This window comes from Thamnophis sirtalis, unplaced genomic scaffold (genome assembly GCF_051295495.1).
Source record: "Thamnophis sirtalis isolate CommonGarterSnake01/CBP01778 unplaced genomic scaffold, rThaSir2_p1.2 scaffold_8, whole genome shotgun sequence".
NCBI classification, from domain to species: Eukaryota; Metazoa; Chordata; class Lepidosauria; order Squamata; family Natricidae; genus Thamnophis; species Thamnophis sirtalis.
The window spans coordinates 18,828,402-18,951,261 of NW_028261388.1; the positions used below are offsets into that span (position 1 = coordinate 18,828,402).

Genomic DNA, 122,860 nt, shown 5'->3' on the forward strand with positions numbered 1-122,860 from the left:
GCCAACACTCAGGCGGACTGGCTGAGCAGAGCGACTGTGGATCAGGGGGAGTGGCAGCTCCACCCCATTCTCTTCCAGGAGCTCTCTCGCCGCTTCGGCCTGCCGAGGTGGATCTGTTCGCTCACCCGCACAACGCACAACTTCCCCGGTTTTACTCCCGATACCAGACTCCGGGGGCGGAGGGAGTAGACGCTCTACGCAGCCGTTGGCCGGCCGGCCTTCTCTATGCCTTTCCTCCTCTCCCGATCCTTCCGTCGGTCATTCAGAAGATCTTGACAGAACAGGCGGAAGTGCTGCTGGTCGCCCCAATGTGGCCCAGACGTCCCTGGTACGCAGACCTCGTCCATCTGTCCGTTTCGCGTCCTTGGAGGATCCCGGACGACAAGATTCAGCTCCACCAAGGGGCTCTCCGGCACCCGGGCCCTCAGCTGTTGCAGTTAGCCGTGTGGCACGTGAGCGGGAGATGCTAGCGGCCCTCCACTATTCGGACGAAGTCATTTCTACAATTCAAGCGGCCCGTCGCCCGTCGACTACCCGTATTTACGAGGCTACCTGGCAGGCCTTCTGCCGCTGGTGCCGACGCACCGGGGTCGATCCCATCAAAGCCTCGGTGCCCCAGGTTCTGGATTTCTTGCAGTCCGGCCTCAACAAGGGGTTGGCACCAAACACGCTTCGCCGTCAGGTCACAGCCTTGTCGACGGTGGTCGGGGGTGGCCAAGGCCGCTCCTTATCCCAGCACTCGCGAGTTCGAACCTTCCTTAAGGGTGCTTCCAACTTACGACCGCCGACGGTACATCGTTATCCCACGTGGGATTTGACCTTGGTTCTCAGGGCCCTTACAGCTGCCCCCTTTGAGCCTCTACATTCCATCAGCCTCCGCTTGCTGACACTCAAGACGGCCTTCCTGGTGGCCATAACATCGGCCAGGAGGGTGTCGGAGCTAGCAGCCCTTTCGGTTCGTGCGGATCTTTGCATCTTCCACCCGAACAAGGTAGTGCTTCGTTTGGATCCGACCTTTCTTCCAAAGATAAACTCGTTGTTTCACAGAACTCAAGAACTTGTCCTGCCGGACTTTTGTCCTCACCCGTCTCATCCGCGGGAGCGTCAGTGGCACCATCTGGATGTTCGCAGGGCTCTTCGTCGCTATGTGAAGCGCATGGCGTCGTTCCGAAGATCGGAGGCCCTGTTCGTCTCCTTCCAGCCATCTTCAATGGGACAGAAGGTGTCCTCCCACACCATCGGCCGATGGTTGAAAGCTTGCATTGCGTTGGCGTATGACTCCCACTCCAGACCGGTTCCAAGGCGAATCACTCCTCATTCCACCAGGAGTGCGGCCACCACAGCGGCCTGGGCGACGCAAGCGTCTGTAGAAGAGATTTGCAGGGCGGCCACTTGGGCATCCCCCTCGCCTTTTATTCGCCACTACAAGATTGATGCCTTCGCCTCGGCCGAGGCGTCCTTTGGGCGGAGAGTGTTGCAAAGGGTCCTTCCGTCTGCGGAGGAGCCTGACCAGCCTAGCTCCCGCCCTGGGAGTTCATTGCTTTGATATATCCCATGATTGGATTCCCGGAGCAGCACACAGGAGAATGACCGTTGTCTTACCTGAACGGTCCTTCTATGGGTGCTGCGAAGGGAATCCAAACCCGCCCGCAGCTTCGGCTGGTCAGGGCTCCGTTTTGATGTGACTCTCTGACTTGTTACTGACTGGACTTGACTCTGTAGTGCCGGATGACTTGCGGCTTGTTTGAGGATTGACATAATGATCCTTCGGTGGACTTCGTAAAAGAACTGGAGAGGAAACGGAAGTCCAGTCAGAGGAGGCGTAACTTTGATATTTGCATACTCAGTCTCAAGGCTAGAAGGCTAAGTTAACCCATGATTGGATTCCCTTCGCAGCACCCATAGAAGGACCGTTCAGGTAAGACAACGGTCATTTGCCTTTAAATTGGTATGTGGTGAATTCATATTCATATTGTAGCTGACAGGGTGGGAAAGCTAATATTTCAGTAGAGACAGCCTTGAATGCTCAAAATTTCCTGCTACTGATTTTTTGCTCAAATACAGGTAAGGAGCGCGGGTGGGCGAGCAGGTGGACCCTCCGGAGCACCATACCGGAACGGTACCTGGTGCTCCCAGGAGGAACCGGTACACCCATACCGAGGCATATCGGTCGTATCCCAGCACTGGTAGCTAGGTAGCAGATAGATAGACAGACAGAAAGACATTTTTATGCAGAGCAATATCTTTATAACTTTCATGGTTGTGTGGGGAATTGTCTCAATTGTAAGGCAAACACAAACATGCAGAATACATAAATTCATACATATGTACAAAACAGTACATTTTCTGAGAATCCATAGGAATTTTATGCTACAGAAGGTTGCCTAGTCAGGATATGATCAAGAAATAAACTCAGGCTAGAACAAGACTTTTTACCACACAGTAGTCCATAAGTTTTTATATGCACTCTATCTACTTCTAATGTCAATCAGTGCCTCCTTTAAACTCAATCCCTTTCCTCTCTGAATGAGAAAAAGTTCATTTACTTTGGGAGCCCCTTACCTTTTAACTAACATTCCAACTACAGTATAATTGCTTTGGTAATAGCTAAACACAGAAACACATGGTCGTTCAGGTTGTTTAATAGATTGATGCCAAACTTCAGCAGGGACCTTCTTCTGTTATCACTACCCGTGTTGTTTCCATATCTTTGCTCACTTATATGTAATACCTTAAGTTCATCAGAATTAAAAAAAAATGATTAAAAATAAATCTTGGAGAATTAATTGTGTGTATTACAACAGACGTGTCATTTATCACAAAATAGGAAACTAAATAACTTTAATTTCAAATTTCTTTACATTCATTACATTTTATGTTAATATGTTACGGAACATTAACTTGACAAATGCATAGATTCCAACTTTTTATACCGGGTTTCTATTTGATTATTGATACTGTTGTGACTGATGAATGTTCAGTTGTCAGATATATTATTATTTTTCTTCTGCACCTATTAAAGTGAGTTGATAATAAGCATCTCTTTTAGTCTACATTATGTGAGATTGCATTATTTCTTCGATTTTCTTTGGTATCAATTCAGAAACGTTATAGTGTTGTTGATTAAACTGGAAAGCTAAAAAAAAACATACAAATGAATATACAATAAAACCAACTGTTTCATAAAAACACAAATATATTTTTAAACCATTTACAATGGAAAACTGAATTCAAGGTATTTATCCATAGATAATATTGTACAATAGCATCACAAAGTGTAACTCCCCTGCATTCCTAGAAGTTATACCCAATTCAAATTTACTGAATTTAGATTTATTCTTAAATTATACAGTAATGTTGTATAGGCATAATATTATTTTAAGGAGTTTATTTTCTACAATAACAGGCAAAATTTGCATCTGCAATGTTATATATTTATCCTCTTTCAAATTGTATTCTATGTCTATTTTTAGGGATGAGGTTTGAGATCACGAGCACTCATTTGAATTTCTGGAGAAAAGATGGCATAATAGACAAATAGTAATTATATATATATATATATATATATATATATATATATATATATATATATATATATATATATATATATATATATATATATATATATATATATATATATATATATATATATATATATATATATATAAATAATCTTCAACAGGTCATATACTCTTGGAAATCTTAATTCTTACCAAATTGATTTCAGATATTTGATTGCACCTAGAGCCATGATGGCAAATCTATGGCACCATGCCACAGGTGGTATGTGTAGCCTTCTCTGTTGGCACGCGAGCCATTGCCCCAGCTCAGCTCCATAGTGCATGCATGCACACCTCTTGCCAGCCAGCTGATTTTGGGGTCTCTGCTGTGCATGTGTGGGGTGCATGTGGGAGACACATGTGTATGTGCAAGGGGGATCACAAATGCATGTGCAGGGGTGGGGGGAGGCATACCCCTTACCCCGTTTTTAGTCCCTGGAGCCCAAAATAGGCTGTGGGGAGTGCAGCGACCCCGTGCCCCATTTTTGGTCCCAGGAAGCTGCAGGGAGGCCTTCTAGATCCAAAATGGGGCATGGGGTGTGTGTGTCACACATGCATGTTGGGAGAGCGCAAGGGGATCACATGTCCATGCATAGGGGTGGCGGGGCACATGGCGGGGTGGTGTGCGTGCATTGTATTATGGGTGTGGCCATTTGCACACATTCAGCATGCAATGTTAAAAAGGTTAGCCATCACTGGCTTAGAGACTTGCTTCTCTAGAAATAATGAAAGCTAAGATTTCAATGTTAGTATCATTTTTCTGCATTTATAAAATCCACATATATTTTAGACCCTCTTAAAGGAATATGTTAGAAATGTTCCCATAGCAAATCCCACAGAAGAAATTATAACTAAGATCGAAATCGTCTATTGTATGATCAGCATGGCTACCAACCCAATTCCAGTTCATATTTGTTTTAATCTACTTTTTCAGAATACGAATTAATTCTGGCATAATTTTTGTTTAATTAATTGAATTCATTAAAATTTTAATTAATCAACCAAAGATTTGCCTCCATAACCTTATACACCTTATTCTACAGAGAGGTATCACCAGCTGCTCTGCCATCATCATGGGTCAGTCTCATGTGCTGCAGGAGTCTTTAATTACCCATGTAGTTTACGATCGAATACTTTATCTAGATTAAAATTACATAAAGAATGAACAGCAAAAGTTTTACCGTGAAAACCTTCTGAAGACTTGCTTGTTCCAACTTCTTTCCATAGTTTAACATATCTAGGTAAACAATAAGCAGTGAATAAAATGGAGCAGTAATAACTTGCAATCCATACTTTAGAGCAGGGGTATAAAATTTGCAGCCCGTGGGCAGGATGCATCATGCACTGGCCGTGCCCACCCCCGTTTTAGTGAAGGGGGGAACAGTTGCGATATGGCACGAATATGCGAATTTAACAGCCCTGCTTTAGAGAAGCCACAGAGTTCGACTCCTTATCAGCCAAGCCAGGGTGAAAAGTGTGTGTGTGTGTGTGTGTGTGTATATATATGTGTGTGTGTGTGTGTGTGTGTGTTTTATTTGTGCTGATAAACAAAGGCAACAGTAAAAATATTGGGTTTCTGTCATGATGGACCCTTGTGACGAGCCGATTGACAGAGAATGGAAGCAGTTAGCTTCCTCCCATAATTGGGGCATACCAGGGGTTGTGACTTTATATATATATATATATATATATATATATATATATATATATATGTATATGTATATGTATATGTATATGTATATGTATATGTATATGTATATGTATATGTATATGTATATGTATATGTATATATGTTTATATGTTTATATGTTTATATGTTATATATATATATATATATATATATATATATATATATATATATATATATATATATATATATATATATATATATATATATATATATAAACACACACACACACACTTAAACACTTAAATCTCCCAACTCTCAGAAGTTAGTGTTACACTAAAAATTGCAGTAAGAATTAAAAATATCCAAATTGCAAAAACAAAACAAAGGTGAAACAATAAGAGTAACAAAAGGTGTGCAAGAGGTGTTACAGAAAAGCTTTTATTAAATAATGTCCTATATTACTGCTTCTCTCTCTCTTTCCCTCTCCTATATATTTTGTGATTTGATTGGTACCTATGCATCAGGGGTGGGTTTCAACCGGTTCGCGGCGGTCCCCGCGATCCAGTTGGTCGCCGAACCCGGAAGTAAGTAACTTCCGGGAACGGCGAAGGGCCCCCCCCGCGCCCGCTCCTTACCCAGTTTTGCCGAATTCTGCGCTTCCACGCATGCACAGGACGCATACAGCACCTGCGCGATCCTCCAGGAGCAGCTGGAGCATCGCACAGACACTAGTACGCATGCGCGGGGACACCGCCGGCCTCGTTCCAACCGAACCGGTTGGAACGGGGCGAGAAACCCACCCCTGCTATGCATGAAAGAAAGACTAAATGATTAACTTATTAATATAAATTGATAGTAGAACTCAAAAGCTAAAAATGGATAATTTTAAAACAACAAGATTTAGAAAAGTAATGAAATATGAACTTTAAAACCATTACTCGTCATAATTCAATGCATTTGTCCACTTTAACATCTCATCTACTTCCCATTCCATCACTTGATCTATTCCTTCCTTCTCCATGGACTCGATTAACCCTTCTGTTGCTCTCTGAATTAAAGCAATTGCCTCAGGTTTCTCTGTTTTAACTTGCAGATTTTCTCCAAAGTACCTAAAAAATAGAAATAAGCATTTTCATTCTTAATAGTTACAGCATTTTCATTGAGTATTATTATAATTAAATTTATTTGCCACCTGCCTCTTAGTTTGAGGCAACTATATGTCTTTCTCTTCCCTTTCAAGGTAAGCAATGTTATTCAAAGGGCAGACAAGGAGGAAGGAACAAAAATTAATAGTATTAGTTTGATAGATGAATAGAAGTTAAAAGAGCTGGTTTGGTCTACAGAGCCAGTGATTAAGGCACTGGGTTGGAAAACAGGACGCCATGAGTTCAAGACTTCCCTTAGCCATGAAAGGCAGCAGTGTGACTTTGGGCCATTTACACTGTCTCCGCCCAATTTACCTCAGGGTTGTTGTAGGGAAAATAACAGGAACAAAGTGACAAAGTTAACGGCTTTGAGTTATTTTCAAAAACAATAAGGGCAAGAAATAAGCAAATAAATAAATAAAAATAGGAAATTAAAAGCCTGAGGTAAAAAAGGGAAATGCAACTAAGTCTAGTTTACATCAAAACAATCATACTTCCCCAAAGATTTCTGTTCCTGCAAACTATCCTTCGTTGTTCAACATCCATATACAACTTCACTGCCTTTTAAGTCTCGCCTCCTTATTTGGAAGGAATTTGATAAACTCTATCCAACGGTGACCTTGTCTTCCGCTGCTTATTTGCTCTTCCTTTACATGTTTCATTTCATAATTTGAACCTCATCTTTTTCATATTAGTCATTCATTTTTATATTCAATCGACATTTAGTCTATACCCATTCATCCTTGATCTAGCCAACATTCACTTCCATCTGCCCAAAGGGACACATTTTCACTTTTTTCAAAAATTCTGTTTCCTTGAAACAAATTGGGCTACCCAATTCTTTTCTATTGCCATTAACATTCCCTGAAATTTCTACACTTTCTCCTCTGTAGTAATCTTTTGCCATTTATGGATAATTTTAATCCATTTTTGCCTTAAAGGACAAATCTCTTGAGTACAGTAAACTTCAAATCCATATTTACTACATTATACAACCCAACATTTGTCGCGAATCACTTGGGTATTAGCCAACAATACAGCTTCGTCTGCCTAGAAAAATACACATTTCCAAATGAAACATCTCTAACATCATCTCAAGCAGTGCAGAGACATAAAATAACCAAGGGGACATTACATATTACCTTACTCCTTATTCAATATTAAAACTATTTCCTAATCTTCCTGTTTATTCTCACATGTGCTTTCCTTCCCTCATATATTGTTCTTACTGCATTTGATAGTAATTTTTAAATCCCCATTTGTGCGAAACAAGGATAGTCATGTTTTATTTAACACATCAAAAATCCAACAAATTTATCACATTCATATTGTTTTCAAAAATTTACCAAAGAGCAAAACACTCTTCTGTACTTCCCCTGCTCAACATAAAACTTCCCATATTTTGCCCATTGTTATTCTTCACATTCTTTTGATCAAAATTCTTCCAAATACCTTCCCTGACATAATAAACTAATCCGCTTTGAATTTTTGTATTAATTCTGGTGCTTTCCTTTGTAGAGGGAACAATAACCCTTTTACAGTGACCAGGCACAGGGGCAGTCTACACACTTCACAAATTGCACAACCATTCGGTAAGAAAATCAAATCTACATTTAACACTTCTTTTGCTACGCATAAACTTGGCAACTTGAAGCATGGCTGGGTATGTGTGTAATTCTGGAAATTGATCTCCACCCATCATAAAGTTGCCAAGTAATGTCAATTGGAAGACAGCAAGAAATCACAAGTAGCAGTAAGACGAGATCCTCACTTAATGACTTAAGGTCCTTGCTAAATGATGGTAACCTGAACTACCGAACTGGCAGCACTAAGTGGCACAAACACAAGGTTTTTCTATTTATGACAGTGTTGCTTAACAACAAAATTTTCAGTACCAGTTACCATTGTTAAGCTAACCTATAAAGGTAGTCCTTGACTTATAACCATAATCAAGACCAGAATGTCTATTGTTAAGCAAGGTGATTGTTAAGTAAATGGCACACAATTCACAATCTTTTTCCCATTGTTAGGTGAATCACTTGCAGTTGTTAAGTTAATAATATGGTTGTTAAGTGATTCTGCTTGACATTCACTTTGCTTGTCAGAAGCTGTTTGGGAAAGTCGCAAATGGCGATCCCATGACCCCCTAGGACATTGCAATTTGGACACTGCAGCCATCATAAATACATAGCGTAAAGGTAAAGGTACCCCTTGCACATATGTGCTAGTTGTTCCCAACTCTAGGGGGCGGTTTCAAAGCTGAAGAACAAGCGCTATACAAAGACCTCTCCATAGTCATGTGGCCGGCATGACTAAATGCCAAAGGCGCACGGAACGCTGTTTCCTTCCCACTAAAGGTGATTTCTATTTTTCTACTTGCATTTTTACATGCTTTCAAACTGCTAGGTTGGCAGAAGCTGGGGCAAGTAACGGGAGCTGTTACATGACACTAGGGATTTGAACCGCCAAACTGCTGACCTTTCTGATCAACAAGCTCAGCGCCTTAGCCACTGAGCCACCGCGTCCCTCCATAAATACATACAAATCAGCATATCCCCAAATTTTGACATCTGTGGGGTGCTGTGAGAATTGCAGGTGCAAATACAAGTTGTAAGTCACTTTTTCCAGGGTTATTGTAACTTTGAACCATCGCTAAACAACAAAGTTGAACACTACCTGTACAATGTATTCAGATGGCAATATAGTTTTAATTTCTTTGAAACCATGTTAGTAATAAAACATGCAAGTAGTTTTCCAACACATGACTAATCAGCCTTGAAGAGTTTAGTCTTTGCAAATTGATTAATGTTTTGATACATACTTGTTAGCAATTAATTCATTTATACAATACAATACCTACACAGTACAATGCAAGGGGAAAAGTGAAGGACACATGTAGCATTTAAACTCTACATCAGGGCTGTCAAATTCAAGACCTGGGGGCCAGATCCAGCCCATGGGTGCTTACATCTGGCTCACGGGGCTACCCTGGAAACAGCGACGGACCAGTCCGTGGTGCCTCTGCCAGTGAAAACGGAGCTCGGGAGGGCTGTGTGCAGCTCTCCTGAGCTCTGTTTTCGCTGGCAGAGGGTTGCAGGAGGCGGTCGCAACTGAAAATGGAGCTCGCAAGTGCCGTAGGCAGCACTCCCAAGCTCCGTTTTCACTGGCAGAGCGCTTGGGTCTTCACAGGCACCCCCAGCACGAGTGACATTGAGCTGGCCACACCCACCCTGCCCCCCCAAAGTCAAACACAACCCTTAACGCGGCCCTCAATGAAATCAACTTACAACAACACTATGATATATTCTGAGACTCATTCAATTAAAAAAATGATTATGAAAAAACTCAGCATAATAAATTATCAGGACTGATTTCTTGACAAGAAATTCAAATGGTTGCCTAGGGAAGCACAAGTTTTAAGAACAACTACTGCACAAAGCACACTGTGACAGATGGATGACAACTTTCTCTGCCATTAAAAAAGCCCGTGGCATGTTCCAGTAAATGCATCCATTCCTATGTAATGGAACAAAAACTCATTCTCTGGTTTCTGCTCTACCAAAATTTATTGACTGATTCTGATTCTGTACCAGATCTTGGCAGAAACCATGTGTTCATTGTTCACTGTGAGAATCACTATTTGTCTTGTACATTCTCTGTGTGCGCCTATATAAATTAAACCGAAACCTGTGATCTTCAGGTGATACCGAACTTCATAATTCCCGAGAATTGGAGCTGCAACCGAAAAAATACTATCTCAAAAGCCACAGAGTTTTGATGCCACCTGGCCTCTCATCTCTTAGAACCTTGTTCACCTGTTGTGTTAAAGAACTGGTGCTCTAAGTTAGAAATACCCACAGCTGCTCACAAAATAACACACTTGGAAATAGGTAATGACCACCCAAACTGTTTATTTGTGTATTAGAATTAATTTAGCCAGTTGACTGACAAACAAGGAATTCCCCCCCCCCCCAAAAAAAAGCACTGGAGGGCACTGTTGTATAAGAAGCGATCCTCTTACGAAAAACCATGCCAAGGGGGAAGGCAGTCTTCCAATGCTGATTTAAATCTGCACTGTTTTATTGTTCTGTTTAAACATAAATAAACAAACACCCGGAGAACCACTATATTTGACTACTATGCTCTTTCCCATTTTTTTTTATTTAAAAAAATTAAAACTCATTTAAAGTTTAAAGTTTAATAACATTTATATGCCGCCCAATCCCGTAGGACTCCGGGCGGCTTACAATACAGAAATAAAATCAAAAAATAAAATACAGGGGGGAAAAAAAGACAGATTTAAAAAACAACACACCATACACTCCGTTCTAAATGGGGCTGGACCGTATTTTAGGGTCAACAGCCCCAGGCCTACTGGTACAGCCAGGTTTTAGTGGCTTTCCGGAAGGCCGAGAGAGTGGGAAGGGTCCGGATCTCTGCAGGTAGATCGTTCCACAGGGTCGGAGCAGCTACAGAGAAAGCCCTCCCCCGAGTAGATATCAACCGGCATTGCCCGGTCGACGGTAACCGAAGGAGGCCCAGCCTGTGAGATCTTATGGGTCGTTGGGAGGTATGTGGCAGGAGGCGGTCCCGTAGATTTTAACTTACAGCTTTTTAAGTTATCTCAGAACATACTGTATATGGTCTAGTTAGTTATTGTGGCAATGCAGTAGTTTAAATATTTTACACATCCTCCGATGTATTAGGGCTACAGGTAATCCTCAATTTACCAACACAATCGGGACTGAAACCTTGGTTGAGGAACAAAATAGGTCATTAAACAAGAGGCCCACGTGACTGCGTCACTCAATGACTGCAATCCCAGCATTGCCGGTTGTGGTCTTTAAGTGATCTCCTGGGTTGTTAAATGGAGCAAAATAATTGCCTGCTGAATTCAACTCCCATGGGAAGAAACTATTACAGTGAGTTGCAGGAATGGAGCTCGGATCTTCAGGATCGAAACTCTGTTTCTGCACCCCGCCAAAGAAATTAGGCTCCCCTTAGTGTGCAGAAACGAACTGCTCTAGTGGCAGGGGTGGGTTCCGGCTGCTGGTACTGCCGGTTCGCTCAGGGATGTGCTGCACGCGCATGCATGCGCAGTACTAAAAAATGCTTGTGCGTATGCGCAGAAGCAAAAACAAGATGTTAGAGCTTATGGCGCCGCCAAGAAAACCAGTTCAGGAGTGTGGCAGGCCGAGTTACTACCTACTCAGCCAAACTGGTCTGAACCAGTAGGAATCCACCTCTGTCTAGCGGGCTGTAGAAACAGAGCTAGCATCTTCAGGATTGGAGCTCCTTTTCTCCACCCCACCAAAGGAGTTCAACTCCCCTTGGTAGACAGCTACTACAACCAGCTCCCAGAGGCAAGACAGAGTTCTCTCAGCAGGCAGCAGCAACTTGTAACCTTCCCTGTTGGCTTCCCCAATGACTTTCTGGGGAAGCCAGCTGAGAAGATTGCGAAGGGTCATCACGGGGCGCCTGGCAACCAGTCATAAATGTGAACAGTTTGCCAAGCACCCAGAATGTAACCCAACACTTGGAAGTCTTTAAGATGTTGGATAGCCATTTGTCTAAAACGGTATAGGGTTTCCTGCCTAGGCAGGGGGTTGGACTAGAAGACCTCCAAGGTCCCTTCCAACTCTGCTATTGTATTGTATAACCATGGAAATTGGGGGGGAGCAGCCTAATGCTTTACAATGGCTTTATGGGAGTACAATACCTCTTTTGGAGGCTATTGTAACTCCGAACAGTCATTAAATGACCAGTCATAAGTTGAGGACTACCCATATAACTTTTACTAGTTTGACTGAGTTTGAATCAGTGATGGCTTTAGCCTATCTTAAGTGGAGGAAGGTTAACTTAGAGGGAGGCCTTAGTTCTGTCGCCCTATCTTGCATATCATAGTCTTTTTGAACTTCTGCAAAAACCTGATGGATTTCCATGAGGGTAATGGGGGGTGGGGAGTTCATTCAATGTCAATATTTTGTTACTAGAGCTTTACCTTTTGATCAGAGATTGCAGATTTTTTTTTGAGCTAACCAGGTTCTCTGGCCTGAAAAGTTTTACACTCCCCAATCTAGATGAATGCAGTCAATAGAATTGGCAAAAACGGTTAACTGATGATTTATGGCAAGCTATTTCCAGCTGATGAATAGCTCTAGTTTAATAATGATGGATTACCATTATATTAGCATAATATGGCTGAATGAATGAATGATAATTAAAAACCACTAAGCTGATAAAATGAAAATTGACCACTCTTGTGTTCAGAATGTCAAGTTGGTGTAACTCACATTTTTTTCAGCCACGCAATTTTTCTTTCCTTTCTTTTTTTTACCATGTTCCGTTTCCTCTGCTGAGGAGAATGGTGGAATTCCTGTATTTTGGTATTGTCTTTCGTTGTTAAAGGATCCACACCCTTCCAATACTGAAATATATTGTTGAAAACCATTTCACATTTATTAGAATATCACTTGTCAAGGCGAAATACCTTTAAGACAACTGCTGTTCTGCCTCAGTTCCCCTCTCTCTACCAATATGCTCCAGGTTTTTAAGGGCCCAACTTGTTGATGCTTCCAGAGACAGAGACAATCTGGAGCATGGCAATGGCTGTGTGTTGTGGCCCACCAGCAGCCAGCAGATCTGGCACCAGATTCGGACAATGAGGAGGTTGGGGAGGAACATGGGCCAGTCCTGGAGTCTGAGGAAGGCTCTGATGAGGGCTCTGCATCGAAGGCAGAGATGGGCCAGGGGCGTCTGACAGTTATCAGCTGCCTTCAGAATCAGACATCAGTGAGGCAGACGAACAGCTGGAGCTTGATCCCAGTGTGTGCATGCGCATAGCTGCCAGGACAAGGGAACAGCTAAGAAACAAGGATTGACTCAGGAGTAAAACCACAGGTAGATGGTGAATGGCCCCTCCCATAGGGAATAAAGAAGAGCAAAAGGGGAGGGGAGTTTCCAGGAGACAATTAGTTCAATTCATTAGGGTCAAGATCTGTTCCTGACTTCTTGCCAAGTATTGTCTGCTACAGAGTGGCGTTTGGAAGATATCAGCCTGGCAGCTCTCCAAGCCTGATAAAGGTCTGTAGTTGTGAAAGACTGTTGGCCGGGACTTTGCTGGAGAGGAATTCACTTTAAACTAAATAAAAGGGGTTTAATCGGGATGAGGAGTTGGCTTTGTGCTTTGAGAAGCCACAGAACACTATGTTTGAATAGTCTGCTATGTTAAAAAGGCAGGTTGCTAAATTGGTATTGATATTTCCCCCTTCCAATTCTAAATTGTGCCTCTTATTAGGTTGGCAACTCTTAACACTGCTGTGAGTCAGTTGGTTGAAATGGGCATTACACAAGTAAAATGAAGTATGTTAAAGGTAAAAGTATCCCGTTTCCAGGTGCGCCAGATTCTAGGGCAGTGGTTCTCAACCTGTGGGTCGCGACCCCTTTGGGGGTCAAACAACCCTTTCACAGGGATCGCCTAAGACCATCCACCTCCACTGTCGCTCATGCTCAGGAGCGCGTCCTGAAGCGGCAGGTGCATGAAGAGCGCCGGGTGGCGAATCAGCCTCCTCCCAGCTCCGGGCACAACCCAGACTCTGCCCTGCCTGGTCTCCACGCCAGGGAAAGGCCGAGGCGCTGAAGGGGGAGAGAGACGGCTTCTTCTGGGTGGCGGATGAGCCTCGGCTCCGACGGACTTCCAAAGCGAGCGCGGTCGGCGGTGCCATTTCAGCCTAGCCGCCTGCACAGGGCTCGAAGGTGCCCAGAGAGCAGGAGACCGGCAGGGCAGTCGAGCCACCCGCTTCAGCCAGCGGGATGGGCTCTTGCCCAGGCAGGCGCATGCCAGGATTCAAGCTGCCTTGGGCCTGGATGCTGCCTTTGCCGCCCCCGCCGCCGGTCCTGTCCTGCGGGCTAAACTGAGCTCGGGAAGGGCTGGCAAGAGAGGCCGGAGGGGAGGACAAGCACCACCCACCCATTCCTTCCGTCCCAAGGAATTCCACTTGGGATGGAAGAACAGTTTGATGTAGCTTAAGCCTCCATTTAAAATCCCATTTAAAGGGCAACTTCTTAATCTGTGTTAGAAAGAAAGAAAGAAAGAAAGAAAGAAAGAAAGAAAGAAAGAAAGAAAGAAAGAAAGAAAGAAAGAAAGAAAGAAGAAAGAAAGAAGAAGAAAAGTGAGGGGGAATGAAAGAAAGAAAGAAAGAAAGAAAGAAAGAAAGAAAGAAAGAAAGAAAGAAAGAAAGAAAGAAAGAAAGAAGAAAAGGGACGGGGGAATGGAAAGAAAGAAAGAAAAAGAAAATGGAAGGGAGAATGGAAAAAAAGTAAGAAAGAAGAAAAGGGAAGGAGGAATGAAAAGAAAGAAAGAAGAAAAGGGAGGGAGGAGTGGAAAGAAAGAAAGAAGAAAAGGGAGGGAGGAATGGAAAGAAAGAAGAAAAGGGAGGGGAAAATGAAAAGACAGATAGAAAAAAGGGGAGGGAGAAATTGAAAGAAAGAAAGAAAGAGAAAGAAAGAAAGAAAGAAAGAAAGAAAGAAAGAAAGAAAGAAAGAAAGAAAGAAAGAAACGAACGAACTGGGTGGGTGGATGGGGGGAACAGAATGTAAAAAAAGTAAAATTAACCAAGTGAAACTCATGTAAACCATGAACTGCTGCTAGTGGCAGGCAGTGAGGTCGTTTTATCCTGGAAAATCCCAGCCTGGCTGATCTTCTCCCAAACCAAGATTGGCAGATTAATCACTACATCCTGCATACCAGATATTTACATTACGATTCATAACAGTAGCAAAATTACAGTTATGAAGGAGCAACGAAAATAATTTTATGGTTAACTGTATTAAAGGGTTCGCGGCATTGGGAAGGTTGAGAACCACTGCTCTAGGGGGTGGTGCTCATTTCTGTTTCTTAGCCAGGGGAGCCAGTGTTGTCCGAAGACATTTCCATGGTCATGTGGACAGCCTGACTAGATGCCAAGGTGCACAGAACACAGTTATTTTCCCACTGAAGTGGTACTTATTTATCTACTTGCATTGGTACACTTTTGAACTGGAAAAGTGCTGGAGCTGGAGCGAGGAACAGGAGCTCACCCCATTCCAAGGTCTCAAACCCCGGCTGTCAGCATTCCAGCTGACAAGCTCAGTGTCTTTAACGGCTGAGCCATTTATAATAAGGTTTAACCAGATGTTGTGGTTGATTGGAATTTGTTGGTTGGGATTTTTAGAAATTTTGACAAAATTTGCCTGTAAACTAAAATCCCCTTTTGGGATTCAGCTACCCTATGGAGATGTATTTTATTTAACTTTTTAACTTAACTGAAGAGGGGGGGGGAGGCAATGATAGCTAATTATATTTCCTTTCAGAAACACCTGAAGCAAAATTGTAGGAAGTAACAAGAACTTTTCTGTTTCGGATCAGGGTTCTCTGATATAAAACTTCTAAAAATACCCCTACATTCTGAGTTGACAGCATAATGCAGCCTTTTTGGTACAAGTAGTGCTCAATGTGCAACTACAACTGAGCCCAAAATTTCCATTGCTAAGTGAGTTTTGCCCCATTTTTTGACCTTTCTTGTCAAAGTTGTTAAGTGAATCACTGCAGCTGTCAAGTTAATAACATGGTTGTTAAGTGAATCTGGCTTTCCCGTTGAGCTTGCTCATCAGAAGGTCGCAAAAGGTAAATCATGTGACCCTGGGACACTGCAAACCATCATAAACACATGCCAGTTGCCAAGCATCTGAATTTTGATCATGTGGCCATGGGGATGCTGCAGCAATTGTGTGAAAAATAATCCTAACTTACTTTTTTCAGTGACTTTGTAACTTCTAACAGTAACTCAAGGACTACCTGTAATGCTGTATAAACTAAAGGTAAATGTTCCCCTTGAACATATGTGCTAGTTGTTCCCGACTCTAGGGTTGGTGCTCATCTTCGTTTCAAAGCCAGCGCTGCCCGAAGACATTGTGGTCTTTGTGGTCATGTAGCCAGCATCACTAAACACTGAAGACGCACGGAAAGCTGTTACCTTCCCAACAAAGGTGGTCCCTATTTTTCTACTTGCATTTTTATGTGCTTTCAAACTGCTAGGTTGGCAGAAGCTGGGACAAATAACGGGAGCTCACTCCATTACGCAGCGCTAGGGATTAGAACCACCGAACTGCCAACCTGTCTGATTGACAAACTCAGCCACCGCGTCCCTCAATGCTGTATACTTAGTAAGATTAACCTTTATTCTGTATACTTAGTAAGATTAACCTGTATTCTGTTAGTAAGATTAACCTAGCAATAGGTTGATTTGTAAATTAAAATCAAACTCAGCTTTTAAAATAAAATGCCTATAACCTATAACCTTTCAGAAGACATGTAAGGAAAAAAGAGTTGAGGCAAAACATTACAAGAAGGCAGAAACGGGGGAGGAAAGGAATAGATAGGAGGGATTGAGATGCAATTGGTTGAATTAGGCCAAACAATTTCTACAGCGTCTGAAGTAGAACTGGAGGAGAGATTGATGGAATAGCTGAAAGGGAAGATAAATTTCCTGATCTCAGAGCCGTATCACAGATAGTCTCCCCTTTGTGAATTGTTGGGTAGTTGGTGATCTGTAATACAAAGTGGACGTGGTGGCTCTGTTTCTCTGAAAGGTATAGGTTATAGGCATTTTATTTTAAAGGATTTGATTTATTACACCTTCGACTCGTGGTGAATCCTAGCGCTGGTAATGGAGTGAGCTCCCATTACTTGTCCCAGCTTCTGCCAACCTAGCAGTTGAAAGCACATAAAAAGTGCAAGTAGAAAAATAGGGACCACCTTTGTGGAAGGTAACAGCTTTCCCTTTAGTATCGGCCATATGACCACAGAGACTTCTTCAGACAGTGCTGGCTTTTCAGCTTTGAAACGGAAATGAGTGCTGGCCCCTAGAGTTGGGAATGACTAGCACGCATGTGCGAGGGGAACCTTTAGCTTTAATACAAAGTAGAGCAGAGGTGGGAAATCCTCTCTACTTCAAAAATTCTCTCAACCCCCATAACCCTGGAAACCTGGAAACCTTCCACAAAAATGGAGAAAATACATAATAGAAATAAACACCAACTCCGTGAAGTATTCTTTGAAGAGACTGGAAGGCAGCCCGACATCATTTTGCACAGTTTTTCTGTGCTTTTAACACTAAGAAACACAGCCACCACAACTCTTTGAAATGTGTCAAGTGGAAGGAAGTCATCCATCACAACCTATGCAAACAATCTTTTTGGGGAGGGCAATCATAGAGGAACCAAGTGAGAAATTAAAATATTTATTGTCTTACTCTAATGGAAAGAAGTCTCCATCCATTATTCTCGATGCGTTTATACCAATCACTAGTACTTTCATTGACGCTCCCTTTCTCCAACTTCCTTAGATTTGGTTTGGTTGCAATCTTCGCGTAGTCTTTGGGACTATTTGCGCACAAATCCACAATAGGTCTATGAGTAAATATTTTATAATATATGCTGGGAGGAAACTTGTCCTGCAAGGAAATGTCCAGTTTGAAAAATGGTAAAGGGAAAACAGGATGAGGCCGCTACAATTTGTTTTTACAGATCCTTAGGGATATTACCTATAATAGACCTGTAAATGTCTATTTATTAACAAGGGATAAAGTTCTGGCATAAATTTCCAAGAACTCACAGTACGTATTTTAAAGTATGAAAAAACATGTTCTTTGTAAATTTGCATGTTATGTATTATATTAAAGTGCATACTTGCACATGTGCACAAAGACATACATACATACAGATATAAACACACATATTTTTACACTTGTTTTAATTATTATTACAATATAATTATTAAATGTAAACTTACCCCACCTAATCTGAATTTAATATGAACTCCTGCTGCAGCATCTAAAAATTCTGCCTGTAATCAAATAAGATTTTACATGCAATAGCATGCAAACATTTTTTTTAAAGTTAACAAGCTTCATTACTCTATATATCAAAACCAGTGATAGAATATTGCAGCTTTATAAAACAAAATCTTTTTTATTGGAAATAAAGAATAAAACAATTGACTTTAAAACCTCATTTTTAATAGGAAAGATGATCTTGCTTTATTTTACCTAATTCCTGAAAACTAGGTTTAATTTTTGAGAGAGTCATTTTCATTTGCCGTTCTATATTTATTCTGAATCAATATTTGCAAGCACAGAGAATCCCGATTTGGCTGTTGGCTATTGTGGGCACAACGAAAGAGAGTTCTGTCAGCAACTCAGCTGTGAGTACAACTAAGCAGGTTTCCACATGGAAAGCCAGAACACTACCAGAACATTCTTTAGGAAAGAACAACTACAGGCTCTTTATAACCTGTGGATTTCAACTCCCAGCGTTGCTAAGCTAACTGGCTCAGGAATTCTGGGAATTGAATCCTAGGGGTCATAAAGGGCCCATAGCAGGGAGGTGGGTTGCTCCCGGTTTGGCCCAGATGTGGGAGGCTCTGCCTACCTGTCCGGACACTTCTGCGCATGCGCAGAAGCTTCAAAGTCATGCGCAAGCACATGTATGAGCGAACTGATAGTAAAAAAAATGGAAACCCACCACTGGGCCATAGTTACCCATCCTTTCTTTAGGGTCCCCTTTCCACTTTCTTTTGACAAGGTAGAAGAGAAATCTGACAGTAAATCAGCTTTATGTAGGTAAGCAGAATGATCTATCAGCAGATCAAAGCAAGCCAAGTCCATTGTGCTTTTCCGTGCAAAACTGGAGAATTGTCTGAGTTCACCCCAGTCTTTGCATGGCAAGCCCAATATCCATTTGCCCAGGCTGAGATGAAGTGAGTGTTGGCAGTGATTCTGCTTTGCATAGGCAAATCTGAGACCTCCTGCCACAAAATGGTAGTCAGCAGTAAATAGAGAAAAAAGAGGGTTTAGCACATACCCTGTTTCCTTGAAAATAAGACCACCCCAGAAAATAAGCCCAATGGGCTTTTGAGCACATGCGCTAAAATAAGACCTCCCCCCAAAATAAGCCCTCCCTGGTAATATTGCAACACATGAGGTGACCACGCTTACCGACTCCTGCATCTCAAAAATAATAAGACCTTCCCGAAAATAAAGCCAAGTACTTATTTCAGAAGTCAAAAGAATATAAGATCCTGTCTTATTTTCAGGGAAACACAGTAGATATGTAGCTTTTAAATCATACTGTTCGACAACATTTTGGTGTGAATAGAGAAGATGGGAGAAGGCCGACTCCGCTGGTATGGACATGTCCAAAGAGCAGCACCTTCACCATGGTCAAGATTGCCTACTAAATAGAAGTCAATGGCTGGCAACCTCACAGGTGTCCAAAACAGAGAAGGCAAGACACCAACAAGAAAGATATGCAAGCCACAGGCCTGCACCCTGGAGACACAGCTTACCATGCAAAGTGGCACTCAATGATCTAAAAAGTGGACCCTCAACCTGCAGGAATACACTAGGAAGAAGAAGAAGGAGAAGATACCGTATTTTTTGGAGTATAAGACGCACCTTTTCCCCACCCCCTTCACCAAAGTGGCTGTGCATAGCTTTTAGGAGGCTTTCAGAGAGCTCCTGGGGGCTGGGGAGGGCAGACATTTTGCCCCCCAGGCCTCCAGGAGCACTCTATAAGCATCCTAAAGCTATCCATGCCCTCTTTTTTTGACAAAAAATGAGTCCGTTTTTGTGAAAAACAGGCCATTTTTTGCTCGTTTTTGCCCCCCTCCCAGGAGCACTCTACAAGCCTCCTAAAGGCTATTCATGCCCTTTTTTTGAAAAGAAAAAAAACGGGCCCATTTTCACGAAAAACGGGCCATTTTTGGGAGGCTTGCAGAGTGCAAAAACTTTTTTTAAAATTTGCCTCTTCAAAACCTTGGTGTGTCTTATACTCCGGTGCGTCTTATACTCTGAAAAATACGGTATGTAGCTTTTTAAATATTAACCACAAACTTTGATTATACCACGTTAAGCCACATTAAGAGGCACACTGCTGTTAATGTTAGACACGTTATGGAGCAGCATTACCTTGGATCAATTATAAAAGCATAAATGCTCAATGCTTTCCACTTCATTTTAGTTTAGCCCTTACCTCTCTAGGCTCAATGTACTTCATAAGTTGGGAAGGCTCCCCATATTGCTTAAAGCCTATAAGCTCTTTATAATATTCAAATACACCCATATCCTGGAGGGAATAGATAAATGCAGTCTAATTATAAATACAAATATTACATTTGCCGACACTTTGCGCACATCAACATTTCACCCAGCCTTCCTCTGACACAATTATTAATTCATATTGTTCTGATTGTATCTTATGGTGTCCACGGAAGTGGTGAGATTTATTTGCTTGTTTGCTTGCTTATTACATTTCTATATCTGCTCATCACAACCAGTGACTCTGGCCAGCTTATACTTGTAAAACTTTAAAAACAATTCAGACAATTAAAAATAATATTATTTAATGTTTAAATAATTCTATTTAAAATAATAGAAACATTCAGAAATAAAAGTAAACAGCAGCCAAGGTAATTAGCCAATTAACAATGCAGCCACAAATGGGGCCCTTAACATATTCAGGACCCAAGGCTCAGGTACATAGGCCAAGTTTTAAAGCCTTACAAAAGGATAGCAGGGTTGGGGCCATTCTAATTTCCAAGGGGGGAATATTCCCCAGAGCAGGGGTTATTGTGGAAAAAGACCATCTTCTAGTGCCCCCCCACCCTCAGACATTCTCTGGCTGATGGGATCTGTAGCATGCCCAATCTGCTAGACGGAATTATTGTGTTTCCCCGAAAATAACACAGGGTCTTATTTTCTTTTGACCCCAAAAATATGGTCTTGGCCTTATTATCGTGTGTGTGTGTGTGTGTGTGTGTGTGTGCGCGCTTATTGTTTTGGGGTTGCTGGGTGGCTGCTCTCTTGCAAGCGGGCTCCTGAAGAGCTTGGCACGGGGACGGATGGACACAGGCACAGCTTCAGGGGAGAATGGCTGCGTTGCGCTCTTGCAGCAGCGCCACACAGCAGCCATGAGGTTGCCAGGCGACTGTTTGTGAGCATGGTCACCTCATGGCTGCTGTGTTGCGCTGCTGCGACCATGCTCACGAGCAGTCACCTGGCAACCCCCCTCTCCAGCCGGGCAGAGTGCCACTCACTCACCTAGCGATATCCTGAAGGTGTGAAGCCGCATGAGTGGCTGCACCCCCCCCAGCTCCTGCAGCTTGGCACCTTCGGGATACCGCTAGGTTGGTGAGTGGCGCTCTGACTAGCTGGATGGGTGGATTCTTCAAGGTGCTTATTTTCAGGGGAGGGCTTATATTTTTGCCCACCCCAAAAATCTGGCATGGCCTTATTTTCAGGACATGTCATATTTTCGGGGAAACACAATAGATGGGTAGAGACTGTTGGAAAAAGGCAATCCCTCAGTTAACCCTTCATGTGTTCAAAAAGAAGCTCAAGTATTAAACAGGAGATTGATATCAAGACTTTAGATATGGTCTCCAACCTTTTTCAGTTCCGCGGACCGGCAGCAGAGGGAGTGGTTTCACATGTGCAACCTAATCCCACGCCATGCACAAATTGAGTTTCACGTGCTCGCTTGCCCCTTGGGTGACCAGGTTCTGAACGGGCTGCGAAGCCGGGGTTGGGAACCCCTGTCATAAATGACCCCTTCTGGCTATAATTCAACTCATCCTAGCTCCACATTCTCCAGATTAAATAGTGCTCTTTTTAATTTTTTTAAAATTCACTGTTGGATGCCATATTAGGAAAAAGTGCAAACAGTTGCCATAGCTTGATTAATGATGATTTATTGAATAAACCATAATTGGCTGGCTTCACATATATTCTTAAACCATCAACCACAGCTTACATACCAAAACTGCGCAGTTCACATATCATGGTCAGCAAAGAACTACAACTCACTTCATTGTTGATTATGATGTGTGAATCCCTGGAGCGATGGGAAGGATAGAGATTTTTTATAGATATAAGGTGCCCCCATCTTCTGCAGCTTCAAGTCTTCAGCCACAAAAGGGAACAAGTGTGTAGATGCAATATGACATCTTGTCCCTTAAGAATGCAACAATCGTGGGACCCACAATTTCCAATCCATCCAAAACATGTAGATGTTTACATAAATACACTTGAAAAAGCATATTACTCAAAAAGTGTATTACTCTAGAACAGGGGTATCGGATTCAAGGCCCAGGGGCCGGATCCAGCCCGGGGAGTGGTGGTGTACTTAGATCTGGCCCATGGGGCCATCCTGGAAACAGCGAAAGATGGCCCATGGTGTTTCTGCCAGCGAAAACGGGTTCCCAAGCTCTATTTTTGGCTGCTATGGCCTTCTATAATCCTCTGCCAGTGAAAATGGAGTTCGGGAGAGCTCAGCATATTGGCAGAGTGCTCAGGCCACCACAGGCACCCCCACATGAGTGATGTTGAGCTGGCTATGCCCACCCCGGCCATACCCACCCCGGCTCCCCGAGGTCAAACACAACCCTGATGCGGCCCTCAATAAAATCAAGTTTGATACCTCTGCTCTAGAATGAGGGATGACAGTGTGTTTGAAGTATTGTCAACTTACCAGCCATTTTTTCCAAGTTTTTTGAATTATAAATGCTGCTTTATTCCTATTATCTTCTTTCTTATCATCGAGTAATTCTATCAGATTCTTTGGATTTATAATACGTTTTCCAGGCGTTCTTAAAACAAAATTTCCATGATACCATTTATGCTATATTATGAAATAATTATTTACATAATAATATTGGATTATTTTCTTATTTTAAAATTCCCCTTTCCAACGTTACATAGCCATGAAGAAGACTTTCAATATTATATAATTTATATAAAAGTCCAAATGACTTTTAAAAATGCAAATATAAATAGACCAAAACCAAATCTGGATAAATGATGATAAAATCACAACCAGCAGCTTCAGCATCAATCTTCAGTATTGAGGACACTGAATACAGGTCTAAGGAGACAACTTGAAGTTTTACACCAAACACTAAGCACTACCAATCAGGTGACCATGCAGGAAGTAGGACCTGTATACATAGCAATAGCACTTAGACTTATATACTGCTTTACAGCCCTCTCTAAGCGGTTTACAGAGTCAGCACATTGCCCCCAATAATTTGGGTCCTCATTTTACCCATCATGGAAGGATGGAAGGCTGAGTCACCCTTGAGCCTGGTGAGATTTGAACTGCCAAATTGCAGGCAGCCAACAGTCAGCAGAAGTAGCCTGCAGTCCTGCACTCTAACCACTGCACCACTGCAGCTCATAAAACCTAAAGGACTCCTAGAAGAGAAGAGTTGAGACTCACCCCTTTTCAACTTACTGTCCTAAACCTCCTCAGCCACTAGAGCAGTGCTTCTCAACCTCAGCAATTTTAAGATGCCTGGAACTTCAACTCCCAGGATTCTCCATGCTTGCTGGTGAAGGTCTCATCTATCGTAAAATAGCTGAGGTTGAGAAACCTAGAGAAAGCTTTGCGTTTGGCAACTTGGAGTCTATGTCTGAAAGTGAGATCTCTTTATTTTGCAGCCTTCTGGGTGTTCAGTAACTGCAACTGGTGAAAACGGTATAATTTCCCATGACACTGAAGCAGGAAAAGTGCAAAGATTATAGTTTTAAAATAGCCCCATTACAATTAACAAGAAAGAAAACTTCCCTTAATCCACACACTGTTGGCTTTATTCACTGGTGTCAAATGACGCCAGCAATGTAAACAGTGCATCCCTCAAAATTATACCATGCATTTCTCCATAGTAAACATCAAATGATTGCCCACCCTGCTAAAAGATGTAAATACATACTCCTGCTATGGGATAATTACAGTCTTACCCATATTTTTTCTTGGAATCGTCCTGCATTGTACTACTATGTTGGGCTCTGGGGAAAAAAATTAAAACCGTGGATTACTATGCAATTCATGACTTAGGGGAAAAAATTGCTGATAATTTCCATGGTTTAATATTTTATAGCATGAAGGGGGATAAAGTTGCTTTTATTGCTGAATAGCACTCATTTAAGTATATGAACATTGCGGATCATTAGCATATCTAAAAGGAATAAAAAGGAAAAAAATAAAAGGATACATAATAAAAATTCTTTAATATTTGTAGCTCAGAGTTGAACAGAGGTCCTTGATGCTCTCTGAATTTGATTGTTTTCCTTCAGGCGTTTCATTACCAAACTAGGTAACATCATCAGTGCTCTACTGAAATATCTACAAAAAAAAAGCAGCAAGTTCAGATAGCACCAAGGATTCAGCAAACTGTTTAGCCTGTGGCAGTATTTATTAAAGTGTGGTCCTTCCTATGAGAGGTACCTCAAAAATAATAAGACCTCCCTGAAAATAAGGCCAAGTGCTTATTTCGGGGGTCAAAAGAAAATAAGACCCTGTCTTGTTTTGGGGGAAACACGGTAGTCTCACAGAGGCCTGTGAAATCAAAATTATTTGCCAGTCTATGTTGAAAAAAATGCATTAAAACAATTGTGAGATGTGGTAGCAGCAGCAAATGCATCAAATTAATTTTTAATACAATAAATATCAATAAATATAACCCATACAAGCAAAAGCTCTTTGAGGTTTCTCCATAACTTTTTAAAATGAGAAGGGTATCCCTAGAGGGAAAAGAGATTAAGAAACTTGATCTGTAGGTTGCTTGTAGTTACTAACCAGAGGTGGGTTACAAATCCTGGCGGTAGCAGTTTGCTTGTGCTTGCGCGCATGCTCGCACATGACACTTCTGTGCATGTGCAGAAGTTTCTGCACATGCGCAGAAGCGTCCGGATGGGTGGGCGGAGCCTCCTGCCACTGCCACTACTGGTTTGCCCAATCCAGACCAAACCAGGAGTAACCTACTCTGTTACTAACAGATTTCAACAATTGGACTATAAAAGTTCTTTTTATCACATTTTTATAGTCTGTAGATCTTATTTTGAAATGACATTGGCAATAAATTGGTACTTAACCAATACCTTGTTTTTTGTGCTTTGCTTTATTGAGCTTTTAAAAAGATTACAACTTGTGAAGGCTCAGATAATGATTTTTAGCAATAAGTATTCAGACTTTAGAACTTTCTAGGAATAAAGTATTTTTAAATCGAGGTACGCATATTGGGGGGGGGGGTTAGACCTAATTCTATTGTACATTTAAGATAATTCAGTATAGTGTAAATGTAACTTTTATGTGCTCAGGAAACCAAAACATTCATGTGATTTGCTTTATTGTGATATCTGCTTTATTGCGGTAGTCTGGACCCAGACACGCAATATCTCCCAGGTGTGCTATGGTTTAAGAAGTGTGTGTGTAGTAATCCAGAGACAAATAAAAATTTTCAGAGCATATTAGATGGAATGGAAGCCCATCCAGATGGAAGTGTTTAATCATTTAAAAGACAATGTAGAAAGATAAAATTGAGTCCTAGACATATCTAGATTAGATTATTTTTGGAATCAACAAGTGTACACTGTCTTTGAAGATGGTTTTCAACCTTCCATTGGTTAGAATCAATTACATGCATACATTAATTCCTTTGTTATTAAGTCATTGCTACGGTATTAAGTACTACCTACCTTGGTGCCAACCTCAACTCAAAATTATTCAAGGCCCAGAATAAGCCGCTAAATCTGCTGTTTTCCACAGGAATCTGGATGCAGATTAATTTCAGAACTTCCAGTATTACATTTTATCAGAGTACGGTTTCTTTTCTGAAAACCAGAAATCTAATAGTTTCTAATCTAATATTCCAATTGGATCTTCTTGGTTGCTGGCGCCATCCTGAAACACTGAGAGGTCTGTTTCATCTTTAGTGTCATGGAGTTGCATAATGCACACCAGGAAAACAAACAAAGCCACGCACCAAATTTGAAAGCTATTGTGAGTTTGGCAGGAGAGTTGATGGACATTTTAACCCAGGGTTTCCCAAACTTGGCAACGTCTAAGATGCGTGGACTTCAACTCCCAGAATCCCCCAACGCAGCATGGCTGGTCGAGGAATTCTGGAAGTTGAAGTCCACTTGAAGTACAGAAATACTGTTTTAAACCTCCCTGGATGCAACCCTGTTCCCCCTCGGCCGTCCCGCTCCCTGCTTCCGATCCCAAAGCCTGCCTGATTAAGGTGGAACCGGGCCGGATCCCAGCGTTACCCTTCGATCTCCGGCAAGGCGACTTCGGCCAGTCGTTGGAGGCGCTTCGGTTGCCACAGCAGCCGCCTGGCGGCGAGACGCAGACGGCCGGCCGGGGAACGCGGCTGGCCTCGGAGACCGACGCTGCAAAGTGTCGAGCGTCTCTTTTTGCGCGGGTTTTGTCTCCATTCTGCGCAATTTTGTCTCCAGCTGCCAATACAATGCCCTCCGCCCTGCAGGAGCCCCCTCTGTTTTGGCTATTTTGTATTCCTCCTGCAAAAACAGCTCATCAGCTACTTGCTCTCGGTGGAAAGGGGAATAGAATAGAAATGATAGAAAATTAGAATAGAATATATTTTATTATCGCTTTAAATGTACAAGAACAGGACAGGAACAACAAGAACAGAACATAAAGGATAGGATAGGATAGGATGGATATTATTATCACTTTAAATGTACAAGAATAGAACAGACAGGAACAACAAGAACAAGAACAGAATATAAAGGATAGGATAGGATAGATTTTATTATCACTTTAAATGTGCAAGAACAGAACAGACAGGAACAAAACAGACAGGAACAACAAGAACAGAATATAAAGGATAGGATAGGATAGATTTTATTATCACTTTAAATGTACAAGAACAGAACAGACAGGAACAAAACACAGGAAGAAGAAGAACAATATAAAGGATAGGATAGGATAGATTTTATTATCATTTTAAATGTACAAGAACAGAACTGACAGGAAGAACAAGAACAATATAAAGGATAGGATAGGATAGGATAGGATAGGATAGGATAGGATAGGATAGGATAGGATAGAATTCTTTATTGGCCAAGATTGATTGGACATACAAGGAATTTGTCTCCCTATAAGATCCCATTGTACATAAAAGATATGTGATAAATCATGATCATATTCACCATAAATATGTTCATCATGAATCATAAGATACAACACTTAGTGATAGTCATAGGATACTATTTATTTTTCTTATCAGCAGTTTTTGCTGTCTTCCTATAACCCTGTGCCTACAGTAGATCCCAAATGGAAGGGATCCAGATAATCCGTTTCCTCTGGAACCCTCTGATACTGCAGTCTAACCACCTTTTTTTCCAATCACCTTGCCTCAAAAAGTATTAATAAGTGAATAATTTTAATAAAGGTGATTTTTTTTTTCTGGCATGGATTTGCGTTTGTGTACATTCCTGCAAACATCGGTCGTGAATAGATAGAGTACCCACACCTGCATTCTGAAAATAGGATGCCTAGCTAAAGACTACATGGAAAGCTAACTAGCAAGAGTTATTGTGACAATAATTGTGGCAAATGACAGCCTTTAAAAACTCCCTGTATCTCAACATAGTCTTGATAGGACCAGGGATAAATCAAGAAAAGAGAAGAGGGCAATTTGTTATTTATTGCTATAAAGATCTAAATATTTGGGACAGTTTTAATGTGAAAACTATTGCAATAATACTGTTAATTAAAAAGTGAAGTTTCAAAAATTACACATAATACAGCTACTTAAAATATATCTGAAAGTGTTACTTTCCTTAATACTGGACTGATGTCTATTCTGAAGCTCCAGTAGCAAATAGCAATACCACTTAGACTTATATACCGCTTCACAGTGCTTTACATCCCTCTTGAAGCGGTTTACAGATTCAGCATATTGCTCCCAACAATTTGGATCCTCATTTTGCCCATCTCGGAAGAATGGAAGGCTGAGTCAACTGTGAGGCTGGTAAGATTTGAACTGCCAAATTGCAGGCAGCCGCAGCCAATAGAAATAGTCTGCAGTACTGCACTCTAACCACTGCGCCACCAGTACTAGCCTATTGGTTAATACAATTGGCTCATGGAGACTCGTGCTGTTTTCATTACTGAAAGGAAAGGACAGGTAATCCTAGACCAACGACCGTAATGGTGCCTGCCCATCATGATTGTTATTCACGCCGATTGTAAAGCATGTGACTGCCCCAATTTTAAAACCCCTTTTGAGGCAGTCATTAAGTGAGCACTGCAATTGCCGCGGTTGTTAAATGAATGCCAAACGGAGGTTTCATTATGGGCCCAGTTTTGCCAAAACCTTGAAGGAAACCATTGTAAAACGTGGTGGTGTGACCATGGGGCACTGCAAATGGCAACAAATGCAACCCAGTTGCTGAGTTCCTGAAGGGCAGGTGATATGACCATGTGTTGGGGGGGGGGGTGACTGTTGGAACCTCAGATCTGAACCCACCCCAAATCTGGTAAGTCGATCAGAATTTAGAACAGTGATGACTGGTTCCACCACAAATGCGCGCACAACAAAAGCGTGCCTGACTAAACCGCGGTGTCTAAAGTGCGGTGACAAAACCGCGTGACGAATGAGCGACTAATTAGCCCTAAAGCGCGCCGACAAAAGCGCGCCGACAGAAGCGCGCTGTAACGTAACCCTAAACCTAACCCTAAACCTAACCCTAAACCTAACCCTAAACCTAACCCTAAACCTAACCCTAAACCTAACTGTAAATCTTACCTTAAATGAAATCGCGCTTCTGTCGGCGCGCTGTTGTCGGCGCGCTGTTGTCGGCGCGCTGTTGTTGGCGCGCTGTTGTCGGCGCGCTTTTGAAATCGCGATTTTAGCGCCGCGGTGTTGTCGGCACGCTTATGACGTTCGCACTTTTGACGGGTCATGGTGATGACTAACCTTTTTTGGCTCAGGTGCCGAAAGCATGCACGTGTGTGCAACAGCGTGCGTGCCCACACTCATAATTCAATTCCCCCCTCCGTGGCCCACTGCGCATGTGCACACGACCCCCACCCCATTTTGGGCCTAGCAGGCCTCACTGAAGCCTCCGGAGGCCTGAAATGGCCCTTAGGCAGGCCTGGTAGGCTCGTTTTTCGCCCTCCCCAGGCTTCGGAGGCTTTCCTGAAGCCAGGGGAGGGCAAAAACGGTCTCCCCCAGCCCCCCAGAGGTCCTCTAGAAGCCGGCAATGGCCCATTTCTGAACTTCCATTAGGTCCAGTAGGCCCAGTTTTCACCCTCCCCAGGCTTCGGAGGCTTTCCTGAAGCCTGAGAAGGGCAGAAATGGCCTCCCCTGGCCCCCAAAAGGCTCTCCAAAAGCCGGAAATGGCCCATTTACAAACTTCCAGTAGGAACGGTAGGAGGCTTTCCTGAAGCCTGGGGAGGGTGAAAATGGCCTCCCCCAGCTCTTTGGAGGCCCTTCGAAGGCCGAAAATCAGCTGGCCAGTTCCCGTGCCCTCAGAGCCGGCTCCATGTGCCACCTGTGGCATGCGTGCCATAGGTTCGCCATCCCAGATTTAGAACAGCCACAAGTTGAACAGGCAACTTGTAAGTTGTAAGTCAAGGATTACCTGGATGTAACGTGATTCAGAATAATTATAATTTTAGTGGAGAAGATTTTGACTTGCTTTCTCTCACCAAATTAATGAACGAGACCTGCAGCCAAATAATGCTCATGTAGTCTAGCAAAGAGGCCTTTAACCTTGCAAGGTTTAATGTAATTAGGTCGGGCTGTATTGTCAGTGGGGCTCATCAAAATATTTACTACTTGAATAGTCTTGGCAACTTTAAAAGGACACGCCCCCTGATTTCATTATGAGAGTTACGCTGTCAAATGTTTGACACATTTAAGTGAAACCTGTTATTCTTTTAGTAGGCCACTTTGTTTTTTTTAAAGAGTTATTAATTTAAACAATGACCAAGAGGCAGAATCGAATCAATGCTATCTGGATCAATGATCCATATTCTTAGCAAACAGGAACTTCTTTTATTTGAGATAAGCAATCACTGAGCACCGTCTGTACTATTAAAAAGTATGGATAAGTCACATTGTACTTACCTATCCGGAAAATAAGCTCAAATGAGCTCACACAAGTTACTCTTAACGAAATCAGTACCGAGTTACAGTCTTACAGATTTCCCCCGTGTTTATTTCCTGTGCACATGGCAAAACAATGTACCACAAAGCTTTTCTCATAAATCAGAAGTTGCTTTTTAGTTTCAACCAGATTACATCTCGCTAAATCCTTTTTGATGGTAGGAAATTATCTGGCTCCTTTGAACCGACATGTGGTTGCTCACTTCCATTACCAAGCTTCAAGGGTTGGTAGATTCATGCAAGCTTTCATTTCCTGTTAATGGGAAAGAGGTCTAGTCACCCAGCAACATCAAAAGACGTTTCTCTCCAGTGCAGAGTGACCTAATTTATGGAGCCTGTTGGGCAACTTTTGGGTAGGTGTGCATTTGGAAATCAAGATGCAACTTGCATACATAACACTGAGACCCACGGACAGATACACTAAGTCAGGAAGCTGTGATTTCACCTGCCTCCCAAGCTATTTGTAGAGAATGCAACTTTTCATTTGCACAGCCTGCCAAACATGCTAATCAGGCTTTTCCAGGGAGCTGCAGCCATAGTTTACGGGGAAGGTAGCAGAATAGGCAAGATTAATTCGGATTTGAAATTCAGAGAGGAGATAGGTATTCTCTCCATCTATTTCTCATTGGGAGTTTTTGCGTTTGTGTGTGTGTTGTTCTGACTGAGGCTTCCCAAGAGCATGAAACAAAGTCCTTGTCCCGGCAAAAACCCCTTTTAATAATTTATAGTGAATTTTGTTCATTCACAGCCGGCAAAGTCTTTCAAAGAAGGATTTATGGTCACAGACCTTATCTGGCTTGAAGAGCTGACAGGCGATATCTGCAAAACTTGGCAAGGAGTCTCAGAGAGCCACTAACCCATTAAGCGAACTAACGGTGTCCTGCAAACTCCATCCCCTTTCGTTCCTCTTTTATTTCCTCTGGGAGGGTCCATTCATCGTCTGGCTTTACTCTCAAGTCGACCCCTGCTCTGTAGTTGTTCTGTTTGTCTGTCAACTCTGTGCATGCGCACATGGGAACAGGGTCCAGCTGTTCATCTGCCTCACTGATGTCTGACTCTGAAGGCAGTTAATAGCTGGCATATGAGTTTGGCCCCCTCTCTGCCTCCGACACAGAGCCCTCATCAGAGCCTTCCCCAGACTACAGGACTGGCCCATGTTCCTCCCCAACCGCCTCACTGTCCGAATCTGCTGCCAGCTCTGCTGGCTGCTGGTGGGCCACAACATGTGTGTGCACATGCGCCATCAAGTTAGTCTTGACTCCTGGTGACTATATGGAGAAAGCCATACAGCTGCCACTGCCTTCCTCCTATAGCCAAATCCAAATCACCCTATGTACCAGTGTTTTTCAACCTTGGCAACTTGTAGATGTGTGGACTTCAACTCCTACAATTCCCCAGCCAGCCACAGGAGATTCCAGGAGTTGAAGTCCATACATATTCAAGCGTCCAAGGTTGAGAAACAGGGTTGAACCCTACAGTCTCTTTATTTTTATTCTCGTGCCTTTAAAAATAACTTCTATATTTATCTCCCTATCTATATTAAGAGCTAAAATCCTTCCAGCTTCGAACTAAGACTTTAAACAGCAGCTAAGAGCTCTACAGAGTCCTTATAGTTATGTAGAGCTTTTAGAATAAGTTCTTAACCTGGAAAGTTGCCTTTAACTCACTTTGAAGTGCCAGCCTACTTAACAACAAGTCCTTCACAAAAACAGTAGCCTTGACATAGACAGCTATGTAAAGTCAAGCCAAGACTTTTGTTTTAAACAAATGGTATAAAAAGGAGCCACTCCCATTTATACTTCCTTTAACATTACAGACTACAGATTAACAGAATGGAAGAGATCTTGTAGGTCATCTAGTCCAACCCCACAACCCCCACACCAAGCAGGAGACCCCACACCATTTCTGACAGATGGCAGTCCAGTCTCTTCTTGAAAACCTCTACTGATGAAACTCCCACAACATCTGAATGCAAGGTTGATTGTTCTCACTGTCAGAAAATGTCTCCTTATTTCTAGGTTGAATCTCTCCTTGAAATACGGAGAAATTTTCTGAGAGTGAGAATTTTATAAGGCATTTGGGAAAGCTATGTTTTCTCAGTTAACCCTTTCAGCAAGATCAACTTCCGGGCCTTGGTTTTCAGGCATTACAATTCCCATTGTCTCCTACTTGTGATGAGCAGGGCTGATGGGAACTGAGTGTAATCCAACATCTGAGGACTCAAAGTTTGGAATTACTAATTTAAATCAGCAGTTCCCAACCTTTTGGCGTCCATAGACAGGTAATGGCGGTGGGAAAAGGGAGGGGATGGTTTTATGCGTGCAACCTAATTCTGCGCAGATGCAAATAAAGTTTCACCTGCTCAGCCACCGTTTGCGCTGCCTGGTTCCTAACAGGCCACGGATCGGTGGACCGGGTGTTGGGAACCCTTGATTTAAATCATAAGATTGGTCTACCTTAGACAGTTCTGGCAAGGATTGCAACATGGTCTACCTTGGACACTTGTAATATGACTTCCATCTCCAAGTTAGCATAAATACGCACATTGTTGAGGACAATAGTGGGATTCCAAATCTTTTCCTACCAGTTCAATGAGGGCATGCTTTGCGCGCATGCGCAGCACTCAAAGACCATCCTTGGTATCAGCGCTGGTGAACTGAGCTGTGTTTTAGCTCAGATGAGGCGTGGCAATCTACTCTGCTACGTGAATCAGCTGAGCTAAAAATCAAGGGAATATAGGCCAGGGAACGGTGGGGGCAGGAGGGTGGGGCCAACCAGAAGTGATATTTGCCGGTTCTCTGAACTACTCAAAATTTCTGTTATTGGTTCACCCGAACCGGTCCGAACTGGCTGAAGACCACCTCTGGTTGAGGAGATATAATTTCACCCTATAGGCAGTCCTTGTTTAGCAATCACAATTGGCAACTGGCAACTCGGTTGTTAAGTGAAGCACATTAAATTGCATCAAACTGCACGTAACATTGTTTTGTAAATATTTATCTATGCTAGATTTTACAGCTTTAAATGTCATTAAAAATCTTGCATCACTGTTGCATCACACGCTTTGGCACCACTTACTTAAATTTCTTCCCTAGAAGGCGTTTTCCTGTGGCAATTGCAGTGCTATCATCAAGCTGAGGTACAAATTCTGGTATTTCAGGTTTTCTGGCTTAGTGTTGAGCATATTTCTGAAATAAGTAAATCTGGCTTGAAAGGAACTGAACAGCATGTTATTAAAACAGAGTTTTCTCCCCTTTTCTATCTGAATCTTCTCTTTAACCATTATCCTTTACACTTCTTCACTTCCTCATTTTTTATTTTATTTATATATACAATATATACATACACACATACATACATACACAATATTACAACATCTATATATTGTAAACCAGTGATATAACAAATACAGATCTTATGAGACCAAACATCATTAAAGGACTTCCTTCTGATTAAATTAGAATTGTCATGCTGTGGGATTAAAAATATGTTAGAAATTCATGCTCAAATGCTTAGGCATTTTCATTATTTGTAACTCAACAGAATGTGGGAAGGAAAATACATAAAAGGACTATGCCTCTGTAGCTGCCCGTCAACACAAGGTGAAACAAATGTTGAATAAAATAATTCCAAGAATCAAGTGACATGTTACATTTGAATAAATAGCTTAACGGAATAACAGAGTTGGAAGGGAAGTTGTAGGTGGCCTAGTCCAAATCCCTGAACAAGCAGGGGATCCTAGACCATTTCAGATAAATGACTGCGCAGTGTCTTATTAAATGTCTCCAGTGTTGTAGCACCCACAACTTCTGAAGGCAAACAGTTCCACAGGTTAATTGTTCTCACTGTTAGGAAATTTCTCCTTAGTTCTAGATTGCTTCTCTCCTTGATTAGTTTCCATCTATTAGTTTCCATCCATTAGGTTCCATCCATTTGGTAAACCAAGCTTAACGTAAGCTACAAAGCTTAGCTTAGTTCACTGAAGTAATCCATGTTTTGTGGTACCCACTGAATTTTTCTCATGCGGCTGTGATGGTCATTAGTTCAAGGGCTGGTTGTTAATCCACTTTTCAGCACTGTTTTAACTTTAAATGGTCAGTGAACGAAAGCAGGTGAGCCACCGTGCTCCATCCTGTAAGATAAAAATGTTTAATGTTTACAGGTAGTCCTCAACTTATGACTACAATTGGGATCAGAAATTCCATTACTAAGCAAGGGGATTAGTGAACCACACCCAATTTTATGACCTTTTCGCCACAGTTATTAAGTGAATCATCCCAGTTGTTCAGTGAATCATACAGTTGTTAAGTGAATCCATTGTCTTGCTTGTCGGAAACCACTTGCAAGGTCACAAATGAAAATGACCCCAAAATGTCAGAAATACATGCTGGTTGCCAAGCCCCTGAATTTTGATCATGTGACCATGGGAATATTGCAACCGTTGTAAATGGGAGGATTGGTCATAAGATGCTTTTTTCAGTGCCATTGTAACTTGGAAGAGTTGCCAAATGAATGGGCGAAGAAGGGGTGGGATTCTACCGGTTCGGACTGGTTCGGGGAAACAGGTAGCTCCGACAATCAGTTGGGAGCGAACCAGTTCACTCTGACCATCAGGTGCGCCCGCCTGCCCGCCTCTGAGCTTTACTGACCTATATCTTCTCAGCTGTTTTGCACGGATTGCCGCGCCTCAGCTGTGTTACTCCGCAGCAGTAACGCAGAAGGTAAGTTTTCTTAAAACTCTGCATGCAAAGCACGCACTCACCAAACTGGTTGTTAAACTGGCAGGATTCCACCCCTGACCGAAGGGTGTCTTTCCAAAAGGCAACTGGACTTCCTTGGTTCTTTTGTTTGAAAAAGGAGCTTCTTCAGTTTTCTTTTTGGATGGAGAAGTAAAATGTTTTCAGAGGGGAAAAAAAAACCCAAAGTGCTTTGCTTTTTGGAAAAGCACCTTTGGGACAACCGTGACTGGATGATTGAGAATTGATTTGTTAAATGAATAGTTGTTTACCTGTAGAAATGACTTGGAATGCACTTGATGTGCCAGAACATACCAGGTGTGTAGAGACAATTGGAGATCTTCAGGTCCTATGCCATGTTGCAATGTTAGTTCCAGTTTTTTCATATTTATTTGTGCAACCATCTCTTCAATATGACTTGCTCCCGAGCAATAGTCAGTTGCACTTTAAAACAATTAAGGAAAGGAATTTCATAATTTGGGAAGCTAGCATGGAAACAGGTCCAACTTCTCTGACATAATTTTGGTCACTTAGAATATGGCTTGTAATGGTCTTTTCGTAGACATAACTATTGGCATGCAACGCAGTTTATGAACAGTTTAGCCCTGAAAAAAAGAAAGAGGTTTTAGAAGATAGAAAACAGCAGCATTAGAAATCTCTTTTGTCTTCCGTGATTCCAGTGCTGTCTTTCAAAAGTCACGATGTCTTTTATCTGCATCAGGGTTTATTCAACTGCAGTATTTAGAAATAAGTGTAGATAAATATCTCTTAGCAGATTAATGTTACTAAGTTGAATACTACCTGTTTTGATATATTGCAGTTGTGATCTGCTCAGTTGATATTTCATCTTCCAATTCCTTTTTCCCACAGGAAAGATGAGAGAAGATATTTATACTCCTTCAACATTGTTTATAGCTAGACAATGTTATTTCATTCTTCTTTTCTTGCAAAGATCATTACTTTGGCTCATCTTAATTTATTTTAAATGGTATATAATAGCTCCATAATGCCAGATCCCTATAGATTTGGATCTTGACCTGTTTCCATGCTCATAATATTGAGAATCCTCCTTAAATATAGGCTGTTATCTAATAACAGGTAAGGGAACCAACAGGCTGCAACTGTTCCATCTAAACTCAAATGGTATTTATTCCGTGGAAGAAGAAAGGAGAAAGGGGTCAACACATTAGCAAAATGTATTTTGACTCTGAACTATATTGTGACCATACTGTGATCAAACTCCACTCCACCCAGCAACTGGGCAGAGAAATTTTTGAAGCCCATCCCTGGTTAGATGTGTATAGCCTTATGTGAAGCAGGAATTATTCTTCTCTGGAAAACACTCCCTCTGTTTTATTATCATATAATAAAACAGAAGATTAACTGAACTTGGGAACAAGTTTTCCCAGTCTAAACTGGAAGAGCTTGTGCTGATCAGGTGTGAATCTGCAGCAGAACCAAGCCTGATCTTTTTCAGCTGAAAAATAATCTGGACTGTTGAAGAGGCTGGGAAGAAAACCATCAGATTGGCTTTGGAATAATTCAATGCCTCTTGAAATAGACACGGCAAAAAGTTGAAAGGGCATAAGACGAAATTGAGAAAAAATATATGGTTCATGTGGGAAGTGATAATAAACAACTCATGAAGAGTAAAGACCCAGGAGAAGATAGCTTTGATATACAGCAGCAAAACAAAAATGTGTTCCTGTTCAAAGAGTACATGCAAATATGAGAAAAAATGGACTCAATTTAAAAATCCATTTTTTCACAATTATGTCAAATCCTTGGTTCCCAACTGAATCAAAATCATCTCTTCCTTTCACCTCTCCCTTGAAGTTCTCGGATGAAAGGTAGAATACATATGTCAGCCGTATTGTTATCTTGAATAAACCAAAATAAACCCCGATTTAGGCTACAAAAAGACTCAATGTCTTTTCTTTTTATAGCAATAGCAGTAGACTTATATACCGCTTCATAGGCCTTTCAGGCCTCTCTAAGCGGTTTACAGAGAGTCAGCATATTGCCCCCAACAATCTGGGTCCTCATTTTACCCACCTCGGAAGGATGGAAGGCTGAGTCAACCCTGAGCCGGTGAGATTTGAACCGCTGACCTGCTGATCTAGCAGTAGCCTGCAGTGCTGCATTTTAACCACTGCGCCACCTTGGCTCTTTTTAGGTACTCGATTCTCTTCCAATTGTGCTGCAAATGTTTATTTATTTTTACTTAATTAGGAACCTACATGGCTATCTATCTTACACAAGATAACACTAAGCAGTTGCCATAGTATTAAATAAATAAATAAAAATCAATCCCACGACAGCACCACATATCCCAAACACTGTATTGCAACATACCCGTGGCTGCTTCATGCTCTTATATTTTGCTAGGCTTGTGCCTATCCTAGCCCAGATCCATCAGCTCTTCTCAGCCTACCAAAAGGCTAAGCATTTGTAATACACAAATCATTTCCTACTACTTGAAAAGGCAACACATAAAGCTGAAATAAGAGCCTCAAGATCGCCAAATCAGTTTTTTTTTAAACCCATTAAAAAATAATCCAATTCCTTCCCCAAACTAGGAAACAAATGGAAAATTCAAGTTGCACATGCTTGAATGATGTCTCTGTCTCCTATAGCAACTCATCCAATTCTAAGTCTAGCCCTTGAAATATTTCTAATATTTCTTCCTTGGATATTTAAATTTTGTAACCAGTTATCTTTCTTGTAAATTTGTTAAAGATAAACTCCTGCTAACTAAAGCGTACTATTTGCTCTTCCAAAAATACTCTTTCCTTTTTACCTCTGTTCTTCTGCACAGATAAATAGTTTGTGACACCACGCCAAGTTCCAAGGCTTGAATGGGTGACAAGCATCTGTATCTGCTCTGTTTGTGGAGATAGGTAGAGGACCGGGTGTGTCATTCATCTTCCAATCTTCAGCAGGCCAACCCACAACCCTAAGATAGAATTTTACATCATGGAGATGAACATAAAAATCGACTAGTGAATCATTGATCGGATATGCTATTATCCATGGTCTGACTTCAGCTTTCATGTATTGTGCTTGTAGTCACTGACGTTCAAGATATTCGTTCAAGGAGAAGGAGAGCCAGTGTGATATCGTGGTTAAGGTTTTGGGTGAGAATTGGGGTTCAAACTCCTTTTTAGATGTGGAAGCTTCCATGGAAAACTTTGGGCCATTCTTTCCTGGCACACCGTTCCTCACATGGTTCTTGTTGTGGAGATAAAATGAAGAGAGATCTTCTTGACTCCAGCATTTGGAAGGAAAGTGCAATATAGGCAATATATAAGTAAAGGTAAAGGTTCCATTGCACATGCGTGCTAGTTGTTTCTGGCTCTAGGAGGCAGTGCTTATCTCCATTTCAAAGCCGAAGAGCTGTCCAAAGACAACTCCGTGGTCATGTGGCTGGCATGACTAAATGCTGAAAGCTCATGGAATGCTGTTACCTTCCCACCAAAGGTGGTTCCTATTTTTCTACTTGCATTTTTTACGTGCTTTCGAACTGCTAGGTTGGCAGAAGCTGGGACAAGTAATGGGAGCCCACTTAGTTACATGGCGCTGGGGATTCAAACCATTGAACTGCTGACCTTTCTGAGGTGGCGCAGTGGTTAAATGCAGCACTGCAGGCTACTGCTAGATCAGCAGGTCAGCGGTTCAAATCTCACCGGCTCAGGGTTGACTCAGCCTTCCATCCTTCCGAGGTGGGTAAAATGAGGAGCCAGATTGTTGGGGGCAATATGCTGACTCTCTGTAAACCGCTTAGAGAGGCCTGAATGGCCTATGAAGCGGTATATAAGTCTACTGCTATTGCTATTGCTATCGACAAGCTCAGCATCTTAGTCACTGAGCCAACGCATCCCTGTAAGCAATATATACAAGCAATAAAGTGAATAAATGGAAGCATAAAGTACCTGCATATGCAGGTACTGCATATAGAATGCCAACTGCATGTTTTTCTGTCACACATGTCCTTGGGGTATTTAATCTGAAGTGCTGTATATAACCAAAAAAGTTCTCTCTCCGTCCGTCCGTCCTTCCTTCCTTCCCTTCCCTTTCCTTTCCTTTCCTTTCCTTTCTTTTCCTTTCCTTCCAAATCCCACTCCAAAGAATGTTTCTGCTTTTTAAAAACATGTTTAATTTTGATAACACATTTACAAAAAAGAAAAATAAGAAAAACATTGCAAAATTAAAAAGATTTAATGTTATATATAATGTCTTGAAAGTACCCATGTATCAGTGGTGGGATTCAGCCAGTTCGCCCCTATTCGGGAGAACCAGTTGGTAACTTTCTAAGTAGTTCAGAGAACGGTTGTTGGAAGAAATCTCCTTTTGGTTTTTCCCACTTTACAGGACTAATCCTGTAAGGAAGGCAGGAAGGAAACATTCTGGTGTTGCTTCTAGCCTAATCTTTATTGCCCTGCTTACAGAAACTGCCTCTCTGGTTAACCCTTATTACATTGGAACAGCTAAGGCGAAGCGCCCATCGACCTGAATGACCTTGGGTTGGCCATGCCCACCCAGTCACATGACCACCGAGCCTCACCTACCCAGATGGTCATTAGGGCAGAGAACTGGTTGTTAAATTATTTGAATCCCACCACTGCCATGTATCTTATTTTTCCCATACCATAAAAAGGCATGCCAACCCAATTGCAAGTCACGTCCCTCCAATGTCAATAATCTTGTATTTCTCAATGCAATCCATTCTTTCATGCACATTAACACCGCTGCCTGGTAATACAGTTCCTAATTTGGTATCCAAAGCCTCCTCTCATTCTTGCATCCTGTAACAGTTTTTACTTAATTCTTGCTTTTTTTGATGTTGAGTAATCTTTAGTTTCTTCTATATTTTCAGGACGCAATTCAGCTAAAGAAGACTCCTTTGTATAATCTGTACATTCCTCTTGCATTACTCACTGTCTTAAGAATCAGAATTTAAATTGGATGGAAATCCAAGAATGGAAAGCATATGCAGTTATATGCATATCGCGGTGAAAATGAGTATGTAGATTTTAATGCCATTTCATTTTCATCCTGTGTCTGGTGGTGCAAATATTTGGAATACAAAAATATGGGAACAGTCTGGAGGCAATCAAATTCAACAGGATATTGAAGAAGGTAATATTTCTTGCAAATGAGCTAGACAGCGCAATAACAATTGAATTTTTCAACCAACCTAACACCAACCTTGCAATTGAAGTGAATACATTTCAGCCAGCTTATACTATGGTCTAAAACCATAGTATTTGCAGACTGTACTAATATAAAAGTTTCCCAATATAAAATTTCCCATTTCAAAGTTAGAATCCTGTCTCTGAAGGAGGAAAGGTGACCAAGCCTAGGGTTCCTGGGATGCTGACCAAAAATATTTTTATGACGTAACTTGAAAAAAGTTGTTGTGCCATATAGAAATATCCAATGGGTTGAAATATGATTACATTCCTATACATGCCTGTTATATTAGACATTAATAAGTGAGTACCAGTAGGAAATACCTTCCTTGGCAGTGGGGAAAAATACCCATTAATCTGAAAATATTTTGAAGTCTATGTACTTCCCCAAGGATCAATTGATAGATGTGATTATTATGGCTAGCGATGATTATGGAGGGTCTTTTTAACATTTATGTTTTATTGGGTTCTACTAATCTGGGAGCGGTATGCTCAACAAGCTTGTTGATCAGAAAGGTCGAATCCCTAGCGTCATGTAACAGAGTGAGCTCCTGTTACTTGTCCCAGTTTCCACCAATCTAGCAGTTCGAAAGCATGTAAAAATGCAAGTAGAAAAATGGGAATCACCTTTGGTGGGAAGGTAACAGCATTCTGTGCTCCTTCAGCGCTTAGTCATGCTGGCCACATGACCACTGAGACGTCTTCAGACAGTGATGGTTCTTCGACTTTGAAACGGAGATGAGCACTGCTCCCTAGAGTTAGGAACAATTAGCACATATGTGTGAAGGAAACCTTTACCTTTACCTTACTAATGTGGATGAAATATCAATATATATATTGCTAGTCCATGTATGATATGCCATATGCTAAACAAACAAACAAATTGTAATGAACCACATGGTCGAGGGTTTATGAAGAGTTGGACATGACTTAATAGCAATAGCAATAGCAGTAGACTTATATACCGCTTCATAGGCCTTTGAGGCCTCTCTAAGCGGTTTACAGAGAGTCAGCATATTGCCCCCAACAATCTGGCTCCTCATTTTACCCACCTCGGAAGGATGGAAGGCTGAGTCAACCCTGAGCCGGTGAGATTTGAACTGCTGACCTGCTGATCTAGCAGTAGCCTGCAGTGCTGCATTTAACCACTGCGCCACCTTGGCTCTTAATGACTGAACACAACAATAATAAACCATGGCTTGGGTATTTTGGCCAATTTTTTGTGGGACTTGTTGCATATCAAATCTCTGCTGAAGACCAATACTAGGAAATGTAGCAACATTCCTAGTAATATAGTTTTCTAATGGAGTTGATAAAATATTTCCTCAAATCTGAGATCTTTTAGAACAAGGGTGTCAAACTCATGGCTGGTGGGCCGGATACGTCATGCGCTGGCCACGTCCACCCCGCATTTTAGCGAAGGGCGGGGGAAGTTGCAATACATCACATGATTTAGCAGAATTGGGACCCCAGCCAATTAACTGGCGATTCCTTGAAGGTAATTATTATAAAATACTCTACAAAGCAACCATATGCTTGTGTGTCAAATGTACCCACTATTACAACATTTAACAATTACACTTCATGTTGCACAAATCTAACTTCTGCTGTTCTAAGCAGTTCCAAACAGGATAGAATAAAATACAATTCTATTCACACCCGTGTTGAGTACTCTGGCAGGATTTTCTTCATTCGGCAATTAACCAGGTGCTTACCCTTCAAAATGTAAGAAGACTGAGCTATATATACGTACATTGCAATAAAGCATTTTCATGTTTAACACTATCTCAGCCCTTCCATACAGCTGATATTGTGTTAGAAAACATCCATTCATTCCTATCTAGAAGTTGTGGGACATGAATCTGGATTATTTATGTTTGAGAGATTGGTTTGTCATTTAAAATGATGCACTTCTGAAAGGGAAAAGAGGACAGAAATAACTTTAGACAGGAACACTCTTTGATCTAATCAACATTCAACGATATATTGCTTCTGAAAATGAGGCATTGGAGGGGCTGATAATATAAATGTGCAGAAAAACAAAGGGTGCACCCAAAACTTCATGCAGAAATTGATGGAATCTGGTGAGTCATAACCAGAGGTGGGATTCAAAAATTTTTACTATCGGTTTTGTGGGCATGCCTTGGTGGGCATGGCAGGGAAAGGATACTGTAAAATCTCCATTCCCTCCCGATGAGCTGAGACTCGGGAGTTAGAGAATGGATGGGGGCGGGACCAGTCAGAGGTGGCATTTACCGGTTCTCCGAACTACTCAAAATGTCTGCTACTGGTTCTCCAGAACTTGTCAGAACCTCCTGAATATCACCTCATAACTCTTCATGAATTCTCTGAAATCATGTGATTCCTTGTGAAAACTGCCACAAATTCATGACAGCATTCAAGGCGATTTCCTGAATTGTTTTAAACTGACTTAATTCCATGTGATCCCGTGAAGGATTTCTCCTGACCTCTGAAATACTAGATTTCCCTCAAGTCTGATAATTATGGTCAGAGATAATTCCCATTTGAAGCCAGTTAAGCCAATAACCATCACATCTTGGAACCCAAAAAACCCCATAGATTAATTTCATATCCTTTTTCAGTTTGGTCTGACTCTACTGTCAATTAAATATACTCAAAGTTCTCAAGCTCTAGGATAATAGGAGAAAAAAAAGCCACTTAAAAACATATGAAATACAAGTCGTGAGCCATGGTATTCAGGTAATAGAATATTCTGGAACTCTGTTGGATAATTCACAGTGTACAAGATTTAGAAAAAAGCAAAGCCTTCTTCACCTAGATTAACTTCTTTCTAAAATAATATTTTTTTTTATAATTAACACCTTTTATAGACATGCTGTAAAAATCATTAAACAAGAAAATAGCTTTCCACATGGAGCTACATATCCTCCCACGCATTCAAAATTAGCATTTGTCCCTTCATTAATGTATAAAATATGGTCTTTCTTGTTTAAGTGTCTTCACAAAAGGTCTAATTATGTATAAACCATTAATAAGTGGGTGTACCACAGCTGCGTCACCTTTAACTGTTGGATGACACGCTAGGGATTGCATGCAAAAACATGGGCAGATCCAAAACCAAGAAGTTTGGTATAATTTTAACTTACAATTACAAACATACAATTAAAAGAATTTTTCCTCTTAAATTTAACCATTTTCTTCTTACCCACACATTTACAATGTAATGGCAACTTCTGGAGTAACAGGAGACAGACAGAAGGTAATGGAACAAGAGAAGGAGGAGAACCTTCTTGTTTTATATATAACTGGCAGAGCTATGAGCTGCTTCATTCTGTGCCAGTCTCTTGCTGTTATGGGAATTGCATAACCAAATCAGAATAGATCAGGGGTGAAAAACTCATGGCCCACGAGCCGCGTCAGGCCCATGGAGTGCTTAAATCTGGCCCATGGGGCCAGCCTGGAAATATCAAAGGACCAGCCGTGTTGCCTCTGCCAGCCAAAATGGGCCTTTCAGGGCCTCCGTGCAGCCTGTTTTTGGCTGGCAGGGTGCTGCTGGCGGCCGGGGAGGACAAAAACGGGTCACGGGAAGGCCTCATGGGCCCTCCATGTGGCCTGTTTTTGGCCAGCAGGGTGCTGCAGTAGCTGTCCGTCCTGGTCTCCCCCCCCCTTCCCACGGAGAACTACAATACTGATCTGGTCCTTGAAGAAATCCAGTTTGATACCCTTGGAATAGATCAATAGAACTGATAAATAAATAAGCAGAATTTCTTGAATTATGAAACCCTTCATATGGTTGCTCTTATTCTAATCACCTCCCAGATCAATTATTGCAATGTGCTATACACGGGGCTTTTCCTTAAAAATCGCTTGGAAACCGTAGCTGGTCTAGAATGTGATGGCACGGGCAGTAAATGACATGTCACAGTATGGGCATGTGACATCACTACTCCATGGACTGCACTGGTGGCCATCTGGCTTCCGGATACAATTCAGGGGCCTCGTTCTTTGTTATAAGGTATATGGGGTGGAATGCAGTGGCTCAGTGTGTAAGACACTGAGCTTGTTGATCAGAAAGGTCAGCAGTTCAGTGGTTCGAATCCCTAGCGCCACATAATGGAGTGAGCTCCCATTACTTGTCCCAGCTTCTGCCAATCCAGCAGTTCGAAAGCACGTAAAAAATGCAAGTAGAAAAATAGGAACCACCTTTGGTGGGAAGGTAACAGTGTTCCGTGCGGCTTTAGTGTTTAGACATGCCGCCACATGACCACAGAAATGTCTTCAGACAGCGCTGGCTCTTCAGCTTTGAAACAGAGATGAGCACTGCCCTCTAGAGTCGGGAATGACTAGCACATATGTGCAAGGGGAACCTTTACCTTATGGTACAAGGTATGATTATTTGAGAAACCCTTTACTTGCCCTTTATGATCCAGGAGAGAGGTTGCCCTTTTAAGTCACCTTACTGGGGCCTCAGAGGTGTGCTTTCTCTGTGGCAGTGCCTGCCCTGTCAGATATTATCACCCCACAAAGCTAGATATGGTTGTCACCCTGATGATCTTCTGAAAGGCAATGAAAAACCTGGTTATTCTTCCTTGGGCAGGTACGTGACCCTTTGTACAGTTTTTATCATCGATTTATTTTACTGCTCTGACTTCTTATTGGGATGTTCAAGTTCTGAATTTGCTTATTCTTACTTTTCCAACTGAATTTTAAGTTGGATTCCACACAAGAGAAGAAATAACAGCTGATATATTGCCTTTGAAATATAGTACAGATAGCTTTCAATTGATGAGCACTATTGATTGATTAGAGGGACGTGGTGGCTCAGCGGATAAGACACTGAGCTTGTCAATCAGAAAGGTCGACAGTTCAATGATTCGAATCTCTAGCGCCTCGTAACGGAGTGAGCTCCCGTTACTTTTCCCAGCTTCTGCAAACCTAGCAGTTCGAAAGCATGTAAAAATGCAAGTGGAAAAATGGGAACCACCTTTGGGAAGGTAACAGTGTTCTGTGCGCATTTAGTCATGCCGGCCACATGAACATGAAGACATCTTCAGTCATCACTGGCTCTTCGGCTTTGAAAAGGAGATGAGCACCGCCCTCTAGAGTCAGGAACGACTAGCACATATGTGTGAAGGGAACCTTTACCTTGATTAATTAATTAAATGTATTGGCCGCCCATCTTACTATAGAGTAACTCTGGTTGGCTTACCATCATAAAAAGGTAGCTATGTATATAAAAATATAAATAAGATAAAATCAAACATTAAAATCTAAGGACACATGGGGAGGGTGAAGACCGAGTGCAGGTAGGTGCAATCTGTTGCTACTTGATCAACCACCTCCACAATTGAGCACAAAATTTCTGTTGTTAAGCAAGACACCTGTTAATTGAATTTGGCCCTTTCATGCCACAGTTGTTAAGTGAATTACTGCAGTTGTCCAGTTAGTAACAAGGTTGTTAAGTGAATCTGGCTTTCCCAATGACTTTGCTTCTCAAAAAGTTGCGAACAGAAAGTTGTCTGTATTGAGTACTTTACACTTTACACTTTACACTTGCTACAAGTTATATTTTGCATTGCCAATACAGAAAAACAGCAGTAATGTATCTAGAATGAATGAGCAGATCTTATGGGCTGCAGTAGGAGAAATGGGACCTAACAGCATAGATCTGCTGTTGAATTATTCTCAATATTTTTTGCTATGGAGGAGATATTTGAATGCTGTTCTTGACATATGAGCCCAATTGGGACTAGAATTTTGATTGTAAGTAGTTCCATTTACTTCCCTCCCCCCACCCTCCCCTCCAAACCCCCACCACCCTTCCCCCCCTGACTTCCCAGAACCAATACAAGGTATAAATCTTTAACAAAAAAATTCTAAAATAAGCTTAAAAAGAAAAAAAATTAATAACATCTTTCACTTGAGCTTTAACTCCTCCTTGCTAGGCTAGCTCTAAACAATTTATATCATTCCTGGATTCTTTAGTCATAAGCTATCTGAAATTTCTTAGTCCCGTATTTATTTTCAGTATAATCAATCCATCTTTTCCATTCCAGTTTATCTCTCGTTTGAATGGTCCTTAAGATATGCGGATATTTTAGCCATCTCAGCTAGGTTTGTTACTTTCAATGTCCATTCTTGAATAGTAGGCAAATCTTCCTTCTTCCAGTATTGCACCGATTGTAAGTAGTTTCAGTCGTAAGTCGAGCCACCCATGTGCCTGAACCTCAATTTAAAAAAATTGTTTTTACAGTAATGAAGCGATTCACCACACAGTTGTAAGTTTGAATTATGCAGTTCTTAAGCAAATCCCTTTTCCAATATGAGCATTCCTTTGCCAGATGTTGGCAAAACAGTCACACCTCATGGTTGACTGCAGGGTGCTGCAAATAATCGCAAATGCCAGCCAGTTGCCAAGGGCCCCAAAGTGGTCATATTTTACAGATGGCTGGAAGTGCATTACACATACATTTCCAAGGCAATGTAACTTTGAATTATCCTTAACCAACTGATCGTAAGCCAAGGGCTAACTTTATAAGTTGTGTTTTGCAATGGATACTGCAGTTCCATAGCTACTGTTTATTATGTTACTGGAACTTGTAAATAGGCTGGAGGAGTGTTTGCACTCATGTGCTGTCTTTGAGCATAACCTCTGGGCACAACTGTGTAAATTGAGCCAGAATGAGGTCTAGCTCCTATGGAAAGGATGAAAAGGAACACTTCCATTGGGATGATATTCCATCCAATTGGGTGAAGGATTGAGCACGCAGTTTCATTCTTTGAAAGAATGGCTAAATTGTGGGAGCATATTTAATGCCCAGAATATTTGTCTATGTGGGATCCTTTGGTGCTCTCTGAACCTGGTTGTTTTCTTGCAGATGTTTCATTACCCATGCTAGGTAATATCATCAGTGCTCTGCAAGAAAACAACTAAACTCAGAAAGTACCAAGGACCCTTCATTTCAACCTTGAGTTACAAATATTCTCCTTTATCGAATTACATCTTAATTTGGTTTATAACTTTCGGTATTGATCCAATACATTGTTTACTGCTTAGAGTTTGTTAGAGATTTGAACTATGTTATCCAAGTATATTCCATTGAAAGTTCTATAGGGATAATTATCTGCACCTCCTTTTTTTTTACATGTACTATATTTATCTTTCTTAAAGCCAGAGGTGGTATTCAGCCAGTTCTGACTGGTTCTGGAGAACCAGTAGCAAACATTTTGAGTTGTTCAGCGAACCGGAAAATAGGCTGGCCCCGCCCCCACTGTCTCCCAGCTGATCTTCTTTTGTTGCCCTGAACAAGAGAACGGAGCTGGAAAGCAGGTTACTGGGGTGGGGAGGGAATGGGGATTTTGCAATATCCTTCCCCTGCCATGCCCACAAAGCCACGCCCACAGAACCGGTAGTAAAAAAAATTGAATCCCACCATTGTATAAAGCCAAGAGAAAAATAACATCTTGTAACAACGAAATAATTAACCCTAAACACTTGAATCCATGTTTGATGTCACAATTATAAACAGGTCATTCAGGCATGTCTGCCCTGAAAATTAAGCATTTATTAAGCATTCAGAATGAAAGCAGAACACAAACAAGAAAACCACTCTGTGAGTCAAGTCATAAATATAGTCCATTTATTTAAAAAACATTGGTACTCAATATTAATAGCTTATTTCAAATGGAAAAAGAAAGGAGTTTCCCTTATTTATATCTAAATGTGCTTGCACTGCAATATTCCGGGAGTTGTAGTCCCAACACATTTGAAGATACAAGGACTGGGGAAGGCTTGCATAAAACACAGGTGGTCAACATAAGACAGAAAAACACCAAATTTCTTGGGACAAACTGCTAAACTATAACTAAACGCCTAGTGTTAGTATAGTGCTAATATAAGACTGCTGTCTGTTGCCTGGTTATTTACAAACAAATTCTATGAAATTGTAGAAGGGACCTCAAATAGTGCTCATAATAGCGTGGCACTTTTTCATACTTTGGATTTACCTACTTACTAGAAAGTCTTTCTAGTAAACAATGGAGAGATGGTTTGGAAAATGCCACCAACCAAATCAGTCTTAGAGTCCAAAATTGTTTTTAAAACCCCATGAAATTCATATATTTTTGAAGGCAAACCAGAAGGTTTGGAATTATCTGCATTCCTATTCTCCAAACAAGGGAGAAAATACACCAGTCGTGGAGTTAATATATTTCTGTTCCCATCTGCCCTTCAGTTTCAGCCCTGTAACATTGTTCTAGCTAGCTGGACTTTGGAATGAGTGGTTCAGTTGCCACAGATTGACTTTCCCCATCTGTAACAGGGGTTGTACCTGCCCATGCAAGCAAACACCAAATGGTTGTTTGCATTAACGAGATCAGGTTGCATTGAAGGATTTTTGCTCGTCAGTGGAATTACAGTTTTGTTTGTACAGGTAGCGTACTGTAAAAACGCCTGGATACCTAGAACAGAAACTCACCAGAAGAAAATATGGCCTGAAAATTGATCTCAAAACAAACAACATATTTATAATGTACAAGAGAACAAAAGTCATAATGGCAAAGCACAGAAAGAAAATACTAAAGAACAGTTTTGTATGCATGTAAACATATGCCCTAGCATGACTTTTTGACTGCTCTCTGAGCTTGTCACATAGAAATATTTTCAGTTTTAAAAAAAAAAGCTTCTCTAAACATTTACAAAGACCAACGTTTTTTTTCCAATACAAAAAGGTATACAGTTTAATTAGGCCATATGCACAATTAAGGCACAGGTTTCCCCCCCCCCCCAAATAATTCACATTTAAGGAACATATTTTTGCCTGAACAGACCATTAATTAGAATCTTACTAGAATGGTTTCATTTACATGAACTAAAATATAAATATATACTTTAGAAGTACTTTCAAGTATAACTGCCATACTAAACAAATATTTAAAAGCATACTGTACATACATACTTCTTTAACAATATTAAGCATTTCAGAATATCCTATTTTGTACATAGACTGATTTAAAAAAACAAAACAAAACCAAAGTAGAAATCAGTGAACATGTAGCATTTTAAAATTTCACTGTTTTGAATGAGTCTCTTGCAATAGCTTTAGCATGACTTGAAACTACCTCATTGAAGTAGTTCCTTTCACTTTAATGGGGTTTCTAATAGAACACACATTTTCCAATTAAAGGAATATATTCTCATATAGGATATTAATATACACATATTCTGAATCTTCCCCTTTCTCCCTAAATATACACATATTCTGAATCTTTCCTCCCCCCCCCAAAAAAAACCTTGAGACGTTTTAAATTTGTTGAAACACAGAAAGGCCACGAATGGGTTGAACGCAAACATTCAATTGCTGATGAATGCAGCCATGTTATGATTATGTACCAAAATTGACTGGTACAAGAGACCCTGCTCTGAAAAAAACAGGCATGCCCATTTGAGAACCAGTAGGACAATTCCTTTATTCTTTCCACTGCCATTGGAGATTCAAATGGGCAATTTTTTACCATTTAAAACTAATTTATAGATCACTATAATAGCTAGGTTCACATAACTCTTAACTTATGGCTTGGTTTATTGAATAAACCACAGTTGGTTGAATTTAAACAACACACACAAAAAAAGCACACCACAGTTTATAAGCCACCGTGACTTGAGTTCATACAGCACCTTACCCAAATATAAATAAACCAAATATATTACATCTCTGCAGAGTTTCTATAACCTGAGCATTCCCCAGATATGTGGACCTTAATTCCAAGAATATTTCTTAGAATTCCAGAAGTCCATGTATTTAAGGCAAGGCAGAATTGTAGAAGACGAGATCAGTGCAATATGTCCATTTAGTATCTGAATTCAAATTAGCGCATTTACAGAAAGCTAGTCAGGTTTCCAGTCCCTACTCAACCAACAAATCAGCTAGTAGTAGGCAGTTGCTTTCTACCTCTGTTGAGTCCCTCATAGTTCTGATTCTTTCTCATACTCATGCAGATAATACTCATCATCTGTGGTGGTGTCGGTGTCAGAGTCAGAATCTGAATCTGAATCTGAAGAATACGCAGAGGCTTCCTTGTGGAAATCAAAAGGTTCATTTGGGAACTGTTCCTCTGTAGCACTCGATTTCAACAGCTCCAACCCACACAAGGAGTACCCACCACCTTCCCTTTTAATAGACCCGGAGTTCTTTAAAAGACACGGATTCCACAACCGTCCTTCCGTGAGTGACTTCTTTATGTTATCTAAGAAAGTCTGTTGTTGTTCTTTCCCAAAAATACCAAATTCAATTGAGGGGTACATGATACGTCGCGAGCCAAAGGTCCTATTATTCTCGTTGTAGGTGTCCCAGTTTTCGTTTTCATCACAGGACAACAGTTCAGAGTAGGACTTAAACTTCCGATTATATCCGGGCTGTGTCAGGTTGTTTCTGGGGGGCAAATAATCATGGAGGTTTGGGGTATAGGAACTTTCAGAAAAATGTCGTTCACGCTGCATTTTGTCGAGATTTAGAACTGGTTTGGCACAGGATTGATTTACATTTTTATAGATGTCTGACTGCTCATTATCTTGATAATCATCACATTCTGCATGAGAAGTTAATTTTTGCAGTGGAGAAACGTTTGCCTTTGAATTATTTTTAATGTATGCATGTTTATTAGATAAAAGTGGAAAAGATGAAAGCTCACCAACTTTACAATGACCTCTTTTAGGGGGGTAAGCATCCATTCCTGAGAAAATGGGATGGTTGTTATTTTCTAAAACTTTGCTACCTGTCTGTAAATTGTTGTTTAGCACAGGCATAATTGATTTTGAAAATACGATGCTAGAATTTTGGATGGTCTTTGTATTTTTATTGCTTGGCCCAGAATGTTCTCTTTTCTGGTTGCACAAGTTTGTCAAAGGCCTCCTATCTTCGTTAGCTTGCAATTTCTTAGCTTCCACTTTACTCAGCCTTGGAATATCAAATTCATCGGGTAGAGAAACCTGATTTTGATTCTCATTCTCTGTTTGCTGAGAGTCATCGGGCGAAATCAACAGGGGATGGTGGCTGCTCTTCTCTAAAGGAAGTGCGTCGTTTTGTGGAAATATGCAACTTACGTGTGGCTTGGGACTTGAGTTTTTCTTATTAGAAAACTTCCGACTTGTTCTGCACATGGCTGCCAGTTTGTTTTTAACTGAAGACCTATTTTTCCTTTTTTCTAGGTCATTAACTTTATTTTTAAGGCCATCCAGGGCAGGCTTACTTTCAGGTAGTAGATGCTCAGGCATTTGGGTAGGACCTGAAGGCTGATCTTTAGAGCTAAGGATCTCATTGTCGACCCAGACTCTTTCAGACCTCTGAAAATTTGTGCCAACTTTGTGGAGGACGGGATTTGGGGGCATCTCCTGCTGTTGGGGCTTTGAACATTCTACCGCATTCCCTTTGGGGTGAATAACTGAATTAGCTGAAAAAGCAGCATCCCCTGGCACTGTTAAATTCTGGGAATCTGAATGCATCTTGGTTGTTGAAATGGACATTTTTTCATTTCGGACATCTTCATTTCTTGGTGGAAACCGATGTCCCCTTTCGGAAATAATGCGACATATATAACGAGCCCTTTCTTTGATCTCTGCAGCATTTCTCATTTTTTCTTTCGTGACATTTACTTGGGGGTCAACTTCTGGATACGCAGTAGGCTTTCCATCCTGGATAACGCCAATTAAATTGGAAGGAGGAACACTTGTTAGTGCTCCAGCAGATGGCTGACTGCAGCCAGGACTCCCTTTCTGACCATTTACTGCAGAAGAAACTGCAGAAATATTCCCCAAAGAGATACTTTTGGAATTTAATGAGTTAAGATGTAAGCTTTTATTAAGTTTTGGTGTCTCTGTCCATGGAGAAGAGTGCCTGCCAAGGTGCAGGTTGGACAAAATATTGGTGTTAAGTGTTCCAGTCTCTTTTCTGTTGGGTTTGGGGCCATCCACAGGTAGCCTATTGGAAATTGCAAGTCCCAGCTCTTCGGTTCCTGATACAGCTATTTCTTTTTTATTATTCATTGAACAATGTGCTTGAGAAATATCTGCTGTTCCCACAATGGGATTTGAAACTTGGGGATCTTTAACAGGGTTGACTGTGTTTTTGGAATCCTGCTGTATATCAGGAGCAGGCATTTTGTTAGGGGAAATAACTTTCTCTCCTTTTTCCAAGCTGGATGGAAAAGCTACTGTTGTCATACCGACACGAACTTCATACCGTTTTTGAGGGGTCTCGGATTTTTCAGGGGGCGAGGATGAATCTGCCTTTTTGGCATCTCCTAGGAAGACGTCGCACAAAGCTTTGGAATGTTTCTGTGGTAAAGTATAATAAACCGAAATCAGTTCTTGGTATTTTACATTATCTTCATCTATGCTTACGGTCAATGTGCTGGTGGTTTTATATTGCTTCAAAGGGTTTTCTGCTTCATCCTTTTCAGGAGAAAGAAAAATTGCTTTCTCTAGACCAAGCATCTCATCTCTTTTTTTCCTCTTGCTGCCAATTATAGCAGTACTCCCTGATGGGCAGTTAGGAGCTTGAATTAAATGCATGTGGTACTTTTTAATTTGTTTATTTTTTTCTTCAGCCATTTCTTTGGACGATAGGTTTAAGGAGGAGCAGGAGGAGCTGAACAAAGACCTCTTATCTCCCTTACTTAAATTAATATTCCCAAGCCTGTTGGGTACATGGGCTTCTATGTTATCATCCCCCAGGCTCTTATTTCTGAAAGGAATTTTCCTCGTAGGGGGAGAAATGCGTTCCTTAGAGAGATCACTGCCATCAATACTAGCTGATTTTTTATATAACGTCTTAGGCGTTTTAGGAGATTTGAGAGGGCTGCTGCTGGGTGAGCCGCAAATACTATTACTAGTCGGATATCCAACAAATCTATTCGGTTTGTGGAGTGTTTCAGCATAAGAAAGTGGGAAATCATTGTTTGGAAGTACTTTGGGATCTTCGGTGAAAATTGGGTTTAACATCCTGTCAGGGTTAAATGCTTTCAAAGTTGACAACTGGGGTTCCTCTTGAGGTTTACTTCGAAGAACTGACAGCTTTGAAAGATTAGCATGCAGGTGTGGGGGGCAAGCTTGCTTTGCACTGTAGCTTTCAGTGCTGTTGTCTTCATTTCTTTGGCCATTGTTAGTGTGAATATTTGATAAACAAATGTTTTCAATGCATCTTGAGGAATTTGCCTTGGCTTGCCTTTTTGAATTTAATATAAAAGGTGGATGGAGGGAAACACTCATAGGAGGGATAGCTTGAGAAGAGGCTTTAGGAGGCGACATCTGAGATTCAGTTGGATTATTTGTTTTTACTTGTCCAAACACTTGGATGAATGTTGGCTTTTTTATGTCCATGCTATCCATTTTGTCTGACTGATCAGCACCATTCGCCTCTTCCATGCCATGCATTTTAGAGTTTTTCTTGGTCTGAAAGGGTTTAACAACTGTCTTTAAAGGAGCTTGACTGTCTCCACTAAAATGACTTTGACTTGGGGCTCCATATTCAGTTTGGTTCTCCGAAGCAGCTGAGGCATGAATTGGACATTTTTGCACGCCTTTTGAGCACTTTACCAACAATTTGCTAGTTTCTCTTCCTGGATGGTCCCTACTCTTTGTGTATTCTGAAGCACAGTCACGCATATGTTCACTTTGCCATACGTCTCTTTTTTTCCCATAGTCACATCGCCGGTCAATCACCTGTTCAAAGTTTACATCAGGGACACGATTAGCATCCCTGAAATACTGGTGATTATTAGGTCTAAAAAGATATTCCTCCGTTCTTCCAAAAGGAAAATTGTTTGGGGACGGATTCATTTTACCACGAAATGATGAGTATCTGTAACATGGTTTGGAAACATTTTTCAATGGATGCAACACATAATTCTTCCGATTGTGGAAACACAGAGGATCTATATGTTTCTCGGTGAATAAAGGATGGCTCTTGTTTGGTATTACTTGTCTGTAATTCATTTTTGACATAATATATATATTTCTTGCATTTTCCTCTGGAGAAAAAGGATGTCTGTCTTCAAACGTGGAGTTAAATTCTATTAATGACTGCGTTCTACGAAGTCTGTTTGGATGTAGTGAATGTGTAGAAGACTGTGGCATATTCCATGCAATAGATGAAAGAGGAGTCCGTCTGGAATGATTGTGGAAGTTGACTTTTGGGAAGTCCATATTGTTTTCCAAATCATGCTGTAAGGTACCGGTGGAAAACCCATCAGCAGACATCAAAGACGAGCGCCTTGTAAGGCAAGACAAAGAGTAACTTCTGCCCATTTTATTCTTGCACATGAAGTTCTGAGGACCAAATCCATTACTGTATGATCCTGATGGAAATGCCAACCTATCTTCTGAAGAACGTCCAAGAGAACAAGCAGAATATCCTCTCTTCAAAACAGAAGATCTTTCATCACACAAATCCCCATATGTGTATTTTTCTGGGTGATGCTGCTTCGTATAGTTATCATAAAGCTTCCTTGGTGTGAAGAGAGTTTTGTATTTATCTCTGGCTCTTAATGTCCTTGTTCTATCTGGGAAAAACAAGTTTTGGTCATTTCTCTGTACTTCTCCAAGGAAATTTGGTTGCACAACAGTGGAATGATGATGGATTTCTGGTGCTGTAGAGCCATAGTTAATTGGAGTTCTTATATTCATAGTATCTTGAGATTGTTCTTTTGCCAGCTGGTTATCCAGACTGTCCAAAACTAGTGAAAAGAGAAGGAAGGAAGGAATTAATTTTATTTTTCAACACTGACATAGATCTACCTGTTGTGAGTTATGGTTCTACATAAAATAAAACCTGTATATATGTCTATTTTAATTAAGACACTAACATAACAACAGATACACTTAAAAGTTTTTGATGCACACTGTCAGAGGCATTTCTTAAAAACACAATATTTTTCTCTCGCAATCATTCTAAGAGGCTTTTGTTCTTTTTATTGAACTGCAATTTTCTTACAAGTTAAAACAGGTTAAAATCATAGAAAACATTACCAAAATTAGTACGTTAGATTGCATGACTGTTGTTCCATGTGTTGTTGATTTTTCTCTAATCTGAATTTAAAGCTTGTTATGGCACATTCTGTTGAAAGCAGATTGCAGAATTCATTTGCATCCTGACATACAATATACTTGGATAAATGAATATATACTTGCTTGCTGGCTGTTCCTTTGGCTGAAATATTAAATCCAAATTCATTTCAAGAACATTTTCTAACTGCCAAGAATGTGGGGAGATTAATTTGCAAAGTATTTTCACCTTGGGGATACAAGGGGTAATTATTTTTTTTTTTGTGCTGCGTGTGTTGTCCTGCACCTACCATTCCTTAGTTCACTTAGGGGAAAAAAGCCCTTTCCTTATCAATTATTTAACTGAGGTACAAAAAGAAACACTTTAAAGGAGCAAAGGTCTATCTCTCCTACAATGACTTGCCATGGCCTCTGAAGCACCATCTAATATCACCACTGAAATTCAGCAACAATCTGACAATACTGTCAGTGACATTTTATGTGCTTTTCAGCACAAATTAAGGATCAAAGTGGGTTTTAAAACATTTATTTTACCCCTTATCTTCAACCTCAAAACTGAAAAGAATGGGCCTATTCTACGTACTCTGGTGAGGCCACCTTATCCCTAGCCATACTCTCTATCAATGGTGGGTTGCGGCTGGTACGGCCTTGTACGGGCATACCGGTAGTAGCCAGGAGCAGCTGACAGCGTACCTGTTCTTTTGGCCACCTGCATTCTATACCAGTTTTTAAAGAAACCGGCCAATTGTGCATGCGACAAGCAGCTGGGTGTCACAGGGGCGGTGGAGTGCGCATGCCCGTGCAGCGCGTGTGCACATAAGGATGCGCGGCTCCGTGAGCACCGTACGGGTAGCAACGGGGAGAGGAACCCACCACTGGTCTCTATGGCAGTGTTTCTCCACCTAGGCAACCTTAAGGTATGTGGGCTTCAACCTCCAGAATTCCCCAGCTAGCATTGGAGGTTGAAGTCCACATATCTTAAAGTTGTTAAGGTTGAGAAACACTGCTGTAGGGGCTCAAAATCTGAAAACACGAGCAGCCAAGCGATGAATAATTTTTTTGTCTCTCTTCTGAGAAGAAAAATAAAAATATTTGAATATTGGAGAAAAAGATTAAGGAGAAGCATCAGAAAGTTGAAGAGAGTCCTGGAGTTTCTGGAGGGATTATTCTGGCTCTTCTCTGATCATCTGATCTTCTCCACTTGTTTTTAGGGAGTGCTTTTCCTGTCTTTACCTGGATGGGTAGTGAGGATTACCCAAGTGCTGCACAGACTGTACTATAGAAGCTGCACACAATGTTAAATAGCAGGAAGAGGAAGCTTTGAGGAAGCACAGCAAGAAAGAAGATGTGTCTCAAGGACTATCATTCACTCTCCACTGGTTCAGCTTTATAATTCAATACAGCCTTTTCAACCACACTAATACAACTAACTGTATGTTGGTTGGTGGTGGGTTGTTTGATAGTCTTCCTGGACAACGAGACCCAAGTAATGTCAGCCAAGAGCCAAGGTGGCGCAGTGGTTAAATGCAGCACTGCAGGCTACTGCTAGATCAGCAGTTCAGCGGTTCAAATCTCACCGGCTCAGGGTTGACTCAGCCTTCCATCCTTCCAAGGTGGGTAAAATGAGGACCCAGATTGTTGGGGGCAATATGCTGACTCTCTGTAAACCGCTTAGAGAGGGCTGAAAGCCCTATGAAGCGGTATATAAGTCTACTGCTATGTCCCCCATGCAGTGACAGTAGTGCCACTGTAGCTATCCAAAGGACATACTCAAAACTTTTGATGAGCGTCAGTTCTTGTCTGGGTAGATTGCATTAACGCCTGAAGGTAAACAGGATGGCTATAGATAAATTGGAAGGTAATAATCCCATTATGTGATTATCTAATCCATTTATTACTCCACTCAGAGGATCTTGGTGAAACTACAGGGCAGTCTGCCCCAGGCTACTGTCCTATACATACCTTTACTTCAACTCCTAGAATTCTTGGAAAGCATTGCCAGGAGATTGACTGGGAACTGACGTTTAGCACATTTGGAAAGCATCAACTTAGGCCACAGTGGCATTACAGGTGGTCCTTGTTTAACAACTGCTTATTCAGCGATTGTTCGAACTTATAATGGTGCTGAACAAATGGCAATTACAACTAGGCCACACACTTAAGTGTCATAATATCCCCGCAGTCACATGATCACAAACCAGGCATTCAATACTGGTACATAATTACATCACGGTATCCTTCAGCCGTGTGATCACCATTTGCAACCTCTTTTGCAAGCTTCCTACAAACGAATGGGAAGCCAGCAGGAGATCACAATTGCATTATAAGTATTAAAAGTATCATGTGATACCCCCATTTAATGACCCACACTTATTAATGGTGAATAGAATAAAATAGAATAGAATAGAAGTTAGAAAGGACCTTGGAGGTCTTGTAGTCCAACCCCCTGCTCAGTTTCTCTATGGCGAAACTTTTTTGGCTCATGTGCGATAAGCGGGGGGAGTGCAGGGGGGTCATGCGTGAGCGTGCCGCACCCATAATGCAATGTGCGACATCCCCCTCCCCCGTGTGCATGCGCACATCACAGGCCCGGCCCCTCATTTTTGCATGCTTTTTTCGCCCTCCCCAGGCTCCAGAGGCTTTATAGGAGTCTGGGGAGGGCGAAAACAGCCTCCCACTTCCCCCAGGAGGCTTCAGGGACCTTCAGGAGGCTTCTTTTTCTTTAAATCTTTTCTTTAAAACTTGCAATGTTGGAGCACCCACAACTTCTGGAAGCAAGTTGTTCCACTGATTAATTGTTCTATCTATCAGGAAATGTCTTATTAGTTTTTGGTTGCTTCTGTCCTTGATTAGTTTCCATCCTTTGCTGCTTCTTCTGCCCTCAGGTGCTTTGGTGAATACTTGACTCCCAATTCTTTGGGGCAACCCCTGAGATATTGGAACACTGCTATCATGTCACCCCTAGTTCTTCTTTTCATCAAACTAGACATACCCAGTTCCTACAACCGTTCTTCATATGTTTTAGCTGCCAGTCTCCTAATCATCTTTGTTGCTCTTCTCTGCACTCTTTCTAGAGTCTTCACATCTTTTCTACATCGTGGCAACTAAAACTGAATACAGTATTCCAAATGCCTTACCAAGGCATTATAAAGTGGTATTAACACTTCACGTGATCTTGATTCTATTCCTCTGTTTATGCAGCCTAGAACTATGTTGGCTTTTTTGGCAGCTGCTGCACACTGCTGGCTCATTTTTAAGTGATTGTCCACTAGGACTCTAAGATCCCTCTCACAGTTACTACTATTGAGCGAGGTACCACCTATACCATACCTGTGCATTTGGTTTTCCTTGCCTAGAAGTGCTGAATTTCTGTGGCTAAGTGCTACATTCACATGACATTGCACTTTCTGACCAAGTTACTTGGTAGGAGACATTCCATCATTAACTGAGGACTAGCGGAATATAAGAATGTTTTATACGGTTGTACCACTTTCATACCCAGAGTTTGCATGTACATGCAAAGGTCATGTTCAATGCGGAGCATTGAATTTACCTTTTAAAAGCTCATTTTCCAACTCCTCATTCCACGTTGACGTGTTGTCCATCACATCAGCTATGTTTGCATCGAGGAACTTATTTGTAAGTTCAGAGGGCAAAGAGGAGTTGCACATCTGGGTTTACGAAGAGAACAAATGAAGAAAACATATAATTTTTTCAACCAAACAAAGCCATTAAATACCTATCTATTATTACAATTCTCTTCTATGGTAATATTAATAGTATTAATATGGATACAGAGGTGGCCTTATTTCAACATTTGCACATTTTTCTCTCTTGCAGATAAACTGCTTTAGCACACCTTAATTTAGTTCTAACCTCGTCAACAATTAAAGCAAATGATGCAAAAATTGGCCACATCTGCAACAAATAGGGGGTAGAAATTATAATTATAGTTTCTGAACATTACAGCTGAAAAGCAATTTTCTGAATGAATAGGCATGCTCTTCTTGAATGGGAAAGAAATCTTCTTGGATTTATCACAATTATTAAAATTAAATTAAAATATACAAATATCAATAATGTTTTTTCTAAATGAATTCTTTCCTTGTTTCTAGTACCTAAATGAGAGAAAAATACGAATAGAGGTATACTGTAACCCTGGTTCAAAGAATATTTTGGCAAAACCGTTTTGGTTAACTGATTATAATCAAATTTCTTCACAGAATCTTGCATTATAGAATTTTGGTCTTGTGGTTAAAGCACCAGGCAAGAAAGCAGGGAAAGTGGGGAATACACAACATGGTTATATACATACGCAATAGGCAACCAACATCTTCATCTGCTTTCAAAGCAATGCCTAGGTCTCTTCCTTCAATTACAGGCTACTTAAGTAATTAAATTTGCCCTGCTTTCTCATCTACTTAATCAGCAGAGTTTAGGAATCCGACTGTCCTTTGGGGACAGGGCAATGTTCAGGAATTCTCCAGCGCTTGCACCTTACAGAAGACTTTAGCAGGCACAGGAGGTGGGAACCACATTGAAAAGAAACCCCCCAGTTCCAACAAATCAATATTTTATTTAGTCATTTCAAATACAGCCACCTGTTGTGGCCGGCCAGCAGAACCGGAAGCAGAGTCGGACAGTGAGGAGGTTGGGGAGGAACATGGGCCAGTCCTAGAGGCTGGGGGAGGCTCCAACGAGGGCTCTGCGTCAGAGGCAGAGAGGGGGCCAAGGCCATCTGGCACTTCTCGGCTGCCTTCGGAGCTAGACAGCAGTGAGGCAGAGGAACAGCTGGAGCCTGTTCCCAGTGTGTGCATGCTTAGAGCTTCCAGAAGAAAAGAACAGCTAAGAAATCAGGGTCGACTTGGGAGTAAAGCCACATGTGAATGGCCCCTTCCATAGGAAATAAAAGAGGAGCAAAAGGGGAGTGGGATTTTGCAGGAAACAATTGAATGTTTGTTTGTTCATTCGTTTTAGGAGTGTGAAGATCTGTCCGTGAATCTCAGAGACTCTGTGCCAAGTCTTTCCTTCCACAGCACTTGCGTTTGGGAAATTCACATTAGTTGAATAAAAGCGGTTTTGTCGGGACCAGGAATCTGCTTCGTGCTTTTTGGGGAAGCCTAGGTCAGAACACCACCCATATTTCAGGCAACTCTGAACGGCTCCCAATCGAAGATTAAAACAGTGTTTCTCAACCTTGGCAACTTGAAGATGTCTGGACTTCAAGTCCCAGAATTCCCCAGCCAGCATTCGCTGGCTGGGGAATTCTGGGACTTGAAGTCCAGACATCTTCAAGTTGCCAAGGTTGAGAAACACTGGATTAAAAGACATGTAAAACCACTTGAAAAACTACAAAACCCAATCAATTAAGACATAAAGCATTTAAAATAACAAAACCTGGGGCCAATCCATGCTAATTCACTGTGTAATTTTCTTCCAACACTTGGAAGGAAAAGCCAGGTCTTCATTATATCACAAATACCAGCGAGAACTTTGCAAATAGAGTCTGAAAAAATCTTAAGTTCTTGCATGAGCTAACGTTCACACTTCGTCAGTTCTAAACTTTGAACCTGTATTTGCATATTAGAAAGGGACGTATTTTATTTCCTGTCAAGTTTCTTGAAATGGCATTGATGAGAGTGAAATTACTACAGGTAGTCCTTGAGGTAGAACCATAACTGGGTCCAGAATCTCCATTGTAAGCAAAGCAGTTGTTAAATAAATCACGCCCAATTTTATCACCTGTTTGCCTTTGTTAAGCGAATCATTGCAGTTGCAAAGTGAATCTCACGATCATTAAACAAGTCCAGTTCCCTCATTGTTTGTTGGAAGCCATCTGGGAAGGTTGCAAATGGTAAAAAGTTGGCTGCCACTGGTTTGCCTGGGTTCGGAGAACCTCCAAATCCCACCCAATTGACCCCTCCCCCTCCCAGGAGTCTTCATGTGGCCTGTTTTGGACGTGAGGTACTGCAGGGCCCATGTGGAGGCTCAGGGAGGGGGGGGGGAATGGCCCTCCTGGAAGTTCCATAAACAGACCCGTTTCTGGCCTCCAGAGCTCAGGGGAGGCAGTTTCTCATGGAAAGCTTCCAGAGCCTGGGGAAGGTGAAACACCCTCTCCCCTGCCATGGTGCAGGAGGCTGACTAGGCCACGCCCACCATGGTATTCTACTGCATTGATAGTGATTGTGTTAAAGTATCAAATTTAAATATTAATATCCTCGTTAACTGTTAGAGTTTGCTTGTAGCGTTTCAAAACTCCTGTTTTTCTCTCTGTGAGATGTCCTGGTGGTGCCCTTTCCACATACCAACAGCTTAACTTAACACAATCCCTATCTCAATGCAGTAGAATACCAATTTGAGGGAGCCTGAATGTGTTTTCAAAATGTGAAGTATACCTATGGTTGAAAGGTGTTGGAGAACCTTACCACAAAACAACGATGAACTCTTAATTAATACACATTTAAGCCTGTGCAAAGATAAGAGAGAGGAAAAAGGCACAAAGAAATCTTCCCCAACACTTCCAGGGTGGGGGGTGGGGAATGCAAAGGATTTTGTAGCGAGGCAACTGGAAACTCGACACAAAACACTTTCTCCCTCCCTCTCTTTTTCTCCCTAACTGTCTCTTGAGCCCAAAAGGCCGGGGTGATGAGTATTTCTCCCAAAGGCCCATGAGGAAGGGCCTGGGATAAGAGACTGAGTACCATTACCCAGAATGAACAGCTAGGACCCTAACAGCGTAGGCGAAGTGCAGGGGTGGGTTTCAACCGGTTCGCGGCGGTCCCTGCGAACCGGTTGGTCACCGAACCCAGAAGTAAGTAACTTCCGGGAACGGCGAAGGGCCCGGGCGCGCCCGCGCCTGCTCCTTACCCGGTTTTGACGAATTCTGCGCTTCCACGCATGCGCAGGACGCATACAGCGCCTGTGCAATCCTCCAGGAGCAGCTGGAGCATCACACAGACGCTAGTATGCATGCGTGTGCCGCGCGCGTGCACGCGCGCGTCGCACGCATGCGCAAGGATGCCGCCCGCCTCGTTCCAACCAAACTGGTTGGAACGGGGCGAGAAACCCACCCCTGGCGAAGTGGTAGAGCTGGATGACTGGGGGAGAAACCCTGGGGGCGAAAAAGGAGCGGAGAAGGGTAGGAGAACAGTCCCATTCTGCCTGGAGTATGCCCACTCTATGTGACGCGGTAGAACGGGCCAATACGAGGACTTCTTCCTGCTAATTCTTTCTCACCCTTTAAAGAAGTTTCAATAGGTTAGGGTCAAATTGGCAATACTTCCCAATGTACTTAGTATTGTAAGTATCAAGTCTTGATCATCACTAAGATTCTGCAAAGCAAGGAAGCAAATATGAACTATTGCTTCTAGCCCTTGGATCATAAAACTGTTAAATGACCGACCGTTGCCATTTCTTCTCCTTTGAAAGATGTGACGGCACCCGAAGTCATGTGGTCATGTCTGTAAAGAAGAATTTAAAGTGTTAATTTGTCACTGCAAGCATCAAGTCGTTGCGATCAGAATCAGAAGTGAAAACGATCTATATTGCCTGAATATCAGGAAACTTCACATTAAACCACCCTGATAAGGAAGTAATATTCCATTGCAATCCTCAGTTTATCTTTTGGGGGCAAGGTCTAGAACACACAGCAAAATAGTAAAACAGGCAGTCACAAAATTGCATTTCACATGAATTTAAGATTTTTATTTTTATTTTCCTTACTGGATTCATGGAAAACACTATTATGATTTATTAAAATAGCAATGCTTTGTTAATTGAACATTATTATCTTAATTCTTGCATGTAAGCCATAATACAACTTGATTTTGTTCAGCACTGCAGTCTATAAATCTTGGTTATCATTTCAAGGATGTAAAGTTTCCTGCCATGGATCTCAGTATTTACATAAATTACAGTTTTATTACGTCTGTTTAATGATTCTGGCACACCTTAAACCCAGGGGAATTTCAGGATATTTGCTAATGCCAACATACAAAAATCTCAATTACACTATTATGTTATAGTGTCAAAGTCTGTTATTACAGTATTATAATAGTTCATATTATATTATGAATTCACATTCTCTTCATTGCATCTTTACTCTAAAATGGAACAGGTTGCCATAATAGGTGATACTGCAGCAGTTTTTGTTCTAAAACAAACTATAATGTGTTTATGATTTGGAATAAAATAAATTATTGCTACAATCTGGATTAGAATAATCCTCGTAGAACCTTAATCTAAACTTTTGAAGAATATAGATTTTTCATATAGAATTATAGAGATACTTACTTTAGATTCTCTAACAGAAGGCATTCTGAATGGTGAATCTTTGTAGTTGATTAATACCGTTTCCCCTAAAATAAGACCTCCCCGGATAATAAGGTTTTGAGCGCATGCGCTAAAATAATGTTGAATGTTGTTGAATGTTGATTTTATTTATATGCCGCCCTTTTCCCCCAAAGGGGACTCAGGGCGGCTCACAACTCAACCAGGGAAGGGGGATACAAACAAAAAATAAATAAAAAACCAGTACAAAAACAATACATAATTAAAAACACACAGCAGTCATACCAATTCGAGATGGGGGCAACAGTTCTTTAGCCCCAGGCCTGTCGGAACAGCCAGGTTTTAAGGGCTTTGCGGAAGGCCTGGAGGGTGGTGAGGGTTCGAATCTCCACAGGGAGTTCGAGTTCGTTCCAGAGGGTCGGAGCAGCCACAGAGAAGGCTCTCCTCCGGGTAGTCGCCAGTCGACACTGGCCGGCAGATGGAATTCGGAGGAGGCCTAATCTGTGGGATCTAATCGGTCTAGTGGAGGTAATTGGCAGCAGGCGGTCTCTCAAGTACCCAGGCCCAATACCATGAAGGGCTTTATAAGTGACAACTAGTGCCTTGAAGCATATCCGGAGACCAATAGGTAGCCAGTGCAGCTCGCGGAGGATAGGTGTTACGTGGGTGAACCAAGGCGCACCAACAATCGCTCGCGCGGCTGCATTCTGGACAAGCTGAAGTCGCCGAATGCTCTTCAAGGGCTGCCCCATGTAGAGCACGTTGCAGTAGTCCAGTCTACAGGTCACAAGGGCGCGAGTGACTGTTGTGAGGGCTTCCCGGTTCAGGTAGGGACGCAACTGGTGCACCAGGCGAACCTGGGCAAATGCCCCCCTGGTCACAGCCGACAAGTGGTGTTCAAAAGTCAGCTGTGGGTCCAGGAGGACTCCCAAATTGCGAACCCTGTCTGAGGGGTGTACTGTTTGACCCCCCCAGCCTGAGAGATGGAACGCTTGGCCAATTAGTAGGAGGGAAACACACCAGCCACTCGGTCTTATCTGGATTGAGTACAAGCTTGTTAACCCCCATCCAGTCCCTAACAGCCTCGAGGCCCTGGCACATCACGTCAATAAGTCCTCCCCTGAAAATAAACCCTCCCCAAAAATACTTAAACGCATGCGCAGCCAGTCTCCGCCATTTCCTCTGGTTGCTTACCAGACAAACAACATGAGGTGAGGAGGCGAGGCCAGAGGGGGGAAAGGGAGGGAGGACATGCACCCCACATGCCCTTACCTAACAGCTGCTTCCACAACCCTAGCCACTGTGCCCCTTCTGTCACGCTAATGACTGCCTAAAAGAGCGGCAGGTCCAGCAATGCGCAACACAGTAGCAGCCATGAGGTGACCATGCTCACCACCTTCTGCACCTCAAAAATATTAAGACTCCCTCCCCCCGAAAATAAGGCCAAATGCTTGTTTCAGAGGTCGAAAGAAAATAAGACCCTGTCTTATTTTCGGGAACACACGGTAATACATATCAGTTCAAACTCTTGCCTATCCACAAGAGTGTGGTAACAAAGTTAAGATGGATTTTACCATAGTTAAAATGGATAATTATTCTTAACCAAGATTTATAGAATTATAAATCTGCATTATAGAATTATAGAAATATTAGAATCTAGGGATAGGTGAATTGCAGCCCTCAAGTGAAGCACAAAGTTCTTCAAATTCAAAACATTTCAAATGTACGATGCTGTCTTCCATGCTCAAAACACCTCGCTGCATGTCTGAAATATTTGTGATGTTATTCTGACCACTCTGGAAAAGTTTCAAGGTTCAAACAGCAATAATTCAAGCTGGAAACACCTGTTTCAAATAGAAAACAGGTGCTTCAAACTAAAAGCATTCCTGGAATGACTGGAACATTTCCAGTCACAGATAACCCATACTGAACCTGCAACAATTGTGATGTCGAACCAGAACATTTCATGCTCAGGGGGGGAAAAATCCAGAATATTTTGCATCCATCCTTGTGTTTCTCTTTTATGGCTCTCTGGGATTCTTTCTGACCCAGAGAGCTGAAAACGAAAGCAGTCTCTTGCCATGTGGACATAGGAAATAGATGAAAACTGTGCTGCATATCCTAAAACAGAATATCACATTTAAAATAATGCTCTACCCCAAAACCTTGAACTAGGTAGCAAATTTTGGGAGTCATCCACATTATAGCACTTATGAGGTCTATCCTTATTGCAATTTTTATCCAAGGAACCCTAACAGGCAGGATAGCTAAAGGCAGGGAGGTAGCCAAAAGACAGGAATACGGATGTGCTGCACCACATCTAGCACAAATATATCCATGTGTTACTCAACAGGGCACTAGAATTCCCAGAAAGTCTATATAGCCAACAGTGAAGTCTGCTGGAAGTTATCATTTAATGAGAACCCAGAAGAACACTAGGTGCCTCCCAGAGGTGGGTTCCGGCTTCTGTTACTACCGATTCGCTCAGGGATGCGCATTGGGCATGTGTGCACTTGATGCATGCTATGCATGCATGCACAGTTGTAAAAATATTGCTTCTAGGCATGCACAGAAGCAAAAAGCAAGATGGCGATGCCTAGGTGCCACCAATAGAACTCGTTTGGGGACGTGGCTAGTCGAGTTACTACCTACGTGGCCGAACCGGTCCGAACCAATAGGAACCCACCTCTGGTGCCTCCTTTCTAGTGGAAATTACGTGGCTCCTTTTCTAAACAATACAAAGACATTGTACAGTGGAAACTATCAAGCTGTTCAAGATAATGCAAGTTGGAAAGTTCTAAAAATACTAATTATTTTTTGAAAGTTGGTTAATTAATTTCAAGAGGTCTTCAGCTGGAGTGGGACTGCTTCACTACCTTCCTCTTTGGCCTTTTTTAAATTCAGCAAATTTCTTTTTAATGTTTTAATTAATCCTATAGGAATGGAATGATAGAAGTTTGGAAAGTCATACTACACAGCTCAAAAGAAGCATATATTGGTCGTTCTTAAGTAAGCTTCTAGATCCATTTATTTATTAAGCATTCCCAGCAAACATTCTTCCTGGTCTTTATATTTCTAGTTTCTAGCTGGTTTTCTAATTCTTTCTAGAAGCAACTCATACTGATGCAGGTACATAACCACATAGACAGTATGTAGGGTTGGCAAAATAAACTTTGTCAGAGAAGAAAGATGAAAGCTGGCATGTACGTATATCCAAAGCACATGAAATTTAAGTGGGAGCTAAAACAACACAGTTGCAGAATGGAATTTGAATACTCGGGATTCCAGTCATTCCTTATGTTTTCAAACTCCACCCCCCCCAAGTTTTATCCCTTTTTAACTTCTATAAGGTAATTGGCAAGTCCAATTCCCCCAAATTGTTCCACACTGTTTCTGATTTTCCCATCCTGCTAAATAGTTATTTGCACTTGTGCAAAATTTGGCATTCCTATAATATACTTGGGGATGCGGTGGTCAGTGGCTACGATGCTGAGCTTGTCGATCAGAAAGGTCGGCAGTTTGGCGGTTCAAATCCCTAGCGTTGTATAATGGAGTGAGCTCCCATTACTTGTTCCAGCTTTTGCCAACCTAGCAGTTCGAAAGCACGTAAAAATGCAAGTAGAAAAATAGGGACCACCTTTGGTGGGAAAGTAACAGCATTCCGTGCACCTTTGGCATTTAGTCATGCCGGCCACATGACCACGGAGACATCTTCGGACAGTGCTGGCTCTTCGGCTTTGAAATGGAGTTGAGCACCGCCTCCTAGAGTCGGGAACAACTAGCACATATGTACGAGGGGAACCTCTACCTTTACCTTACAATATACTTCTTTAAAGGAAATTTATACACAGACCATACCTCTTCCCACTTAATGGGAAGTTACAAATACATACTTCTCCCACCCCCAAGAAGACAGTTTGACTGTCTAATATGGCCTTTTCTCTAGAGCCATTTTTACAATCCTTGCTCTTTTTGTTTTGCAATTAATACAAATCCTTGAAGGTTTGTGAGTGGGATATAGATTAGGTTCCAGGGATGTATCTGAGGCCAAATGAATGATTCAACATTTAGACTTATTGCTCCTGGGGCTTTTCTGCAGATCGATAGTGGGAGATACTGATGGCCTCAGTTGGTATGAGTAGAGGCAAACAAATTGCAAATATTAAATATTAAAGCTCTTGTGAGCTTTTTTTATTACTACTTTTCAGAAACTATACTAAGAAGCTCCGGCTCAAACCAGCCAGGGCATCCAAATAATGCAGCTTCTTGCTTCTCCTGTAGTCAAGCAAATGCCCTTCTAGCCATTTCCCAGGCAGGGGGGGAAAAAAACCATTTACTGAATTTTTACTCGTCTCATGGCTTTTTGAAGGCATTAAAAAAATCTTTAATTCCTTACAGTGGGAAGTTATAAATTCCTAACATTAAAAACAATAAATCAATTATTACCGGCGGATATTATCTCAACAGCTGGCTAATCCCAACCAGTTTATCCAAGCAGAACACAGGTTAAATCCAATAAAACTTCCCGTTAGTTTCACATTCCCTAAGCAGAAGTGAAAATTGCTTATAACGCGATTGCCTTTAATACTGTTTCACCTTGGAGCTGTTGATCTATCCAAGGTGGTGAAATGAAAGCAATTCATTAACAAGAGTAAAGAATTTAATCTCATTCGTTATCTATAAGTCTATAGAAAGGTTCATTGCCTAATTTTTCTTTCAAGCCTCTGCCAGAGGGAAACCACACTTACAGAAGAGGGGGGAAACAACAACAACTACTTCTACATTGACACTGCCATTTCAACTATACTTGCTGTAAACTAGATCAATATAAAGTTACGCGATTAATCCAGTCTTTTAATTTCACTATTTTAAAATGCACCAAGCAAATGAACTGGGAGGGCTACCTTTTCCACATGGCTGTTTATTTAATCACAATCCCAAATAAGAAACGATAGATGTTATTGTTTTAGAGGGCATAAAGGATGAGAAACCAGAATCAAGATAGGACAAAAATCAAGGAAGAACAGAAATCAGAAAATCAAGGTAGAGCAGAAAAGGGGGGGGAGAGAGAGAGAGACGTGTAACCAGGAGAGAGAAGAGTAACACTCCTCCACCCCCCACCTTCAGAGCAATCCGATGATTAATTTAATTTCATAGTAAACAAAGTGGAATGAAAGCAGGTTGCTAAACAGAGCAAAGTAGAACAAGCTGGAGTTCCAGTTAAATTTCCCTGCAATCTCCATGTCTTCTGAAGGTGCACTTTTCTCCCACCCACCTTTCCATGTTGAAAGGGGTTTTGCTTACCACGTCAACAACTTTCCGTGCCAGCAACAGTCTGTGCTGCCGCTCACATCATTGGTTGTCTTCCTCTTACTTGCACTTTGCCTCTCAAGCGAAACCTTCAGAGCTCTCCCTCTCTCTCTCTCTTTCTCTTGGTTTGCAATCCACGCTTTAGTTTAGAGACCCATCGCAACCCCCTTCTTTTGCCAGGCGCTTTTCGTCCACCGGGAGCCAATTGTGTATTCACGGAAGCTTCCACTTTATTGTGCTTCAGCAGCAGCAAGTATAAACTGGCTCGCTGGCATGCTTGGGGTGTCTGGATGAATTTTCCCTCCCAGATTGCTTTGTCATTTATTTGCAATGCGCTCGCAGGCAGGGAAGAACAAGTTGAAAGGTCCAAGTGCCTGCAATATATTATTTTATTTTTTTGCGGGGGAAACTGATGGACAGATAGAAAAACCCAGCTAGATTTTTACACCTGCTGATGTGCGGTTTCAGCTGAGAGGAAAAGTCCTCAAAACATTTAAGAGCTGGGGCGTTTATTCCTAAGCTTGTCAGCTAGAAAAAAAATCTAAAGCTTAAAAGTCGTCTTTTCAACCCTAAGATTCCCTTCGTGTAAGATCGGTTGAAAGGCAGCAGCCCTGGGACTTCTAGATCAGGGGGGGGGGTCAAACGCAATTTCATTGAGGGACACATCAGGATTGTGTCTGACCTGGGAGGGGGATATGGGGGCGTGGCAAAGGTGGGCATGGGCGTGGCCAGCTCAATGTCAGTCGTGTTGGGGTGCTGTGGTGACCCAAGCACTCTGCCAGTGAAAACGTGCTCCTGAGCTCCGTTTCCGGCTGCGATGGCTTCCTGCAACCCTCAGCCAGTGAAAATGAAGCTCAGGAGAGCCGCACACAGCCCTCCTAAGCTGCATTTTCACTGGCAGAGGCACCGTGGACCGGTCCTTCGCTGTTTCCAGGGCAGCCCTGCGGGCCAGATCTAAGTATCTGTGGGCTGGCCCTCCTGAGCTCCATTTTTTCTGGCAGAGGGTTGCAGGAGGCCATCGCAGCCGGAAACGGAACTCAGGAGCCCGTTTTCACTGGCAGAGGCACTGCAGGTGGGTCCCTCACTATTTCCAGGGCCAGATCTGAGCATCACATGGGCCAGACCCTTCAGTTTGACACCCCTGTTCTAGATGGAGAGACTCTGCCCCAAATAGGGTTCAGTACAGCCAGTCCTTGGCTTACAACCATTTGTTTAGTGACCGAAGTTACAATGGCATTGAAAAAAAAGTGACTTAGGATCATTTTTCACGCCTAAAACAGTTGCAGCATCCTTGTGGTCACATGATCAAAATTCAGACGCTTTGGAAGTGACTCATATTTATGACGGTTGCAGTGCCTCGGGGTCACGGGATCACCTTTTACGACTTTCTGACAAGCAAAGTCAATGGGGAAGCCACATTCACCTAACAACCACGTCAGGAACTTAATGACAGCAGTGGTTCACTTACCAACGGTGGTAAGAGAAGTCGTAAACTGGGGCAAAACTCACTTAAGAACTGTCTTGCTTAACAACAGAAATTTTGGGGTCAACTGTGGTCATACGTCAAGGATTACCTGTACTTTGGTTAGAGTTTTCCCAGTTGCAATGTATGGCTGTGAAAGTTGGACCATAAGAAAGGCTGAGTGTCAAAGAATTGAGACCTTTGAACTATGGTGAATGGAGAAGACTCCTGCGAGTCCCTTGGACTGCAAGGCGATCAAACCGGTCAGTCCTAGAGGAGATCGACCGGGGCTGCTCTTTAGAAGGCCAGATCTTGAAGATGAAACTCAAATACTTTGACCACCTAATGAGAAGGAAGGACTCACTGGAGAAGAGCCTAACGCTGGGAAAGATTGAGGGCAAAAGAAGAAGGGGATGACAGAGAATGAGGTGGCTGGATGGAGTCACTGAAGTTGTAGGTGTGAGCTTAAATGGACTCCAGAGGATGGTAGAGGACAAGAAAGCCTGGAGCAACATTGTCCATGGGGTCACGATGGGTCAAACACAACTTCACAACTAACAAAAACAACAACCTGTACTTCCTTAAGTCAAGAAAATGCATTCATCTTTTGATAACATCAAGAAGTACGTTTCCAGCTCCCCAACCCTGAATTATTCAGTCTGGCTTCTCTAGAAGGAAGTACCAGATAATGGGCAAATAGCAAAATCCCTGGAGAAGATAAGATACATAACTTTGTCATTTTTTACTGCGAGCACACCAACCCATATTAAAAATGAAAATCTGTTGCCTGCTGTCAAGATAAAGTGTATATATCTACCCAAATACATATATAACACCCATAAACACATGTTATATACATGCAGAACTGGTCTCGGAGGAGATAATTTTGAGTTAGATGGACAAGCTGGCTGGATTGGTATGGAGGATTTCTATGTCAAGGCTTACTAGAAAGCTACTGAAATGTTCCTCTGAGACCCTGGAGGTCTTCTAGTCCAACCCTCTGCTCAAGCAGGAAACCCTATACCAGGGATATCAAACTCGATTTCATTGAAGGCCACATCAGGGTTGTGTTTGACCTTGGGGGGGGAGGGGAGATTGGCATGGCTAGAGTGGATGTGGCCCGCTTGACATCACGAGTGCTCTGCTAGCGAAAACAGGTTCCCAAGCTCCGTTTTCGGCTGCAATGGCCTCCTGCATTCTTCCGCCAGTGAAAATGGAGGTCTGTTTTTGCTGGCAGAGGAACAGCGGGCCAGTCCTTTTCTCTTTCCAACCCTGCCCCATACCTTTTCAGACAAATGGCTGTCCAGTCTCTTGTTAGAAATGTCCAATGTCCCACAAGTTTTGAAACTTGTTTTATACCGGTATCCCAATTGCATTCCATCAACAATTCATTGAGACATTACTGAGAAGAGTTTCCCGTCCAATCACCGACTGTAAGTTTGAAAGAATGCAGGCTACAGCAACCTCCATCTCTTCTATTAAAGCAAGCATGAACTGCCTAGTTTCCTCCTTTCAGCCTGACTCAAGAGTATGAAATTGGGGGCCCGTGGGCGTCACGTGCTGGCCACGCCCATGCCCGGTTTAGCGGAGGGGGAAAAAGTCGCTCTAGATCACATGACGATGTCATGATGATGTCAATTTGACTGTTCTGACTGAGGCTACACAAAATCATGAAGCAGACTCCTTGTTCCAACAAAACCTCTTTTTATTAAGCTAAAGTGAATTCCTCTCAATCACATCCAGCAAAGTCCCAGCAAACAATATTTCAAGGGTGAATTTACAACCACAGAGCTTATCAGGCTTGGAGAGCTGCCAGGCCGATATCTTCCAAACGCAATGCTGTACAAGAAAATAATTGGCAAGGAATCTTTTGAGAGTCACAAACAAATCTTCACATTAATTAAGTGAACTAATTGTCTCCTGCAAACTCTACTCCCCTTTTGTTCTTCTTTATTCCTTATGGGAGGGGCCATTCACCATCCACCTGTGCCTTTACTACTGAGTCGTCCCTTGTTCCTTAATTGTTCCCCTCCTGGTAGCTGTGCGCATGTGCACATCAGGAACAGGCTCCAGCTGTTCTTCTGCCCCACTGATCTCTGACTCCGAAGGCAGCTGATAACTGTCGGACAGTCCTGGCCCCCTCTCTGCCTCTGATGCAGAGCACTCCTCAGAGCCTTCCCCAGACTCCAAACCCTGCCCATGTTCCTCCCCAACTTCCTCCCTGTCTGAGTCTGTCACCAGCTCTGCTGGAGGGCCACAACATTGACCTCCCTGGCCTAACTCATTGCAGCTCCCCCAAATCCCCACTTCCATTCATTATGAATAAATGTAGCAGGAATTCTACCTTCCCCTGGGTCTAGTCTTCCTACTTTCTGGGAACATTTCCTCCATTATTAATGTGATGTGACGGGTCAAGTGAGGGCTACCAGGAATCCTGTTTCCAATGCCAGAAGCCAGGAAACAAGTGCCGGTTTCCTACTCACCAGGTTAATAGCAAAACAGAAACTACAACTGCTGTTCCTGAGTCAATCAATTGCTTTTCAGCAGTTCAAAGAAATTAGAGACTCTCAGGCTTCAAGGCCTGTGCCGCCCTTCAATTACATTAATAGAAAACTGAGGTCACGAGAGCCAAAATAGGCACAACCCAAATGGCATTACTGAAGAAAAAAATAACACCTCAGTGGAATGCTAAGCTTTAGGAAAGTACAAAGCTTTGTTTTTAAAGGCATTTATGGGATAATGATGCCTTTGCCCCCAATTCATCAGAAACCTACAAAGATTTTCAATGACCAATACATTGCAGCAGAATAGTGAATATTTATCTTGGAATACACATTATTTTCCCAGTTGCAATGTATGGATGTGAAAGCTGGGCCATAAGGAAGGCTGAGCGCCAAAGAATTGAGGCCTTTGAACTCTGGTGCTGGAGAAGACTCCTACGAGTCCCTTGGACTGCAAGGTGATCAAACCCATCAGTCCTAGAGGAGATCAATCTTGATTGCTCTTTAGAAGGCCAGATCCTGAAGAGGAAACTCAAATACTTTGACCACCTAATGAGAAGGACTCACTGGAGAAGAGCCTAATGCTTGGGAAAGATTGAGGGCAAAAGAAGAAGGGGACGGCAGAGAAAGAGGTGGTTGGATGGAGTCACCAAAGCTGTAGGTATGAGCTTAAGTGGACTCCAGAGGATGGTAGAGGAGAGGAAGGCCTGGAGGAATGTTATCCATGGGGTTGTGATGGGTCAGACATGACTTTGCAACTAACAACAACACCACATTATTTTCTTGGAGAAGAAATATTTTCAGACAAAAAATGAGAATGTGAAGATCTGTCGTCATGTTCATATCCTTCCAGCCACATGAACTATCCTCATATTTTTCAAAGCAGGAAATAAGGCTGCTTGGATGACCAATATCAGTACTAATGCAGGGCCCAGGAAACAGAGCCCATGTTCCTTACATCTGCTTTCTCTGGGTAATCTAGAGGTAATCCTTGACTTACAGCTATTTTAATAACCATTAAAAGCAAAGGTGGCATTCTACCGGTTCGGACCAGATCACCCGAACCGGTAGCAAAAATTCTATTTAGGATACTTTTTCCGTCAAAAGCGCATGCACAGAAGGACCTGTGCATGCACGGAGGTGCTCGTGAAGAGCGCACACGCATTTACATTCGTGAACTGGTAGGGAAGTCTATACCATCCCTGATTCAAAGTTATAACACCACTGAAAAAGTGACTTATATCCAACCACTTGTTGCTCTTACAACTGTCACAGCATCCATACTGTGTGGATGAGCAGTCATGTGATAACATTTTAAGCCCTTGTTATAATAAATACATGCCAGTTGCCAATTGCAATGTCTTGAGATCATGTGATTTCCATTTGCAACCTTCCAAGGTAGCTTCTAACAAGGAAAGTCAATGGGGGAAGCTAAGTTTGCTTAACCACTGCAGTGATTCACTTAAAAAGTGGTGGTGGGAAAGGTCATAAAATTGGGCATGACTTACATAACAATCGGCATACAGATAGTCCTCAATTTACAACAGTTCATTTAGTGACTGTTCAAAGTTACAATGGCATTGAAAAAAGTGACTTATGACCGTTTTTCAACAGATACAACCATGTGTAGCTTCTCCATGTGTATAAAATTCAGATGCTTGGCAACTGGTTCATACTGAGGACCGTTGCTGGGGAAGCCAGATTCACTTAGCAGCCAGGTTACAAACTTACCAACTGCAGTGATTCACTTAACAACTGTGGCAAGAAATGTAGTAGAATGGAGCAAAATTCATTTAATCAGTTCCCACTTAACAACATAAATTTTGGGCTCGGCTGTGGTCCTAAGTCGAGGACTACCTGTACTTAACAACAGAAATTCATGTCTCAAGTGTGGTTGTTGAGGACTAGCTGTACTAAGCAGTCATGGATCTCTCTTTTGACTTCTACCCTGGCTGTATCACATTACGGAACTGTGTGTTAAATAATCAGAAGTGGCCAACCATCATCTCAAATTGATCTGAAATAGGCAAATCAAGCATCTTCTACAAAGTAGTATTTGAAAACCAGCATTGAGCATTTATCTTCCCAAGTTGGCCTCTCCTGTAAGAATTAGGTTTCACCTAGAATTGCACAATTAGAAAAGCCATTTAGGGCGAGGTCAACATTCTACTCAACCCAACAAACTAAATTAAGGTTTTTCCAGACAAATGCCTATTTAGTCTCTGCTAGGAACACAACTAGTGAAGCAGAACTCATCACCTCTCCCTATAATTGCCTCCATTTATCAATTTGATCTTGCTGTTAGGATGTTTGCATAATGTTCAACATGAATTTCCCAACACCAGACAAACAATCAAGCAAATAACAATACTCAATCAAGGAACTACTAAGGAGGAAACCACACCCCCAACAACACCAGAAGGGCCAAACTGCTATATACAAAGAGGAAGCCAACCCCGAACTTAGCAGCACTTATGAGGCTACAAACAAAACCGCCAAGCTCAGAAAGCACCAAGCATTCCACATGGATTTGCTTCCTGTAAGATATGATAATTTTCGTATTGCAGAAAAGTTCTGAGTCTTTCCTAAAAGGTTTACACCTAACAATGGGCAGGAACATCTCACACACAAACACACACACAGACACACACAAAGACATACACACTGCTTATAAGGAATACTCTTTTTTAAGAAATAAAAAAGACTCGCGTTGTCTTGACCAGTTAGTGCAGTGTTTCTCAACCTTGGCAACTTGAAGATATCTGGACTTCAACTCCCAGAATTCTCCAGCCAGCATTCGTGAATGCTGGCTGGAGAATTCTGGGAGTTGAAGTCCGGACATCTTCAAGTTGCCAAGGTTGAGAAACACTGAGTTAGTGGCAGACTAGTGAAAAAAATCTTTTTTGACAGCCAAAATGGTAAAAGAGAAAGTTAAGAATAGTTAAATAAAACACTTAATGTTTCAGTTGTGCTATTTCTTCTTTATATGAAAAGCCATCTAAAATCTACAGAGCAGATTTTGCCTATTCCATCACGATAGACATATTTTGGGTTTGGGGGAAAGTTTAGAACTTTGGAGGTTCTTCAGTTGTTTTACTCTGCAGGGTTTTTCTGTTGTTTTCGAAAAAGCCATTTTGAAAACCAAACCAAATGCTCATGGAAAGAAATATGTCTAAATTCAGCCTTCCTCAATTTTACAGAGTGTGGACTGCAATGCCCAGAAATATCAGCATGGCCAAAGCCATTTATTTCATACCATTTTATACCCCTGCAGAGCATAATACAAAATATGAACACTGTCGGGCGATTCTCTAGCTAGGATTCTGCCCAGTTTGGCGAAGCCGCAAATGCCACCCCTGGCTGGCCCCTCCCACCCCTGGCTGGCCCCTCCCACCCCTCTCAGGAGTCTCCATGGGGCCCATTCATCACGCCAGGTAAGTGCAGAACCAGCTCAGAGGCTTTGGGAGGGCAAAAAATGGGCCTACTAGAAGGTCCTGAAGCCTGGAAACGATCCTATTTCCAGCTTCCGGAGGCTGGGGAGGGCAAAAAACAGGACTACTGGAAGTTCCGGACATCTGGAAACGGACTTGTTTCTGGCCTCCAGAACCCAGGGGAAGCAGTTTTTGCCCTCCCAGAGGCTTGAGAAAAGCCTCTAGAACTTGGGGAGGGCGGAAAGTGCCCCCCCTCCATGGCGCAGAAGGCTGACTAGGTCACACCCACCATGGCTACACCCACCCAGCAATGGGGCAGCCACCCCATTTCTGCAATTTTTGAAGCCCACCCCTGGCATCATGTGCTATTATGAACCTGCTGTCTGTCACGCATTTGGTAGATTGAAATGCATAAAGCTTGCCTGCCACTTGCTCCAAAACAAAAATTAAGAAAGCATCAAAATAAAGCAAAGCAAAGACCAACCCAACCCAACCCAACCCAGCACATGTTTTCTTTGCTCTGAAAGAGATTTGATAATGCAGAAGTTGGCAAGTGAAATGCGGTCATGGTGAATAAAATGAGATGGTTTGGGGCTGGTTCAAGAATTGGTAGATACAAAACACAGGATGAGAAGCTGCGCTCTCTCTTGAGGACGATATTCTGTGCATAGTGATGGCATCTTGACGGTTTAACAACCAGTTTGGTGATTGTGTGCACACGCTCCGCGAGTGCGCGCAGTTTTAACAAAATTTAATCCCACAGATTAGGCCTCCTCCGGATTCCATCAACTAGCCAGTGTCGACTGTCGAACCCCCGGGGGAGGGCCTTCTCTGTGGCTGCTCCGGCCCTCTGGAACGATCTCCCCGTGGAGATTCGGACCCTCGCCACCCTTCAGGCTTTCCGCAAAGCCGTTAAAACCTGGCTGTTCCGGCAGGCCTGGGGCTGATGAGTTCCCAGCCCCACTCGAATTGTTGCGGCTGTTGACGAATTTTTAATCTGTTTTCTGTATTTGTCTTGTCTACTTGTTTTTTATACTTCCCCTTTTCCCTATTTAGTTTGTCAGCCGCCCCGAGTCCCCTCGGGGAATAGGGCGGCATACAAGTTCAATAAAACTAAACTACCTTCCATGTTACTTCTGGGGAGGAACAGAGCTGAGGAGCGGCAATCTGCTCTGCTGTGCGAATCAGATGAGAGGATATAGGTAAGTAAAGCGCAGGGGCGGGTGGGTAGGCCATCTGAGAGTCAGAGAGAACCAGTTTGCTCCCAGCTGATCGCCGGAGCTACCTGTTTGCCCAAACTACTCCGAACTGGCTGAATCCCACTCCTGCCTGTGCAGCTTCAATCAGAAGAATGAAAGTGGTTTTTATTAAAGCTATGTAAACAATATCAACAAAATAAATAAAAGTCTCACTAACATACAGTTCCGAAACACTAACGACGACACTAACAGCAACAACCATCACTAATTCACAGTCCAGGTGCATTCTCTATTGCCCCATAAATCCTCATGCCCATGTTAACACATTGACAGTGGGACACAGCTCTTATTTCCCTGGATAAGGGATTCCACAGGCGGAATCTATAAGAGGAATTATTACCAAATAACAATAATTTTAAATAATTTTGTAGGGTTAGCTCTGCCTTATCTTAACAACTTTGTTCAGCTTTTTTTACTTTGTGTGTACCGTATTTTCACGACCAAAAGCCGCACCGGATTATAAGCCGCAGTATCAATTAACGTTAATTTTTCAAACTTTTTCCACATATAAAGCGCACCGGGTTATAAGCCGCACGTTTCCCGACGCTTCTGGACATCTGTTGCAGTCGCGAGGAGCGGCACGAAGGTTCTTGGCGCTCCAGGAAGCCCCGAAAGCAGCTGGGAGAGGCGCACGGCTTGGTTTCTCCTCCCTGGACGTCGCAGCAGCAGCCCCAAGCGCACCGATCTCTGTGTTTTTTGCATCGGGGCATGCTCTTGCAGCACACCCCGATGCGAAAAACACTGAGATCGGTGAGTTTGGGGCTGCTACTGCGACATCCAGGGAGGAGAAACCAAACCGCGCGCCTCTCCCAGCTGCTTTCGGGGCTTCCTGGAGCGCCAAGAACCTTCGTGCCGCTCCTCGCGACTGCAACAGATGTCCAGAAGCGGCTTTTGGGGCTAATGGGGATTGGATTTCCAGCTCGATAGCTTCTGGACGTCTATTGCAGTTGTGAGGAGCCGAGGAGAGTGTGGAGAAGAGCGCGCGACGGTTCTTGGCGCTCCGGGAAGCGGGAGAGGCGCGCGGTTTGGTTTCTCCTCCCTGGACGTCGCAGCAGCAGCCCCAAGCGCACCGATCTCTGTGTTTTTCGTATCGGGGTGTGCTGCAAGAGCATGCCCCGATGCGAAAAACACAGGGATCGGTGCGCTTGGGGCTGCTGCTGCGACGTCCAGGGAGGAGAAATCAAACCGCGCGCCTCTCCCGCTTCCCGGAGCGCCAAGAACCGTCGCGCGCTCTTCTCCACACTCTCCTCGGCTCCTCACAACTGCAATAGACGTCCAGAAGCTATCGAGCTGGAAATCCAATCCCCATTAGCCCCAAAAGCCGCTTCTGGACATCTATTGCAGTCGCGAGGAGCAAAGCAGCTGGGAGATCTTTTTCCACATATAAAGCGCACCGGGTTATAAGCCGCACTGCCGATTTTGGATCAAATTTTAGGATTTTCAGTGCGGCTTATAGTCGTGAAAATACGGTATTTTCTTGCTGACGTCTTGGATAAAGCTAGACATAGAGAACTTAGTTGCCAAGATTGCCTACGTGTGTGTGTGTGTGCATGGTTCTGGTCACAAATTTGGGAACAAAAGCTTACATTTCCTTTGTATGCCAATCTCTCCTATTCTTATTTGCAATCCCAGCCAAGTTATTTGCTTTAGCAGGGAAATGCTATTTATTTACCATTAGCTCCACAGAAATGCTGCTTTTGTACTACAGGTTACGGAACTTTCCATCTGCATACTGTCTTGGCCACTGCACTTGTGCTCTCGGGAATTCCTCTATAGCCGAGATGGCAAAACTTTGGTACGCGTGCCACACGTGTTATGTGGAGCCCACTCTGCGGGCAAGTGAGCTGTCGCTCAGTTCAGCTCCACCGCACCTGCGTGCCTGCCCCCCGCTGATGAGCTGATTTTTGGGTCTTGCCGCGCATTCTGGAGATGCGCGTGCATGCACGTGGAGTGCGATGTCCCCCGTGCCCCGTTTTTGGTTTCAGGAGGCTTCTTGGAGGCTTGCTAGGACCAAAACTGGGGCATGGGGAGTTCACACAAATGGTGAGGGGGGGGGCGTGTGTATGTGTGGTCAGTGTGTGTGGGAGGTGATGTGCACATGCGCTGGATCGCACTGCATTATGGGTGCGGCACGCATGCGATTTTGGCACATTAGGACAAAAAGGTTAGCCATCACTGCTCTATAGCTTTGAACTTGGACACTTCACAGAATCCCTGCTCCATTATGTGCTTGCTCATCAATAGGATTTAATGTTAAATGCCCTCTTGAAGGTGCTACATATGCCAGCAAATTTTACCTAGTGACTCGAGAGAATATTTATGATGTAACCAAGCGTCATATGGAGTTCCTTCCCACATCAAATGGTTCAAGTTTAAGCAATTAGATTACAAGATTATCTGCCCACCCAGGCTTTGAGTAATAGCTGTGTGTTTCTGTCTGGATTCCACAGTTGCCCTGTGTTAGATGAGGAGAGGATGAATCCCACCTTCATTTTATTTATCTCCATGACTGATTCCAGTACCGATTGCAGAATTTTGTCTGTTGCTCTGGCCTCTTCAAAAGAGTATAGTAGGCAAAATTATTATTTCAGGAGATGTTAATAAAACATGTTGCAATCAGTATAGTGATAGCATTGTTTATTTATGCATCACGTGACACTCGATGGGAATGATTTCAAATGCTCTTTGCAGGCAGGGATTACATCATACGAGGCCTGAGAAAGTACCTGTAATGTAAATAACACCATCCCACACAACACTAGGGAAGTCCAATTTGTTGTAGCAGAGTGTTTCTCTAAGGCTCAGTGGTTAAGACAGTGAACTTGTCGATCAGAAAGGTCCGCAGTTCGGTGGTTCGAATCCCTAGCGCTGTGTAACGGAGTGAGCTCCCGTTACTTGTCTCAGCTTCTGCCAACCTAGCACTTCGAAAGCATATAAAAATGCAATTAGAAAAATAGAGACCACCTTTGGTGGGAAGGTAACAGTGTTCTGTGTGTCTTTGGTGTTTAGTCATGCTAGACATATGACCACAGAGACGTCTTCGGAGAGCGCTGGCTCTTTGGCTTTGAAACTGAGATGAGCACCGCCCCCTAGAGTCAGGAATGACTAGCACATTTGTGTGAGAGGAACATTTACTTTAGTGTTTCTCAAACTTGGCAACTTTAAAATGCATGAACTTCAACTTCCAGAATTACACAGCTAGTAAACCAGTATTCCCCAAGTTCAGACATTGTAAAGTTGCCAAATTTGAGAAATACTGCACTGTTCTAGCAAACATTCTGTCTCTGCATTTAAATGTTGTTGTTTTTCAGTCGCTAAGTCTGTCTGATTCTTCATAACCCCTTGAAGGCTTCCCTGTCCTTCCCTGCCTCCTGGCATTTGCTTAAATTCATCTTCATTGTGACAATGACACTATCTAACCATCTCATCCTCACCTCATAAGAGCCAAGGTGGCGCAGTGGTTAAATGCAGCACTGCAGGCTGACTACTAGATCAGCAGTTCAGCGGTTCAAATCTCACCGGCTCAGGGTTGACTCAGCCTTCCATCCTTCCGAGGTGGGTAAAATGAGGACCCGGATTGTTGTTGGGGGCAATATGCTGACTCTGTAAACCGCTTAGAGAGGCCTGAAAGGCCTATGAAGCGGTATATAAGTCTACTGTTATTGCTATTGCTATTGCTATCTCATCCAATACTACAATTCAAAAGCCCCAGTAGGAAGTTAGCACCCACCCCACTCCTAGAAAAAATGAAATATTAAAAAGGCAGAATATTTCTCCTAAAAGAGAGGCAGAAACTCAACCCCTGTCCCTTTTGTCAATGGGTCATTAAGGCCTGGGCCAGTCTATTCTACATAACAAAGATCTACCTCCTTCAGGCAGAGCCATAATAGGAATCCCAAAGCCCTTTCATTACATCATCGCCCAGCAAGGCTCAACCAAGCTTGGGACTTAGGACAGCATACAGAGTTGCCCCTGCATGGTCCCATGGGAGTCTGACAACCAATCAGAACACAAGCTCAAATTCAAAAGCCCAGAGAGGGCATAAAACCAGGGCAGTCTCAGCATCTCTGCCCTTTCCCCCCCAGCACCTCAAACCATGTGGTCCTGTCCACCATTAAAGCAGCCTCCATGTTTCCAGTGTCTTTCTCCCCACTTGGAACTGAACCCAGATGGACATTTCTTCCAGCAACTCAATTATTCAGCATTCAGCCTTCCTTATGGTCCAGCTCTTACACCCATACACGAGAATATAAGAATTACAGGCTATGAATAGCAGCTAAAGCAAAAGGAATATAAATGTTTTGGTAGGTGGGGCAGCAATGAATTTTTTTTGCCGAGGGTGCGGAGATCAAGGGTAGGGATGCTATTTTGCTTTATTGCTGGGACAGATTTTGAATTTTTTTTTAAAAAAACTTTGTTACACCTATTATAGTACATAGATTACATTTTTTCCCAGGCCTTCCGGGTCTCAACATTGTAAGAAATTATTCTTTCAGTTGCCAGCAGTTCTGGTTAGGTGGGCGGCAGAGAACACAAGCCAGAGGTTCAGAAAAATGCAAGTTATCTATCTCTAAACTGCAGGGTTATGGGAAAAATGAAGCAAAACTCACACCCAGAGCAAATGTCCATCAGAAGTATGCTGTAATCTTTGGCCATAATTGAAGTTTTGCTGGAACAGTCAAAATCACCCTCTGCTTCAGCATTTTGTTTCTTCAAAGTGCCACTAGAAAGCACACAAAATCCAAGTTTGAAACTAATAGCGCCACCCTGTGGCCTGGACCCAGTTCAGACATACAGCTTAAAAGTTTGAGTGTTTCTCGATTTCAGGGTGACTTGCAATTTCCAGAATTTGTCCAGCCAGTACCAACTTTGCTAACAGTGTTCTTTAATAACCCTGAAAGAGCAAATTGAGGGAGTGAAAACAACCGCACTCTTTATGACCTTTGCGTATTACTTAGATAAATTCTTTTCGTTGCTGTAAAGAATCTTCTGAGGATCTGTTACAAAAACATTCCGTTGCAATACAAATATTTGCAATAAAACTGTAACATGAAATCCCTTGAATGCTGTGCGTGGTAAGATTTCATCAAGTTTTTTTGACTATTTGTTGTTTCTTTTCTCTAAAAAGGTGCATCTAAGGTAAAGGTTCCCCCCACAAATATGTGCTAGTCGTTCCTGATTCTAGGGGGCGGTGGCCATCTCTATTTCAAAGCCGAAGAGCCAGCGCTGTCCGAAGACCTCTTCGTGGTCATGTGGCCAGCATGACAAAATGTTGAAGGTGCATGGAATGTTGTTACCTTCCCACCAAAAGTGGTTCCTATTTTTCTACTTGCATTTTTACATGCTTTCGAACTGCTGGGCTGGCAGAAGCTGGGAAAAGTAACGGGAGCTCACTCCATTACGCGGCACTAGGGATTCGAATCGAACTGCTGACCTTTCTGATCGACAAGCTCAGTGTCTTAGCCATTGAGCCACCACACAAAAAGATGCAGCTACTTCTGCATTATTCAGACTTTTTCAAACCATTAATTGGCAGAAATGTCAAAACATGTTTGACTATATAACCATGCAAATGCCGTGATTTATGTACAATACTTGTCTCAGATAAGGATGGTATTTATACAATGTTACCGTGTATCTGTTGTCATTTTGACATTATTGTGATATACTGCAGATGTGGATTTGTCATCACTGCACACAACTCTCAAACTAGGAAACAAGATCGTACTAGCAATCTGATTTCATACAAAGATTAAAAATGCAACTTCCTAGGCATTAAAACCTGCTGAAATAAGGAAATTGTTCAGTGCCTCTTCCATCCAACAGCCTGACAGTTCAGGTAGGTCTCTATTAGTTAAGGAATGCCAGGAAATAGATGCATTGGTTGGTGCATTGGTTCAAATGCTGTGTTGCAGGCTAATTCTGCCAAATGCCAGCAGTTCGATCCTGACTGGCTCAAGGTTGATTCAATCTTCCATTCTTCCAAGGTCGGTAAAATGAGGACTCAGATTGTTGGGGATCATATGCTTATTCTGTAAACTGCTTAGAGGGGGCTGTAAAGCACTGGGAAGTAGTATGTACATCTAAGTGCTATTGCTATTATTTGAATTTGTATTAATCAACGCGGTATTGTTATAGAAAATATGTTAATCAGTTCTAGCCTGATGGAAATGGGCAGTGAAAATATAATATGTTAATACAATTACAGTAAGAAAGAAAACAGAATGCATTTGTAAGGTGGATTTATGGTTAACTTTCTATAGTTATAGAAAGCAAAATAAAAGAAAAAAAATCAACTATAGATTCTGTCATCTAGACATGTACCGTAGATTGCTCCATTTAAGCCTTGCTGTGACCATATTCATGTTGTTCAAGTATATTGAATTTTTACTCTAATGCAATAATGAGCCTCTTTTTAAAATTTGTACTGTTTCCTGTGATGGAATTTTCTTTTCCACCATTTTACACACACAAAGATTAACACATGAAAAACCCAATTGCAACGGCGCATGCACTAGCCTTAGTTGCCCACTCACTGGCCTCGCATTCACTGAATTTTAGGTCACGTTAAACACACCCGGCGTCAATTTACAATTCACGCTACATCAAATATTGCATTGTTTGAACTTCTGCTAATTGTAACCTACCTGTGCTTCAATCTCCCTGCCGATCTAAAATTTCCAGACAGTCTCCAAACCTGAGAGAAAGCCTTCTCCCTCTCAAGGGTGGCTTTAACAGGCACCCACAAGAGATTTCTCTCCCCTTCCTCTCCTACATAGAAAGTGGTCTATCTAGGTATCTTCTGAATCAGAAGCTAAGGAGGCAAGTCGGATGGACTGTTGGTCAGAGGAGAAGGATGACCAGGGACCTAAGCAACTTCAGGTTGAGTAAAGTAATGGGACACTGTGATGGCAGCTATGGAGTCAGAACAGAGGTAATCTTCTCTGAAGAGGTAAACATTGTGGCAGAAGAGGGCAGCCATGGACCTCGTCAAACCATAGCAGTGACTGGCATTATGGAAGACCAGTCTTAGCCTTTAACCTTCCACCACCTCTCCAACTCCAGACTTGCGTTCCTGTTGCTCCTGTCTCTTATTCTTCATTTGGACCAGCTCATGGAATCCTCAGAGGTTACAATCTCTAGAGTTCTCTTTGGAAGGTTATGACATAACAGTTACAGTTTTCAAACTGTATTTGAATAGTGTTCTCTCTGCGTCAACTGCCACACGACAAAATGGCTGTTCTTTTAACGATAAATGCAGAATTCCAGCAATATGGAGGAAGCAATATGAAGGAAGCAAGTGTTCCAATATCTCAGGGGCTGCCACAAAGAAGAGGGGGTCAACTATTCTCCAAAGCACCTGAGGATAGAACAAGAAGCAATGGGTGGAAACTAATCAAGGAGAGAAGATACTTAGAACTAAGGAGAAATTTTCTGACAATTAGTGGAACAACTTGCCTCCAGAAGTTGTGAATGCTCCAACATGTACGTTTTTAAGAAAAGATTGGACAACCATGTGTCTGAAGTGGTGGAGGGTTTCCTGCCTAAGCAGAGGGTTGGACTAGAAGACCTCCAAAGTCCCTTCCAACTCTGTTTTTTCTATTTTATTCTAAGGACAGCAGAGAAGATTAGAAGAAGATTACTTCCTATCATTCAGAATACTGCTTGTAAGTGCTAAGACACTTCTATGCCTGAATTGAGAAACATGTCAAGCATGTTCTTCCCAACAACTCTGGTTGGGGATTGGAAGTTTCCCAAGAAATTGTGGGATATTCCAGGAAGCAACCAACTTGGCTTTGGGATTTAGGTTTAGAATAAATTTCTACCCTAATTTAGATATTGTGTTTAGTTTTAATTTATTTTGTTTATGTTTAAAGCGTTATTCTCTTATTCTTATTTCTCTGAATAAGTAGAGCATTCTATACAGATTTAGACTAGTCTCCAGAATATTTATGCTATTATTTCTTTTTAAGTAAAATTGAATTTGGAAGCAAAGCTCTTCCCCAGCTTATTAGAAATAGTGAACCAATGCCATCTTTGAGGAAAGGTTTTTTTTTTTTTTTGGTAAAGTAAAGTTTGATTCTATCTCCAAAAGTAGAAAAGAAAATTGAAATCTCTATTCATGCTCCTGTATGCTCCTGGGCCAGAAAGTTGAAATCCCCCACCTACCCACCCCAGTTTTATCTTTTTATTGAATGTAAGGCAAACCAGATAGAATTAAGAGGGAATGCCAGATGATCACCCCATGGAAAGTATATAGATCCTGAGGGCTTCTGTGAGAGAAAATTTGAGACTCTTGCCCTCTGGACTCAGCTGGGCTGCTACATGGTGCTATCTATGGGATAGCAATGGCAACAGCACTTAGACTTATATACCGCTTCACAGTGCTTTACAGCCCTCTCTAAGTGGTTTGCAGAGTCAGCATATTGCCCTCATCAAGTTGGGGCATTTTACCAACCTTGGCAGGATGGAAGGCTGAGTCAACCTTGAGCCGACGAAAAGTGAACTTCAAAACTGCTGGCAGCCGGCAGTCAGCAGAAGTAGCCTGCAGTACTGCATTTTAACCACTGCGCCACCATGGGATAGAATGAACGCTAGATGACATCTAAGAACAGGAATAGCAATAGTAATAATACAGGTAGCTTCAACCTTCGACCGCAATTGGGACCATAATTTCTGTTGCTAAGGAATACGGCTGTTAAGGGAGTTGTGTCCAATTTTATGACCTTTTTTTGCCAGTCACAAGTGGTAATCAATAATACCAGAAAAACAATGAGAATGAGAATGAATCCTGTCCTTTATCCACACACACATCGATGTTAACAGACTCTATTTAAAGGCAGAGAGCCCCCGTTTTTTTCTCTTTCATGCAAAATAGCCATTTCCTATTTGAGGACTTAATAAAAGAAACCCAAGTTTGTATTTAGGGCTTTGGAACGCAAATTATAAGCCATAAATTAATGACTTACCACCAGTTACAACGAAGTATAGTTTCAGGAATTATGAACTAATTTTTTTTAGGGCTTTTGAAAATCTTTTCACGTACTACGTTGATCTAATTCATTGTTTCCACCCTCATGACCTGTATGAAAAATTTATATAGACCTATTGTTTACCGCTATGTTTAATATATGCACTCATATAAATTAAATTGTTAAAAAAAAATCTAATAAAAAGCCCATATGCAAGTTTTGCTGACAACTTGCAATTCGGGTGGTAATTCCTCTGTGGCTTTTATATAGTCCACTAAAGTCTCTCAAAGTGTCTGACATTACTGAACAGCTATGCCGAAGTAGTTTGAGATAAAAGGGCTCAACTGAGTAGTAAAATACATAGCTTGCATACAAAAGAGATTTGGATCCAAGAAGTAACATCTGCAGATTGAGGGGGGGCGACCTGAAAGCCTGCAGATTTACTGTTATTGCTATATACAATAGATAATATTGAGCATGATTAATGAGGCAGCTTCCTCTCTTCCTGAGTTAGATATTTGGAAATACTCTTGTACAGTCTTCTGTATTTCTGCCTCTTCCCATGGGGTAATTTAGATTAATGATGACAGCATAGAAGGGCTAAGTAGTCAGGTTGTTTATTACAGAATTCTCCCATCTAGTGTCCTTCAGATGCATTCAGTTCAAAATCTCCCAGCTAGCCTGGTCAATGCAATGGAATTCTCTGAGTTGGAGTCCAAGAAGTTGAAATAGGGGAAACCGATTGCTCCAGGATTCCAAATAGCATCCAAAGTTAAATAAGAGTCCGAGGCAAAAAATTCCTCAAAGTTCCAATTTATTAAAAGAGCCATGTTGGCACACCTGGGAAAACCTGAATCTGAAAGCTTCCAGGTTTTCCCACCCAGGTGAAAGTCCAAGATCCTGCCCCAACACCCACAAGTTCATCACATGGTCCAATCTTCCACTGCCATGAAGGCAGAGTCCACCCATCCAGTTCTAGCCAGGTACAGAGACAAAAGATGACCTTGAGTTTCTAAGAAGAATGTTATTATGGCTACATATCACTCGACTCCGTATAATCCCCACTCCCATTTTCCCACAATAGAAAATGAATAGTAGCAAGTGTGGCAGGCCTGAAGTCCAAAAAGAAAAGATGGCTTGCAGACCTGACAATTGCTTTGTGTCCTTAAGAGCCATGAAAGTCCTTTCAAATCTCTCACCAAAGAAACAATGGAAGTACAGATAGTCCTTGACTAACTATGGTCACTTAGTGATCATTTGAAGTTAAGTTAAAAAAATAAATAAAGGCAAAGGAGTCCCTGTGGATTTTACTCCATTAGTGTTTGCCGATCATAGGGGGCAGTGCTTATCTCCGTTTCAAGGCTACTGAGCAACCACTGTCCAAAGATATTTTCACAGTCAGGTGGCCAGCATGACGTCACAGAGTACTTTTACCTTCCTACTTGAGTGGTACCTATTTATCTACTTGCATTTGTATGCTTTCGAACTGCTAGGTTGGTAAGAGCTGGGGTGAGGGCAGGTGCTCACCTGTCGGGTGAAGTTCGGGTCTCGAATCTGGGCTGCCAGCTTTCCAGCCAACAAGCCCAGTGTCTTAACCGCTGAGCTACCGCGCCGCTTGTGAAATTAGGATAGACACAAAAACACAGTACTTATGACCCAGATTCTAAATCCTAATGACTCCCACCCCGCAATCTTGGGATCACATTTTGGATACTTGACAACTAACCCACAAACATGCAGCATCCCACAGTCATATGACCATGATTTATGACGTTTTTGCTGGAAACCAGCATTTACTTCCGGTAAATATATAGGAAATTCACATGAATACATACATACACACACATACACACATAAACATATATAAAGACCAAATAACAAAGGTAAAGGTTCTGCTCGCACATGCGTGCTAGTTGTTCCTGAATCTAGGGGGTGGTCTTCATCTTCGTTTCTAAGCTGAAGATCCAGCGCTGTCTAATGACAATTCCGTGGTCATGTGGCCAGCATGACTAAATGCCAAAGGCGCACGGAACGCTGTTACCTTCCCACCAAGGTTGTACCTATTTTTCTACTTGCATTTTTACATGCTTTTGGATTGCTATGTTGGCAGAAGCTGGGGCAAGTAACGGGAGCTCACTCCGTTACATGGCGCTAGGGATTTGAACCGCTGAACTGCTGACCTTTCTGATTGACAAGCTCAGCGTCTTAGCCACTGAGCCACCATGTCCCCTAAATAACAGAAGGGATCTTCAAATGGCATAGGACGGTTCTTGCTTACCGTAAAGAGTTTTGCTGCGGCTTTTGCGGAGAGTTTATATGCTGCTTTCTGGATTTCCTGAAGGACGAGAACAGAGAAGCAAACGGTGTTCTCAGTCCTTCTAGTATGGAAGTGGATCCAGGTTTCTGGGCTTGTGGGACTTCTAAAGCAGAACCTTTTGTGTTTGCAGGATCTGAAAAAGAAAAACTAATGTTAATAAAAGATACGGCCATATATCGTACAAAACAGTAATGATGTTCTGATTATTCAATTTCTAGAGCCGCCCAACTCAACTAAGTGACACCGTGATATTATTTAGTAATGAAGATATTTTTTTAACAGGACGTCCCTAGTGTAAGTAGTCAAATAAAGAAAATATTTTTAAATGACCAAAATCTTACAGCAACAACAAAAGCTCATAAGATTTTTGACCTTCTTTCTGGAAACTAATTTCTGGAGCCGAAATTTTGAATAGTTCAGAGAACCGGTAAATACCACCTCTGACTGGCCCCGCCCCCATCTATTTTCTGCTTCCCGAGTCCCAGCTGATTGGGAGGGAATGGGGATTTTACAGTATCCTTCAATTGCCACGCCCACCAAGCCGCGTCCACCAAGCCATGCCACGCCCACCAAACCATGGCCACAGAACCGGTAGTAAAAAAATTTGAATCCCACCACTGAAGCATACCTAATATTTCTTCTTCCTCCTATTTTCCCCACAATAACAACCCTGTGTGATGGATTGGGCTGAGAGAGAGACAGACTGACATAAAGTCACCCAGCCAAGCCTAAGGCAGGACTAGAATTCATAGTCTCTTGATTTATAGTCTGGTGCCTTAACCACTAGACTGAATTTACTATTCTTGCTCAGTTCTGTGAAATATAAGTGAGGGTCCATGGAGATTAGCTGGGGGAATTGTCTATGCCAACTTGCCAAAAGGCTTTGCACTCCTGATTAATATGGCAATCCTAAAACATTTGTGGCAGTTAAGATGATCCACGTAAAGGAAAGAGTGAGAACTGTGGCTTAATATGGTGCAAGAAGACCACCAATGGTGATTAAACCACCTGGGTGTAGAATTAAAAAAAGCTAGTTGGGAACTTGATAAAAGCAATAGCACCACGAAAGTGTTTCTTACATCTTTATTAGTGCTGAGTAAGGCAATCGACAGACTCAAATCTTTTGGCTCCGATATCTGATTATCTTGTCACTTGCATGTTTCTGAGCTCCACCCCATCTGTCAAATTCTATCATCCATTTCATCTATCTAAATTGAGTTTCTGTTTCTTGACAGGTAGATCCGAGAAACCCATTGTTTTATCCGCAATCTGATTTATCTAAAGTGCTTTTGTGTGTCTTATCTTCCGCAGAATGACAACAGGACTTGAATGCAGTAAGTCAATCACCTTTCTGCAGATATTCCTGTGATACACAATTTATTATTTTCTTCCCTGTAAAAACACTTTAGTGATCCCACTAGAATGAATTTTCTGTTGTAATCAGATAAATGTCTTCACTTGATGGAAAACCAAAATTAAGTCTCAGTATTGTTTTTTAATATTGTTTTCTACACTAGGAAAAAAAAACTTAATCATGTTTTAGTGCTGATGCCAAACAGAAGCTCAATTATGTATGCATATGTATGTATGTATGTATGTATGTATGTATGTATGTATGTATGTATATGTTGCATTTGTGCTGATAAATAAATAAATAAATGGAGACTAGTATAGATCTATTTCAAGCTATTCAGCTCTCATCAGCTAGCCATACCCTTACTGGGAATTGAATACATACATACATACATACATACATACATACATACATACATACATACATCATACATATATACATGCATATATGCAGGTATCCATCTGTCTGTTTGTGTGTATACGTAGAAAGGTTAACCTTTTCTTTTCCTCCATGCCACAGATCGCATTGTTATTCATTGTGAATAAACGACAGTAGTGACAACTCACTGTGTCCCATGGCCTTTTTCAACCGGTGAGCTAGTGGCTGTTTTGGTGTTCTGCTGATATCCGTCTCACTTTTAAATTTTCTCTTATGGAAATCTTCAAGCCATTGTCCTGTCAGTCCTGGACACCCTGCTGCATCTTCATTTTTCTTTTGATGTTTGCTTAAACAAAGACATAGATATTAATGAACAGCTTCTTCTTTCCCTTCAAGTTCTCATTAATGTCCGCAGAAGAGTTATGGTTCTCTAAAATAGGCTCTAGGAAATCCTTGTTCAGTGACGGTAATTGTGCATGGTTGCTATAAGAGGCAATCAGTAAGTAAAGACCACCTATATCCGTGATGGCAAACCTATGGCACGTTTGCCCTCTCTGTGGGCACATGAGCCATTGCCCACCTCAGCTCTACAGCGTATGCTCATGCGCCTCCTGCCAGCCAGCTGACTTTTGGGTCTCTGCCATGTATGCGGGAGACACGTGCATGTGCAGTGTAGCACGGGGGGGGGGTGTGTGCAGCACTCCCCCTCGCTCCATTTTTGGTGCCAGGAGGCTTCAGGGAGGGCCTCCTGAGACTGGGGGAGGCTGTTTTTGCCCTCTAAGGGGCTCGAGCAAAGCCTCCAGAGCCTGGGGAGGGCGAAAATGCCCCTCCCCGCGCTGTGGCGCAGGATGCCTAGTAGGCTGCACTGGGGGGGGGGGTTCACGCACACAAGCGTGGGGGGGTCATCACGCATGCATGCGCAGAGGGGGCGGTGCATTGTATTGTGGGTGTGGGCACGCACACGCGATAGCACACACATGCAAAATTTTGGCACATGAGGAGAAAAAGTGAGCCATCCCTGACCTATTTTCTAAAGACTGCGGGAGAATATTGTTTGAAAATTCTATAAGCACAAATTGGTTTTTCAAGTGCTCTCAGGGTAGGAAAAGATTTGGAATCCCACCACTGCTCTGCACCCTTTCTAGATTCTCAATATCTTTTTTGTATCATGGGGATCCCTACTGGATGCAATATTCCAATGCGGTCTTACCAAAGCATATAAAGTATTACTTTACACTTTAGCATGTGATATAAAAAGTAGTAGACGCTAAATGAAAATAAAGCAAAGCTGCCCCAAACCATGAAGTCCTTTTCTATTCTGAGCATAATTCACATAGATACTTTTAAGAAAGACCTTCTGAGAAGAAAGGGATAGAATTCAAGAATTACAGCAACCTGATGGTTATCCATATAAGAACTAATAGTGCAGAAATGTATTATTGTCTTTTTGCTGCCTTCTGTTGAATTAGCAAACTAACATGTCTTTCACTAATAATGAAAGAGCTTGCAAGTGGTTCTTTACACAACAGTCTCTTAAATTTTAATCAGCCCATGAACAAGCCACAGTTCATAACAAGGGAGCGTTTGACCTGAATGAGTCATCATGTGTTCAAACACCTGGATTCAGAATTAGTACAAACTTCCAGAGTGGAAGATTAATCCCGCAGTCCAAAGCGCCACAATTTTTGTGTTAGACTGCATCAGAGGCTCTTCTCATTCTTTCAGTCTCCAATGTTCCCCTTTGGGAGAAAATTTTGGGAATGATGTTGGGTTAATATGAAGATGAGGCAGGTATAATTCCACGTTGTTTACCACAATGTTTCTCATTCTGGGAGTGGAAATCGACACTTAAAATTGCAGAGAAACACTGGTTTAGAGGCTATATGGGACTAATGGGAGAAAAGATGTTCTAACGCAGGGGTATCAAACTCAAGGCCTGCGGGCTGGATCCGGCCTGCGGGGCGCTTAGATCTGGCCTGTGGGGCCACCCTGGAAACAGCAAAGGACCGGCCCGTGGTGCCTCTGCCAGTGGAAATGGACTCGCCCCCCCCCCAAGCTTTGTTTTCACTGGCAGAGGACTGCAGAAGGCTGTCGCGGCTGAAAATGGAGCTTGGAAACCAGTTTTCGCTGGCAGAGTGCTCGAGCTACACAGGTGCCCCCAACATGAGTGAAGTCAAGCTGGCCATGCCCCCTGACCCCGCTGAGGTCAAACATCACCCTCAATGAAATCGACTTTGACATCCCTGTTCTAACTGAATCCTAGCAAGAGAGAAAGAGAGAGAGATTATTTATGCAGGATATCCATTTTCGTGTCTTTATTTGTATGTATTATATGGACGACCATCTCAACAAGTGGACAGTGAACAGGATTAAAATTAAAACATTTAAACACATGATACAAAAGCTCTATCTGCTCCTCCGTGGGCCCCAGATAGAGTCACACTCTCCCTGAAAGATAGGAGACATAAATTTTGTAACATCTCAGAATGTTATGTATGCCAAGACCCTTGTGGGGGGGAAAAAGGTTGTTATAATATAGATCGGTGGGGTCAAACTCAAGGCCCGGGGGCCAGATCCGGCCCACGATATGGTTAGATCTGGCCTGCGAGGCTGCCCTGGAAACAGTGAAGAGCAGCCCCCAGTGCCTCAGCCCTGGCCCAGTTGGCTGGGCACTGATCTAAAACTTGGTGGTGACCAGCCTTAGATCCGCGGGACTGCTTTGCAGTCAGCGAGGGGCCACCACCACCCACTGGGCACGTGCTGGAGACAATGAATCCCTCCAATCCCACCCCAGTCATGACCACCCAGTTAGCTGCGACAACCCGGCCATGACCACCCCAGCCATGCCAACCCAGCCCTCCAAAGTCGACCACGACCCTGATACGGCTCTCAATGAAATCGAGTTTTGACACCCCTGATCTCAATGGTTTAATATAGTGATTTATTTTGGCCCATTAAAAGGTGTGGCAAGAAAACAATACTGGTAATCCTTGACTTACAATCATTTGTTTAGTGATTGTTCAATGTTACAACTGCACTGAAAAAAGCGACTTATTGCTGTTTTTCACACTTAGCGATGCCTGCAGCATCCCCATGGTCATGTGACCAAAATTTGGATGCTTGGCAACTGGCATGTATTTATGACAGTTGCAGTGTCCTGGGAGCATGTGATCATCTTTTGCGACCTTCTGACAGGAAAAGTCAATGGGGAAGGCAGATTCTTTTAACGACCACGTTACTAATCTAAGAACGGCAAAAATTCACTTAACAACTGTGGCAAGAAGGGTTATAAAATGGGGAACAACTCACTTAACAACTCTCTTGCTTAGCAATAGAAATGTTGGGTTCAATTGTGGGTCATAAGTCGAGGATTATCTATACAGGGCTTGAATCTGCTGTACCATGACATCAAAGTCACAGTTTTTTTAACAGCAATCCCACTTTTGTCTCCAGTGTACATTTTTTCAAAAAATTATTGCATTAAATACTTCTTCCATTAGGAAACTGAAAAAATACATTTCAAATTTGTCAGACCATTTTTCTCATATACTGGGATAATGGGAATTGTATCCCTGTATCTGATGGATAAGGACGGTTCCAATAAGAACAACAAATCTCTGAGCAGAATGCAAGAATTAACACAGTTATTAATTGTTAAAAACTAAATATAAAATGTGACTGCCATAGAAAGAAGAAGGGAATGAGCCTTTGTTACAGATTATATCTGACTGGTGATTCACCAGGAGTATATATGTTTTTCCTCACTTCATTAACTTTCCAGACAGCATATTATTACTATAATCAATATAATGAGTCTACATTCTTGGCGTGCCTATGAGAAATACATAGACAATATAAACACAGCATACGTTGTAAAAAAATGTTCCTCTTTTTGAAAAAAAAAGAATTAGATTTTTCAAACCTTCTTATAAACTTTCTGCCAGGCATGAAATTTTAAGAATAAAATTAGACTCTTTGTTCCATCACCTCTTAACAGAGTCTCCTTCAGCATCACCTCTCCATGATAAATCCCTCAATCAAGAAAAAAAAAACTCAAGAAAATATGAGCAAACTGGCAAACACTGTGATGTATCTATCACATTTAATTAAAATAAAAGCTAAAAGAGTTTGCTAACCTGGTCACAGCAGGTGGCAGTCCTGAGTTGACTTTGACAGATCTGGGAAAAACCCGTTGGGGGGGGTCAGATCTTCTCAGCGCTTTAAAGAGCTGAGGAAATTCTAACTTTGGGGGCTAGACCAAGAAGGGGAAAAATGTATTCAGTCCGAAGAATTCTTAGCAATGGGCATTCTGACTGAGCTTTGTAAGATTTGAAACCCAGATCTCTAGGAATTGTCCAAATTAGGGAAGTGTATGGAAACATGAAAATGTGAGTAGATAAATAGGTACCATTTCGGTGGGACGGTAACAGTGTTCTGTGCACCATCCTAGAGTTGGACACAACTGGGCAGAGAAACCTTTACCTTTATGTTAGCCTCGGATATATGCAAGGTTGAGTACCAAGATCACAAAATGGAAATAATTAATAATCTGCCTCTCCTCCTATACTCTGCCTCTCCTACTGAATCTCCTATGGCAGCTTTCCTCAAATCTATTGCCCACCAAATATATTGGGCTGTCACTGACATGCAAGATAATGGATGAGGCCCCTTGAAGTCCAACATAACTGGTGGAAAGGGTGGCAGAGCCTTTGATTAAGGTGCCAACTGGGCGTTTCCTCAGGATCTAATCCTAATGAAGGGAGGGTCGAATTTCATTTGAACTGCTGCGCGTGAAAAAAAGACAAATGCTCCTCCTGTACCTAACAATGTTCACTTTGATAGCTTTCTACCAACTCAGCTTCCCTCACTCTCCACTATTAGATTGAGTTATTTATTGAATTTATATTGTCACCTATTCGCCCATGGCTTACAGAATATAAAACCACATTTAAAACAATAAAACTAATAAAAAGGAACAAATAAATTAATATAATATAATAAAATCACTCCCCCCACCCCCCACCCCAGGGACAGCAGATCAGATGAGTCATTTAATGGGCTCCATCCCTCTCTGGGTTCCCCAGGACTGCTGGCAAAACCAGGTCTTCAGCGCCTTCCGGAAGAGTATTAGGAGGGGGGGCTATTCTAATCTCAGGGGGAATGATGTTCCAGAGGGAGGGAGCCACCGCGGAGAAGGCCCTTCTTCTGGGTCCCACCAGGTGTATCTCCCTCGGGGATGGGATCTGCAGCATTCACTGCCTCCCTGCTCTGACGGGTCAGGAAGATGCGACCGGCAAAAGACGGTCCCTCAGATAATCTGGTCAGGTTTTGACAGAATTTTGGAAGAACGTATAGTTTCTTCATAAAGGAAACACCATGAATGATTCCAACAGGATTCAGGAACATCTTTTAAAAGCAGATTTTGACTAATTCAGAATCAGATGAACTAATTTTGGAGCTACAGTACTAGATCTTACTTGGGCTAAATAAAGCTTATATAATAGTTCCTTGTTCCTTGGTTGTTGTTTTTTTAAAAAGATCCAGCCAACTGCTTTTTTTTTTTTTCCTATATGGAGTTTTTCTTCTTTCAAAACAAGCAAGTAAATCAACTATCAAAAATAGTTAATTCTTGATGTTTTATTTTTTTAAAAATCTGCTCCTTTGCCTAATCACATTCCATTTTTACACAGCCCTTCTGTAGAGGAATAAGTATAATTCTCTATAAATTTCTCTACTCCCCACCCTGAGGGTGCAGAGCTACAGAAATGCAACTGGAGTTTATGAGAACAAACAATCTCTTAGGTGTGGTTCGTTTTTCAACATACCATCTTTGTTTTAAAAAGGCTCACTGGACAAATCACAGTCCATGGACTAAGACTATCCTCGTTTGTAAACAGTGATCCTGACCCATGTCTAACCCAAGGAAATTAGTAGCACATTAGTAATTTGTGGATGGAAAGAATGTCATCCTTTCCTATGTGCAATTAGGATCCATCGACCTATTTAATGGAAGCACAGTTGAGTCATAAGTGGCAAAGGACATGTGTGGCCAAAGCTTTCATGCACGCAGACTGGGGAATTCTGGGAATTGAAGTCCACACATCTTCAAATCGCCAAGGATGAGAAACACCGCCTTGGGACAACTTCACATTTGGTTTTTCTTGATCCTCTCCTCAGTTTTATTTATTTTATTTCATTTATTTATAAGCTGCTGCAATCAAGGTGATTTTGAGTGGTGTAGAATTTTCTACATCCATATGTGGGAAGAAATATCCATCTGGTTCAGTTCCAAGCTGGGAGAAAAACACTGGAAACATGGCGGCTGATTGGAAAGATGGTTTATTGAGAAAACAGAACAACATGTGATTCTGGACAGCTGACAAAATGGAGTTGAGAGTGGGTGGTTTTTATACCTTCTTTGGGCTTTGTAGTTGAGCTTCCTGTTCCTGTGCAAGAACATGTCCTTTAATATTCTATTGGCTTTTTTCAGATCCCTATGGGGGTCATGTAGGGGTTATGTAGGGGTCATAGCTGGCTCTATAGGCAAAAGAGGAAATGCAAATCCTAAGTGTTTGAGCTAATTTTGTCAAGCTTGTTTGTTGCTTATCTGAGTTTCTTTCTTGACCCAGTCTTTCTGAATGGATTACCAAATCTGCATTTCTAAAAGCTGGCCCCCTCGGTTTCTGCTTGGGGCAGGGAAACTGGGCCTGGTTTCTGAATAGGCTGAGCCAATCTTTCTTAATGGGCACAAAATATCTGCTGGCGATGAAGAAAAACTGAGTCGGCTTTCTGTCTTTAAGAGCGTGTCTTTTTCCATTTCTCCTTTAGAAAAATATAATATTCTGCCTTTTTAAATATTTCCCAAAATATTTCCTTCTTTTGGGGGTAGGTGCTGACTTTCTACACATAACCTGGGTTAAGAAAATGGAGGAAAGAGTATCAAATCCTAAAATCCGTAAAACACAATAGAGCTACCAGAAATCTAATCTTTCAGAATGACCAACAGATCATGCTCCAAGATTCATGGATCTCTATTCCAAGAATCCAAATATGTTTGCTGCTTTTGCTGCTATTATGTTGCTTATGTATGGTAAACTACAATTAAGCAAAAGTTGTCTAGAACTACTTTAGCAAATAAAACTTTAATAAGATGACACTAGAGGATCATATATTTATATTTCATGCATTCCAGCTATAAAAGGGAGGAGGAATTGAACTCATGAATTTGTATTATATGAGTACTTCTTAACTCCCTTTCTAGCTGAAAGTTATTAACAAGGTCATTTTCCAACCCAATGACTGCCTTTGGTGCTTTTAAGCTATTGTCCCTTGTGATTTTTTAATAGTTGTTTATTGTGTTCATTTACCCTAAAGCTATGGCTCAATTCACTGTCAGATCACTTACTACGTTTCCCCTTCTCTTTTGGGGAAGGACTGTTATTATCCCCTAACCTACGATTTTGGATGCATTAAACTCAAAATATTTTATCTTCCCAGTTAACTTTTGCAGATCCACCCCTGGGCAGGAGCAAAGGCTGATTAAATTCTTCTGCCAAGCAGAGTCTGTGAAATGTTTTAACAAGTTGCTAAAGGGTAAGTGTTAGATTTGAGAATGCAGAATTATCCATCAAGTTTCATCGTCCAAATTGCTCCCGCAGTTATGGGATATCAAGAGTTTCCAGACAAAAAGGGAAGAATTCCTAGCGTGAGATTTTTGTCAACTTTTTAATTGATCTACCACTGTTTAGAAACGATCACTGCAGTTGCTCAGAAATCTTTTATTTGTTCAAACCTGATCTACTGATCTTTCTCCTACATAAAGAGGATCTTTACCCCAAAGAAGAAGTGTTTTCATCTGCTTTTCTGAACAAGCAAGATCACAACCTCTACATGTTCAAGTAGTAGCACAAAAATTAAATGGAACGTGATCGTTGATCACTTGCCATTTTTTTGTTCTCACAAGGGCATTGATTTTTTTTTGAAGTTTTTCATTTATTGGAAGAACACTGGATTTTGTCTTTTTTCCCCCCAACAAGGCTCCTGGTGTGTAAGACCCACCAATGCCCAGAAATGGACATCTAAATTTCACATTCCACAAAAAGAGAAAAACCATCAGGGTAAAACAGGGGTGTCAAACTCAAGTACACTTCAAACCCAATGCTTTGCTCAAAATTTTAAAGTAGCTCATTTGATGACGAGTCTGACCTAAAAGGAATCTTGCTGATTTCAGAGGGGCTTTTAACTGAATGGTTGCAATTCCTGGCTAGGGATAAAGCATTATTTGGTTCATCAAAGCTTTTTGAGAAGCCACCACTGGATGGATTCATATCATATGTAAGCATGGCTTCCATGCATGGCTTACAAACCCATGGCTAGATTTTATAATAGGCTATTGTCAAAATCAAACAAACCTTATTTATGTGTGAATATAATGTGCGAATCCAGTAACCATCTATCTATTTTGGTAACTTTTTAAAATCCCTAAATTTCATTCCACTAATTACTAATGTGATCAATACTCCCAAGGCAAGGGAGTATTTTACTCAGCAACAATTAATGACTCAATATATACATTATGTTCACTGTAATTAGAATACAATAATAAGGTGCTAAGTATTCACAGATGTTTCTAATTGACCTTCCTTCTCTCTTTAGCTACTGACAAAAAAATAACAATCCCTGTCCAACATAATTATTACACATTTTACCAGCACCTTATTTCTTGACTGTGCTAATGTGCCGTAATGACTATAGATAGATAATTACTTTGATGGAAAATGGTACCTCTTATCTTCTCCTCTCAAAAATGAGATCTACAGAAAATGGGTTTCAGGAACTAGAGAACTCTTGTCACTACATATTCAAATTAGATTGTGTGGTGCAATTGATTGTCCAATTCATCTGTCTAGGACCAGAGAAATAAGAAAGACTTTATCTAATAAAGGAGAATATTTGTAACTCAGGGTTGAAATGAGGGTTCCTTGGTGCTCTCTGAGCTTGGTTGTTTTCTTGCAAACATTTCATTACCTAAACTAGGTAACATCATCAGTGCTAGTAGACGTTACCCAGTAATGAAATGTCTATAAGAAAACAACTAAGCTCAGAGAGCATGAAGGGTTTTCTGTAGTTTAGGAACCATGGCAGCAGTCTTAGAACTTCTGGCTCCAATGTCATCATCTTTCTTGTTAGTTCTTCTTCAATGTTTTGCAAGTGAGGAAGCAGAAAGTGCAACCAGAAAGAAACAGATAGATCTCAGCTCTCCTTCCTGAGAGAGAGAGATATTGGTCAACTAGGGCCAGAAAAATCAACTACTGAATTAACTGCAGAAGTAAGCAGAGAATGAGCACCTTATCACTTTCATTTCATGGGCTTTCCAAAACCTTGAACCATCATTAAAATGGTTGTCAGGGTTCCTAGGTATGCCCTAATTAAATCATGAGCCTCAAGCCAAGCTTCAAAAGAAATCCATTATTTTTTAGGAGCTTCATGTTGGCACATTCCCAAGTGAAGCCAGCTATGACCCCACATAATTTACGGCCCCAATCATGACCCTGTTTCCGTCTTCTCCCAGGGTGTGTCAATCACATTCGCCAACGGGGCAATTTCACGGGTTGTAGAGATCACTCCCATCTGGCTGGTGTAAGTAACCATAGGATACAGCCTTGAGAGAGATAAGTCTGGAATGTGCATCTGTCTTTGCTACCGTGCCGTTTCATCGGTTTCCCATCCCCCCTTTCCTATGACAACTCAAGAGCAGGCCAAGGATGCTTTGCTAGTTGACACTGGTGGCTATTGCTTGGGGATGCCCAACACATTGCCATGTACCATCTTTAAAGAGGAGAATGATATGTACATCCTATCTGAACTGACCTTATAGCAATAGCAGTTAGACTTATATACCGCTTCATAGGGCTTTCAGCCCTCTCTAAGCGGTTTACAGAGTCAGCATATCGCCCCCACAATCTGGGTCTTCATTTTACCCACCTCGGAAGGATGGAAGGCTGAGTCAACCCTGAGCCAGTGAGATTTGAATCGCTGAACTGCAGATAGCAGTCAACTGAAGTGGCCTGCAGTACTGCACTCTACCCACTGCGCCACCATGCACATAGAGAGAAAATAAAACATTTGATGTAATGGTTACATTCATGTTACAATCTTAACTATGACTAACTTCTCTGCATATGATTTTTAACCAGGATTTACTCAATTTTTGAGTAAATAGTTAATACTCCCAATTTTTGGGGTTCACAGAAAACTGCACACTATAAATGAAATATTCTGGCAAATGATCTATCCATGCCTCTCCTTCTCTCTCTCTCTCTCTCTCTCTCTCTCTTTCTCTCTCTCTCTCCCTCCCTCTCCCTCTCCCTCTCCCTCTCTTTGAAACTGCAGAAAGAAGATTTATAGACTTGGAAAATTATTCTTGTTTTCTGAAAAAGGAAGGAAAACTCAAAAGTTTATGAGAGTAGGGACAGTAGTGCTAATGTGAGGAGCTGCAAATGGTTATATATATGACCAGTTGTTAAGCACCAAAATTATGGTCACGTGACTGCCAGGGACACCAGTCAGAACCTCAAAATCGGACCATAAGTACCTTTGGGGGGGGCGTTGTAACTCTGAATGATTACTAGGCGATAAGTGGTTAAATCGAGGACTGCTACTGTAAGGTAGAGTAGCCTGTTTTCCCAAAAATAAGACCTCCCCAAATAAACCCAATTGGGCTTTTGAGCGCATGCACTAAAACAAGTCTTCCCCCCCCAAAATAAGCTCTCCCCCCCAAATATTGCAACACAGCAGCAGCCATGAGGTGATCACACTTGCTGCCTCCTGCACCTCAAAAATAATAAGACCTTCCTGAAAATAAGGCCAAGTGCTCATTTTGGGGGTCAAAAGAAAATAAGACCCTGTCTTATTTTCAGGGAACACGAGGAACATATGATTAGGTACAACTTTTATGCCATAATGAGATAATGAAGAGTTAAAGCACCAAAGGAAAGTGATAAAGTTACTGTAAGAAATGAGACCTAGGAAGATAAGAAGATCCTGTTAAGTCTTATAACAAAAGGCAGAGGCCGGGGAATTAGTATGTATTATATAACCATGGATAAACAAGAAGCATCAGTTGCCTAACTTGTGGGTTCAAATCAAGTTGGACTAATAATACTCTCAAATCCCTGGAGATAATTGCTTCCTAATGCTTGTTTATTGAAATGGTGTAAGTGAGGGAAAGAAAGATAGTTATTATTGTAATACTTTTTTGTTGTCTGCTACTCAGCTTTCTAATGAAATAAAAGTTTATTACAAGGGATGAAAACATTCTCATGTTTTGCCTTCATAGTTGACATTTAATAAATCTTCATTTATGCTTAGGGTTTGTTCCCCCCCCCCCACTTATTACATCTGGAGCCCACCTTACTCTTAGGCAACTGTGGGCAGCTTGCAATTAAAAACCAATATATAAAATAACACAATTGACTGGATATTTATAGAACATTTATAGAACATTTCAGTCCTTTTCATGAAACCATTCAATAACTTTAACATAACCAATTTAAGAGAGAGAATAATTGCATCCCATTAGGTTTTTCCTCTATTAAATACTCTATGAAAGCAAAAGTTGGACTTTGAAGAAGCATGATTGGAAAAGTGTTGATGCTTTTGATCTTCGGTGTTTGAGGACAACCTGGGAATATTATGTATAGCCAAGAAACAAACAAATGCAATAACAAAAAAATGAACCCAGATTCCTCAAACGACCATATTTTGGAGAGAAAAACTTTCTGGAAAGAAGTATCTACAGGTAGTCCTTGACTTATGATGACAATTGGCCCCCAAATTTCGGTTGTTAAGGGATACATTTGTTAAGTGGATTTTGCTCCATTTTACGACCTTTCCTGCTACAGTTGTTAAGTGAATCATTACAGTTGATAATTTAGTAACGTGGTTGATAAGTGAATCTGTCTTCCCCATTGATTTTGCTTGTCTAAGGGTTGCAAAGGGTGATCACATGACCATGGGCCCCAGCAACGGTAATAAGAATGAACCAATTGCCAAGCATCTGAATTTTTTATCACATGATCGTAGGAATGCTACAAAGGTTGTAAGTGTGAAAAATGGCCATAAGTCACTTTTTTCAGTACCGTTGTAACTTTGAACGGTCACTTTATGAACTGTTGTAAGTCGAGGACTACCTGTAATGCTGGTAGTTTTGTAATATAGGGCAGGAGGGTAACCCCTCCCCCCCCAAAGTTATACAATTTGTATTGGGCTCAGTGTAAGCCTGGCTTTCTTCCATTAGGAACTCTTGTTTCACTGTTCTGTGCATCCCTAGAGTAGATGAAAAGAAACAATGCAGAGATGATCCAAATGGAGGGAGGCTCTTAACTCTGTGTTTGGAGGCCAGAAGAAAAGATGAACCTTAAATTATATTCTGTTCCAGTTCATAAGGCACGCTGGCTAAGCTGACCAGATAAGGAATAATGGATGGAAACTGACCAAGGAGAGATTCCACCTAGAAATAAGGAGAAATTTTCTGATAGTGAGAACAATCAACCAATGGAACAGAAGTTGCCTTTGGAAGTTGTGGGGGCTTCATCACTTGAGACTTTCAAGAAGAGACTGGACTGCCATTTGTCAGAAATGGGGTAGGGTCCCCTGCTTGAGTGGGGGTTGGACTAGATGATCTATAAGGCAGGGGTGAAATCCAGCAGGTTCTGACAGGTTCTGGAGAACCAGCAGAAATTTTGAGTAGTTCAGAGAACTGGCAAATGCTACCTCTGGCTAGCCCCAGAGTGGGGTGGGAATGGAGATTTTGCAGTATCCTTCCCCTTGAATGGGGTGGGAGTGGAGATTTTGCAGTATCCTTCCCCTGGAATGGGGTGGGAATGGAGATTTTGCAGTATCCTTCCCCTGAAATGGGGTGGGAATGGAGATTTTGCAGTATCCTTCCCCTGGAATGGGGTGGGAATGGAGATTTTGCAGTATCCTTCACCTCGAATGGGGTGAGAATGGAGATTTTGCAGTATCCTTCCCCTGGAATGGGGTGGGAATGGAGATTTTGCAGTATCCTTCACCTCGAATGGGGTGAGAATGGAGATTTTGCAGTATCCTTCCCCTGGAATGGGGTGGGAATGGAGATTTTGCAGTATCCTTCCCCTGGAATGGGGTGGGAATGGAGATTTTGCAGTATCCTTCCCCTGCCATGCTCACCAAGCCACCCCCACCAAGCCACACCACGCCTACTAAGCCATGCCCACAGGTAGTAAAAAAAATGTATTTCACCACTGCTATAAGATCCCTTCCAACTCTGTGAATCTGTTAATCTGACCTGCTCAGAGACTAAATTTAGGTAATTGCAGTTAGTCCTTGCTTAGCAACCGTTTTGACATTACGATGGACCCCAAAAAGGTTCAAATTTAAAGTTCTCATGACTACCCCTCCCCTCGTGATCACATGGTTGTGTCTTGGGTGGCTGGCTACTGGCCTGCATTTATGGATGTTTATAAGCGTCTTACAGTTACGTGACCACGATTTACTCCCTCCCCCAGAAACTAGCATTTAATTCTGCTTTCTAGAAAAAAACACTCATTGCAACAAGCTCACTTAATGACCACGGCATTTGCTTAATGACTGTGTTTGCTTAACAACTTAAGCAAATTTGCTTAATGTTCATAACGATTTGCTTTAGTTTGTTCGCCACAAAAAAAATAAATCATAAAATCGGATCGGTCACGCGATGACCTGATTAACAGCAACACAATTTACAATTGTAATTCCTATCTTGATTAGGGTCATAAATCAAGGACTCCCTATAAAGTTTAATTTGGGCATGATCCTAATCCAGAAATTTGGTTACAATGGACTAGCTCTTTAACCTGGTTTAAATGAACGTGGTTTAGGCACACTTAAAACTGATTCATCAGGGAGGGAAATTAATAGTACTCTAGAAATGTTCATTGCAAAATGAACTGCAATGTGAAACAATAGTCTATTAATGTACAGTTACATCATCTGTTTCCACCATTGGCTCAGAGAAGTTATAATCAGCCTGAATATCAGGGAGCGGAACTCCACCTTTACACGTAAGTTTAAATAAAAACAAATAGCCTGAAAACACCCTTCTAATACTTCCGTAGACTAGTTGGTACAAAGCAGTATCTGTTCAACTGAAGACTGAATTAATTTCATTGCTGTGGTTAACAACTAGTCTCATTAAGCCTAGAGGTTCTTTAAAAAAGGTGGCATAATTGGAATATTTACATGCTTGTGATTAGAGATAAAAGACAATGATCTTCATATGATTATCTGCACACACCACAACACTGCTTAATTTATACCTTACATGTAGTCTAGTTAGGCAACTTATTGTCTCTATTGTAATCTTCCAATCTGGTATCCGCCAGATGAATTTGGCCTACAAATTTATGCAAGGCAGCTTGTAAGTTAGAATTTTAAATGGGCTTTAGGATGTATATCCTTGTTGTACTTGCTTACTAGGGGGGGATAAATGCCATTGAGATACTTTTGAGTAAACACATATTGTTGGGCTGAGAGAGAGTGACTGATCCAAGGCCATTCAGCTGGCTTTTATGGCTAAGGCGGAATTAGAACTCACAGTCTCCTGGTTTCTAGCCCAGTGCCTTAACCACTAGACTGATGTCCCAAAGGTGCTTTTTCAGGAGGCAACTGGATTTTCTTGTTTTTTTCTTGAAGATGTTTTGCTTCTCATCCAAGAAGCTTCATTGACTCTGGCAGAATGATGGGATGGTAGGGAGGAAGGATTGATTCTGACATGATAGTGGTGGTGGATAAGTGTTAAGGACCAGATGACTTTGCAGTCATCTGGTCCTTAACACTTATGATCCTTCCATTCCCCCTGCCCCCCGAATCCTGGACATGGAAGAGGAGTGGCATAACAGCATTTTTGTGTGTGCAATTTATTTTTTTATGCTAATGGGAAGAAATCAAGGTATAGTGGTACACAAAAAGGCCAATTTCCATTTGCCTTGGGATATTGCTGCTAATTAAATTCCAAGCTAAGCCATTAATTTCCATAAGGATAAGGAGAAAAGTTGAGGTTTGTGAATTAAATGCTTTCAAAAAACTCCCTTTGTTTCAATGATAGATATTACCAAATTAAATAAGGGCACATTCAAATTAAATGTGTTCAAACATGTGAACTTAATCAGCACTAGCAAATACTTGCTAAATCAAAGCTAGTTTTAATCTGTTATTTTGTTGCCATGCTGATCATTCAAAACTTACAGTGAATTCTTCTCATTCACAGCTGGCAAAGTCTTTCGAAGGAGGATTTATGGTCACAGACCTTATCTGGTTTGAAGAGCTGACAGGAGACAAACTCCACTCCCCTTTTTTTCCTCTTTTATTTCCTCTGGGAGGGGCCATTCATCATCTGGCCTTACTCCCATGTCAACCCGTTCTTTAGTTGTTCCCTTTGTCTGGTAACACTGTGTATGCGCACACTGGGAACAGGCTCCAGCTGTTCGTCTGCCTCACTGATGTCTGACTCTGAAGGTAGCTGATACCTGGCATACCGCTCTGGACCCCTCTCTGCCTCTGCCACAGAGTCCTCATCAGAGCCTTCCCCAGATTCCAGGACTGGTCCATGTTCCTCCCCAACTTCCTCACTGCAAATCTGCTGCCAGCTCTGCTGGCCACTGGCGGGCCTTCACACTATTCTATGGGCCAAGCTTATTATAATATATGAGGTGGATGGATTATGGTCTTTAGGCTGTTGAACAGAGATAGAAGGTAGTAGCAGATATACAAGTTGATCTTTTCCAGCTACCCAACTGTTCAAAAAATATTTTACTGCCACCTAGACTAGACTGTGGAAATGAAAAAAAGCTCAGAAAAACTGATTTTTTATGGGCTAAGAATTTTTAAGTAGCAGCCTATTCTTTTTTTCTCAATTCTACAATGTATTTTTGTTTTTTGCTCTGGTTCTAGTTAGTGGATTTTGGATTTCTAGCAACCAAAAACAATGATTTGAGAACCAGGAAATTCTGTTTAACTTTAATGTATGTTCAGAATGGATATATATATATATATATATATATATATATATATATATATATATATATATATATATGTGTGTGTGTGTGTGTGTGTGTGTGTGTGTGTGTGTGTGTGTGTGTGTGTGTGTGTGTGTGTGTGTGTGTGTGTGTGTGTGTGTGTGTGTGTGTGTGTGTGTGTGTGCGCGCGCGCGTGTGTGTGTTTTATTTGTGCTGATAAATAAATAAAGGGAGACTAGTATAGATCTATTTCAAGCTATTTAGCTCTCATCAGCTAGCCATACCCTTACTGGGATTCGAACCATATGTGTGTGTGTGTGTGTGTGTGTGTGTGTATTCATTTCTCATCAAATCTGTAAGCAGCATTTTTAAAATTAAAAATATATATTACTTTTTAATAAAGAAATGTAAAATTGTCAAGATTGGCTGATCGGTCTAAATCCCCTTTACCTAAATTTCCATGTAGATATCTTGGAATGCAGAAAAAGGAAGAGGGAATTAATAGCAATATTAATACCTGCAAAGTGAATTTATAAAATCATGCCTGCCCCTCCTTTCCAAAAAGCTTGGAACACTTTTCTCCTCCTAAGAAGCCCTCATGGGGTCAATGCTATGTAAAACCCTTCAACAAGTACTATGCAACCTATTAGTGAACTCCCTAGGGTAAATATTGACAAGGAGTATTGACAAGGATCAATATTATCCATGATGAGTTCCATTAGTATTTATGTTCTCTAGTGGATGTCCAATGTTGGCTCCAAGAACACTCCTGTGACCTGTGGACTTCAACTTCCAGAATTTCCCAGCCAGCCAAATATATTGGGATGACAATTCCCTAAATTTCAAGCAGCATAGTTGAATTCTGAGAGATGCAGCTTTAACGTATTTGCAAGATGCTACATTGGAAAGGGAAGAACAATACTTCCACAGCACTCAGAAAAACTATGTGGACATAGCACATTCTATGAGAAAGACTATGAAGAGTCAACATAGTATAAAAACAAAATATCTAGTGTAAATATCTAATGTTTAAGTTGGGATAACTCATAATATTCTGTACATGAGATTTAGGATACGAGGGCATGTAACTAAATAATCCCATTCCATTAGCTAATAACCCAACTGAACTCTTTGGAATTTAAATAGGCAAGCTATAGAGCAAAGTCCCCTAAAGAAAGAATTAAAGCGCTTGGGAGGAATTTTAAAAACGAAACGAAGTCCAGAAACAAAACAGTCTATGTTCAGTCAACAGCTTCACTTTGTCTTGTTAGGAGCCAATACTAAGTTTATTTATATATTTATTCATAACATTTATAAATTGTTTCATCCAGACTCTACATGGTATAGAAAATTAACCTTATGCACCCTTCAAGTGATGATATGATGTCTTTAACATGCAAACGAACAGGTACCAGAGACAAAGGAAACATTTTGAAAATTAGCGTCACAAAACAGCCTCAAATCTTTCAACTTGCAAGTATATATGTAGTCCTTGACTTACGACCACAATTGACCCCAAACTTTCTGTTGCTAAGGGAGACATTTGGTAAGAGAGTTTTGCCCAATTTTACAACCTTTCTTGCTGCAGTTGTTAAGTGAATCACAGCGGTTGTTAAGTTAGTGACACGATTGTAAAGCGAATCTGGCTTTCCCGTTGACTTTGCTTTCAGGTCGCAAATAGTGATCACATGACCCTGGGACACGGCAATTGTAATAAATATGAATCAGTTGCCAAGCATCTGAATTTTGTTCACATGAGAGATGCTGCAGTGATCGTAAGTGTGCAAAAAGGTCATAAGTCACTTTTTTTCAGTGTCATTGTAACTTTGAACAGTCATTAAATGAACCGTTGTAAGCCGAGGACTATCTGTACTCAATTTCTCTGTATAGTGTATATTACAAATGCTAATAGCCAAAAACAAATGAGCGTATTGTAGCGGAAGAAGCTCAAACATGTGTTGGGAGTTTCCTTAGAGGAGGGGTGTCAGACTCGCGTCGTCATGGCGTTGTCACATGACATATTGGGACTTCCCCCCCTTCGCTAAACCGAGCATGGGCGTGGCCAGCGCGTGATGCATCTGGTCCGCAGGCCGGAAGTTTGACAGCCCTGCCTTATATGTTTAGTTTGAAAAGAAATCCACTACAAACAATGAAACTAACTCTCAAGGTGTTGGACACAGGAAACCTGTGATTTTAATCAGATACTTATTTCATATCCTGAAATAAACTGAAATTGACAAGACTCGTTTTCATACGGCGCTATCACAGCTGAGTCTCCTGATCAAAGTGAGAATTATATGGAAAACCTTATTTATGAGGATTTCTATGATATAATTTCAGTAAAAGAGTTTTATGATTCCATTCAGCTGACCCAAATTTGACTTTTGATGCTAATAGGTAGGATGTTTTGTAATGCTTATATATGCATGCAGCTGGCTCATAATGAGATGAATTGCTGGGAGGCAGTGATGTTTTCAATTTCTCCAGTGAAGGGAGCATCAGAATAGACTTTTCCTTGGGAACAAAGCTTAAGGCGCTGTCACAAAGGAAAATGGAAATACTTATTTTCAATGTTTGAAGGCTAGTCGTCTATTATAAACTAGTAGTAAAAGACCATTTAATACACCATCCTATTGTTTTTAATCCAAATATATTCAGCTGGGTTTACTTCAGATAAATTTATCGAAGCGCTCTGTTGAAATATCCAAGATGTACCAAAAAAAAAAAAAAAACAAACCCCTTTGCAGATGAACCAGGATGTAGTCAGTGCCTTCCCTCCTTTATCCTGTGTGCTGAAGAGAAAAAAAAAACCAGTCCAAACATTTTAAAAAGTCTAAGAAAAACAGATATAACTTCATACGAATCAACCAGGAATCTACAAGAGTTGTGGACTGGAAATAATTTGAATTCCACTTTTGGGACTACTGTAGAAAAACGAGCATCTCAGAATACGTCCATCAGAGTACCTGTTCCTGTCCTCACTTCTCTGCCGCTCTATTTTTTACTCCCAGCAATACTACCAATTTGCCCAGCAGCTGAAATCTGCCTGTATTGCCTCAAGACCAACCGGTTTCTTTTCTAAGTCTTTTCTAATTTTGTCTTTCTTGTAAAGGAAATGTGTGCCACCTGAGAAATCCGGGAACTAAATCTACGCCCAAGTCAGAATGAAGCAACCTACAGCTGCGAAAAAGCACCTGGGGCTCAGGAATATATATATATTTAAAAAACAGATGAACTAATGTTCCAATGCTCAGGAAGGACCAGGGTGAGATCCAAACAGCCGTTACCCCGTATCCTAAAAGGAGCATGAAGATTTAGACAGCATCTCTTGCCCAATGCCTCTCGGGAAGGACGTCTCCTTCCAAATGAAATTGACAACAAATTCCAAACTGACAACAGAGTGGTCAATGCTTGGAATGCACTACCCGACTCTGTTGTTACATCCTCAAACCCCCATAACTTTAACCTTTAACTGTCTAGCTTGGACCTCACCCCTTTACTAAGAGGTCTGTAAGGGGGTGTGCATAAGCGCACCAGTGTGCCTACCGTTCCTGTCCTATTGTCCCCATTTACTGGTACCTATTTCCAGTGTTCATGTCCATGTTTATGCTTATACCTGTTCGTACTATCTTGTACAAGGTTGACTAACTAACTAACTAACTAACTAACTAACTAACTAACTGAGTAAGTAAGTAAGTAAGTAAGTAAGTAAGTAAGTAAGTAAGTAAGTAAGTAAGTAAGTAAGTAAGTAAGTAAGTAAGTAAGTAAGTAAGTAAGTAAGTAAGTAAATGTGTTGCCCTCCAGATGGGTAGGATGAAGCTTTCCACATTTCGGGAAACGCAACAGGTTTGCAAAGAATTTAGTTTGGTGCAGAATTGCAAGAGCGGATCTCCTACCTCAGCCTTTCTTTTTCGGCTTTTTTGAGTTGCGAGTCCCGCTCCAACACCTTGAGGATCTGCCGGGCTTCCTCGCCATTTAAGAAACTCAGATCTATGCCGCGGGATGACCGACTCATTCTGGATTTGGCGCTCTGGAGGTCGGCCGGGCTGTTCACCTTTGCCTCTCGCTCTGCGTTACCAGCATCGCCCGCCGCGCCCTGCCTGGAAAGCGCAGCCTCGGATCCGACAAGCGAATAAGGAACTCGACGGGACGACCGGAGTTCGCTCGCTCTTTCTCGCGAACCGGGATAGGGCGAACTAAAACCGGTAGTCAGTGCGCCCAGCCGCGACCTGCCCGAGAGAGACACCTGTGCGATTGACAGCTGGCTTGACCTATCCCAGCCATTGGCGCTTGAATCCGAAAGTCGGAATGCGCCAATCGCTGACTCGGAGAGGGGCGGGATCTCCCTTTCTTGAGGTGTCCCTGGGTCGCTGCGTTTCTCCTTCTCAAATATTTGCTTTTTTTAAAGGTCTCGGGACAGAAATTGTTTGCTTTGGCTCCGGCCGACGCATTTGTAAAGCTGTGAGAGATAATATACTGGGAAGATAAGCCAAAGGAGTGAATGTAGCTTCAGATCAGTGGCACAAGTTTTAGAGGCGCTGTTATTTTTTAACATTCAAAGAGACTTATGCAAAAGTCAAATCGATATGGTTGAAACTGAGCCATAATACCCTGAAGTTCTATTTGGCATATCATAGGTGAACTCAATCACCGGCTTGTAAAATATTGTGTCATGGCTTTGTTGAAAGAAATATCCTTCTGGGTTCAGCTCCAAGTGGGGAAGAAGATACTGGATTCATGGAGGCTGCTTGGAAAGATGGTTTATTGTTGGACAGGGCCACATGGCTTGAGCCTTGAACAGAAAAGGTGATCGCATATTTCAATGTTGGGGAGAAGAGAGAAGGGCTGAGGAAGGGGCTTGCTAGGCTTTTTATACCCTGTTTAGTCCCACCTCTTTGTTTCCTGTTCCTGTGTAAGAAATGTATTCTGATTGGTTGTCAGACTCCCATGGTGCCATGCAGGGGGCTACTCTTTAGGCTGTTTTGAATCCAGGTATAGATGAGTTCTCAGATGCTATGTGGAGAGTTGAGTAATATCCCTCCCCCCTACAGCTGCAGTGGGGAAGTCTTTATTATGTAAAGTGGGCTAGCCTGGCCTTCTCAATGGCCTATTGACAAAGTGTGGATGGACAGGAAGCTACAGGCAACTATTCTGTGTTTTAAAGCATGTTTCTTTCTTTTCACATCCAGAGAAATATTCTGCCTTTTCAATATTTTCTAGGATATTTTCTGGGAGAGGGCTGGATGATAACTTCCCACAGCTTAACACAATCATCCCAACCTGGGTGCATCAACTCTCAGAACTCTTGAATACAGGTAGTCCTTGACGGCCATTTAGTGACTGTCCAAAGTTAGTGACTTATTCCTCTCTGGTCATGTGATCAACATTCAGCCCCTTGACAACCGACTCATATTTATGACAGTGACAGTGCCCTGGGGTCAGGTATCGCCTTTTGCAACCTTCTGACAAGCAAAGTCATTATGGAAATGAGATTCATTTAACAATTGTGTTACTAACTTAACATCTGCAGTGATTCACGTAATGACTGTGGCAAGAAAAGTTGTAAAATGGAGTAAAACTCACTTAACAAATGTCTCATTTAGCAACAAAAATTTGGGGCTCTATTGTGATCATAGGTTGAGGACAACCTGTAATAACCATATCGGGGAGGGGGATTGTGGGAGTTGGGAACTACACATGCAATCTATACAGATTAGGGAGAGCTACTTTAACCTGTGTGAATTGAGCCAGTCCTGATTTATTAAAATAAATAAATAAAACAAACTATCATCTGGGTTTCACCCACTATTGAAGAAGATGGATAAGGAGAAACGTGGGGACCAGTTCAAATTGTGATTGGTGAAGCAGAGATACATATGCAATGGTGCATCTGGAGTTGAATCTTGAAAGCAAAGTCTGATCAAAAATGCATCTAAAGATTAACAAGTAATGAAGGCAAAGGTAAACAGATGGATAGCAATAGTTAGAGAGTAAGGTCTAGAAAGTTACACCTGTTCATTTTGATATTGTTACTTTAAAAATACTCTAGGTTTTCATATAAAATGGTTCTAGAAGCAGTATTTTTCAAGCTTGGTTACTTTAAAATGCGTGGACTTCAACTCTCAACTTTCAATTCTTCAGCTAGCTTGCAAGTTAGCATTTATTTTGCTCCAAAAAAGATGCAGGATTTTTTTGTCTGTTTATTCCAAGCTGTGGCTGATTAGGAAACAAATACCTTGTATTCATGTTTTAAGCCATTATTCTACACTGGGACCTCTTTTTTAAATATTTTTTCAACTTTAATGATCAATATGGCTAGCTACATTTTTCCAAGACATAAAATTACTGCAGACTTTTACAGAATTCATACACTTCAAATTTTTATGTCTAAATTCGAAGTCTATGGGATGGTTTCTGTCAAATGTCTGTAATACTTTTTAAAAATCACATTAAATTACCCTCAACATCTGGATAAAAAACTTAATGGGATAATTAGCACCACACATATTTAATGTTACTAAAGCAGGTGCCAAGATATATAATATTAATGAATGAACCATATAGTTTTATTCTTAGGCTGATATACTGCTGTAAATAGAGGGTTTTATAGTCTATAGTGAAAGTTGCAAAAATGGCAATGTTGCAAAAAGAAAAAAAAAGGTAGTTGAAATACTAAAAAAAAAAAAAGCAGAGTATGGAAAAATTGTAAGAAAAGCAAAAAATTGTGATAACCTCATATCAATTAGCCCAGAGGTGTTGAAGAACTGTAGAATCCAGTCTGCTCCTGATTGAATTAATTGCTCTGGGAGATAACTGTGATAATTACAAGATAACGTGCAAGACAAGTTTAATTAAATCAATTAATTAAATTACAGGAAAAGTTACACTATGGAACAAATGCAAATATGTAGTACTCCTTGGTTCTATACTAAAAATAGAAAAGATAAGAAAGCCCTTGATGGAATGTCCAGATCCCTCTCTTAACAACCACTGCCCTGTTTTAGCTCTGTAAAGTTTTTTTCAGTGTCAATAAATTGAAAGTTAAAGTTTAACAATAAACTTTTTGTGCCCCCCAACTTCCAGACTCTGGGCAGTTTAAATCCTTTGGTTTAGTGTTTGTATTATTTAACCACAATAACACATCACTTATTCACAGATTCCTCTATAGCAGAGGTGTCAAACTCAATGCCCAGGTGTCGGATCTGGCACGTGGGGTGCTTAGATCTGGCCTGCGGGGCCACCCTGGAAACAGCGGACTGGCCCACGGTGCCTCTGCCAGTGAAAAGGGGGCTCCGTTTTCGCTGGCAGAGGGTTGCAGGAGGCAGTCACAGTGGAAAATGGAGCTCGGGAGCCCATTTCACTGGTAGAGTGCTGGGGCCACCACAGGCGCCCCTGACACAAGTGACGTTGAGCTGATCACGCCTACCTGGCCACACCTACCTTGGCCACCAAGATCAAACACAACCCTGGTGCGGCCCTCGATAAAATCGAGTTTGACACCCCTGCTCTATAGATATAAGCTTACAAATATTTTATTATATGGCATTCAGTGTGTTTTTCTTGTTTGCGGTGTTAAGAGAAAATTGTCCTTATGTATAGGGGCATTTGCTGCCATTCATGAGAATAAATCTCTAAGGTCTCAAATAAAATTGTGTGGAATTTTAATAGTAAGTGTAATTGACTTCCTTGATCCGTGTGATCTTTGCGTTATGTGAGAGAGTTCCCATGATAAAACTAATATGATGAACAATGTAGGAAAATAGAATCCACACTGAAAGGCTAAGATGATAATATGGGAAAAAATGAGGACAGTTGTGAAAGTTGTTGACCACTATTTCCAGCAACCAAAAATCTTGAAGCATTTTTGATCCACAAAATGCTGTTCACCTCACTGTTATTCTTATATCAAGAATACTGTATACCCAATTACCCATAGTCCCATATGTTAATCTTAAATGGCATAGGGGTATATCTTGATATGTTTCTGTAGTGAGCAGTTGCTCATGGCCCAGTCTTATAATTTACACGTGCCTTCGAGGTGCTTTAGTACTTAGCAGATGGAATCAAGACTGCAATTGTAGAGATTAATTATGCTTTTCTGGCTTTCTCACCATAATCCAACTTGTTTTCAACTTTCTAAACTAGTCTGTTGACTGGGAAGTTGTTTTTCCATTCCCTCTTTTAAAGTAAGCTTTAACATGTAAATAAAATAAACTGCCAGCCCCTCCAGCTGCTTTACATGAACTGAGAAGGAAGCGCTACAGTACTTTGGTTTTTACCTCGGGCCAATTTTCTGTTTCACAGGCACCATAACATGGGCTATTGTAAGACATTGCAATGAGGAATATTCTAACTAAGAAATTGCTGAGTTGTTGGCTCGATATAGGCAGCACTCAAAAAAGCAACAACTTTCTCATTATTGAAACTTAAATGTATTTTCCTCAGAGATCCATGGCTCTTTAAAAAGTTCTACAACCTCAGAATGACATTGGCAATTGTCAAACTAAGCAAACTAGAAGCAGTTCCATTGTTTCAGTATAAAATTGCCTTGACTAGATAGAGCAAGAGGGAAACAGTTTTTAAAGAAAGTGATGTGTTGTTGGAGGGAGGGTTACAGGGGTGGGTTCCTGCCAGTTCTAACCTCTTCTATAGAAGAGGTTCCACAAATCTACACTGCCGTTTAGAACCGGTTCCAGCTCCCTCCTCCACCCGTCCGCACATCATCAAGATGAAGAGCGAGAGGAGGAATTCTGGGAGTTGAAGTCCACTAGTCTTAAAGCTGTCAAGATTGAACACGCCTGTTTTTTTTTTAAAGGGTTAGGGGTGCAAGGGTCTTGTAACTTGACAGCTTTAAGACTTGCGTGCTTCAAATGCCAGAGTTTCTGAGTCAACATTTTGGTTGCTAAGCAAGAGTGTTGTTAAGTGAGTTTCACCGCATTTTACAAGTAGGCCACGCCCACCCAGTCACATGGCTGGCAAGTCACTCCCACAAAGCAGGCCACACCTACAGAAGAGGTTCTAAATTTTTTTGAAACCCACCACTGGAGGGTTAGGATAATTTTCTTCATCATTTCTGATTTAAAAATGGCAGCTAACTGGGCCAGTTAGAGCAGGGCTGTCATGAGAAGAAATGCGGGATAGGTATGGGAAGAACCATGCATATTATTTTGTGTTCTGTCAGTGGAAAATAAAGATATGCATAAAACAAACAATGTTCTCTGAATCATTTGCCTTTTGGGTAGATCAAAGGTGTTTAATTATTGTTTGATCTTTGCAATGCCACGATCATCTAATATTATATGTATATGTATAGAACTAGATTACTTTTCCCCTCACTTTATTTAAATTGCTGTATATATAAAAATGCATACAAAACTGATCTATAATACTGTAGGACTAAATTAGAATAAATTGTTTGAAGCTGGCAAGCAACGTCCCATCTAAACAAAATCATCCTCATTTTACAGAAAGTCAGAGGATTATTTTTCTGACTATGGGGCCACAATGGAGAAGGACTCCATTTGGGTTTATGTCTTTCTCATCTCAAGAAGCTTGGACTATAAACGTTTCCATCAGGGATGAGGGCACAGAATTGTCAGAATCCATTTGGCGGAGATGTTTCTTAAAAGTAATCCAAAGCTATGTCATATAAATTCACACTTTCAATAGTGGTCTTCTCTTGCTAGCAATCTAGTCATTATGTTTTTGGATCAATTGTAGCTTCTGAATGGTTTATAATGAAGCAGAAAAAAAAGGATTCACACAGATTTTCTTCAGTGTATGTGTTTTTCATGTAAAAATGTGTGGCTTACAGAATCTTTTATTTTTGAATTTATTAATGCAGTCTTTTTGAGGCATTTGTATGCCTCTTTGCATGACAGGCTGTTGGAAGAAATGTCCTTCTGGGTTCAGTTCCAAGTGGGGGGAAAAGACACTGGAAACATGGAGGCTGCTTGGAAAGATGGTTTAATGATAGACATGGTTTGAGGTCCTGAACAGAAAAGGTGAATCACATGCTTCCAGATGTTGGGTGAAGAAGAAAAAGAGGGAAAAGGGGCTTGCTGGGCTTTTTATACTCTGTTCGGCCCCACCTTTCTGTTTCCTGTTCCTGTGTAGGAAATGTATTCTGATTGGTTACCAGACTCCCATAGGGCCATGGAGAGGCAACTCTCTAGAGTCTAGACTGTGTTTTGAGTCCAACTTTGGTTGAATTCCCAGATGCCATGTGGTGAGTTGGATAAGGGGCTAATGCTATCATGCCTTAATCCCATCACCCTGGACCTGAAGGGGAACTCTTTGTTATGTAGAATAGACTGGTTCAGGCATTTTAATGGCCCATTAAGAAAAGTGGGGGCTATTAAGAGTGAGTCTGTTTCCTGCCTAAAAACGTGTTTCTCCATTTCTGATCCAGGGAAATATAATATTCTGCCTTTTCAATATTTCTTGGGATATTTCATTTTTCTAGGGGAGGGGCGTGGTTGCTAACTTCCTACAGGACTAAGTCTGTTTATTAGATTAGCTAGTTTCTTTCTAAAGATATAGCTCTTTATCCTTAGTTTCAGCACCATCTCCTATATCTGAAGACTCGGCACAAATTGATAAACACAGCTGGATTGAAAAAGAGCTTCTTCAAGAGAGATTATAGTACTGCCTCCTTCAGGGTTGATGGCACCTCACCCTGTCTCAAATAGGCGTTAATCTCTGCTCAAATCCAGTCGAACATGTCCTTCCCATTGCCTGAAGGAGTCAAGAATCCAGGCATAAATGACAATGCTCTTGCTACATACTTTAGTTTCCATCCATTTCCTCAAATTCTACACAAAGAATCCCAAATAACACTGCAAGACACCACCTTGTTTAACTGTCCCAACTGGTACTTGGCACTAAATGAGAAGTATCAGCAACTTTATTTGTAAAAGGTCTCACAACCATGTCCCAGCAATCTTCCCATCCTTCAGTCAGTGCAACTAAATGAGATTCCACCAATTTGCTAAGAACATAGAAGGATACACATCTCACTGCTGCTACCACTACAATGGCTCAGTGGCTAAGACGCTAAGCTTGTCGATTGGAAGGTTGGCAGTTCAGCAGTTTGAATCCCCAGTGCCGCGTTAACGGAGTGAGCCCCCGTTACTTGTCCCAGCTTCTGCCAACCTAGCAGTTCGAAAGCATGTAAAAAATGCAAATAGAAAAATAGGGACCACCTTTGGTGGGAAGGTAACAGCATTCCATGTGCTTTCGGTGTTGAGTTATGCTGGCCACATAACCACGGAGACGTCTTCGGACAGTGCTAGTTCTTTGGCTTAGAAACAGATGAGCACCACCCCTAGAGCCAGAAACAACTAGCACTTACCACTACAGGACAGGTGCAAATATGAGCCTATGCCAGTAGTGGGATTCAAATTTTTTTACTACTGGTTCTGTAAAATCCCCACTCCCTCCCGATCAGCAGAGAATAGATGGGGGCGGGGCCAGTCAGAGGTGGTATTTACTGGTTCTCCAAACTACTCAAAATTTCTGCTACCGGTTCTCCAGAACCGGTCGGAACCTGCTGAATACCACCTCTGGCATATTCCTATGTATTATTATATTCTTATTCATAAAATTAAAAGAATGCAAGATTAAGGATGATGCTCAGATTGGAATCACTATCCCTAAAAGGATACAGGTGAAAATGTTAAGCAGGTTAGCCGATGTTTCATTTGGAATTTTATATTTTTAGATTAAATTGGTTATTGATTTTAAATGTAAATGGATTATTGTGGATCTTACTTGAGGACTGCTGTGGTTTGTAATGCCTGAAAAAAAATGTCAGCAGTGCATCCTGCACTACACAGAAACACTCCTAATGAAGAGGTTACCACATGTTAGTTGGGACCACATTCCTTTCTTTACACTCATTGGGGATGAGTCAAGGAGAGAATGAGCCAACAAAGCTGCTTTTTTTGTTATTTAAGTGGAGACCAATCTTACTCCAGGGAAAAGATGGTGATCTCTCTGCTTATTCAAAGCAGGCAATGTCACAGGAAAAATAAGTCAAAAGCACATATATCATCATGTGGCAATATTGTATGTCGGAAAATTAGCATGTACAAATGTGGAACACCTTAAGGTGCTGTGATAAAGCATTGTATTATTGTACATAATTTATAAGCTGCCAAATCCCAAACAACTATTGTTATGTTCCACAGCTTTGCTTTTGGTCTCCCTATCCTCAATCTGGAAAAAAAATAAATAAAACACGGTTCTGAAAAAAATATGGTTTGTGAAGGAACACCCCTTCCTATTAAAATCAACAGGAGTGAGTTATTGCTGAGTTGATTATTTTTGGTTAGCACTATTTCCATCCAAGTCCCAAAGGTCATCAGCTAGAGTAGAGCAATCAATATAATTTCTATCTGACAAGGTTGATAGAAAGGGCTCAACATAATTTGCTTTATCTAGGAATCTATGACTTACTATGCTGTCTCAAATCTCCACTGAAAAAAACACTGTATATCTGAATACAGGTTTTGTCAGATCAATAGAAAGCTTTTTCAGGAGTGGTTGCACTACCTCTTTCTTTAAGGTAACTACCGGTAGTATAACCCCCTCACTGATTACCCCCTGAAGCAATCAAGTGCATTGTTTGGCTGCCCTAAGGGGATAGAGATAATATTAATCCGGACCACATTCCTGATATTTGAAATCAAATCAAAAAGGGTGTATATGTAATTTCTCAGCTCAATAAGTAGTATCAAGAGTTAGCTGTTTATTTTAGAATTTGTCCTCCTTCCTATCCATAAAATCTTGACACATCTTGCTTGAAGAAGAGAGCTGAAGTTTTAAGAAGCTTTGTGATTGCATGAAATGGATTTCTCTCTCTCTCTAAAAGACTATGCCTCCTTTCTTTTTCCTATACTGCACTCCCAACACTACAGGTTATTTATCTTCCATTGTACATCCTAATTTTTCTAAGTGTCTCAGTATGGCACAATTAGGGAGACACAGCTGCTCAATGCATCATAATTGCATCATATGCCTAAAATGAAACAGAGAGAAAATCAAAAAAGCATAATACGCTGGGTGGGATTCATGCAAAGAATACTGTTAGTCCATATGTTTACCTGGAAATCACAGTGTAATTCTGCTTGTGTCACCCAAACTTGTCCTTTTGGATAAAGTCAAGTGGAATAGAATATTGGAGCATATTCATTCCAGGGGTGCATGTATCAAGATGTTTGATGTACATAAAAAGGAAGAGCTTTGATTGTGTGATTGCAGGAACTATCCTGACTATTGATCATAGACGCACGGACACAAATATGTCTGTTTTTTTTTAAATAACAAACTTATGACCACAATTGAACCCAAAATTTCTGTTGGTAAGTTAAACATTTGTTAAGTGAATTCTGCCCCATTCTACAATCTTTCTTGCCATAGTTATTAAGTGAATCACTGCAGCTGTTAAATTAGTAACACGGTTGTTAAGTGAACCTGGCTTCCCCATTGACTTTGCTTGTAAGGAGGTCACAAAAGGCATCACACAATTCTGGAACACTGCAATCATCATAAATATGAACCAGGTGCCAGCCCTCTGAATTTTGATCAAGTGTCTATAGGGATACTGCAATGGTCGTAAGTGTGAAAAACCCTCATGCCACTTTTTTCAGTGCCGTTGGAACTTTGAATGGTCACTAAACAAAACTGTTGTAAGTTGAGGACTGCCTGTACCTTCATGCCATTGCTATATTCCCTGCAGCCATTGAAGAAAGAAAATGCATTTTTTTAAAATGTGGCCAGAAAAAAAATGGCCAAGCTGTGTTTTTAAGACGTTGCAGTTGAATAAGCCAGGATAAAACAGCAACCTTGCTCTAGTCTCATTATAGGTCCATTTCTCTATTTTCCACTCAATCGTGTTGGATGACTAACTCTGTCCTAGGTTTGGCATAACCACACCTATCACTGCATGCCCAGGTTTCCAGGAACTCAGGCTTCAAAAGCTCTTCCTTTTTATTCACCATTCCCTAATTTGAGATAGGCACAAATGGTTCCTCGGAACAACATTTACTGCTCTCTTGCCTTTAGCTTGGGAATTAAATGTTCCCTACTTTGCGATGTTTTCTTTTTCTTTTAGTCACAGCTGAACCATATGCCAGATGGACTATGGCAAAATGTAAGCTACCCTGTTACATATGTAAAAACAAATGCTTCCATATTTATCTAGCACTTACATTCTTTTCATTACTAGCTTTAGAAAAGTCTCCCTCAAATTCAGCTTGACTCATGATGACTACCGTACATTGACAGGTCCAAGTAATTTTCTGGCAGCGTCACCATCTCCATGTTCACCACCATGTCATGTGATGTTTTTATACTGTTTTATTATGTTGTTGTAAACCGCCCAGAGTCAGGTGAGATAGACGGTGTAGAAATTTAATAAACAAGTAAAATAACCTTTTGGAGAGGTTTTTTTTTTACTTTGCAATCTCTAATGTCTAGTCTATTGGTCTAGGACAGAGGTGTCAAACTCAAGGCCTAGGGATCAGATCCGGCCCATGGGGTGCTTAGATCTGCCCTGCGGGGCCGCCCTGAAAACAGTGAAGGACTGCCCCCCAGTGCTTCTGCCAGCGAAAACAGAGCTTGAGAGGGCTGTGTGCGGCTCTCCCAAGCTCTTTTTTTTTGCTGGCAGAGGGATGCAGGAGGCCATCGCAGCAGAAAATGGAGCTCATGAGGGTTGCAGGTGGCACTTGAAACTCAGTTTTTGCTGGCAGAGGGTTGTAGGGGGCCATCACATCCAAAAACAGAGCTTGTGACGTGAGGGCTGCGGGCAGTACTCCCAAGCTCCATTTTTACTGGCAGAGTATTGCAGGAGACCGTCGCAGCCGAAACGGAGCTTGGGAGCCAATTTTCACTGGCAGAGCGCTCAGGTCATCATAGACATCCCGGACATGAGTGACATCGAGCTGTCATGTCCACCCCGGTGCCCCAAGGTCAAACACAACCCTGATGCAGCCCTCAATGAAATCACACCTCTGGTCTAGGATTTCTCCTTGTGTTCTCCTTAGGAATGAAGGCAAATATATATGTTCAAGGACAATGTTGCATATAACTGGGACCAGAGGTTTAGTCTTCTGAGCTTTCAGACTCATGCTGGAGCCCATCCTCAGGGAATTTCTCTCCACCAGAATGGACATTGCGCTCCAGCACAAGTCCAAAAGCTTGGAAGACTAAACCTCTGGTCCTGGTGTAGGAAGTTATCACCTAGCCCTCTCCCAGAAAAATGAAATATCCTAGGAAATATTGAAAAGGCAGAATATTTCTCTGGATGTGAAAAGAAAGAAACATGTTTTAAAAGACAGAATAGCTGCCTGTAGCTTCCTTCCCATCCCCACTTTGTCAATGGGCCATTAAGAAGGCCAAACTAGTCTGCTTTACATAATAAAGACTTCTCCACTTCAGCTTCAGGGGATGGGATTAAAGCATGATAATATTGGCCCTAACTCACCAAATGGCATCTAAGAACTCAACCAAACCTGGATTCAAAACGCAGCCTAGAGAGTTGCCCCTGCATGGCCCTATGGGAGTCTGACAACCAATCAGAATACATTTCCTACACAGGAACAGGAAACAGAGAGGTGGGACTGAACAGGTTATAAAAAGCCTAGCAAGCCCCTCCCTCAGCCCTTCTCTTCTTCTCCACCAACATTAAAACATGCGATCACCTTTTCTGTTCAGAGCTCAAACCATGTGATCCTGTCCACCAATACACCATCTTTCCAAGCAGCCTCCATGTCTCCAGTGTCTTTTCCCCCACTTGGAGCCGAATAAGAGCCAAGGTGGCGCAGTGGTTAAATGCAGCCCTGCAGGCTACTTCAGCTGACTGCAGTTCAGCAGTTCGGCTGTTCAAATCTCACCGGCTCAAGGTTGACTCAGCCTTCCATCCTTGCGAGGTGGGTAAAATGAGGACCCGGATTGTTGTTGGGGGCAATATGCTGACTCTGTAAACCGCTATTGCTATTGAATCCAGAAGGACATTTCTTTCATCACTGGTGACCAACACAGATTGAATCCTGTTTTCCTTAGCTTTTTCAGGATCAGCCAAAATTGACAAGTTGCTGCCAGCTGGGAATTATTAATATTTCTGGATATAGACTGAGGGCCCCTTAAATTATCTCCACCGTAAAAAAAGAATCTTATTTTTCTCTGTCTGGCTTTATTAAAGATATTTGTATGAAACCTCAACATTTTGTAA

The 122,860-nt window shown here is 41.7% G+C and overlaps 2 protein-coding genes across 6 annotated transcripts; both read right to left on the minus strand.

Annotated features, from left to right (window-relative positions):
* Window positions 1-2,824: 2,824 nt before the first annotated feature.
* On the minus strand, window positions 2,825-26,716 carry CUNH11orf65 (chromosome unknown C11orf65 homolog). 2 transcript variants are annotated; one of them, XM_087721185.1, is made up of 10 exons: window positions 26,443-26,716; window positions 24,170-24,217; window positions 22,902-23,019; window positions 20,406-20,498; window positions 18,166-18,219; window positions 17,627-17,827; window positions 12,629-12,762; window positions 6,129-6,299; window positions 4,742-4,797; window positions 2,825-3,136 (listed from the first exon to the last, which is right to left on the minus strand). In XM_087721185.1, the coding sequence occupies exons 2-10, from the start codon at window positions 24,196-24,198 to the stop codon at window positions 3,051-3,053; spliced, it is 942 nt and encodes a 313-aa protein (XP_087577311.1). In that variant the 5' UTR covers window positions 24,199-24,217; window positions 26,443-26,716; the 3' UTR covers window positions 2,825-3,050. The 2 variants fall into 2 exon arrangements, with proteins under 2 accessions (XP_087577311.1, XP_087577312.1); XM_087721186.1 differs by lacking the exon at window positions 26,443-26,716 and adding an exon at window positions 25,907-26,288.
* Window positions 26,717-47,879: 21,163 nt separating this feature from the next.
* EXPH5 (exophilin 5) lies at window positions 47,880-110,861 on the minus strand. 4 transcript variants are annotated; one of them, XM_014060400.2, is made up of 6 exons: window positions 110,523-110,861; window positions 90,781-90,938; window positions 88,822-88,993; window positions 62,722-62,779; window positions 58,873-58,990; window positions 47,880-54,991 (listed from the first exon to the last, which is right to left on the minus strand). In XM_014060400.2, the coding sequence occupies exons 1-6, from the start codon at window positions 110,639-110,641 to the stop codon at window positions 50,226-50,228; spliced, it is 5,391 nt and encodes a 1,796-aa protein (XP_013915875.2). In that variant the 5' UTR covers window positions 110,642-110,861; the 3' UTR covers window positions 47,880-50,225. The 4 variants fall into 4 exon arrangements, with proteins under 4 accessions (XP_013915875.2, XP_087577313.1, XP_013915877.2 ...); XM_087721187.1 differs by lacking the exons at window positions 88,822-88,993; window positions 90,781-90,938; window positions 110,523-110,861 and adding an exon at window positions 84,219-84,712; XM_014060402.2 differs by lacking the exons at window positions 88,822-88,993; window positions 90,781-90,938; window positions 110,523-110,861 and adding an exon at window positions 68,913-69,201.
* Window positions 110,862-122,860: the final 11,999 nt, after the last annotated feature.

Excerpts from the sequence above, each read along its gene's own strand:
- CUNH11orf65 (XM_087721185.1), bottom strand. The coding sequence starts at position 24,198 with ATGCAGGACGATTCCAAGAAAAAATATGG. Across the intron at positions 17,828-18,165 it reads TTAAATTCAGATTAGGTGGG|GACAAGTTTCCTCCCAGCAT; the intron begins GTAAGTTTACAT and ends ATTTCCTTGCAG. Across the intron at positions 6,300-12,628 it reads ATTGCGTGGCTGAAAAAAAT|GTACTTTGGAGAAAATCTGC; the intron begins GTGAGTTACACC and ends TCTATTTTTTAG.
- EXPH5 (XM_014060400.2), bottom strand. The coding sequence starts at position 110,641 with ATGAGTCGGTCATCCCGCGGCATAGATCTGAGTTTCTTAAATGGCGAG. Across the intron at positions 88,994-90,780 it reads GAAAAAGGCCATGGGACACA|ATCCTGCAAACACAAAAGGT; the intron begins GTGAGTTGTCAC and ends TTTCTTTTTCAG. Across the intron at positions 58,991-62,721 it reads AAGGAGAAGAAATGGCAACG|ATGTGCAACTCCTCTTTGCC; the intron begins GTCGGTCATTTA and ends TCGTAAACCCAG.